Source organism: Lygodium microphyllum, chromosome 9 (genome assembly GCF_053477565.2).
Source record: "Lygodium microphyllum isolate KBCC chromosome 9, Lygodium_microphyllum_v1.1.10, whole genome shotgun sequence".
Taxonomy (NCBI): Eukaryota; Viridiplantae; Streptophyta; class Polypodiopsida; order Schizaeales; family Lygodiaceae; genus Lygodium; species Lygodium microphyllum.
Genome location: NC_141143.1, coordinates 97,349,067 through 97,493,245, shown reverse-complemented (window position 1 = coordinate 97,493,245; position 144,179 = coordinate 97,349,067). Strand labels below are relative to the sequence as shown.

At 42.5% G+C, this 144,179-nt stretch overlaps 1 protein-coding gene across 1 annotated transcript; it reads right to left on the bottom strand.

The window, feature by feature from the left end:
* Nucleotides 1-27,936: 27,936 nt before the first annotated feature.
* On the bottom strand, nucleotides 27,937-139,381 carry SPPA (signal peptide peptidase). Its single transcript, XM_087684853.1, has 14 exons — nucleotides 139,089-139,381; nucleotides 97,714-98,145; nucleotides 96,528-96,711; nucleotides 94,935-95,072; nucleotides 80,107-80,277; nucleotides 79,878-79,981; nucleotides 69,567-69,634; nucleotides 69,311-69,477; nucleotides 63,493-63,562; nucleotides 62,327-62,481; nucleotides 62,012-62,114; nucleotides 50,093-50,180; nucleotides 28,639-28,782; nucleotides 27,937-28,448 (listed from the first exon to the last, which is right to left on the bottom strand). The coding sequence occupies exons 1-14, from the start codon at nucleotides 139,128-139,130 to the stop codon at nucleotides 28,176-28,178; spliced, it is 2,139 nt and encodes a 712-aa protein (XP_087540979.1). The 5' UTR covers nucleotides 139,131-139,381; the 3' UTR covers nucleotides 27,937-28,175.
* Nucleotides 139,382-144,179: the final 4,798 nt, after the last annotated feature.

Genomic DNA, 144,179 nt, shown 5'->3' with positions numbered 1-144,179 from the left:
CCATCATTTGAAGCTAGTTTAGTAGCCTAAAATACTCAAATTTACACAATAAATCACTATTGTACACTCCAGGGTTGAAGCTTGGTTAGCCACTTTATGCTTTGCCTACTGGTTACTCACAAGTGCTTCCCTGGTGTTTCATATGACTATTGGGATGCAAATGAAGGTTGTCAAATGGTTTGGATGGTTTCGAAATGTATTTTGAGCATTTTTTGAGCTCCGTATTGGTTGGCATTTACTTGATATTGGCATATACTCGCATGCTTTGTTACAAAGGTTATACCTATGTATGGTCTATGTATGACCCGTTGGTACATGCTTAATGCTTATGTTACCTACACATGCTAGTTACATTGTTTGGACTTGAATGCTACTAGAACTTCGTTTGGGCTTGCCTTTGATTATTTTGGAGCTTTTTTTGGTCTTGCTTTGACTTGTTAGATATTGATTGGGATTGTCTTTATGACATTGGATGCTATCATTAGATACTTGACTGCTCATATGCTCTAGATGTCTTATTGATGTATGATCTTGGATACTCCGTCTCACTGGTGCTCTTACATGCTTTGTTTGAGCTTATTTTCTTGACACTTATGGCTTCCATTCTAGAGGAGACTCCCACCCCTCTTAAAGAGAGAGAGAGAGAGAGAGAGATGTGTGTGTGTGTGTGTGTGTGTGTGTGTGTGTGTGTGTGTGTGTGTGTGTGTGGAGACAAAACAAGCAGGGAGCTAGGAGCATTGAGAGAAAAGGAGTTGTCTAGAGGTGTGAGTATCGAGAGAGAGATGCCAAAGTTACAATGCTCTCAAATACACACACACACACACACTCTCTCTCTCTCTCTCTCTCTCTCTCTCTCTCTCTCTCTCTCTCTCTCTCTCTCTCTCTCTCTCTCTCTCTCTCTCTCTCTCTCTCTCTCTCTCTCTTGTGCTATAATAGTGCACACTGTGTGTGTGTGTGTGTGTGTGTGTGTGTGTGTGTGTGTGTGTGTGTGTGTGTGTGTGTGTGTGTGTGCTATAAAATATTAAAATTGACCTATGAGATGACAACATAAGGGAGAGGAATGCTATTTTATTATTAGATGGATCTCATCTAATAATTCTCCTCATGTTACTATAGCATAGAAAATGAGGTATCTAAGTCAAAGAACCATGGTGGTTGCCCCCTATGGTATGTGAGAATGGCTTGGATCCTTCTATGGTATCTCAATCTTAATCCAGGACCTTGGCCTTGGAGCACTTTTATTAAAAGGTGAGCTTTCACATATAGTGGAATTCAATGAGGCTATGTTTGTAGATTTGGAGGTGTTGTAATATCTCATTGGTTGGTACTCTTTGTGGGTTGTATTGTTGGCATCCTATGTCTATGGAGCTCTAAAAGGAAGAGGTCAAGACATCTGTAATTTGGGGACTCCACAAAGAGAGAGAGAGAGAGAGAGAGAGAGAGAGAGAGAGAGAGAGAGAGAGAGAGAGAGAGAGAGAGAGAGAGTAGAGTAGTTTATTATTGTCCATGGAAGGCCAAATTATGACCCATGGGACCTTTCTAGATATACAATGATTCTCCTCCCCCATGGTAGAAAAGGGTAGCTATGGTGAAAGAATGATCTATGCGGCATGGTTCTCTTGAAAGTGTAACATGCAGGTGATGAGAGCCCGTAGCTTTGATATAGGAGTAGTGGCTAGAAACTAGTGAAGTGGCCCCTGTAAAGGGATATCAAAGTCAGCCCCTATGTGTGCATATGTTGGGCATGTCATAATCATGTGCTCCTCTGATTCTACGCTCTATAGTCCACATAGCTTGCATAACCTCGTCTCTCTTACCTATCCACTCCATGCACCCTCGATCAATAAAGTGTGAAATCGAGTTTGAAGTCATGCAATACTTCGTCTAAATACCACTAAGAGCGGGTTGGCTATGTATGGTTGCATGTGTGCCTCTATCTGCATATAGGATTCCCAACATGAAGGATAGATATGCATACTGTAATAAGCAAGTTTGCCATTTTCTCCCTTGCTTTGATGTTTTTCTTGATACACTCGTAAGAGCTCTGATTGAAATGTGTCCATGCATATATCTTTAGATGCCATATCTAGATATCTATCCATTCCCCACCCTTTAAAGCATTTTTGCATATCCAACACCCATCGTATTGAAAGCACTTTACTTTTTCATGTTTTTTGTAGGCATGTGCTAGCATACCATGCCTGTTTGGGGAGCCTACTGTCATCCATTTGACGTAATTGGGTGGCATATCTCAGTACTCAAATCATAGCATGTACATCAATTTATCGACGAGAGAGAGAGAGAGAGAGAGAGAGAGAGAGAGAGAGAGAGAGAGAGAGAGAGAGAGAAGGTATTTTAACATCTAGAAAGACCAAAATGACCTATGAACCATGATTATGTTGTACCTACAATTAACATCTCTTCATAATATGAAAAGCATGGGACTAATATTAAATGAGAAGTACAAATATCAAACTAAAAGCCAAGAAAAATGAAGTATCAAGTTTGATCTATCTCTAATAAATCAAGTAAATCTATCTCAATTCGATTGAGAAATCTAAATATGAAGTTAACTGAAGACCCTAACTATGGGCTTATCATCGATAGCATCCATGTGCCATTTACTATGGGGCCAATCCTTTGGTATAGAGTATATTTGTCATAGGATGGCAAGCTTAATGTCATATCTGATCTAGGTTCAAGTACTTGGGTGGGCATCTTATGTTGAATGATGATAGACATGACTTGGTGATAAAATGGGTCATGAGATTGTCTCCCTAAGTTTTGTGGGTGACTCACACAATGTAGGATAGTGGCTCACTAAAAGGTAACTTCCTATAGGGATGGTCTATCCAAAACTGTCAATGTGCAAGAGGGTGTGGTAATCATTGAGGGAGTGGGTGGATTCTCTAATATTGGCTAGAGTGAATAATTTGTGAGGGATCTCTCAAGTGGACGTGAGGTTGGTAGTGTGCTTTGGTCTCTTAGAAGTGCTTCCTTATGTCTACTTAGCTCCAATAAGGATAAACTTAGACACTCCTAGTCCTCATATTCCATAATCTATTGAAGTGGACCAAAGCCCTTTTTGACCTACATCTCAAAGTAAACTCAGCATTGGTAAACTCTAAACTTTGTAGTCGAGGATATATCTTGTCAATATTAATGTTTAGATATAACTTTATAAAGACAATTGATTAAAAATCCCCTCCCTCATGTCTATAATTAGAATACCTTTCGTGTTCTTTGGGATTGCAAATGTACTAGGCCATTACAAAGGGAATGACTATGAATCCAAGTGCATTAGGCATATAGGCTATAGTGGCTTCAGTATGCATGCATATGTTTTTGGCCCTACAAATTTATTATGCATATGGAATTGTGTGACCCTAGAATGCCCTCTCATTTCATGTTCTTTGAGCCTACAAGTTGACATTAGGAGGATAATTTAAAAGTGGTTATCAAAGGCTAATTAGTAGGATAGGATAACAATCTTTCCTTGGATCTTAAGGGTGCTATGTCTCCTGTTTTTCTTTCTTTTTGGCATAATGGAGCTATATTAAATATTATTTGGGATGCTAGAACTAGAATGGATATTTAGAAGATCCCTTCTACTATGGTCAATCCTAGTACTAGAACTAGAGGCTTTCCAATCAAATGAGAATCAAAGATGTAAGGAACTTAGAATGCTTCAAGTTGAAAGTCACTATTTGAGCTTGTTTTCCTTCTCAAGGGTTATAAATGTTTACTTCATAACATATCCAAAATCAATAAAGTTCTCCTAGGATGGATTTGTCACCACCCGGAATACATGGATATACACTCGTCACATGGCCTCACATGCAGCATTGACTAGATATATCACATTTCATCACACCAACTAAGCATAAACATTGGTAGGTACAATTACATTCAGTCATGAAAAGTGAGGAGAAGTAGAAAATGGAAATACAGACCTTGCAAGTTTTTGAATCCTCTTATAGTCCCTCATTCTCACACAAGCTCAAAGAATGAGACACAATGGTTGGTTAGAGCAAGCAAGCTTATTCCTGAAAGTACAAGTAGTGCAAATTAGTAATTTTAGCCTTTACATAATATATATGACCTAAGGGGTATTTCACACCTATTTGGCCTTTTATTTGATTTATATTGAGGCCCATGGTGAGGCTTACATAAGCCTTCATGTTTCTTAGGTTAGCTCACCACACTTATAGTTGTGTGGCTTGCAAGTAACATGCATGAGATAGTATGCAATCGATATAAGGTGACAATATGATACAATGGTTTTGAAAATCTAGATGGAAGATTCATATGAGATCTTTATCCTTGCTTTGACTTACTTGCATATATCTTCTTCTATTTCTTAAATGCTACTAAATGCTTTTATTGTTGGCTATTACATTGCATGGTTCTCCATAATAATATTGTCCCTCGATTGTTGTTGGAGGGCCACTCCCATGGGTGTAGAATTGGTACATAGGTCTTGCAAGGAGAAGTATACATGCCCAAGAAAACAGATTCAAGTCAATGCCTCTTAGATGTGTCTTGTTGTTGACATGTTATAGAGAAGCGTGGGGAAAGAAAGGGAGGCTAAGGGGCTAGTAAAGGAGCCAATCAACTAAGACCACAATACATTACTACAGTTGAGATCCTCTAGATTCAATGGCATGAGTAATGTGCTTTTTTAAAATGCTACATGGAGGTGTTTAGTATACACCAAAGCATCTAATATGATGGGTGAGTTGTAAACAAGCCATGTCTGGTGAAGATAGTGGCCAAATGCTGAAGTCATGGGTGCTTTGTGAACAAGAACATTAGAGCCAAAAACATTTCAAAAATGACACTCGTGAGGAAATGATTAAATTACTAATTATAAGATATTTTAGAGTATTAAATCCTCTAAATTTGGTTGTTCAAATGCAATTAAAGAGGTTGGCCATTAAAATGCCTCCATCCTTTAATCCATGTTAGGGGTCACATTTTCAGTTGTTTTCTCTTAGAACTTGTGAAATTCTGCATAGATGATATTTTTGCGCCAAAACATGTTTGTTTATTCTTCTAGGCTCATTTCTTGCATCATTCTCTATTCTGCACTTTCTTTTCTTCTATGTGATATTATTGCTTGGTTGATTTTCTTCTACTAAAATGTCTAACAATATCTCTTCAATTAACACAAGCTCAAGTACACGCAAATATAAACTTGCAATTCAAATAGATCTAGTCTATTCGTCTTGGAGAAGTATACATTATCAAGTATTATTTGACAAGATGAAGTTAATACATTATGATCGAAAGGAAAGAAGCATATAGATTTGTGGATGGATGAAAATATCTATCTTGAACACGTCTTTCTTTTCTCAATATTCATGACTTCATAAGATATGTTGGAGATGGTTGTGGTGGAATGCTCAGGTATTGCATATGATTATGTTTTGCATCTTTTGTATGCATAAGATAAATACTTGAAATGAGAGAAGTATTAATAAAAATTGCACAAACAACTATTTCTAGGCTAATGAACAAGATTGATATTCTAGAAAACACTAACAAGTTGTGGGAGCTCTCTCGCTTGACCGCCAAGACCCATGGACTACTTATTGTTTCAAGTGTCTCAAGACAAGTGCAATGGATACCTCTCACATAGTCATGTGTGCACTCTCACACCTAGGAGTCTAGTGAGCTTACCTTCATGCTCGATCAAGTTGCCTTCTCCTAGGAGCTCTCTGGTAGCTCCATGATCTAAGGTGCAAGCTCAATCCTCAAGCTCCAAGCCCCATTTTTGTATGCAAGAAGAGAAGAGAAGAGAACATAAGAAGAAGAAGAAGAAGAAGAAGAAGAAGAAGAAGAAGAAGAAGAAGAAGAGATGAGAAGATGGAGAGCTTCTCCACCATGGTCCCTCACCCTCACACACTCACTTCCTCACACTTCCTCAAGCACAAAAGCATGAGCAAGAAGAAGAAGAAGAAGAAGAAGAAAAAGAAGAAGAAGAAGAAGAAGAGAGCTAGTTTTGGCCACACACAAGAATGAGGTTCTTCACTCACTTTTTGCCTTTTATACATGCCCTACCTCCTCCTTGGCACCCATTCCATTTTACATGACCGGCCCTTTTAGCCTAGGTCATCTTTCCCTATTTCCTTCTGATTTACATTGTTCCTTTATCCATGCTTGTCTACATTTACAATTGAACAAGAGGGAGCTTGGTGCTCTTTTACGAGGATTTTAGGGTGCACTTTTATATTTAAGATGCACCTTCCCTTTTTGCACTTTCCCTAGACTTTTAAATTTGTTCCTTGCACCTTTGGCATGTTTTACTCTTGTTTTTTAGTTGGGCCACCTTTTTTCACATTATCCCACATCTTTTTTATTTTCTCACTATCTTTTTTGGTTTCTTTGGACTAGGGTTAACATTACCCCTCTCCTAGCTGAGGGCCAATCTCATGGCACTTATTGGTGGATGAGAGGTTGTGGAGGCCAAGGATAGATTGAGTAGGTGATATGGGCCTTCGAGTTCAGTGGTTGATTATGGGTTGTTGAAAGTACTTGAAAAGGAAAAGGAAGTGCACTACCTAGGGGTGTGTTTACTTCACCATGCAGTGCGTGGTGTCTGTGTGCTAGTGGAACTAGAAGCTAGGTCAAATAGCTCGTGGTATTGTGCCACACTTGAGGACACAATTCATGTACAAGGAGAGGTGCTATGGGTGTGATCTAGGAAGACAGGTCTACTGATTAGAGGTGAGTGCAACTGCCTAGGTGTGTCCTACCCTTGATGTGCCCTAAGTATGTGAAGTGGGGGAGTGGGAAGGGCTAAGGGATTAGGCACAAAGCCAACCAACCAAGGCCATCAGATACACAAAACTTGAGAACTCTTAGGTGCAGTGTATATGGTACTCTGATGGTACATGAGAATTCCATTTCTTCCTTTTCTTGTGCTTCTTGTTTTTCTTTACTTTTCTTTCTTTCTTTTTTTCTCTTTTTTTTTGCTATTACATTATAAGGGAGAACTCTAGACATCATCCCAATGTTCTTTCGAGGCTACATTGTGAGGAGGCCTAAGAGACTTGGTAAGGAAGGGTGTGCTCTGCAAGTAGCCCTTTATGTTAATGTGCACACATTAGGGGTGTCATTGCAAGTAGGAAGGGGTGGGTGCACTTAGTGAAGCGATGATTGTTCATATCTTCAAGGGCAACCATACAAAAGAAAGTCATGAGTGCAACCCTCATCATGAGGTAGGCCATCATACAGCTATTGATTCTTGCATTGAGATTAAAAAAGAGTGGTGATAGCTGAGCCTCCTTCACTGCAGGCTTTTGCTTAAGCAAAATCTTGACTACCCTAAGATAATTACATGTAGTAATAAAGGAGAGGTTTAGGCAATATGAAAATTCATCGAGGAAGTGTGTGATGGATGGGCGGTATCTTGCTCAGTGAAGATTAGGCACTTCTCTGGACTCCCTGCATTCACATTGTAGATTATTGGGAAATCATACCTACCATGCACATCATTTGGGTTATAATCTACGGCTATTCTCCACGGATATGGCATGTAGGTGGGGTCATTGCGCTCCTCTGGTATGGTGCTATAGAAGGCCATCCAAGCATCAAGGTTGGAGTCCTAGACACATCATCACCAATTCAATTGGACTTCATATCTGTTGACGGTCTTTGGGATCTCCCAAACCTTGTCTTGCCAATAGTTTGGAGGCTCTCTCTACCACCTTGTAGGATGTCTTGCTCTTTTCTCTACCCATCTATTTCCTAGTCTTTGGGTGAGCCTGATCACCTGCTCCACCATTCATAGAGACAAGACCTTGTCTAAGAAGAAAGGGTAATGGCAGGAGAATTCAAAAGGTTGATATTTGTCCTCCCACTACTCCCAGATAGTTAGTTCATGGGCCCAATTTATAAGATAGCATTCTTCTCTTTGTGGGATTTAGACCTCATGAACTTGTTGTGGCTTTGCTTGGAGTCTCCTTCATGCTAGCTCCACATGCTCTCTCTGCTTGTGCTTCCTTTCCACAACTTTCTCAGGGCCAGCTTCCTCACCTTGCTCTTCTGTTTGTGCTTGTTTCTATTATGGTGGGCTCAGCTTATGTGGCTGCTCTTCTTCATCTTGGCCTCACTTAAAGTCTATCCCTTCTTCTCTTGGTGGTTTTTTAGGGGTTGTAGTGGATGGTCGATCTTGTTGTTTTGGCTTTCCAAATCCTAGTTCCTCTGGCTCCTTTCTACCTACCTCAAGTATTGTTGTTGTTGCTTCGTGCTTAGGCTAGTGCTCTCTTTTGGTGCCTTTTCATAGAGACTATATCTTAGGGATCTTCTTGTAATTTCCAACTTCCTTCTTAGTCCTACTATATCCTCGCCCTTGGCCTAGGTCACATGCAACACCGTATTCAAGAAGGCTTGTTGCTTCCATACCTACCTCCACTACTTCCACCCTTGCCAGTGCCATGATTCATTCACTTTCTACCAAGGCAAGGCATTCGGCAAGGTCCCCGAGTCTTCTAGTGGTCTTTTCCTCCCAAGCCCTAGCCTTCTTCTCCATCCATTCTTTGCCTTGATTCTGGCATTCAGATATCATAATTACTATCTGTTCCTGCTCCTTCAGATCTCGAGCATCTTCTATTTATGTTGTGTGAGGTGATTCAACTGCTCTTCTAGTCATTCTTTCTCTAGGATGGCCACATGGAGTCGATCTTCCACCTCTGCTAGACACCTCATCTTTTTGTGCCTTGGCCTCATGTAGTTCTTTAAAAAGTCCTTCCTTTTACTATTTATCCTTACGAAACTCTGCATAGGCATGGGTCCTTACTCTTTCCAACTCCTCAGTGAGCGCATCTCCGATTTTTCTCAATTGCTCACAGTGCTCCTCCATGTCCTTATTTTGTTCTGTAAAAGAGGTGATAAATCTATCTCTACCCCTATTTCCTCCCCTACTTGTGTATCATGGGGCTCTTTTGCACTCTCTTCTTCCTTCTTCGCTTCTAGCTCCTTCCTCTAGTCGCCTTTGCTTGGGTAGCTATTTGCTTCATCTTCTTTAGTTGGTAATGTGAGAACGCATCTCTTTTCATTTCCAACTCTGCCAACACTGCCTTCCTTTCTTCTTTCACTTTTTCCAGTTGGCCTAGTAGCTCTTGGACATATTTATCATATTGTGCAGAATGGTCAAGGCTATGGAAATAGTTGAGGCTTCTATTCTAACCCTCTTCAAGTCTTTTCTTGATGGTATATCTATAGCAGTAGGCCTCTTCGTCCCTAGCATTGGGGCTCCTTCACTTGGTAATGGACCAAGCTGCTGCACTAAGCTTAGCAAGTATTGCACCCATGCCACCACTTTGCTTTGGTTTACCATTGCATTCATGGTTTCCCATGTGGTGGTAGTGCTGGAAACCATGATGGGCAGTGGTGGGTCTAATGGAGCCTTCCTCTTGCTTGCCATTGCAGATCCTTGAGCTACTTCTACTATTGTGGCACTAGTGTCGTGCTTGGTGCATCTTCTAGCTCATCCTTCCTAATTCTTCCAATTGGGAGGTTTGCTCGACTATCAATTTGAGGGCAAGAGCCATATGCTTATCATCTTCTCTCTTTAGTCTTTCCTCCTCCTCTTGTTGCTTCTTCATTCATTCTTCTTCCGACCTTCTAGACTCTTCTTGTGCCTTTCGTAGGCATTCCTCATCTAGCTTGCTTGATTTTTTATGTGCGGCTTCTAAGGAATTTCCCTCTTCTATTGTAGTTTTCTTCTTCTTGCTTGGGATTCTCAACATGATTTTCCCCTTCTCTCCTTGGCTCAATGGGATAGAACCCTCCTCACCTTGCTCACTAATGGTCCTTTCACTTGAACCCTTTTATTGCCGTTGTGCTCAGAGCTGAGCTCCTTTTTTCCTTGCAGCTCACTCTACTTTTTCTTTCTGTAGAGCCAGATAGCTTCTTCCTCTCCCAAATTTCCTATTTTTGGTGACATTGATGGGATTTTTGTGATAAGGGAGAGGTGCTACCCTTGAATAGGAGATCTCTTCGATGTTTCCCCTATTTCTTCTTCCCTTTCCATCTCTCCCACAACTTCTTGGATGATGGTTGTCAGCACCCCTCAAACCCTATCATGGATGCTTTTAATGTAGTCCTTTTTCTATCCAATTCAATCATGGTGGCCGATGACTCACATCTTGTAGGTTTTTGTCTTGATAACAATGCCTTGGCTGATGATTCAACCATTTTACAGATGCAAGCATTCAAATTCACTTGGTCTAGGTTCCCTACTGCAATGCTTTCAAGCATCAGCACTGGTATCTAGGTCATGAGTGCATTGTATCAGTGATTAGAGAAAAAGGTATGCACTACCTTTTCCTGTAACTGGACGGTGGGTTCAAGGATGTCTGCTAAACTAATCCCATCATTGGTGTGCACCTTTGTCTTTGACATCTTCAGCATGCCATAAATATCCCTCTTCGATTTCTTTCCCTATGTGTTTGCCAAACCTAATGCCTTCTCCACTATTTCAAGACTAAGTGTAACTTCTATCCTTTTGGATGAGCCTTCTTGCTTGATGATTACTGTACCATTGTTCTTTCTTGCATCAAAAGATCTTAGGAACTCAGTGCATTTTCCATGGTCAATTTTTTGGCTAACCTTCTCTATGTGTTTGTGGAGATTGCATTGATCAACTATTTTCTTTACTATGTCTTCCTTGGCCACCAGCTTTCTCTTCCAAATTGCTGACGCTATGGTATTTTAGTTGGCTGTACAATTGTGTCTTAGTGGACAATTGGTATCTATTGTGCTCTTCCTTAGAAAATCAAAGTTGTCCTATCATCTCGAGTTCTTGTTATGGCACAACAATTTACAATTAGCTCATTTGAGAGTATCTTTTGCATAAAGAGAAAAAGATTACGAACAAACGCTATGGAATAGTGTGATGTTCCAAAATGGAATGCATTTTTTAAAAAAATTCAAGCAATCCACACATTCCAAGCATGAATTCCATAAATTATTTTCTCAAGTACAAGTTCACTTTATCTGTTCTTTTTTCTTTTGAAGTTTAGTTTGAAATTTTGAAGTTCAAGTCATGTTTCCTTTTCCACCTTACCCTCTCCCCCTTTGGGGAATGATGAAGATCGTTCCTAGGATTTGGAGGATGACGGGTTAAGGATGCTAAGCACTTGCTTATTGGGCTTTATTTCTTTATGAGCCAAGCATAGAATTGTGTGTTATACTCTAACTATGCATGACGGTCCATGTTTTGAGGCCTAATGAATGCATGTGTAATGTAGGTCAGGACATCGGTTAGGAAGTCACCAGAGTTCATCCTGCTAGTGATGTGTAGTTCTTCATTAGCTAGGAGTTTATCCAAATAGGAATGGAATATAACATGTTCTTCTAAATTTCAATTGTGTATGATGGCCAATAATTTGAATGAGGTAGGAGCCACATAGGTTGGATTGTAGTCAAAGGTTTTGATTGCATGTCTTTGCTCAGTGTTGGTCATAATTTGGTAGCCCTCTTGTTCCCACAGGAGATGGAAAGCATACCATTTTCGCAAGAAAGGAAGGGTTAGAGTTGGCTAATTGTTTCAGCTCTTTTAGTTCTTCGATTGTTGTAGAGACTTTGCTCTTGCTATAGGAGGTGAGCAATCACTGTTTGAGAACTTGCTCTTGAGAAATCTTATTGGCAATCAAGTCCTCGGCCACCTCAAGAATATTGACAAACATGAATTCATATTCTTTCCAAGTGCATGGCAAGGAGCATACATCCATTGCTAATGGCTCATTGAGGAGGCCAAAATCTAACTATTTGTAACTTTTAGCAAAAATGGTGAAGGTAGCATCCAAGCATTTGATGCAGGTGACTAGGTTATCCCCCATATAGGTTTGAGGTCAAAGTAAGGATAGATCTTTGCTCATAGGAGGGTCTAAGGCCTATAGGAGGTTGGGTTTGGACTAGAAAACTTATCTAACAAATGTTTGCTTCATGTGTTGGTGGTCAATTGGGTGTCTGTTAGTCACACTTGTGTAATGGGTTGGTCTTGTGGTTTAGTTGATGTGCTGCTTTTTGCATGTGGAGAAGTTGGAACAATAGAAGTATCAAGTTGAGTCATTTCTAATGTAGTGGGTTGTGGTTTTGGTTGATAAACATGTTGAGGCTCGATGGGTTTTGTTCCTTTTTGGGCCAGTTTGATTCTCATACCTAGTTGGCTTACAATATGGTGGAGATGTGGGCTTCTAAAAGGCAATGCGGCCGAGGGACATGTGTAGCCTTTGTAGTAGCCTTGAGTGCATAATAGGGCTTTGGGTACCCATCATTGCTTGACTGTTTGTCGGCTTCTATAGTGCCAACTTTGTCTCCTAGACCGAGGGTATGAGATTTTGGGATTATGAGTTTATGCAAGTTGGCTTTAAGGCAATTGTTATTACTATTTGAGTTATTGCTCAATGGATTTGGGTGCATTTGCTAGGGGTTGCAGCTGGTTTGTTGTGATGGGTTGGGTTAATTCACGACCCCCCTCCTTAGGATTGGCACTAACTTGCTCTATTGGTGGCGATGTGGCCTTAGACAGAGCCACACTGCCCTTGTTGCTGAAAGCTATCATTATTCAAACATTGCCAATGGTAAGGTGAATACAATGTGAGTCATAGTCAACATTATAGTGTGCTTGTTTCTTGAATGCACATCCCAGTAGTGATTTCTTACCAACAGCCTTGGTGTTAAGCAACACATGGAAGATAATTGTTGGTAGGCTTTCAACTCAACCAGGTCCAATATCAAGTTTGTACAATCCTTTTGAGTTGCATGAATCAAAACCCTCGCTTGTTTCTTCTTTTGAGGTATAGGATCTGGATGACTTTGCATATTAGAACTTTAATAGAGGGGGCTCACGAAGCAGATGGAATTTAGGTACATCTACGCTTCTATTTCATTTGAGCATGTCACATACACCTCTCACTTCCCTTTGATCCCACCCTCTTCTATATCACACTTTCATCACCTCTCATCTTCTTTTCAAAACCTTAGATTACACTCCACATCTGCATCACACACCAGCACCTTCCCCTTCTCTATCCCATTCTCTACCTTTTTGCACCATGGTACTTTGTTAGGGGGAATGCCACCCTTTAACACAATGCCTCTCACCTTTCAACAAATGAGCACACCCATAGCTCCTAGGTCGACTATGATGAGCATCCCCCTCACTATCCCTAGCTTCACATCTCACGTGACCACTCAAACACATGGGTTTCCATTCTCAACTTATGGTGCGTCTTCACTCTCCTTGGGTTACACCTACGCAAGGATTCCCATCGTATGCTCCCTATGTTCCCATCCCACCTCCTTGGGTTACTCATGTGGCTACCATGCCCATGCCTAGTCAGCCCATCCCTACCTATGGATCCGCCTTGCACACATTCGCATGCTTGGTGGGCACTCTGGGGCCAATTCCCAAGTGTACTCCACTCCCCCATCCTACCCACACTACACTTTTTCACACTATCCATCTCCGAGCACTACCACTCATGTTGCAACGGCCAAGAATGCCTTCATGGATAAGTCATGATTTAATGAGTCAAATTTCACCACTTGGTCAAATTTTATGCAACAAGTGCTTGAGTTTTAGGGTCTTTGGGACCTCGTCAGTGATCTAGAGCCTATGCCAGACCCTCAACTAGCTTACCCCGACTTCATCCATCAATGGAGAGCCTGCAATGCTAGAGCCAATGTTGAGCTAATGCAGGGATTGCTTCCTGAGTTTCACTCTCAGTTGCAGCACTTCCCGCTTGCGTCAGAGCATTGGAGTCACCTTCTTGACCGCAATGTGGCTCGAGATCGTACTCAGTACATTAATCTCAATTTTGAGCTTCAAGAGTTCTCTATTAAGGAAGGGAATTATCTGAAAGTCAAGCTGGTTGAATATAGTCAGCTTGTCAAGTTTGCCACTATCGGCTCTCCAAAGTCAGATGACGATTAGGTTACATTCTTCTTGAATAAGTTGCCTGAAAAGTACTTCAATTTCATTCAACACATCATCTCCCAACCTCAATTGCCAACCTTCTTACATTACACAAGGATGCATGATCAAGTCCACAAGAAATCCTCAACACAACCTTATTCACAGTAGAGGGGGTCGGTTGCCTCTTCTTTGGGAGAGAAAACTACCAATGGCAAGGACTCGCAAGATACAACGGCAAGCCAATCAAAGGGTGACTCCTCTTCCTCAAATGGAACCAAAGAATCTAGACCTACTTGGCAACAACTCCCGAAGAAAAACTAGTTTTGCACACACCAAGGTCTTCCACCTAAAAAGCCAAGGTCTTCCACCTAAAAAGCCTCAGTTTTGTACACACCAAGGTCTTCGACCTAAAAATCCTTAGCAGACCACTACGACTGCACATTTCAATGAGGCTACACCTTCCACTCCTGCTTCATCTGCTCCTTCACCAACTGTTGTTGCTGTTGGATATGTGGCTCGAGTATAGCCTCAGCAGCCCATCTCTTCCACTATCCCTGAGGGACTGGCTGATTGGTCTGCAGATTCTGATCTCGTTGCACTTCATGCATCCATCTCACCTACCTCTCCACCTCGTGAGGCTTTCCCTTTGTAGAGCCCTGCTACTAGACGTATGCGATGGTAGCCTCCTTCTTAGACTAGCATGTCTCTAGGTCATTTCATATACCCTAGGTTAGTTTAGCATTCAATTTTCACACTCTTAGAGTCGGGCCCATAGGATTCATTGTCCTTAGCTTTTTCATATTTTGCATTCCGCTGCATCTACTAACACACATACATGTTCGTTGCATTTATTTTGAGTTAAATTTTCTTTTTGTTATATTTTTCTTTGGAGCATCTCACCACTGACCTCTATGTTTGCAGTTTCTCATCTATTTTGTAGGGTTTTGTCTTTCAGTGTAGGGCTAGCTTGCAGATTGCTATGGTCCTACCTCGAGTAGAGACGTGGGGATGAGTACCATTCCCTTCATGGTTTCATCATCCAAGGAGTGCTTACTCTTCTTCCAACATGGCGGTTTCCCCTCCCAAGGTAGATCGTGCACAACATCTCTCTCGATGCTATCATGGCGGTGACTTCTACCTTGCTCTTCCAACGGGGTGTTTCATCCACTTCATCTTCTTTCATTCCTTACGGTTCTCGACACCATATGAAAACTAACATCAAGCTCCTCTTCCTTCTTCGGCATCTACATCCAGGTTGAGAGGGGGTTCCTACCCTTCTTGGTATTCTACAGGCTTTAGCACTTTTGTCTTTGACATCGGTTTCTTCCCCCTCTTATGCCTTACCCTTTGCATTGCATGATTTTATCATCCTTATACTAGGGTGATTGGACAAGTGAACAATTTTCCCACGAGGGACACTGTCCAAGTGTCACTTGTTGCATGAGCATTCTTCAATATGTAGCATATTTTGCATCTCATTGTGCAAAGCACCACTTGAGCAGATCCTAAGCTATTTCCACCGACGGCTGTTGTTACCACACCACCATCCTCTTCCATCACATGGATACCTAATCGTCTGTTTTTCCTCGTCATCGACACCCTTAAGTGGATGGGTAAGCTTGTACTATTTTGTGATGTGTTGGGTGTAACCTCCCTACTCTTGTCTTTTGGGTCACTATTACTTAATCAACTGCCTCCCATAAAATTTAACTCACTTTATTTTTTTAAAAACAAAAAAAACAAACAAAAAAGTTCAATGTGGTTCCATCCGCCTTTGTAGGGCTTGCTAGGCCACTCAACAGAGCCAACATGCACCCTTTGTCCGATGCCATGTCCTCTCTGGGGTGACTACATGGATTCCCTTGCTAAGATAACCATCACCTCTATAGTCTTGGTAGGCCACTAGGCAGCTAACGTGCACCTTTTGTCCAATGCCCTGACTTCTTTTTGGGTTGGAACGCCTTGGGGTAAGTTAACATCACAGTTGCTAACATAACCTTTCGGCTCATTCTTGGACTTGAGAGGGGATGTTGAGCTAAAACACACTTTTCAACTGATTAGCATTCTTAAACAAGTCCAAAACACACTTAATGAAAAACCCTAAAAAGGGAAGCGATATGAGAGAGTTTCAATGGTCTCCCAAAAACCCTAATTTTTGGGGCACCCTTCTACATCCATAGATAGACAAGCTACCCCCATTCAACCTCATTCCGTCTGTGCAAGTTTCACACTCTCCAGTGTAGATTGCAGCCATCAATCTACCTCCATGTGGTTGTCCAACCTTCGTGATTGTTGCCACCTCTCCCTCTAGCCTTGCAGTGCCCTGTCACCCACTATCTGGTGCCATCTCCCAGGCTGTGTTTGGCCTCCAGCTGCCATCGCCAACATCTCCACCATCAAGCGACATCCTACAGCTTGCATTTGCACCTTCTTGGAGCCGTTTGGCATCATCTCTCCCTTCTTCAGCTGTCGCCTTTGTCTTTGGCAACCCCTAGTGTCCATGTTTTGCAGTTTTTGCTTTCTTCACACTCCAAGTGGTAATCACAGACTTAGGATTTGTCTCTGGTGGACATCACTCTTCGACATTGCTCTGCCCTCGAAAACATTGTACACTCTTACATTCATTTATAGCATTCATTCACTTCAGAGTTGTGTTCTCTCTCTTTCTTCTTCTGTTTGTATTTGAGTTTCTATGATTGAGTTTTGAGTTTTGCATTTAGGATTTAAGTTTTACTCTTTGTGTCTATGTCTGTCTCTATGTTTTTGTCGTGGTCGTACACTGTGTTTCCTCAGTGCAAACCCTAGCAGTTTTCTTCACAGAGACCACCCCCAGTCTCCCACATAGAACTGGTCCAACCACTCCAAAAGAGCTCCGCCCATCCGCCTGTATCCCCAAGAGAAATCCAGCGACCTCTCCCTCCTGTTAAAAGCTGGGTCCCGCCAAGCATCGCATGCTCCTATTGCAAGGAGAAAGACCTCCCATGCCTCTTGCTCCTCCCCTACCATACCCTAGTAATCTTTGACTCTCCCCTACTCATCCTCTAAGGCCTCTAGGTTGTTGAAGTCTCTTCCAACAATCCAAGAGTCCACCTTTGGAAGCTCTACTGCAATCTCCATTGCTATGTATCCTAACCTCAGTAGGAGCATAAACATTGAGGACTCCAAGGTAGAAATCCCCTAAATCCAGTCTAATCCATAGGACCCTCCCTGCCACAATCGTCTCGTGGTCTCGCACACATGCGGCAAGGCTTGGGCTAATAGAGGCGCATACGCCTCCACTCCTACCATCGGCACCAATAGGGTATTGCTAGTAGGTGCATGAGCTACATGGAAGTACCTTCCCCACCCGATGGGCCTGGGAGGGGGTGAGCTTATGCTCCTGAAGAAGTAAGATTTCGATCCATTCCACAAGGGCAAACTGCAACCCCTGCCGAACAATCAATTTCCTGGAACCGTGTACCCCACTTTAGTGGAGGTTGTTCACATTCCAGGATGCTAAGTGTAGAATCATGGGGAAACCTGTGTGACTAACCGAACATGCATCTATTCGGTGTGGAAACTGTTGGTGAAGAAGAGCTATGGGGCATGCGAATGCGCTTGGTCACAAGCCTAGAGAGTGAACTCCATTCCCCCATGGTGGCTCTCGTGTGGACCATGGGGGTGATAGATGCTCTAGGTGATACAACCAAGGCATCTATTAGCCAAGCTAAGAGGCATGACTCTATGCACTAGTAGAAGCGGTAGCCTATGTGAGGGGCCACTCAATCACATCCATTGATGAGCTCCACTGGGTAGGGGCTCGAAAAATCATGCTTAGATATAGAACCTCGGCTCCAGCCCAACAGTTAATGTCTATCATGCACCCTGGCCACTAATGGAAAAAGAGTGCTAGCCCTCCACCCATCCACTAGGAGATGTGATCTGCAACCTGGCCCCTCACTTCCTCCTTTATCTGTGTCATCGTCTAGTCTCCTAAATGAGAGGTTTGAAAGAAGAAAGCAGAGTTTGGTCCATTCGGTGGTGCTAGTAAATGGACATTACTGCTCCCTAACTTGCGGACAACAAAGATCCCCACATCCAGAGGTAGTGAAAACTCTCTGCGCTCCGCAACTCTCAAATAGGATCACAGACCACTACAGAAAAACTCCTATGGGAGAAATTGCACATGTCAAGGGAAAGTGTGACAGGCAGCTGGACTAGATGAGCTAGTGGCTATGTGGGGAGGGGGGAGGGAGGGGGGGCGGCGGGCGGGAGACACATGTACTGAGTGAGGTTCAGGGGGTTGATTAGCGGGGCAGATGGTGGGAAAGAGAGAGAGTGAGAGATGGTGGGGCAATCGGAAGTATGACGCGAGGATGAGAGAGGGCGAGTGGCCTCAGAAGGGGGGGGACTGTGGGATAGGGTCCGGGGGCAATCCATGAGGAGGTAGGCTTGGGGGCTGGGGGATCATGGGTGGGTTGGGCTGTGACACCTCAGTGGGTGGGGGGGGGGGGTCGGGGGGGTGGAGCCTTGTTGTTAACCCCAACACGAAGAAACCAAAAGGAAATAAAAAAGATGCAAGGCAAATGCGGAAAAAAGATAGCCCAACTGAAAAAAGAAGAGGAGAAAAGGCCAAAAGCGCAAGGGCAACCTTAAAAGTCCAAGGCAAATGCAAAAGGAGAAAGGTGCATTTTAAAATACAAAGGTTTACCCTAAAATCTTGTAAAAGAGTGACATGCTCTCTCCTGTGCAAATTGTAAAGATAGACGGGCGGTGGAGAAGAAGCAAGAAGGATAGGAAGGAAATAGAAAAAGAGGACCTAGGCCAATGGCCGGTCATATAAAAAGGGAATGACCGCCCAAGGAGGAGTAGGACATGTATAAAAGCCAAAAAGTGGAATGAGAAGCTCATTCTTGTGTGTGGCCAAAAGTGGCTCTCATCTTCTTCTTCTTCTTCTTCTTCTTCTTGCTTGCTTGAGCTTGTGATTGAGAGAGGGAGTGTGAGAGTGTGAGGGAGTGAGTGTGTGAGGGTGAGGGACCAGGGAGGAGAAGCTCTCCATCTTCTTCTCTTTTCTTCTCTTCTCTTCTCTTGCTCGCGGCAATGGAGCTTGGAACGTGGAGCTTGAGGATGGAACTTACTTGAAGCTTGCACTTGGATTATGGAGCTAGCGGAGTGCGCGGGAGAGGAGGTAACTCGATCTGCATGGAGGTAAGCTAACTACACCCGTAGATATAGATGGCGTGTTGGCTATGTGAGAGGTAGCCATTAGTGCTCAGCTTAGAACGCTTGAACAATAAGCAGTCCATGGGTATTGGCGGTTGAGCGAAAGCTCTCACATTTTGGTTCCGTTGTCGGGACCAACGGATTCAAGTCTTGAGCGCTTGCGCGCTTCGAATCGAGTATTGAAGTAGGGTTTTTCCCAAACTGGTGCTTGAGATAGATAGGTAGGAAGTGAGGGAGTTTGAAGAGGTATACGATCTCCTTAGCAAGTAGGTTTTTGGTTTTATTGGATTTGGAAAAGCATGTTGGAGTAGTGTAGGTGATTACTTTGTGATTTGTATGCATTTAGGGTAGGAAAAAACAAAGAAAAAGAAGCAAACAGTAGGGTTTTCTATTGCTGTACAACAGGCTAAAACAGGAAAATAGGGGCACAAATCCTTGGAGTGCTGTTTGATTCAAGCACCACAGTGATTCCAGGCATGTCAGGCTTTTCCTTGTAGTGTTTTGCACCTATCTGGAAGGCGCTGGATGATTTGGTGGAGTAGACATCTAGAGGCATTGCGCGCAACTCACGGGCCGTCGTCTGCGCCGTCCGACCAGGCCGTCCGAGTCCCAGAATCGAACCACTCCGAAGATCGAACCACTTTTTCGACCGGCCGACTACTAGAATCGAACCAGTCCCAATCGAACCGTCCGACTACTAGAATCAGACCACCCTCTCCGATCCGATTCCCAGAATCAGATCACTTTTCCGATCCAACTCGCAGAGTCAGACCATCCGACTACTAGAATCGGATCACCCTATCTGATCCGATTCCTAGAATTGGACCACTACAAGAATCGGACGTGACCAAAATCGAACCACTAGGCTGATCGGACCAACCCAAAATTGGACGTCCGATTCTGATAATCGGACTCCTGAAAATCGGACATCTGAGAATCGGACAGAAAACTGTCAAAATCGGACACGTATCTAGGATACAAATTTTGACGCATCTAAACCCCGAAATTGACCCCAAAGGCTATGTAGAGCTAAAGGCACATCACAGATCCATCACTAGGCTAAAACTTAGAGCAAGAAAATCTGGCTATAAACGGTCCTCCAAATTGCACATGGCATTTACCGTAACGGCCCTGCGGGCCGAGGGAGACCTCCGCACCTCCCCCAAGTAAGTTGGAGGGAAAACGCGCATCATGACAGGTCCTCCGGATTAGGCCATAATGTAGTAATGGCTCTACATAAGCATAGATCTTCACTTACAAAGCAGCAACCAGAAGCCCACACCCAAACTAAGACAAAAAGAGACCCTAGAACCTCAACAGGACAATCTAGCCATCAAAGGCAAAAGGGCCACACCGCAAGAACACAAAGACATTGTGTTCAGACCGTGTCTAATCAGAGAAAAATGTAACATCAAGCTACAACAGCAAGAATGACTAGATATGACAGTCCTGACGATAGATGCTCCTTGAATAGCACTGCACTGACAATCCAAGACATCAGTGGAAAATCCACATCTGGTCATGCAGTTGGGGACTCAAGGGCATTTTTCAAAAGGCTTAAATTTACAAGCCAAGACCCGGAAGACGAAGACATAGTACCACTTGCTTATCTTAGGGTCAAACTCACTGTAAAAAGAGAGCATACTATCGATGCTCTGATTGATGAAGGAGCGGATTTTAATGTCTTGACCTATGAATCATGGACCCTACTAGGCCAACCAAAGCTCACAGCGACTAATGCAACTCTTAGCCCTTACGGGGGACACCCACAAGCACTCATAGGGAAGTGCAAAATCCTTGCGACAATTGAAACTGAAAGCTTGCCTATCCTATTTCATGTTCCTCCAAATAGTGCTAGTTACGGGAAGGAAACCCTCCTTGGAAAACCCTTCAAAAGGGCGACCAAGTGTGAGACTGACTATGTAACACAGAGGATACACCTGACACTATCGGGCGTGAGAATAGTCACAACCTTTAGCAAGGGTGACCTCATCGAACCTCAAGGAAAAGGCAAGGAAGGTGCTGACGTAACAGTCAAGCCTACTAACGAGAGCAAGGACTTGTTGGAAGAGTTGATACAAGCACAGGTCGAACAATGAGAACCAGTGAGTGAGGTCATGCCTGAAACAAGAGAGTCAAGGGACAATGCCAAGGACGGGCTTTGGACTTACAAATATCATAGAAAAACCCCAAAAGAAGCCCAAGCCTTATAGACGAAGGCATCGATAGAAGGTCGGCACAACACAACGATGGGTGTCCAAAGCATTGCTACTTGCTCAAGGGTATTACATAGGTAACCCATGGATTTGGGTGCCAAAACCCCTTGCTAAACCTCCTTGGTCAACTGAAGGCCAGATCGTGTCAAGAGCAAAGAAGCGTAGGAAGAGATCTAAACGAAAAACCAAGTCTCGAGTCAACAACAGTGGAGTGACCGAGCCCCTCATGGTCGAAATCAAGAAACCAAACGGGACCAATCGGAGGGTAGATCCTCAGCCTAGCGTGCTTGACAAGCAGATGCCAGATGTAATCATTGAGGATACGAAGAAGCTGCTAGTGCCTAAGGAGCCTTTGATTCCCCAAGAGGATAGCAGGTATCATAGGCACAACATTGCTCATGGCAAGGTTAAATGCTCAACAAAGCAAATAGCAAAATCATCTAACAGCCACGAGCAAATCTCCCAGCTAGAGTCAAAACCACTTAGGAGTCCCAAGTCTCCCACGCCCTCTTTTCCTAAACGGACACAGGAAGCACGACAGTCGTCAAGTGCGGCCAGTCGATCTCAATCTCTACCTACATCAGAGCTTCCAAATGTCCAAGAGGCAGGACACGACACCACCCTTAGCTCTCAACCTAAGGATATGCCTATGCAATCCACCGTGGCTAGCTCAACTGATACTCAAGTGAATGCTGTAAGGGCGACAAAAGACATGACCACTTCCAATCGACCTAAGGACTTGACACCGCAATCCACCAATAGTAGTAAGTCCACTGAACTAGCTGCTACTACTCCCAATCAAGGATCACAGCAGTCATAGCCCTTGGCCGTGACAATGCCCCTTAGGGAACGTGTCCTTAGTAGTTCACCTGTGGAGAAGGTATCGCAACCAACTTCATTGACAACTCTAGCATTTCCAAAGCGCCTAAAGTCTAGGCTGGAGGAGTTAAACAATAGGGAAGAGCTAGATTCTCCAAAAAGGGAGGCAGTTGTACCCTCACAACCTAGCGAGGATATTCAACAGGCCATGGCTATGTCCCATGAGAACACACTAGAGAAAGAGAATACTGAGTCCCAACCAAGCACATCAACGGTTGACCTAGTACATAGTCCTGAGCCGTTGAGAGATGCACCTTCACTGACCAAGAAAAAGAGGAGAAAACAACGAAAACAACAGCAGTTATAGGTGGTTGTGGACCCCAAGAACATTGACACCAAGAGCGCTGGAGAGCTGAGCAATAAAGCATCGAGTCCATCCACCAATGACCCCATTGATGCCTCTCCTAATAGCGGTGAAACCTCATACACATCTGTGTGCTCTGAAAAATCAAAGCAGTCGTTACCATCAACAGTTGCTTTCAACACTCAATCTACTAACGATAGAACTTGCATTGACCAATCAAGAGTGGATACAATGTCACAAGGTGACAAATCTATACCAATCACATCCAAGGAGAACCATGACGCAATAACGAAGCCTCAGGAGAAACATGGAAACCCCAAGAGCATAATAAATCCTAGCGTTGGCCAAACTTGCTCTTCTAGGCCTGAGCCTCCAGCTATGCTAAAGCCCAGGCAAACTCCTAGACCCTTGCATGAGATAGCAACCGAGTAACATAGAAGAGTCACAGAATGCTTAACTGAGTTGGATGTTAAGCTCAAAGTGTTCGCACGTATCTATGTCGTAGTAGACATGGGCGCATTCCCTAAAGAGCAGCTTGAAGAATACTTGCCATTTCCCTAATCCTGGGAAGAGCAAGAACATCTTGACGAGCACTATAACAGGCTCATGTATAAACGCATGTGACTCATCTCTAACGAGGAAGCCGACGAACTACGCTTAACTGTCACATTCAATGAGATGCTCTGCCAACCAAATCTCTTAGAGATAGAGCAACTAAAGCGACTATCAGAGAGTCAGAGCCAATTTGAACAACGTTGGTGTGAAAACCGTGTTGCAATGGCCAAACTAGGAGCCCAAATCATGACAGTCTCAGAGGAGTGATTGGCCAAATGGCCGTCTCAAAGAGACCCAACCTATGTGGCACCAACTTCCTTTCGAGTGCTGACTGTCATTCAAGGTACGGACTTAGTTGAAACTAGCCAAGAGAACTCTCTGTCTAATAAGGTTCTCACTGAGGAGTTACATGTTGCCAATAAACTCGGACAAGGTTCCATGCTACTCGATGTTGCAAAATATCTATCGGTATTGAGTAAGCTGCCACGAGTACTAGATACGTGTGCTACGCTCCAGTACAATCCTAGGTTCTACAATTGGTTTTTATCCTCACAGAGTGAAATGGTTTCATGAACATGTACATAAATAAATGTGTTTTGTGATTGTGTAAATAATACCAAAAGAAGTAAAGGCCAACACACCCCATGAGCAATGATGACCAAGTACAGGTGATACGCATCAAGTCAAAACTAAGGGATTCAGGTTGGCGATGTCTTGTTTAGCTGGACATTTTCATTATGGTTGAAGCATGTGACTTGCATGTACTCTCACGCCTTTCCAAGTTAATGCAGAATGACACAGGTTAATGTCTAGAAGTGTTTAAAATCCAAGTCACCACAAGACCACCAATCCCACAAAGAACCATTATGGAGGAAGTGACAGGAATACCAAGAAACAAAAGCCATGACGGAAGCGCCACTGGATGAGAACCCAAGGACCCCTTTGCGGAAAGCACATATTGCAACTGAACATGGCCAAAGCATAATCATCGATTACCTCCTTCTTGGCCAGACTCTATGTTCGGGCAGGAGCCACACTCTCAACAAGGGCGAACGTATCTTCATCATTCAGGCTTCAATTCACAAGATGCTCTGCCCTTGTCCTACATGGCTCACTCCAAGTACTACCTCAATTGTTCAATGTCTCACATGTTACAAAGAGGTTTGCAAAATCTTAAGTGTATCTCTTCATCTCAACAACATTGCAAACTCAAGTGTATCTCTTCATCTCAACAACATTGCAAACTCAAGTGTATCTCTTCATCTCAACAACAGTTCCTCTAACATCAAGGCTGGTGACACAATCATCTCTATAATATTCATTCTTCATAACCTTAGAATCCCAACATTTATCAATCCAAATGAAAGGTTAACAGCCTCAATGTATGGCATTAATTGTATTTATTTTTTCCACAAAAAAAAAGAAAGAAATAAATAAAAGAAAAGAAAAGGAAAAAAAAAACCACACAAGCATAACACCGCACCTAGGGGACCTCAAATCAGGTACGTCCAATAACCTTGGTCGGCTGGCTCCGTCCCTAATCTCCTAGCCCTTTGTACATTCCCCACAATTGTTCAGGGGACATCAAGGGCAGGACATACCTAGGGAGCTCGCCTCGCCTATGGTTAGACATGTCACCCTAAACCACTTGCACAATTCTTTTGCACTCCATCTCAATGCCATTATAATCAACAATGGTAAGCAAGGCATGAAAGACAATGGAAAAGCACACCATACTTTTCAAGCACTACAAGTAGCCACTAGCTACCAGAAGCTAGGACATCCAAGAGCTCAATTATGCTACATTGCCTTGACAAGACCATAATGATATCTCAAGTAATCTTCAAGTATACTCCATGTCTTCATCGACAAATTTTTCCATCAACTTAGCCCCTTGCTTCACTGACCCATTGCTATACAAGGAACCAAGCCGATAGTCTTCTAAGTAATACCTAAATACGCACATATACTCACTCAATATTCACACTATAACCTATACACGGTTTGGGTCCTCAAGTGCAGGACAATACTCCAGGCTTACTTAGAGTTCGACTTGTCTCCCAAACTAATCAAAATATGTCTTAAGAAGACTAACACTCTCCCTTAGGGAGAGACCACATGAGAGGTTTTCCAATTGCAGGTATTAAATACTCCAACGAAAGCGTCGTCATCTCTACATTAACACTCAACTCTGAACTCTTGTCCTTTACTTTATCATGCAAGACCACTAAAAAATCATCACGAGCAGAATCCACCATGAGCATCCCGAGAACACCAACACCCGTCCCAGCTATGAGTGACCATTCCCACCAAAGAGTAGCCCTATCGCCACCTACAACAATCATTCCACCAACCAATCAGAACAGCAAATGCCACCAACGACCTTCATCCGCACCAACATCAGAACTCCTCCAAGGAAAACCACAACAATCCCTTCCACCCACATCTTCGGTGCAAGCTCCGCATGCTACCTTCCACGAAGAGTGCCATGGGACTCGTCTAGGAGGGAAGTAATGTTAACCCCAACACGAAGAAAGAAAAAGAAAATAAAAAAGACGTAGGGCAAAGGCAGGAAAAATATAGCCCGACTGAAAAAAGAAAAGGAGAAAATGCCAAAAGCGCAAGGGCAACCTTAAAAGTCCAAGGCAAATGCAAAAGGAGAAAATTGCATTTTAAAATACAAAGGCGCACCCTGAAATCTTGTAAAAGAGTACCAGGCTCTCTCCTGTGCAAATTGTAAAGATAGACGGGCGGTGGAGAAGAAGCAAGAAGGATAGGAAGGAAATAGGAAAAGAGGGCCTAGGCCAATGGCCGGTCATGTAAAAAGGGGATGACTGCCCAAAGAGTAGGGCATGTATAAAAGCCAAAAAGTGGAATGAGAAGCTCATTCTTGTGTGTGGTCAAAAGTGGCTCTCATCTTCTTCTTCTTCTTCTTACTTGTTTGAGCTTGTGCTTGAGAGAGGAAGTGTGAGAGTGTGAGGGAGTGAGTGTGTGAGGGTGAGGGACCGGGGAGGAGCTCTCCATCCTCTCCTCTCTTCTTCTCTTCTTTTCTCTTCTCTTGTCTTGGTCGCGACAATGGAGCGTGGAGCTTGAGGATGGAGCTTGCTTGAAACTTGCACTTGGATCATGGAGCTAGCGGAGTGCGCAAGAGAGGAGGTAACTCGATCGGCATGGAGGTAAGCTCACTACACACGTAGATATGGATGGCGCGTCAGCTATGTGAGAGGTAAACATTAATGCTCGGCTTGGAACGCTTGAACAATAAGCGGTCCGTGGGTCTTAGTAGTTGAGCGAAAGCTCCCACACTTGTGATCCTATTGGGTGGGAGAAGCGAGAGGCTATTGCGGGGTTCTCTGACAAGGGCCTGTGACCCCCTCCTCTCTGCTGTCGTGCTTGTCTGAGGGGCTGGTTGAGGCCCCCCTACCGTCTGCCTCTGTCATCGCTAGACCCATATAAAACCATCAGCATCCACCTACGAGTTTGCTGACTAAGCTGCCTTAGCTCCAAAACGCGTGCAATTTGTTGTTTGATGCCCAAAGTCATGGCATCATAAGCACTAACCAGACTACCCTGTCATAATAACATGCTGCTTGAAAAAGTGTATCTACCTCAATCTTAAGAAACTTAGGTATGTTTATATCTTTCACAACCACCCGTACCTTCGAACGTCCTGTGGTTGTCATTGCATCCGCAGAGGAAAAAAAAACTATGCCGAAAAGCCGTCCAAAGTCCTTCACTAACTTATGATACTCAATTGCCAATCCAGGGAATAGAAGGGTGACCGGGTGTCTAGGAAACCTATTGTGGAGCACGAATTTCTCCACTGAGAAGGCACTATACCAGGGAACCATATAGATGACCCCCTTTGTGGAGGCGTGAGTTTAACTATCCACTAGATCACGAGCTATATCCATGGACCTGAGTTAAACCATCAAGATTCCCTAACCCATGAGAACTACCTCCGCATTTTGCGTTGTGCCTATGCGTAGTGTGGAGTGAAGCCAATCCCGAAGTTGGGCCTTGGATGGAGTGTCCTACAACCTATCCAAAGATTGTTGTTTCTTTCAATTCCAGCTCAGTAGCACGAACGAAAAGGAGTTGTTCCTCCGAAAGGACGGCACACAAGGTGTTTGATTGGAGGGTACTCACAGAATGCGTCACGTCTTACCAAAGGTTTCCATTGCACGTCATTGCTACTGAGAACCTACCAAGCTAGTTACTGCAATACCGGAGGGAATGTTGCTACAGACGAAGGGAGCAACGATTGGTAGTGTTATCACGTCTCTATAGACGCAGGCAAGTCTTGCTGAACTTGCAAAGAAGCAATCAACAGAGCAAACGAACATGCAATATATTATGGAGTTACAAGTGCAGGTCGACTGGGGAGGTCTTTTCGTGCATGAGGCAAACAACGGAGCCGTCATAGTAGGTCGATGGTGGAAGATCGTTGACACAGGGCGGAGCCTAGTGAGACGCAGACGCGATGGCACTGACGCAATCATGCAGTCACAAGCAAGGTAGGCGCGAGCAAGCAAGCACGAGCGGGGCAGGTGCAAGCAAAGCCGCGAGTGGGGCAATCCAGTGCGCTATCAACGACACAAAAAACGAATTATGCTCCTATTGACATTGGATGTGATACATGTGGAACACGGGTGCTGAATGAATGTGTGTGTGTGTGTGATAGCTACCCTAATGGTGAACTGCTTGTATTTATCGACCCACAAATCGAGATTAAAATCATGTTTTCCGATCATGTTACGAGATGACACTACCAAGTGTATTTCATGTATAAGCTTCACTCGTATTGTATAAAGGTCGAGACCCTATTCTAGCTCCCGTATGTCACAAAAGGCAAGAATATAGTTATATACTCTGCTTCTCTTGTCAAAAGGAATACGATGGAAGTTGTACGTTTTGGAATACAGCCACAACCCTCAAAGATCATATAACTTCATTCTCAGGGTGATTCCCCCTAAAGCTTATACAGCTTGTGGTAGTGGCCACATTTGTACAGCTACAATGCTTATTGCGTTCTGCATCTCTGCTCATTCACCACTTTATACATGTAGAACCAAAGAAAGATTTTGAGCTACTTTCGCAATACACCACTCATGAAATCCGACACGACCAACAGGGGGTCCATGTCACCATTCGATCCTTCAATGACAATGTCTTCCATTCGAGCCTGGACTCCATGAGCAGACAGGTCTTCAAGAAATGCGTTACCTTGAGCAAGCTCTTTCAGCAGCTCAAGCCGTCCCTCTCTGCTTAGTAGCTTGAGGAAAAATGAGACTGTTGTTGCACCACTTCTGAGAACATCAGCTACAGATAATGAGCGTCTGGAAAGTTCTACCAATGACACCTGCAACACAAGGAGAAGATCAAGAGATGTATGGGCTATACAATCATCTACAACGTTCACCACATTTCTTCCACAACCAATTGTTATCTAGTTGGCTTGCATTGGTCATCGAATATCTCCACGAAGTTTGAAACCGGCATTGCAACATTCAGTACAGTGAAAGATCAATAGCATACATAAAGCTCTAGACCTTAGTTTCTTGAGGAATCCCAAGTTTTTGCTTGGCTATGGCAACAGCTCTTGGCATTCCTCCAATAGCATCTACCAAGCCTCTTTCTTGTGCTGCTTTGCCTGTCCATACCCGTCCTTGAGCAACTTCTTCCATTTTTAACACCTGAAACAGAACATTCAAAAGAAAGTTCAATCATCAAGTGCTCAAAGCATTACAGACATATGCACAGTAAAGATCATGTGGCCCATTTTCCAGCACCAACGCCTTCCATGTCTAGTTACAAAAATACTGTTGCAACATGTATGCAGGGCCACATTGATGCCAAATAAAATCTAATTCCCAAAAAACATTAACTCAACAACATCACTTTGAGGTGACACTTGATCCATCATGATATTACACATTCTCACAGGAATATGAAAAGGTTTGAACACACAGGGTCTATACATTGAGGAGCTTGAAGACCGGTACCCTGCAAGCATGGAGAAGGGGAACAAATTGCAAGCAATGTGGTGAAAAATTAGCTTCACTTAATGAAACAATGGTATTTTTAAGGACGGAGAAGGGGTTATAATAATGTAATGAGACTCAACAGCTCTTGAGGCTCTTTATAGAGCATCAAAAAATAACAGTGAACAAATATATGGCAGAATTATCAGACTGCAAAAGCAAGTACAAATGCAGTTTGAAAGGGGGAGACTTTACTGTAAGTGACACAAGGTGGTGCATCTTTGGATAGAGTTCACTTCGGACTACACCTGAAATGACAGAACACACCCAGGTGTTGAAGGCCTGCAGACTGTCTAGCACCCTAAACACATAAAAACATGTACAGAATGTGAAGGGATAATCCTTATCATATAGGTGTCCCCCTTGTGATCCTGAGGGTCTAGGAAACGTGCACATCCACTTCAATTTTTATTTAAACTAATCTACTAATTCATGGGAACAATCTAGACATTACCTCTTACTGCTGAAGGACCTCTCCAACATTTTCTTCAGAACATAAAGGGCCTTGTGTTGCATTGAAGGGAAGGTTGTTCACATCGCAGGAGGCAAGGTGTATGCTCATGGAGAACTCTAGAGAGTATCTAAAACATATTCCTGTTCAACGAAATCCAAGATGAGAAAGGAGAACTGTGTGGGTGCTGGTTTAGAGGGCAAAATCCACTCTGCTTTTCTAGCCCGTAGGTGTAGTCAGGGTGTAATGTTTGCCCCTTCAACTGAAGAGTGTGCCTCCATTAACCAAGCCGTCCACATGGCGCTGTTGTCATGCGTACCAGGTGTCCCAAAGGAGTGGCCACTCAATCATCTCCAAGGGGAGATGCCACAACTGGGTGGCACATAAAAGAATGCTGAGGTTGGAAAACTGTACTCTCATCAACCAGTTGCTGTCCATCATGCAGTTGGGCCAGTTTTCCAAGAGTACGTCTACTGCCACTGCACTGTGACAAGTGCTCTATCATCTAGTAGTGGATAATCTCCACTATGTTCTTGAACCGAACATGTGTGGTCCAGAGTTTTGGCCCATCCGACATAGCAAACAGGTAGACCTTGCCATTTTGAGATTCATGAATTACAAATTTCCGCCTCCAATGGAACCAAAAACTCCCCATGACCCATAATTCTCATGTGTAACCCTGGCCCACATCAGAGAACTCCTATGAGAGTAACTGGGCATGTCAAGAAAAGGCCCAAATTGGAAGGCCCGACTGGTGATTTGGGGGACACAAAGGAGGGTCCAGCAGGTGTGATGGGCTTGCTAACTACTGGGTCGGGGGATTGTTTGGGGTGTCCCCATCACACCTGCTGGTTGATTCTACAGGCGTATAGCCTCACTACAGGCTATGGTTGATTCTCCTTCGGCTATACCAAGGGGTGTGAGATCTACCTTCAACTTAACCATTCAATTCATCATGGTTATTGGCACCATACGAAAAACCCACATCAAGATCCTCTTCCTCCTTCAGCCTCAACATCCATGGTTAAGAGGGAGTTCCTACCCTGTCTTGGTATTCTACAAGTTTTGGCATTTCTCCTCAACATCAGCCTCCCTTATTGTACCTCCCCTTTGCATTGCATGATCATCACCCTATTTGTAAAAGAGCACTTGGGCAAGTAAACAATTTCCCCACAAGAAACACCATCCAAGGGGCACCTTGTTGCAAGTGCATTCTCATCATTTGGTATTACTCTTTGCATCTCATTGTGCAAAGCACCCCTGAGCGGATCATGAGTTGTTTCTACTGATGGTTCTTTCACCACACTTCCACAACACCTACATACTTCTTTTCCCTTCTCCCTTATCATCAACACCCACGGGTGATCGTGATAGCTTGTCCATTTGGTGATCTAGTCGATCTAACCATCCCTTTTCATTTCTTCTACCAAAAAAAAAAAAAGGGTTCAATGTGGTTCCATCTACCTTTGCATGCCCTAGTAGGACCCTAGGCAACCAACAATCACCCTTTGTCCAATGCCTTGGCCTATCTAGAGTGATCACTTGGGCTCCTTGGACTCCCTTGGTAAGATAATCATCGCCTCTAAAGTCTTAGTGGACCACTCTGCAACAACTGATATACACCTTTTGGATGGAATGCCTTTGCTACTTTTAGATGGAACACCTTTGGGGAAAAGTGGGCTTAAGTTCTCATTCTAATCCCTTCTTGGTTCCAATGTTGGGCTTGAGAGGGGGTGTTAAGCAACATTCTGTGTTTTTCTTCTGTAACCATAGCATATCTTCACAGCATTTTGCACTAGCTCACCGGCATGATTTACAGGTTGTAGCAGGCACCCTACTATAGGGAAAAAATCAGCCAGAATCACATGTTCTTTTACTAGAGAAATCAAGAAGAAAGCTAAGGGCATACCATTGGAATGAGGAGATTCTATCTATATGCCTTATCTAAGAAGATATGGGGTTTATAATCTTGAGAAACATGCACGTATGACTTCCCCCTAATCTTTAACATCAATGCTTACCGGAAGAAGAACACTCTCAAGTTCAAGGAAAAGGATTTGGTACCCTCATTCAAGAAGTTTGTGATAAATTTCTCAAATTATCCAAACCTATCCTTTGTCACTATTAGGATGAGTGCACAATGGGAATGTGAGTCAGAAACGGAGCAGGAGCAATGTTGAGTGAGAAAGAGAGAATCCCAAGGTGAGTGTACTAGCTTGTCACGGTACACAAAGAATAAAATGTATTTATATGTTAGGAAACAAATAAGGGTATATTCACACTCGTATAAGTTTATACACACAGAGATTAAGGGACATTACACCTGATGGGACTTTATATCCAACAACCTCCCACTAAAAGGCCTGAAGTGGCATCTTTAAGCTAGTCAACTCCCACTAATTAGATGCAATGCTCATGCTCAGCCTTTGTAAGGCTCTTAGTGAGAACATCCACAAGGTTATCTTGGGTTTTAACCTTAGTCAGTGTGACAAGACCGTCATCTGGGATAAAAATAGATATAAAAATAATGTTGAGTGTCCTTGACTAGTGAGAACCTCATAATTATGAAATATCACATTTTTATGAAGAAATCAATGAAAATAAATAGCGAAACAAAATTGAAAAAAACTAGTTTTTTGCATTAGACAATCAAATCATCAGCAATGAAGACTGGTTAGGGTGTCCCCCCTTCCTAAGCTAGGTTCACCTCCTTGACCTTGGCTGGTCCCTTGATCGGTTCACTTGTTTTCCCTTGACGTTTGGCACCCAATAGTATCACTACCCTATCCCCTTTCTTGAATTTTGTAAATCTTTTAGGGAGGTCCTGCAGTTTTCTCTGTTCTTCCATTCGTGTGAAGTGATACCGAACATCTAAGTGTTTGGTACGTGCATGAAACATGGCATTCTTAGCCAAACACATGGCACTCTAGTTATCGCAACCAAGCACTGGAGTACATGAAGATAGACCAAAATTCATGACCAAACGGCCAAGCTAAATAGCTTCCTTAGAAGCTTTTGTGGCTAAAATATATTTAGCCTCTGTAATACTCAATGCCACAATTTTTTGCAACCTTGAGCACCAAGAAATAGGCCCATCAGCCAGAGTAAAGACATACCCACTAGTAGAATTTCTAGTGTCAAGATATGTTGCCATGTCCAAATCATAGAATCCCTCCAACTCTGGTGTACCCTTTCCATAGCATATACACTTTTCTTGTGTATCTTTCAAGTATCTAAAGATATATTTCACTGCTTTCCAATGTGGTTTGCCAAGGTCAGACATGAATCTACTAACAACTCCCACTACATGAGCAATGTCAGGGTGAGTTGCAACCATAGCATACATCAAAGAACCACAAACTGATGCATAAGGTATGCCCTTGATAGCACTAGCAGTTGCATCATTCTTTGGGCAATCAGCTTTGCTAAGTTTTATATGTGGCCGTAAAGGCACACCAAGAGGCTTAGCATCAACTATATTAAATCTGTCAAGTACTTTGCTAATGTAGTTGTCTTGTGAGAGAAACAACAAAGTGCCGCCCTCTCTCTCTTTTAATGTGCATGCCCAAAATGTGTTCAGCTGCCCCTAAATCTTTCATTGAGAAGGCTAAATTCAGCTGCCTTTTAAGAGTATTCAAAGTACTCTTATGCTTTCCTGCAATCAACATGTCATCCACACATAAGACTAGCACAAGAGACTTCCATCATCAACCTTTTAATATATAAGCAGTGATCTACATAACTACGTTTAAATCCATGGCTGAGCATGAAGGTATCCAAGATACATGCCTTCCTAGAGGCTCCATGAAAGTATGAACTCTTTAAATGTTTTTCCAAAACACAGTCATCACAAAAGTCAAGTTTTGAGTTTTTCACATCAACTCTTCTAAGTGAAGAAAGTCCCTGTAAAACCTTTTGGCTTATGTGTCCAAGATGGTTGTGCCATAACTCCATGTGTGACTGCACTTTAACAACTGCAAGAAACTTTCCAGGAAGTGCCTTGCAATGGAGATAATATAGAGTTTCCATTTTACCACCTCTAGTAACTAGCATAGACCCTTTCTATATGTTCCAAATTCCACCACCAAAGGTAGTGAAATAACCCTTGACATCTAGCTGCCTAACGGAAAGCAATCTCTTCCTAATGCCAAGTACAAACCTAACATCATGAAGGATCAACCTTTGGCATCTAGCTGCCCAACGAAAAACAAGCTCTTCCTAATGCCAGGTACATACCTAACCCTTGGCGTCTAGCTGCCCAACGGAAAGCAAGCTCTTCCTAATGCCAAGTACATACCTAACATCATGAAAGATCCATTTCTGACCATTTTCAAGAGCTAGGTGTATGGTGCCCATTCCTTCAATATCACATACATGGTTGTTGCCTAGATAGACTTTCCCAAGGTTACCTTCTGTATAAGAAGAAAAACATTCCAAGGATAGATTTACATGAAATGAAGCACCATTGTCAAAAATCCACAATTATAACAAACCATCATGAGCAGACAACAAGGCATCTATCACATCTCTTTTAATGATATACATGTCTTCCACTGTCAAGGCATGTGGATCTAAAGATGCAACCAGTAAAGCATCATCTCTATCTTCTTCTATCTCCTCAATAACATTAGATATCACATTTTTCTTTTCTATTTCTTTAGGGATTGAGTTGCAATCTTTCTCATTATTTTCATCTTTTGCATTAGCTTGCTTCTTGCGTTCTTGCTCCCTTTTATAGTACCTGCAATCAGGCTTTTTATGCCCTTTTCATCCACACTGATAGCAAGTGACATCTTGCTGTTTTTCCTTACTTTTGCTATGATTTTTGTTCTTATTTGCAACATTTGATCTCTTTTTAGTTTGTCCTCTTACATTGTAGACTGATCCACTGTTTTCCCCACTTGCCTTCTTGCGTCTAATCTCCTCATTGAAAATAGAACCACGAACACCATCAAATGTCAAGTTCGATTGTTGCTCAATGACACAACCAATGCTTCCCATGAATTGGGAAAAGTCATGAGTAAGAAGATAACCCTCAGCTTAGGATCAAAAGCTAGCAAATCTGCATCCTGTAACTGACTCAAAATGCCAGTGAAAGTATTTAAATGCTCTGAGGCGAGCTTAGACTCATCAAGCTTCAAGTTGATTAACTTTCGCATGAGATGTACCTGATTGACAAGAGTCGTATTCTCATACGTAGCCTTGATTTTCTCCCAAACTACATAAGCAGTGGTAAGTTTCTTGATATCAACCAAGATATCATCTGTGACAACCATTTTAATGTAAGTAATGGCTTTCTTATTCATTTTAGCCCCAATCCTCATCTGACAAAGCAACACGCTTATGTTCTGCCAAAGCATCATCGCAATCCTTCAAAAAAAGTATATCCTGCATACGATCTTTCCAAATATCAAAGCCATTGCCATCAAATTTATGAATCTCAAAAAGATTCTTTGTGTTAGATGTAGATGCATTGCCAACCATCTTTAGCAATAGGAGATTGCAATAAAATGTTGAATACCTTCAACCAATAGCAAGGTTGCTGAATATAACAGCAAGTACACACATTGTCCTTCCAAAGGTGTCCAAGAAGCAGATGTTTTGCTGCAATCTCAGTCCCAAGTACTGATTACAGCATGTACATGAATCAAATCTGATGCATTCTTCAATAATACATCACCAGATTGCCCAAATGCAATATCCCAAGTGCTATATAAACCACTACTTCACTGCATAATGAGCATTCAGCAATGCATGTACCAAGAGAAGCTGTCCTTTTGTAACATTTGATACATCCCCACTCCGAATTTCTCCCACTCAGCAGTGAATCTGCTGTAATTTCACTATCAAGACACAAATTGGCTCAAAATGCATCACCGTTGCGAAAAGCCCCAAAATTTTTGCAGTAAATCTGCCCAAATTGCATTAATTCATCATCCTGATTATCAAATACGGGAAAATGTTGCAGAAATTTCACAAATTCTGCAAAACCCTCACATTTTGAGGTCCAACTGTGCACAACTTACAGTGAAATTGGCTCAGCTGAGCAAAATTTCACTTGTGTTAGAAAAACCCCAAATGTTTGAAGCAAATACACACAATGTCTGCAATTTCTGGGTCAGATGTCACTATTTTGCATAACCAGCATCAAATCCGAGAAAATACCCAAATTTTCAGGCATAAAGCTGCACAGATCTGTATCTTGTGCTTGCACACGAACCCCCGTTAATAAATAAGGGGCCTGCTTACTGGAGGGAATTAAAATTTATCAAAAAATGCCAGAAAATTGACAAACAACCCAGCCACTCACCTGTTAACAGATCACGTGTTGTCGTTGTCCGTCCTACCTGCACTCGATGCTGCCAGCCCGTCGCCTGTCCCGCTTGCATGTCATCTGACCAGCCAGCTTCAGTTCGTGGCTGTCAGCTGCTCTCGATAGCTGATGCCTGCAGAAACATGTTGTATCTGCCTGTCACTCTATGCTTGCTGGTCACAACTGATACGCCTGCTTGTCAAACTGACCACTGATCGACAATGATTGCCTATTCCGGTCCTCAAGAACCCAAACACATTTATGAATGCTCTCATACTAGTTTGAAGAGTGCAAGAGGAAGCACTTAGGAAATGTGCATGTCAATCGAGATGTGTACAGTTGTTCAATGCAGCGAGAGAGTGAAGAGTCGAGAGATGGGTGTGTACCAGTGTGGTACACACCAAGAATAAAAGAATGTATTTATACTTGGGATACGGTACACCTACACCCGCAAGGGTGTGTTCACATGTGTAAATCAATAAATACATGAGAGTAGAGTAAGGGCCTTAACACCCAACATTTCATGTACAACTCTTCATCCAAGTCACCATAAAGAAAAGCAGTCTTCACATCCATCTAATCCAACTCTAAATCCAAGGATACAGTGAGAGCAAACAAAACACGGAGTGTAGTCATCTTCACCACTAGTGAAAAAACCTCTTGGAAGTCTATGACTTCCTCCTATGTATAGCCCTTACCAACCGAACATGCCTTGTACTTGGATTCCCATCAATATATTTCAACTTGTAAACCCATTTGTCAGGGATAGCTTTCCTCTCCTTGGGCAAAGGTACAAGTTCCCATATGTTATTTGCGTACAAAGACTTCATCTCTTCCTGCATAGCAAGCTCCCACTTTCTCGTGTTTTCACCTGATTGTGCCTCTCTAAATGTCAAAGGCTCACCTTCATCAGTCAATAAAATGCAATCCAAAGATGGCTGAAACCTCTATGACTGCCTTCTAACATGTGTAGACCTTCTTACCTAGTGATTTGTGTTGTTAGGCAATGGGCCTAAATCCTCAGATATGTGCACACCATCAGTTGGTGGTTGATTTTCAGCATTTTCTTGCTGCTGTAACTTGTTTTCAGCATGTTCTTCTTGATGTCCTATTCCATCCTATGCATCTATTTGCTGCCCATTATCTTATGGCTGTAGCACAATAGGTTGCTGCTCATTTTCAGCATCAAAAGGAACACAATTTTCAGCTAATGGTTGCTGAATGGCTGGCTGCTTATACTGAAATTTGACCTTCTTTTTGTCACAGTCACCCTATGTAGCATTTTTCAGCAACTTTGCCTCATTAAATACTATGTCTAGGCCACGTACTATCTTCTTGTCCTAAGTAAATCAAACTCTATAACCCATCTCTCCCTCATCTCCATATCCTATGAAGATGCCCTTGATGGATTTCATGTCTAGTTTAGTCCTCTGATTTACAGGAACGTATACAAAGGCATCACAATCAAAGACATGCAAATGGTCATATGAAGCAAGTTTGCCAAACCAAACCTCTTCAAGAATCCCATTTTCCAGTGCACGATTGGGAGAGTGATCGCACACATAAACTGCAATTTTAAGAGCCTCTCCCCTCAAGTGCTGTGGAAGATTAGCTGTGGACAACATGCATCTGACTCTCTCACAAAGTGTGCGATTATAACCTTTCAACCACGCCATTTGATACAGGATTGTAAGGGGCTGCCAATTCTCTGTTAATGCAATGCATCTCACAAAACTTTTTCGAACTCATTAGAGACATACTCACCCCCATTATCTTTTTTTATAGAGCTTTCTACACTTTAACACATGCACCTATGACTTTACTGAAATCATCAACAAAAGTGACAAAGTACCATACATCCCCATGTGAATTAACATGCATAGTGCACACATCAAAGCGTACTAAATCAAGAGCATTGGACTTCTTAACGATACCAGAGTAATAAGAAAACTTTGCATGTTCTCCATATATGCAATAATTACAAAAGTCAAGACCAGCACTTTTTACATCTAATCTCCCGCAAGAGGAGAGAACCTACTGGCCTTTCTCGCTCATACGACCAAGCCTTTTGTGCCAAAGTTCCATCTGTGAATAAGCTTCAACCAAAGCCAAAAACTTGTCAAGTAATGCTTTACAATACAAATAGTACAAAGTCTCCTTTTTACTGCCCTTAACAATCAGTATAGAGCCCTTGTGGACCTTCCAAGATCCACCACCAAAGGTACTAAAATATCCTCTTGCATCAAGCTACCCAAGTAACAATAGACTTTTCTTTATACCAGGTACATATCTAACATCTTGTAAAATCAGCTCTTGGCCGTTTTTAAGGGCCAAGTGAATGGTACCTACACCCTCTATTTCACATGCATAGTTGTTGCCCAAGTAAACCCTGCCTAGACAACGTGTAGTATATTTGAAAAAAGACTCCAAAGAGAAAGTAACATGAAAAGAGGCACTATTGTCCATTATCCATGATTGGGAAGCATCAATTACCTCGTTTTTGGTAATGGGCATATCACGTGTTGTTGCAATAATATCTATATCATTGCATGAGGCTGCAACAAGTATCTCTCCAATGTCGAAGAGCAGTTCAATGACCACACTAGATGCAACAATGGCCTTTGCAACTTCTATTGAGAAAGAGCTATCATCATCTTTCTTGTCATCCTTCTTTTTCTTTCATTGATGTTTCTTTCTCTCATGCTCTTTCTTGTAGTACCGACAATTAGGCTTTGTATGCCCTTTACGCCCACACTGATAGCAATTAGCATCTTGATGTTTGCCCTTGCTTTTAGTCCTACTTTTGCCTTTATTTCATGCATTACCTCTCTTCTCTAGCCTGCCTCTAAGATGGTAAGCTAAGCCATTGGTTTTTCCACTAGACTTTTGTCTGATCTCCTCATTGAGAATAAAGCCCCTAACACCATCAAAGGTTAAAACAGAATTGTTACTAAGTGAAATAACCAAAGACTCCGAGCTATCAGGCAATGCCATTAACAAGAAAATAGCCTTTAGTTTATCATTAAAGGGCTATAAACCAGAATCCTGCAATTGACTCAAAATCCCAGTGAAAGCACTCAAATGCTCAAATATTAGCTTATACTCATCGAACTCCATGTTCACAAGCTTGCACATGAGATGCACTTGATTCACTGGAGTTGTATTTTCATAAGTGTGCATTAACTTTTTCCATATGGCATAAATTGTATCAAGACGCTTAATGTCTATAAGTACATCATCACACACAACCATTTTAATGTATGCAATGGCCTTCTTGTTGAGTCTAGCCCAATCCTCATCTGTCGTACTGCAAGCTTGGTTTCCAAAAGAGCACCATCACAATCCTTAAGAAACAAAATGCCTTGCATCCTATCCTTCCACAAATCAAAGCGAGTGCCATCAAACCTCTAGATTTCAAGAAGGGACATAGTGTCACTATTGCTAAAAGCATTAGTGGCCATTATTCAGCAAAGTGCCAAGTACCAATGCTGTATTTTATGATAGTAAATAACACGCTAAATATTCAGCTAATTTCCGCCCAAAATTTCAGAAAATAAGAGGAAGATTTGATCCAAATACATGTATAGCAATAGAAATAATGACTTTCATCAATATAGCTGAGATTTCAGCATGCATTCCATGCATACACCATTGCAAAGTGACTCCCACTTCAGCAATATCACCAAAAATACATTTGCAACAATCCCAAATCTGCAAATGATCACTAAGACTACATGAATATTCAGCAATACATCAACTCAATAGGAGCTGCCTAACAAGTGTTCTACATACATATGTGCCCAAAAGCACTTCTAATACACAAAAAACACCAAAATTCTCTGCAATTTCTTTAAAAATCTCACAAGTGAGAGATACTAAACTCAAATTACACTGCTTACAGAACCAAGATTGCTTCAGCAATGTCCCCAAAGTGCATTTCACACATCAATTTTTCCAAAATCTACAAATTTCAGCAAAAGCCCCAAAATTTCACTAACCAATCTGCCCCAATTGCATTAATACATGTTCTCGAGAGCATAAAACAGGTGAATTTTGCAAAATTTTGAAAAAGCCCCAAATTTCTCAGGTCCAGATGTGCACCAATGTTAGTGAATTCGGCTTAGCTAGCAAAATTTCATTAATACATCAAAAGCCCCAAGAATTTCAAAGCCAATGTGCACAATTTCTACAATTTCCGAATCAAATATCACCGTTATGCATGAACAACATCAAATCTGGAAAAAGCCCCAAATTTTCAGGCACAAATTTGAGAATTGTGCTTATGTGCACCAACCCCTATCAGTGAGCAAGGGGCTTCCTTGCAGAAATCAAGAAAATTTTGACGAAACCGGCCCAAAATGTGACGAAAAAACAGCCATTGACCTACATTGCCTGCATCTAACCAACCTGACCCGTCGCCTGCCAAGAAACAGTCACCTCGTCAAAACTAACATGTTGCCTCCTTGGAAAGGCTGCACCTGACCTATCTGAGCAAAAAACAAGCCTGAAACATTATCACTACACAAAACGAGACCTAGGAGCTATCGCTTGTCTTGCCTAAGCAAAAAAAAAAACGACATGATGTTTCTTTACATGTGCAAGCTGTAACTGACTCGCACTGTCCTCGGGAAGCGCGCACACATTTGCTAAGGCTCTGATACCAATTTGTTGGGATGAGTGCACAATGGGAGTGCGAGTCAAAAATGCAGCAAGAGCAGTGTTGAGTGTGAGAGAATTCCAACGTGAGTGTACCCGCTCATCACGTTACACAAACAATAAAATGTATTTATATGTTAGGGTACAAATAAGGGTGTGTTCACACCCATATAAGTTTATACACATGGAGATTTAAGGGAATTTACACCCAATAGTCACCACATGTAACTACTTGCAAGTGGTCCTCACCTTACTAAACCAAAAGAAAGCAACGGAGGAAGAGGGCTTGCAGCCACTCTTTTTTGACATAAATTTAGGCATGGATAGATATGTCATGATGAAAGTCGAGACTCATCCTCACAGAAACCATGCTACTAACCTAGCTTTAGCAGAAAATGTCCCTAATGCAATAAACGTTATTTCCACACCATTGTTATGGTGGAAAAAGACAACTAGTTATGGTGGATAGTGATCCTGACGACACTATGGTCCTAGAACACTATAAAGACATAAAAATAGCTTCGTTAATTACCCCATTGCTGTCCTTTAGACACGAACACTAACAATTGGAAACAATATCTTCCAACAATTGCTTGAAAATAACGCTTTACAACTTGTACAACTTGCCTTTTCTCATATTCTACCATTGGATATCACAACCCTTCCCCGGTTCCATTCTTACCCTACCAAGGGTCTATCCAGTGCCCATACACTATGCTTGCTGAGGATTTCTTCTCCGTCTTAGTACGAGCATGGGTTTACCACACCACTACTAGAGCCCCCCTAGCATCATGCCACCATAGGAGGGAACCTCCTCCAACCGTCAATCTCATCGTCCTAGGTGCTTGTCCCCATACTATGCAATTATATTTCCATGTCCGTAATAGTGTCTAATCTCAGTGAAAACACGAGCTCGGGATGGGGGGAATTGTTATCTATTCTCATTTGACCCATGTACAGAAAATTCACAACTCCTCTTTCCCATCACAATTAAAAAAAACCACACCAAGGTATAAGCATTTCTTCTAGGCATTATATCCACTTCAAGCAACCCACTTCATAATTTCAGCATTTTCAAGCTGATACCATTGCATAATCCCTATCTTGGTATAAAATGCAGCCATGCAAGTACTAGGTGCTATTGAAGAAAACGACCATCTCATATATACTCTTCTCGTCTCCACTACACCCCACCACTTAGGTGGAATTTAGCATGCAACTCTTAAGCCATGATTTACTGCACACTTACGAATGATCCTCTAACAAGGGAAATAATTGCTCAATACAAATTACTTGGATTCGTTACATTTTCACAATTCTAATCTTTAGACCTCTTTCCTTGTATTAGACCCTACTCTAGGCAACTCTAAGGCTTTTCCCTAGAGAGATTTAAAAGAGGGTCAACTCTCTCCTAAGGTCCTCATCGGTGCATATAACTACAATTTCTAATTTTCTCATGGTAGCCCTCAATCTATCAATATGTATTGTTGATATTTCTTAAGAAAGTGGCTTTAGTTCTATATGAAATCTAAGTCCAACTCCTACGCATGGGCATAGCCTTTTAGACTAATCCATCCTCCTCTTCTTATGCTAGGAGTGCCTAGAAGTTGATTTAGTTTATTTACTTTTACAACCCATGCAACCAAATACTATCATGACCATATTGTAGAAATAATAAGTTCAAACTCTTCATAATCAATCCCAATGGCAAGTTCATAGAATCCACTATTGTGTCACTCTAATTTTGTCTATAGTATTTCTTCTTTTATGCAAAAACCAACTGTAAGCCACCATGGAGATCTAGATTGGTGTCAATATGGATTTGAAGAAAACTCTATGCTCACACATATTCCACATGTTAATCCTTACATCCTTTGTTTCATTTGATTATGACTTTGGTACCTCTCATTCACCTTCACATTTCCTGCCCTTCCCTCCCACTTTCACTTCACATTGATTCCTCTTCTTTCAATTCAAATCCTTACTTTAGACCTACAATGGGTTGTCCAATCTTAGTGCACATTTTCTTTGATGCACATCAAGGTTTCAGGCCATCACTAGACACGCAAAATTATACCACTTTACAACCTAGTACATCATTAGGGGGAATGCCACCCTTTCACAGTATGCCTTACACACACCCGCAAGTGCATTACTCTATGTCCCAATCTTGTGCTGATGAGTCACCTCCTTTGAAGGAAAGAAAGAGTGGAAAGGAATCACCTCCACATTTAGACCCAATTCCACTTTCCCGATTGGTCCCAAACACAGACCGCATTCCAATGCCGTCCTTAGGGAAAAAGGGAGTAACACACTCACACCCTCACAAAGACCTTCCTTGCACTTCTTGCCGAAGAAGGATATGTTTTGTACATTTTGCCAAAAACCCAGCCATAATGATGACAACGGTCACTCAAAGGCCAAGGGTCTTACACCCACACCCAAAACCACCTCATCCCCAACTAAGGGTCTTCTACCCACACCAAACTTGAATCCTATCCCCATTCCTTAACCAACCTCAACCCCTTCCGAAAGTGGTAGTGCCACTCCAAGGAGGTTGAGAGGAGGTCTTGCCCAAGTAGGTAGCGCAATTTCTCCACCCCCTAGTATCCATGTTCATAGGTGGCCGGCCACTGGTGTGGTGGATCCTGTATCTCCCGTTCCATCAATGCCTCATAGCATCTTTGATTGGTTTGGTCATTACCTTCCCCTAGGCTAGTCTCTTAGAGTTTTAGATCATCCTTAGGAACCTTAGGCTAGTTTCCTCTAGGCTTAGCCATATTTTTCAAGTTTTCCACTATGCTCTACACTCGCTTAAGCTTTCTTTTAGCACAACCTCCAAACCATCTCAATATGAAACATTTGGTATATAAGTCTCTTTCTTGATCCTTTCATGTTGGGTCTTGTATTTCTACTTAGGGCTAACATTGTAGGTCTGGGCTGAAGGTTTGTTTTTTTGGTTTCTGCCTTGGCGACTATTGCCTCCATTCAGCATGGAGATAGAGATAGCATCTTCTCTCTCAAGATCGGGCATCTTTTTCACCTATCTTAGCATCCATCTATCTTTCCTTTCAATTGAGGTGCTTTTTATCATTTCGCCATCATTGTCTACGCTACTAGTTTGTTTCCTTTTCATGACGGGTTGATTGCTACTTTAGTGGTTGTGACTTCACATTCTTGACTAGCATTGGAGCCATCTCCTAAGGTCAAGTTTGAGGTATGCCTACAATACTTGGTCAACACTAAAGCCCTCTCCTAAGATCAAGTATGGGCACATCCGTAATACCTTGCTAACTTTTCTCATTCTTCTAGTTGGGAAGGGTCATGTCTTCCTTCATCCATTTGCATGGTAGATTGCTATCTTGGTGCTTCTCGACTAGCATGGAGCCCTCCCACAAGGTTGGGATTCGGGCTTGGCTATACCACTTGATCAACATTGGAGCACTCTCTCAAGATCGAGTATGGGCATGTTCCGTGCACCCAAATGATTTGCCTCTCCTTTAGCTATTCTAGCTAAGAGATGTCAAGTCTATCTTCAATTCATCATGGTTCTCAGCACAATACAAAGACCAACATCAAGTTCCTCTTCATCCTTCAGCATTGACATCCATGGTTGAGGGGGGTTCCTACCCTTCATTGGTTTTCTACAGGTTTTCGCATTTGTATTTGACATCACCCTCCCTTCTCTGTTGTACCTTCTATTTGCATTTCATGATCATCATTACCTTTGTAGAGCGCCTAGGCAAGTGAACAATTTCTCCATAAGGGACACTATCCAAGTGATACCTACTACCTGCACATTCTCATCATCTAGCATTACTCCATTTATCTCATAGTGTTGAGCACCCCTGAGTGGATCCTCATCTATTTCCACCGACGGTTCTTTCACCACCTTATCACCACACCTATATATTTCCTCACCCTTCTACTTCATCATTGATACCATCGAGTGGTTGGGATAGCTTGTTTGTTTTATGATGTGGTGGATCTAGCCATCCCTTTTCATTCTTCCCCCACGAGGCACAATTACTTGAAAGGCCACCAACCATATCTTCTCCAAAAAAAAAGAGAGGGAGAGGGGGGAGAGAGAGATTTTCAATGTGGTTTCATCCGCCTTTGCAGGTCTTGGTAGGCCACTGGCCAACCGACAAGCACCCTTTGTTCAATGGCTTGGCCTCTCTTGGGTGATCATTCAAGCTCCCTTGGTTAAGACAACCATCGCCTGTATAGACTTGGTAGGCCACTAGGCAACCAATATGAACCCTTTGTCTTGGTAGGACACTGGGTAGCCAACATGCATCCTTTGTCTGATGTGCTGGCTACTTTGGGATGGAATGTCTTGGGGTCAAAATAGGCTTGTGCTAATGATTGTCCCAAATTTGATGAGAAGGCTGAAATGGCCAAGGTTCCATATTCATCATGTATAGGTAGTCTCATATATGTTATGATTGCTAGTCACTTGGACATTGCATTTGCAGTGGGATCAACGAGAAAGTACATGTCAAGTGTTGGCAAGAAGCATTGGGAAGTAGTGAAAGACACATTGAGATACTTGAGTGGTACATGAGATATGTGCATATGCTTTGGGAAAAGTAGCAATGGTATGCTTGGATACACAAATCCAAACTACGCCAAGAATGTTCATGAAAGAAAATCAACCACATGATATGTTTTTATCTTGTATGGTGGTGCAATCTCATGGATGTCTTGCTTTCAAAAATGTGTTGCATTATCTACCACTAAAGTTGAGTATATTACAACCATAGAGGCATGCAAAAAAAGCCATATGGCTTACTCATCTAATGGGAGATATGGGCCTTAGTGAAGACATGCTATTGTTGCACAATGATAGTAGTGCCATCACGTTGGCAAAGAATTATGGGTTTCATATGAAAACCAAACATATACAAGTGAGGTAACACTTCATTCATGAGGTGCTTGAGGATAAGCGAGTTGGGCTTATCAAAGTTCATACTAATGATAACCCTACACACTTTCTCACCAAGAGTCTGCCCTCTGAAAAGTTTGCACATTACAAGAAGTTAGTGGGAATGGGGTGAGGGTAACTCACATGTATTATACCTCACACATTCTCTCATTCTTTTATCCCCCTTAAATGCATATTGGCCTTTAAGTGGGAGATTATTGGAGTAAAGGCCAATATGGTCGGCTCTAGGCAACTAGCTCAACCAAGATAGGAGACTTCATGGTATGCATAGGTCGAGCAATGGCTTACAAGATACGGGATCAACATGGACCATCTCCCCCCTTTCAATATGATCCCAACTCCCCCTTCATATACCTCTCCCACACACAGAGAAACTTGGCCATGCAACAAGATCTCTACCAATTGTACATACAATATACATGGCTATCACCCAAGTAGCCCCTCTCCCAGAAGATGCCTTACTACAAAGACCACTTCATGAAAACTATGTGGATGGCTTCATTGACAAACCTTGTTACCTAGATGTATACGTGCCACATGAGAGACGAGTAGCCATTGGCCAGATTAGAACATCCTCTCACTAGCTCAAGATCAAGTTCCGGAGAGCAGTCCACATCCTCAAAGTTGAGTGGATCTCCAAATCATGCCAGGAGGAGGTACAGAGCAAGGAGCACTACGTTTGCAAATGTAGAGCCTATAGCACAGTCCGAGCTAGATATCCCACGCTATTTGGAGGAGACACCTCGCTCAAACTAGTTATGGAGTCACCACACCAGCGCTACTTGGGCCAATTCCTAGTTGAGATTCAAAGAGCAAGGAGCACTACGTCTACAAATGTAAAGCCTATAGCATAGTCCTAGCTAGATACCCCACGCTCTTTGGAGGAGACACCTCACTCAGACTAGTTATGGAGTCACCACACCAACACCACTTGGGCCAGTTCCTAGTTGAGATTCAAAGACTTTGCACATCACTACTACAGGTTGGCACTACACAGAGGGGGGTGTCAATCACAGCTTACTAATTTCTTCCAAACAATGACCACCCACATGGCACCTACACACTCGGTGACAATCCAAAGAGCTGAGGAGATCAGAGCAACACATCACCCACAAATACAGGGGTCCCAAACATACATACTACATAAAGAGCAATGAGGGAGATCTGCCAGCAAAATGAGCAGCAGTTGATAGAGTTGAGGGCCTACTCTAGACACTACCCTCATACTATATCATCTGGGATGTATCACACACTCTACCCACCAAACCTACCTAGGTGGAACTAGATATATGAATATCATTTAGCCACACAACTAGACATGTACGATCTCATCCTCCCATCGTATCCCTATACAAGCAGTATTTAGTCTTGTGCACCACCTTGGCTTCAGTTACAATATATCAATTCCAGCACATCACATTTTGATGTCCTGTGACAATCAACATTGTACATGATTTTGTCTCATAGGCTGATTTTATCCTCAGAAGACGATAATCTGTGTGTGTGTGTGTGTGTGTGTGTGTGTGTGTGTGTGTGTGTGTGTGTGTTTTTTACACATAGTCATAGTTAGTTTCCTTTCTTATTTTGCTTTGTGCTACATATCTTGCCCAGACAGTTGTACCATCATACACATGATTGTAACTTATTGTCTTATAGGTCATTTTGGCCTTTTGTAGATATTAATATAATATATCATATCTCTCTCTTTTTTTCGTAAATATATCATCTCTCTCTCTCTCTCTCTCTCTCTCTCTCTCTCTCTCTCTCTCTCTCTCTCTCTCTCTCTCTCTCCATCCCCACCCATGAGCCCCCACCAGCCCCACTGACCTCGCAGTCGCGGGGGACCACCCTAGCCATAGCCACGGCAAGAAGCAAAGCCCGGCACCCACACCCAACTGGCCCCCACCTCCGCAAGAGGCACATGTCGAGGATACAAGGGATACTACCCTACCACCAAGGGGCCCTGCCCCGCCAATTCAGCTGCTCGATGTTAGATAGACCCATGCGAGACATTTTAGGATGACCAAGCTCCATGAGCAATTCCACACCATACTTGGAACACATATAAATTGTACCCAGTCTGTATACCATTTTGTACCAACTCAATTAGTTTATCATAGCATTAGATGGTAGCTTTACTGGGACCTGGAAAGTTTCCTAGACATTTTGTATGTAATGTTTTGGTCTCATAGGCCAACTTGGCCTTTCGTAGACGTTAATATAACTTTCTTCCTCTCTTTCTTTCTTTCTTTCTTTCTTCTCTCTCTCTCTGTGCAATCTTCATTCTTCTTGCAGCTCCGATAGTTTCTCGCACAAGTAGTGAACCTTCACATGGAAAAAACTAATTGTATTACCCTTTGATGAATCCCTCTTTGCCTTCATTTACCACTAGTTGCTCTCACCAACCCTTGCTTTTCATGCAAAAAACCTGACTTAAACTCATGCATGCTCTCCAAATTCTGTCCATCTTTGTCCTTGCCCCTTTGCCAAGAGTTGCTCCTACCAATTGTGGCACTTCGCACAACAAAACTGTCCCAAATGCTTTGTAAGAGGCTCCAACTTACACCACAAATCAGCAAACAATCCTAATAGTAGTCATTGCATGGTCTGGAAACAATTTGTGCATGGCGAGATTCCAACATGTGAGGTTCTCCACTGCTGCACAGAACCCTGGACAGCTGCGATCAGCAAGTTCATGGCAAGAAAGAGGAGAGGGAATAAAAGCTCCAGCCCTAATCTGATCTTGAAAAGCAGATCCATGCGAGAGGAGATGACTCAGCCAAACACTGGGCCAATTAGCAAGAGACAGCTATTACTAGTGCAACAAGCTTGCCCTGCTGATGCTGCTCCCTGCATCCACGATGTCTTTCTCAGCTTCCAGCTGCTGCTCTCAATATCCACAATGTTAGGAATGACTTCCCCTACCTCCGCTACAGCTGCATGGAGGCCAGAATGGGTGTGCTAGCTTGCATGCATCTCCAAATGAACCAAATAGATGAAGATGGCAACTTTCACTTCCATGACTATTAACTTTTAAGTGGCTGCCAAAACTTGGTCCAGATTTAAAATTTAACATGCAGTTAATGAGATTTAACTTGCTTCTTAAGTGTGTAACATGTCATCATGTCAAAATATAGTCATGCTTACAATCAAATAAAAAATCTCAGATTGCTGTTTCCAACCATGCAATTCTATTCCCAAGTTTCTATCTGGAAAGAACTTCCCTAGTTTCACTCCTATCCTCCACATCGTCCATGTCATGCACTGTTACTAATGCAATGTCCTACACTCTTACTAATGCGTTGCCCGTGGCTTGCACTGTCACTAATGCAATGGCCATAGTGCCCATCATGCCCATAGTTACTTAGAAATAAGCTCACATGTTGCTATCATATCCCTTCTTGAAAATGGCAATTGACCCCAACTGCATATAGATCAAGTCCCAAAAGACATTCAAAAACTCAAATACATGTGGCAGAGTGATGCTTGTAATATTTGCAACTACTGCTACCATATACATGTCCTCAACATGTATTAAAAACTAGATTTGACCACATGGTACGTACTGCACTTATCATAGAGTCCCAAAGCAAATAGGCCGTCAATAAAAAGTACCTTGGGTGAGATGTAAAGTGTGTCACCAGATGACCTATAGATACCGAGCTTTTTGTACCACGGGGTGACCCCTCTTGAGCATCAGACAATGGTCCAGACAATGGTCCAAACCTATGTTGTGCTAAGCCTGAATAAGCCAGGACCAAAGTCAGCTCTAACCAAAAAGCCTAAAGAAAAAGATGCAACAACTGAGGTGAATCTGCTAGTTCATCCCTTGAGACACCACTTCATAGATTTTCTTATATGTGAATAGTTGCTCCAAGACCAAGAGTTCGTCAAGATCCTCTGTCTCTGACAATACCTTATCAAACTTATTCTCTGGCAAATAACCACAGTAAGGTCTATGATTCTTTATGGCACTTATTCATCATAAAGGAACAATGTACATCTGCCAGGGACTGTCCTCTTTCCTGAATCAAAACCACAAGTTAAGAAAAGGGGAACAAAATAGGCTGAATCTGCCCCTTTTCTACGTCCTCATTCACATAACTCATATACTTGTTCCATTGGGTTGCACTATCTCTGCATTGTGATCTGCTTGGTGGAGTACTATGTGGCTCTAGATCAACAGCATGATCCTTAAGCCTTACTTGCAGAAATTACCCTAGCAAAGATTTTGCATTTATGATGCTTAGTTGCCCTTCACAAAGCTTATTTTGCACTTTGTATGTTTCACAGACATTTATTTTCTTCAAAAAAACCAAGGTGGGGTGAACAGGCTGAAAGCATTTCTGGAACAGGAATTTTGAACTTGTCAGAGTGCATCCCCATTTTACTCCTGTTAGCAATCTGTATACTTCAAGATCAGAAAAATCTGCTCCAGTGTCTTGATGAGATTATTAGCCACTTTCTAGCTGGCATGATGCTAGAGTATGAAGTGAATAGCATTATCCCCTTACTACAAGGAGAGAACTGTACTACAAGACTTTGAGCCACCTTTAGAACATAAAAACAGGATAAGTTGAGAGTTGAGCCTTACATCCATCCCCCTTGACAAAGCTGCTTTGTCTCGAAACAGTTTGTATGCATTCTGAGCTGATTTGGCAAAAAACTCCTTCTCTTCAGGCCTGTAGATTTCCCATATGACAGGTTAGTAACACACTTTGGTCTCTTGTAAGCAGAATTTTTAGGCCATAAGAAGATACAATATTTTTCCCCGCTCACATGGTTGATTTTCTGGCCGTACAAGATAGCATGGAAAAATACACAGGAAAACTTTCTAACATACTTCACACTGCGAGAGATTAAAACAAGAGCTATGAATATTTTATAAAACACTTATTCCCACACGAAAAAGCCATCGCGATTTTCATAAGTGTTCTATTTCAGATACTTAATGATATGATAGAGTTCAGAACCATATATGTTTCATCCGGATGTGCCCCATCATACTTCTTCCATGCTTCCACAAACTTTTGAAATTATCATTTCATATTTATGTCAAAAAGGCAATAACACAAGGAAACGCCAATATAAATCCAGCAAAAATTTTACTCATTTTTTTAATTTTTGATGGACAAACATGTGTGACCGTGCATGTGCAATTTACTATGGTATTTACAAGACACAAAATTTATCTGCAAGTTACTACAGTATTTGCAAAACACAAAAATGTATGTTTCATAAACATTGGAAACTGTTGACACAAATCAGTTCAAAAAAGACAGTTACAGAACTGTGGCCCTATCCAACGTTACATCATTAAAATGTTCACATAGTACAACCTATTACTTAATGGCCTATACCTTGTCTATAAACAATTTTGATGTTAGGGTTCAGCAGAGGGGAGGTTTGTGCACTACATGATTGTTGTGCACATGTTACTTCACTCTTTGCAACCAATACAATAAATTGTATAGTGGAGTTCCCTCACATGAGAAACAACATAGTTTTAACAATTAGTGAAGTGGTAGTTTCACATTCCCAAACCTGTTCTGATGGGGCAATGAAGATGAGTCAAACCCGCTTTGATACCACTGTTGGATATTGGAGCTCAGGAAGTGAGAATCAGAAGCTATGGCAGATAGAACTCCATGAGAGAGAGAGAGAGAGAGAGTTCATTCGGAAAGAGAAATGAGAGAGAGAGAGAGAGAGATGATGATCACCTGCAGCCCTACGTGATCTGCAGATCCTAGGTTTGCAGAACAACACGAGAGATTGAGCCCTGCCCGCAAGCTGCTTTTCCTTGGGCAGCACGGCACACACACCAGCAGTTGATAACAGGAACTGCATAGCAGGTGGGTGTGGCCTTGGGGGTGTCTTGCATCCTGGCATACCTGCAGTTTGACAGCAGATCTGCAGGCAATTTTCTGTGCCGCTGCCATTCTGTGCCGCTTGGCAGCAGCACTGCTGTCATCAGTTCTGATCAGACCTGCAGCACTGTAGACATGTCTGTTCTAGCCTTAAAACCTCCTGCAGACCTGACCTTCTTGTCAGACCTGCATGCACTGCTTTAGGTGTGACTTGTGTGACCTCAGGCAGCAAGAGAGAAAGGTACACAGAGGTGCAGATCTGTGACACAGCACACACACATGCAAAAATGGCTGGACTTGATACTGCATTACTTGATCAAACCGTGGAAGCCCTTGGTCCAGACTCCAAGGCTGATGAAGAAGAGGAAATGGTTCCCTGCACAGAACAGATGGTGCCCTGTTCTGATAATCAGCCAGCTAGCAACCATCCCAAGCATGCTTTGGAAGAAGGTATGGGTTGTTCGAAGGCTCCTGCTCTGGCACATACTTTCGTCTGCTCTTATACACAGGCAGCCACTGCTTCCGATGAATCCCAAGAGTTGGATTGGGATCACCTGCTTGAATTTGCTAACACATTGTTGGGTGATTTTTGTTCACCAAAATCTTTCATGCAGTTCTGACATGGTTGAGGATGATGTCCTAGATACTGGCATGGATACCAAGGCTGTGCTGCGTTGAGCTTCTGGATTTTATGAGAAGGGTGTCATCTTGTTTTTCACAGACAGAATTCTAATGCTTGCAAGGATCCGTCAATGGTTCTATTCCTCGATGCAGGCAGACTGTGTTGATGAAATCTTTGTAGGCCCCAGGGGCTTTCATGAAGTGCTACTGCATTCTCCTGAGATGCAGGACAATCTATTGGCAAAGTGACCTTTGTATTGCAACAGTCATTTGGTTCATGTTGTACCTTGGAGGCCTATGGAAAATTTCCAATGTTTGCTTCAGGATGAATGTCCCATTGGAATGGAAGTTGAAGGCTCCCAACAGTATATTGGCCTTTGTTGAAGGATGCCATGGCTGCCATTAGCACTGTTTTGGTGCCACCACCTACATTGTGTGCTTCCAATCAGAACCATTTGTGTATATTGCAGGGGACTGCCCGCAAGAGGCCTGGTTGGCTGCATATAAACTACTCTGGCATGCGTCCATTGCTTTTTCAGCTCAAATGGGACACCTTTGCATGCCATCACTTTTCTTGTAGGCAGTTGGGTCACTTTATATGTGAGTGTCCTGATAAAGTGGATGGAAATGTTACCCTATGATAGATGCAAACATGTTTGATGAGGAGCCGGAGGATGGTGAAACCCCTCTGCAGAGGGCTATGGATAAGGGTAGACAACCCATGCACTCATGTGATGAGCCAGCACCTACTTGGACAAGGGTTCATTCGAAAAAGAGTAAAATAGTTGAGGCTCCATCATCCCCAATTCAGCACTCCAGCCCTCAAGATTCCTTGTGCACTATGTGCGAAGAAAGGGTGTATCTCCTCCTAATGGAATTCCTTTGAATGTTCTCCCCTTGCACCAAGTAGAGTAGGAAATGCTATTGTATCTACTAATCATCCTAGGCACCTACCGGCAGGCCTTGCTTTTGATTGTAAAGGCAAGATGGTAGATATCCTCGTTCGGCCCCGACAGTGAAAATTAACCTTCCTCTTCAAAGTCTGCTCATCTGGGGTAGAATGCTTTTGCAGCCTTTATGTATTTCCTAGATTATGGGATTTTTTAGCATTGGCAAAGAAAGTTCAAGCGAGGTGTGAGCAGCCTCATCCTTGATTTTTTTGATTTCACATATGCAAATTGCCACTTGGAATGGGCACGGGATTTGTTCCCATAGTAAGCAACATGACGTGTGGCCATAGTTGTTTTGAGAGACATCTAGAATTTCTTTCAGACATCTGCAGTTGTCTGAAAAACAGACGTCTGAAAACCCTATTTCAGACGTGGCATTTTTTTAAATAAAAAATTCAACAATTTTTTTAAAAAAACAAGCGATTGCTGGTCACTTTTACCAGATGAATATTACCCTAAGTCCATGTAGCCTAGAAAACACTTTCTTGACTAGAAACTAAGGAAATCAGCCTGCAGGAACTCACGTGGCACAAACTGTGGGAAACACATCTCCCTACTGCTGCCCCAAACTTTTTTTTCGTGAAGATAATTGAATTAAGTGGAAAATATTTACATCAGACCATCAGGACAGCAAAGAAAAAATACAACTGAAATTCTACCACAACTCTAACGCAGAAATGTCACTCAGAAAGGACATCTGAAGTGGAGCGAACAATATCCAGCCAGGGAGTAGCAATGTCAGGAAGAACCAGATCAGCTGAGACCATTGAGGAGATCTGCCATAACACTAAACCACGAACATGGGCCACATGACCATGGATACCTGATACTGAATCAAAAATGAAGGTATTCCAAGTACACCATATATGCCACAGGGCTGTCCATCTAAGGAAATGGAAAAGGCAGGCAAAATCTGAGTGCAAAGAGGACGAAGAAGTCATCTTTCCCATAATCCATGAACGAACTAATATCCGGTGTTGAGTTGCCGCAGACCACACACGGTAAACAAAACTCCAAATCTATCTACCAACATGGCAAGACACAAAGAGATGCATGCAGTGCAGAATACACAACGACCAGAAGAGATCTTGCGGGCACGCAGCACATCGCCAGTTGGAAGACGCCCAATATGTAACCTCCACATAAACACTTTACCCTAATATGGAACCTTAGACTTCCAGAGTTGGATGAATCTTTCCTGCCACTTCCTTTTACTATCCCGAATATGCCATAATTTATTTGCCTTTCCCGTGACCCAACTCTTGGTCTTCTGGAGCTTCTGGAGCCATGCATTGAGGCAGATGCAATGTTTTGCCTTTGATATTCTGCACTTTAATCATCCTAGGTGGAAGTAATTCTACAATCATTGTTGATGAAGCACATCCAAGCTCGAAATGGATCTTACTAGAGATAGGTGCAGCCCATATTTATGGAGAAAATCAGCTCTTTAAATTCAAGGCTTCGACTGTCTATATTGAAGATCAAGGTATCCTTATGGTAGCAAATACTTTTACAAGGGACGTATTTATAGGCTTCTAGGGGAGAACAATCATTGTAGTGGGTGAGTGGAGCATCTTTGAGTGAGCTCTGACTCATACAACGGTGAACTTAGTGCACAAAGAATATGTTACATCATTACAAAAGAAGGGAATAAGTCACAAAAGGTCTGCAATAGTGTTGTGAATGCCGGGAATGTGCTAAAAGGTTACATCCAAGGAATCAAAGAAAAGGGACCACCAAAGTAGATGTTTATTTCCTCTTTCATTTGGGGCGTTTTTTATAAGATAACTCGGCACATGTTGTAGATCTGTCCGTATAGTAAAAGGAACAAATTTTACAAAAAGCCTAAAAGCCTTTATAGCTTTAATCATGGCTGGGATTTCACGCTAATATGATGGATAATTCTTTTGCGTGGCATTGAACATTCTTGACACATACCGGCAGATGTGGAGAGTTGGCGAAGTTGTCACCACATCTTCTTCTTCACAAAGACATGCTCCCCAACCTCAATCTGAAGCATCTATGTAGAGAATGAGGGACAATCCAGTTGGCAGACGAAGAGAAGGAAGATGCCTAACAAGATTCTTGATGTTTTGTACAACCGAGGTTTGGAGAGGTTCCTAGTGGTATACTAAAAGGCACTCCCTACCAAAAACCACCTGACAATGTGCCATCTTGTAAGACTCCTGATGATCTTCCATATCTCTGAGTGCTCTGCTACGGGATCCAATACTTGGTGGCTTGATAGAGCCTCCAAGCCGACCACTGCACAAGACCCAGCCTCGATGAGAAAAATCATGTCCTGTATCCCGACCTCATACAAAAGGTGATGGCCCTCACTGACTACCTGCCAGCAAAAATCCCCCCACAAGATACATCCAAGGTTGGGTGCCACATGGCGAAGAATACGGCAAGCTCCTCTCCACACGAGCTGTGTCGCCTCATAAGACCAAATGCAGTGCTTTGGAGTTTCCAAGTGCTGCTGTGGGCAGTGCTTGCAACCTCCATCCTGCTACATCTGAGCCAACCAACTTCTAACAGCCAAACCCCCATGTGCCAAAAGCCAAACAAAGGACATACGACACCCTCCTCGACCTCCAGCTATCCCACAGGTGATGCTAGAAAGTTCGACGGAAGGCATCCGTAATGTTGTGCTCCGCCCAGTATTTGCTACGCGAAGGCGCCCCGTGTCCTCCTACATCACTACATGTCTACCAATCCTAGCTGTGTACTCCAAGAACCTCAATGGCTTCTTGGTGACCACAGTGGCTGGCCATAGCCTCTCTCCAAGGTCCCACTCCAGCTCATCAAGTGGCCTACTCTCCCATATCCAAAGGCGCCACTTCCGAAACTCCTCCCAAGGCACATAAGGGGCAAATCACCAAGTCTTCCCCTAGAGTCCAAACACACAAATCCTCCTCCAAGGAAGGACAACAATCTCCTCATCTTGTTGCCCTCTGTCAAGAACAAACCGCCCCCCATCCTGCACAACGAAGAACGTCCCATCGGGAGCACCGCCCACTCTACATGTCACCTATAAGAAGAGGATACCTGCCAGTGAGATTCTAGTGGTCCACACCTCACCATGCTCCACCGGCTCTCGGGTCGAGGGGGTCTAGCCACTCTTGAGGGATTGCTGGGTCAAACTCCCTCCTCCTCACCTCAACTCCTCACTAACAACCTGATGCCTGCTGCAACACCTCTTGATCCGCCATCCTGTACACTTCCCGTCATGTCTTGATAGTACGGACAGGGCTAGCCTCCCAGCCAGACCACTAGATGTGGGGGCGCTCACCAATCTATATCCCGTCTCGATCTCTGACCTGGGTTTTCCAGACCACCGGCTGGCGGTCTATCTCCTCCTAACATCCTGGGGGCATCTGAACTAGGGCCTTGCGAAGGCCCTACCACAAAGTTGCGGAGGAAGGAAGATCTAGGTGACGTAATCTAGGCAACCCTGAAGATCCATCTCAAGGATAGCCTCCATCCACCGCCAACCCTCAATCTGCACTCCTGGAGACCCTCTTGTAAAAGGACCTTCCAGGTTTGCCCACCTTGTGTGAGCCACTAGCTTGCCCAAAAGGGCTACGCTCTGGAACTCAGGGTTGATAATCCCAAGCCCTCCCTCAGTCCGATGTCGAATGATGGTCACCCATGCCACCTTGGCCCAAGAATCCCTGGAACTATCTAAGCCAGCCCAAAGAAAATTCCACACTAGGTAGCGAAGCTGAAACACACAAGACGAGGAGAAGCATTAACAAGAGGTAGTGTACCAAGCCGTCGCTAGGAGGACCTGGTTGGCCACCAGGTCTCGATCCGCTAAGGAAAGGCGGACTGTGCTCCAGTAGGTTAGCTTCCGCCTAATAGAGTCCAAAACTGGAAGAAACTGTTGGGCAGGAGCGATGTCCGCTCCCACCTAGAACCCTAGATATCGGATGGTCTGCTCACCCATCTGAACCCCAAGTGGACACCACACTCAATGCTAGAGGCCGAACCTGTAAAAGAACCAACCGACTTTGGCCAATTGATTTTCGCTCCAGCTGTAGTGCAAAATACCTCCAGAGCTAGCCTCACTCTCTCCAACATCAGCTCATCATCCTCTACATAAAGAGCGGTATCATCTGCATACTCTGAGTCCAGCACCTCAGTCTCCTCTCTCACCGGAAATTGAAGGCCATGTGGCCCGCTCATGAGCTCCTCCCTCACCGGAAGTTGAAGGCCACATAGCCTGCTCACTCACGAGAGGAGGAAGTAGGACATCGCCTCCGCAAAGAGTAAGAACAAATACAGGGCAAGAGGGCAGCCTTGCTGAACATATCTCTCTAGCTGAAACTCCTCCCTCCTACCACCACCATATAGTGGCCGATCTATAAAGTGCAGAAACCCCACTGATCCATGCCTGGGGGAAGCCCAGCCTCGCCACGGTACCCTCTAAGAAGTCCCAGTCATCCATGTCATAGGCCTTCTCGAAATCCAAGAGTACTACCAATCCCTAACCACTGTGCTAAGTAAGCTCGGTCGCCTCAAAGAAACCGAAGACACTATCTAGGATGCTCCTATCATGGACGAAACCTATCTAGGTGTCATGAATGATGTCTAGAAGCACGGGGCAAAGTCAACTACCGATCATCTTGGCCAATGCCTTGTAGGCCACTGACAACAAGGTGATCGGTCTCCACTCGCACAGCTCCAACCAGTCTCCTTGACAAGTTGAGAGTAACTTTATGGGAGTTTCTCTTTTCCTTTCACCATACTGACTTGATGTATACACGCCAATCAGGAATCACAAACTTCCAATCACGCCAAGGAGACAATGGCTATAATACTGGTAAAGGAAAAAACCTCAAAAGCCTATCTTGTATAGACGACCAAATGTCATGATAACCTTGAGGTACCCAGAAGTGCTAATGAATACGCTGAAAAGAATAAAGACGAGCCTATCCAGGAATGACACCATCAAGGACTTCCTGCAACCCCAAATGAGCCATCCGATTAAACTTATCTCTGTGCAAATCATTATCAAGCCAATCCAACAACCTAGAAGTATCCAGTACTTCACCTTGCATCGAACTCTCCTCCTTACGAGAATCAAGAAGGCGCTAAACTGCAAAATGTAACATCGCCTGCCAAGATGCGATCAAATGAGAAAGGAGAAAAGACTGGAAGACCTTTACAGATCTTGTGGAACTAAGCACAAGCCACCAAGAAGCATGAATAACTGTGCTACCATGAGAGATTCCAGTCTTTCTATAAAATATTGCAATATCTAACCAGGGATGACTCTCTACACATAGTGCCTACAAAAGAGCTAGCCTCAATGCTGCCATATGCAAGTCAACATCCAACAAAGCTGCTCCCCCCATCCTTTTAGGAGTAGTAATATGCTGCCACAAAATCCACACCTGGCCCAAGTGATTCCCTTTCTTTTTCCACAACATAAATTGGATAGGTTGAACCAATTCCGAAAGAGACTTCTTGGTCCAAGGAAGCATAGGCAAGAAAAACGAAATCATGTTGATCGTGTTGCATTGAGCAACCTTAAGTCTCAGATGAAGAGGCCAGCCTTGAGACTTCCAGTACTACATGAACCGATCATGAATACAAGATGACATCCAATCCAGCAATGTATGAGAAGCTACATCCATGCCAATAGAATAACCCAAGTGTCTGATTATATTTTCCTTAGAAATCACAATTTCATGCCAGCCCAAGGCCTACAAATCATTTTCCGTGCAAGAAAGCAGAGTAGATTTCTGAGTGTTAATATGAAGTTCCGATGCCATCGCAAAAATATTCCATGCAACCATTGCTCAATTGACATCTGAGCAATCAACCTTAAGAAACATGAAGAAATCATGCGCCAAAGATTGCCCCAAAAGTTGGGCCCCACTAGGAAGAGTTAGACCAACAATCTCACCTTGATCAGCCAACTTGTCCAAGCATCGGGTCAGTGACTAAAGCAAACAACAAAGGGCTCAGAGGGCAGTCTTGCCAAAGAGACTGGGATAAGGCAATTTCATCTATGATCCCTCCATTAAGTGCGATACAAGCTATAGCACCCTACCTAATGGTATCCACACAAGAAATCATACGAGGCCCAAATCCCATGGTGGTCATTAGCTGCCGCAAAAAAGATACACCTAACATGATCAAATGCCTTTTCAATATCAAGCTGATCTTGGGGCTAGATTATGCGGTACAAATACGTATGGATAATGCAGCTAATAGTGTGAGAGCTAGTGATTTGACTAAGCAAGTGTCGCCTAGCATCTTTTTTACTAGATGTACATGCCATTGCTTGGATCTTCTTTTAGAGAATGTCAGGAAGCTTGCTTGGATTTCCCCTGTGCTTGCTAAAGCAAATAAAATTACCACATTTATTACACGTAAGCATACAATATTGGCACTGTATGGCCAATTCAACCAAAAAGAATTATTGAAGCTATCAACTACACGCTTTGCTTACATGTTTATCATGTTAGTAAACTTGTTGGATGAGAAATGCTACAATGGCTTGCGTTGTATGGTTATTAGTGATACTTAAGCAAGAAAGAAAGCTTCATGTACAATGAATGGAATCGAAATAGTTAAGATTGTTTTGGGAGCACGTTTTTGGAATGATTCTAAAATGATTGTAAAGATTTGTGCGCCCATTCTTAAAATCCTTCAACTTGCTAATAGAGAAGGGGCCACTATGGGCCTTTTGTATGAGATGATTAATTGAATGATAGAGAAAATAGATTCCTTGGAAGGAGTGACCGATTCTAGGGTGCAAGAGATCGAAGGGCTTTGTATGAACAAATAGGATATGATGCATTCACCTTTACATGCTGCAACCTTTCTTTTGTATCCTATTTGGCGAGCCAAGAATCTTGATAGTGACAAGGAGGTGTAGGATGACAGTGCTAGAAAGGCATACAAAGTATGATGTGGATATGCAAGGTATAATAAGTGATGAGCTTGACACGCACAAGTTGGAATCAAGTGCATTTTCTCAGCCACATGCAAGAGATGAGAAAAGAATGCATCCGGACGTTAAATGATGGGAGATATTTGGGCCATGTGTACCCAAATTGCAGCAATTTGGCAGCAAGGATACTTTCACAAGGGTCTTGTGCCTCACATTGTGAGAGAAATTGGAGCACATTTTCAATTATTGAAATAAAGAAAAGGAAAAAGTTGCTTCCAAAACGTACAGAGCAGCTTGTATACATTCATACAAATCTTCGTCTCATAAACAAAATTAGAGAAAAAGGCTATGAAAAGATGGAGGTTACATTGGACATGCTCAATAAGGAGAAGGATGATGATAGATTGCTTGCATTGCAACAGATACAAGAGGAGGAAGAGGGCATTCTAGCCTCATTGTCATAGAGGGGGGCAAGCACTAGTGATGTTCCTAGCTTGAGTTCTCTTGGTCCATATCAGAGGAGGAGGAGGAGGAGGACTGCACTCTTGAGAATGATGAAGAAGATGAGTACATCAATTAGCAGTGACTAGTTGCTACTAGCTAGTCACTGATGTCTAGCATCCATAGTCTGTAGCCTATAGCCTTGTTACAGACTAGTCATGACTCACTACAGCTCGTTGGCTTGATGTCAATTCCTTCTATATTGATTCAGACAAACCTCAATATTCTAATTTGAGCTGTGCATTGTTCTCTGGAGTCTGGACATATCTTTTATTTTGAAATTAGCACATGTTATGTATCATGATTTATCTCAAAGTTTGTTTTCCATCACAGCATCGGAGACATGTTTACTATGTTTAACAAGGATGTGCGCATCGGAAGCCGGAAGCCGGCTGAACCTCATGCTGGGAAGCAACCATCCCTGTCCAGGGAACCATTTATTCCCATTACCTCTACAGTATCCACCACCTAGTCTATGAAGGCCATGTTCAGCTCTGGCATGATGCACTACCTGAGCAGTGAGTATTCAGAGCTTTCCCTCTTGCTGCTGCATTGCAAATGTGCAGCTGTGCACAGCAACCCTAATCTGATTTTGCAAGTTTTCCTTGTGTGTCACCCTGTCTTTGGTGACCCTGCAGGGTACACACAGAATCCCACGAAGAAAACTCCCACACTCGGGTCAAGCTGTCAACACAGTCCGCAGCCCTGTGGATGCCGTTTACAGGGGGGCTCTATACACAGCATGTATTCACTCTGTTGGTGTGCAAGCACTGCCCGGATAGGTCTGCAGTATGTGCAGTCTCCCAATCTCCCCAGCGACATTTCAAAAACCCTAACATGCCTTCTCTGCAGTCACGCAGGCTGCAGGGGCACAAAACCTGGTCACTATTCTGCAGGTCATCTCCAAGAGGACTGCGCATAGCAGCCCGCTGGTCTTCAACCTACTGGCCCGAATGCAATGTTTGCCATCTCTCTCTCTCTCTCTTTTTTTTTTCCGTAAGGTGCCCCACAGCACTACTGCGAGACAGGAGGCTAGCTCACTCAGGGGGACCCACACACAGAGTAGTGACAGACTTTCTTCACAGATCGGACCCTACAGACACTACTAGCCTTGCAGAGACAGAACTACCCCACTAGATGCCTCCCATTCCATGCCATGGAGTCACATTGGAAAGAGCTATTTCACTTTGTCGAGCACAACCACCCCGTCTACCAGGACTGTGTCCAAGGAGGCTGCACCACAGTAGGATTATAGCCATTATCACAAGACACCGAAGACTCACCAACAGGCATATCATTAGAGCAGTTAGGGACCGCATCATAGCTGAGATTATGTGCAGAGTTGAGATCAACTACAACCTACAGTCTCCACCACATTTTTCTGTACATAGTTTTGTCAGATTTGACTTTCCTTTTCCTTTTCTTTCTACCGATGGGACAACCCTATACATGGTTCTACTCTAGCATAGTCCCATCATAAAGTTATTCTTAGCATTGTTTCATAAGCCCCGTACTTATTTAATATTATCTTCACCTTACTAATGAGATGACATTAGACATGGATGTACTTGGGATTTTGTCTCGTAGGCCACATATATGCTGTTTGTACCAACATTTTGGGGAACGAGAAACCTGAGCAAAGAAAGAAATCAGTGGATAATGACCTTAGAGGACGCTGCTCTGCATCAAGTTCTGCAAACTTCCCTCTTGAAATTGCCTCCTTTGTAAACCCTATCTTCTCATAGAGCTTTGCAAGACTAAATCGCCCTGTATTTAGACAAAATCAATTTGGTCATAACTGCTTTAGTTTTCATACATTAGTTTAGTACACAGGAAGAGCCCAGAGCTATCATGAATAGCTTTTTAAGGTCAGATGCTTCTTTCAGAAAAGCTTACCAACAGTTCATTCTGAATTGTGTTTCTCATTACACTTCGCAATATGTATTACGGTGGGATTTGCTATTCATGCATAAACAAACCTGTGACAACTCCAATTGAGCCTGTCAATGTCAATTTCTCAGCCACAATTGCTCCAGTTGCCATAGCAATATAATAGCCCCCACTTGCAGCTACATCCACCATTGATGCAATAACAGGCTTCTTGGCTGCTAACAACCTTAGTTCTCTCCATATCCTGCACATAGAAAAACTATGATCACCATCACAATTATGAGAATAACCAGTACAACAGCCCCAATAGCAACCATATGAAAACAGTCTGCCCAATTAACCTCACAATTATTCATTTATGTTCCAGGTTGTGTGTGTTAATCAGCAAAGTCTTCTCACCCTCCTATCACTATTAAGCTATTTACACTGAGCAGGAATAAATTTGCATTTTAAGGTGTTTGCTCATCTTTATCCTCATTGAAGCTTTGAGTTTTCTTTAGACCTTATCCTTCCATGGTGGCAAATTCTCCTTCGTCGCTTTACATGAAAACACCTTGAAACACAACTCTAATTCTATTTCATATGCTATAAGCAAATAAGTAACAGTTGCCCAACACCACTATTACCATCAAACGTAAGTTGACTTCTCTGCTCATGCAGAGCACAAAAAAATTCCAAACTCGTAACCACGAGTGCAGCATCTGATAATTGAACAGACACAGAGAAACAATGCAATACTCACTAATGGAGGAGGCATACTTACTACACATAGGGCAAGCATATATGCATGCATGAACAAGCCTTGAGTTTGGAACTCAGATAATGAAATCAAAGAGCATAACAGCCTTGAGAATACAACAACAAGAATTATGAACAGAGTACACCTTGCAAGGTAATGTACTGGATAAGAAAATAACCCCATGAACTGATAGAATATGGCCCCCAACAGGAAGAAAACCAAGACCAGCCCTTTCACTAATAAGAAAAGCCAAGTGCCCCAAGCAAGCTAATATCCTGGATTAAAAAACAATGCCAGAAATTGAGAGAATATGAACCCAACAGGAAGAAAACCAACACAAACCTTTTCATTAATAAGAAAACACAAATGTCCCAAACATAGACACATGAAAAATCCTAGCACAGCAATCAAAAGAAAGAAAAGGATTGTCTACAAAAAGGGACACTTTCAACACAGCATAGAGGTGCTCCTACACAGACTTCTTCATTGCCGAGTATGGGCATACGTGCTACATACAAATCAGAGGCAAGTGCATCACCACCAGGGCTGTCAATCCGCAACACCACAGCTTTGAAATTTTTGGCATCTGCATATCAACGGAGCAAAATAGCCAAAAGCTCTCATCAGTAACCAAATCAATAACTCACACAAGTGTTCTCGTACTCTGACCACCCTCGTATTTATAATAGTAAGCCAATAGTTATTTACTAGGTATCTTCTAGATAGAATGTAAAAATTCTGAAGAAAGAATCAATGGCACTAAGAAGAATGTCAACACCAATCTGACATGCAAAATTTTAATGTATGCCATGGTAAAATTCTGGTGATGAAACAGATGTCCAGCCTCTCAATTCTAAATTACAAACACCACCTATCATCAATGATTTACCGTGCTTCCCATACCTCAAATGCATTGCCAAAAGTACAACACATGTATGCAGCATGAGCTCAGAACATGTAAATAACACTGCACAATGTGCATCCTTTTGGGATAGCCAAAAAGGACATAAATGTGCCTGTGTTGCATTGAACTGAATAGACAATGTACATTGATGAATGAGAAAAACAGAGATACTATGTTGTTATAATCCACTACACAGAGCACTGAAAGGGCTGATTAATTACAGAAGCCACATATGGGAGAGCCCACATTGCCAACAGCAGGCCTAAGGGAAAAGTACACAAACATGCCCACTCATACATACACACCCAGAGGCATAAAGCAGAAAACATACAAAGGGCATGGCATGACAACTACACAGGAGCAGTGTTTGTGTCCCATGCTGGTATATTTGGTGACACGGAAGGTCATGCCAGCAGGAGAAGAGACCAGGCCCAGCAAAAAAAACCCCTAAACTGGCTGTGCTAGGCCCTAAACAGGCACAGCACCAGGAAGGAAAGAGACTAAAACTGATTACACCAGACCCCAGAGGCCCTAGAAGCAGGTCATGCAGTAGATTTGAGGCAGAAACCACACACACACTCACAAGGAGAATCAGGCTTATCATAAGATGCTTGAGGATAAGAGATGGGTGATTGAGAAAGGACATAAATTTTGGTCTTGCTGAGATAGTAAGGCTAAGTGGTGTGATCAACTGCTTCAATTGTGGAGTCTTCTTAAGGGGGGTCTCCCTGCAGCGTAATATGTATCTGCACCATGACATCTAAGATTTCTTGCTTATCATCAGGGGTCGGGAGGCTTCCTATCAAGGATCTCACTGCAGGGTAATATATATCTGCACTAGGACATCCAAGATATCTTGCCATTGTCCCAATAGGAATCCAAGTCCAGTCCTTGTGGGACAACGGTTCTCAGTGCGATTGTCTACTGTCACATACCCAAAAACCATAGGACTTGTACAAATTTGACAAGAGAACCAGAAACTCTACTGAAGTCCTCCATGGCTGCAACAAAAGCCCTAAAGTCACTCTAATCATCTAAATGTGTCGTCTGCAAACTCCACATCAAGAAGCTCATCAAACTCTAGGAAAAGCAACTTAATACATCTATGCTAGTGTATCTATCTGTTCAAAAGGAGTTCATGGACTTAGCAACAGATAAGAACAGGAAGCAACAAGCACATATCCCTGTCATACAAATCTATGTATACTGATTCCTGAACCTCTCTCCAGAAACCACAGTGACAAGGACCTGACACTGGGCTGAAGAATAGAGAGTTACAACTTCTGTGGCCCTTTGCTCTAAAAATCCAATACTCAACGTAGTGCCTTCCAAGAACTCCCAATCCACTTTATCGTGCACCTTCTCAAAGTTGAGAAGAAGCACACTCAGGTCCCAGTATCCAAAATGCACAACCGCGGTGGACCTCTAGAATGTGAAGATCTCCAAGATGGTGAACTCCTAAACAGAACTTATTTGAGTGGAATGGATACCGTATGGCATCAAAGGGGCCAATCTCAGGTAGATCACCTTTGCAAGGATCTTATAAGCAATTCCAAGAAAGTGATCAGTCTCCATGCTGTGTGAACTCCAATCTGCCCTTCATACCCTTGGGGATGAGATGTATCAATCCTCAGATAGTCTGTATGGCATGTCTCCTGATGTCATGATCTCCTAAAAAGTTAAGATATGCCTATGTTGAGAAAAACCATTGGCTCAAGACAAAAGTCTTGTCCAATGCATCATCTGTCTAGGCACTTGCCTTAGGCCAATGCTGCAAGACCCTTCACAAGCTCCTCTTTGCAAATAGCCATCAAATACCTACTCATCTCATGGAGCCCAACAAAGAAGTGTATCTCTCTATAGCCACCCACCCACCAACTCCTAGGGGCCACGTGCTATGGATGCATTCAAGTCTCCCAAGTCTCCACACTGCCTATATAGAGTGTCTAGGTATTATATATAGAAGAAATCTCTGTTAACTCTGTCTCTTGTATGGTCCAACACGAAGCTTTCACATGGAATCTATACTCTAATCTAGCTTTGTTCATCACACCTATCTCCCTTCTAGCAGTTTCTATCCTCTCCACCACCCATCTACATCCTAGATGTCTCTCCTCCCTGTGAAGTGCAGCCATTGACACTCCAGCATTCTCCTTCTCTAGAATGCTCTCACTCTTCATGGCCTCCTCTCAAAAGAAGGAACTAATCTCTTGTCAGCTCTAATCAAAATCTAGTTTCCCAGCTAACTAGAAAAGATCTAGACCCCCCGAATCTCTGTGACTAACTAACTCTCTACGGACGAAATGTGGATGCATTGTTGGCAGCGCAATGTTTTCCATTGTATCGTGCACCTTTGCCAACACACAATCTACTAGTCTTTCTAGCATGCAACCTGCAGAAAGATGTGCATGGAACAATTTGATGGCTGAATTATATGCAATGGATCTTCGCGACCACATACATCTTGAAGATCCTGGTTGTATATTTAGCCACAATACACTTAAGTCATATTTGGATAGGCTTGGATCATTGCTACTTACCTATGGATGCAGATTGAGATGCCACACATTATCATGCTACCTAAATGATCTACAGCAAAACATCAGTATCAAATGAGATCTTCAAAGCAAAGTTTACAGTATCATGCACCTTTTCCAACACATAATCTACTAGTTTTTCTAACATGCAACCTGCAGAAAGATGTGCATGGACCAATTTGATGGCTGAATTATATGCAATGGATCTTTGCCACCACATACATCTTGAAGATCCTGGTTGTCTATTTAGCCACAATTCACTAAGTCAAATTTGGATAGGCTTGGATCACTGCTACTTACCTATGGATGCAAAGTGAGAGACCACACATTATCATGCTCCCCAAATGATCTACAGCAAAACATCAGTGCCGAATGAGATCATCAAAGCAGAGTTATAGTGCCTCCTATGGTGATGGAGGCCCTTTTTTAGATGATCAGCCTTTTGCACAAAGTACAAGCTATACATCCTTACATATTGGCGAGGAGAAATTCGAAGGCTTCTACACAACTAGCACAAGTAGGATATGCGAGCTTATGGTATACAAGTAGAGCAACGGCTCATCGGATATGGGATTGACATGAAGCACCTCCCTCCCTTCTAGTATGATCCCGACCCCCCCTTCATACACCTCTCTCATAGTGAGCAGACCTAATCATGAGATAATCTCTATTAGCTACACATTAGCATACATGGATTTCACCTTGATAGCCCCTCTCCTTGAAGATTTCATACTACAAGTATCACTTTCTAAGGACTAGGAAAAATAGTTTCATTGAGAGACATAGCTCACATCCCTAGAGCTAAAGAAATTACAAAGGAGAAGGTGGAGAACTAGGAACACAACATATGCAGATGTGAAGCCAAATATAGTCATGTTGAGATACCCTACACTATTTAGAGGGAACATCTCTCTTTAGAATAGTCATGGAGTCCCTAGATCAACAACACTTGGGTCAATTCCTCCTTGAGATTTAGATGCTTCCGATATCATTATTATAGTTGTGCATTGTCACGAGAACATGAAATTTTGATGCTTCACTTCCGTTTGATTAAAAGTTAGTCAAATGTGTAAATGTGACTTGCACATGTGAGTTGCAAGTTAATTATTTTTAATATGGGACCTAGGATCCTAAGATATCAATTAGTGCCAAAGGAAAAAGTTATAATAAGTTATGACTGACACATACTAGGGTGGTACTCAATGTCAAATTTTGGCCTAGACCAATTTATTGGCCATAAATGGCAATGGTGACATGAGAGACTAGGCATTAATTAAATTTAAATAGCTAAGAATTTCTCAAGGATACTTGGGAGACAAATTGGCCTAACCGACTTACTTATTAGCTAATGGAATTACTTTTCTAAACACAAATAATTACTAAATTATTTTTTAGAATTTACGAGAATTATTGGCTAGTGAAATATTTTGAAAATTAATTTAATAAGTTAGATAATACTGAAAAATGAAATTAGAAAGTTGCCACTTGGTAAAACTTACCCATGCAAGTGGAGAAAACGTTTTTCGAGAGTTGAGAGAGAGAGAGAGAGGGGGGGGGGGGGGGGGGGGGGGGGGGGGGGTCATTCCAACCTTGTGTAAGCTAAGAGAGAGAGAGAGCGCAGGCTGCCATTGCTATTGCAATAGTTGACAAGCCATTTCCAGCCAGCAGGAAACTCTCCAAGAGTTGGTGACATGCCCAAAAGAGACTACAACATTAGATGACAGCAATTTGAGGATTATTTCAGCTAGCGAACATCATATTCACGGTGTCCCATCAATGGAGACAGCTTTCATAGCTGTCTAGATAAGGTAGCACATCCAAATTTTGTAGATGTCTTTGAACTTCATCCATAATCTATTAGCAAATCCTCTGACCCACTTGATTCTCTCCATGCGAGAAGTCTAGCACACCAGTTTAGCAGTTGGTAAATGGGTTGGCTATGGCAAACATCTTGTTCCCTATGCAAGATGTGGCAAGCCAAAGGAGACACTCAGACACTGCATTTGAGATTTCCATAGTGCTCACAAGGTACAAAGGAGAGTCCTTAGACTCATGTTTCACGGGCCTGCAAAGTCTATGATTGTCACATGGGGAATGGTTGCTTGGGTCATGAATAGAGGCCCAACATGCGGATATCAAGATGTACCTGGATGTCATGCTTTCCTTGTCTCGTGGCAGCTTATGAGCAGGATTGCCACACCACATTTTCACAACCAGTGTCAACACAAGGGCAACTGCTACAGATGGAAGATCACAGCTAGCATCATTGCTTGGTATAACCACTAGATGCAACCAAGCATTAGATCTATTTGACATAACCACTGCAGAGACTCTCTCCAAGATTGTCCATATTCTCTGCGAGAGACGGAAGAGCAGCAGCTTGGAGACAACAGGAGGAGGAGAGACGATTTTCTCAGGACCTAGGATTATCACACATTCTTTCACTGTCAGCCACATATGATCTGGCACTAAAAACATCCCCACTGGTTATTCATTCAATCTTTGTAATAGCTTTGGAAGCCCCTTACACAACTGTCATGTACATTGTAGTTTGTCTTGGGATACTTTGTCCGGATAATAGAATTTTTCTTTTCTGTGATTAAAAAAAGACAAAGATGCAGGATAGCAAACACACTCATTAGACTACAAAATCTATGTACCATCAAAAGAATACAATGTGATTCAGAATATGCAATGCTTTGCATTCACAGGCTATTTTCACAGCATCTTTATTTTCAGGACATATTAGGCTACACTCTCTTGGGCATGCCAAAAAAGACATGTTTGACAGCATTGTCAAAAAGTATTACAACAAATCTCACTGCTAAGGAACTCTTGGCCTAAAATTTATGTAAGACTTGTCACAATCATAGAGATAGGACAAAAAAGGGACCTCGTACTTGTCGAATAAGCTCGATGAATTGATCACTAATTATGCCTTCCCCAGAAGTATTGATCCCTGTGCGTGCACGACTAATGCTTCCAACTGCCCTCAAAACTGCAATCTGGTCTTGCCTTCCAGTTAAATTGAGTGTCCATGGCTTTACTCTCGAGTACTTCCTGCAATCATATGAAGATAGACCCTCTATAGAGACAATAACCTCCTTTATGGTTATGAAAACAAACCAAACATCACTTGAGCTATACACCTGTTATCCACAAACGGAAGCTTCTTTTCATCCTTAATCTTCAGCCTTTCTTTCAGCATTTTTTCAACCTACACAGCAGAAATATCCCTTTTCTTAGGTAGTATACACCCTGAGCAGACTGTAAAGATGGTATTGAATTTTGCATAATCGCCAGTGGTCCTTTAAAAACTTGCTATAAAAGACCCCATGTTTGACAGGGTTTTAAATGCTGAAGTTAACCAGAATAGCATAGCATGATATTTTATACGGTTCTAATTTATGAAACAAGCTAAGCAGAGAGATGTTAAGTTTTCTATTGATTTAATAGACTCACACTGACACATTATAATTATCCTCATGAATTTTCACGTAAATGCCGGGAAAGTACACTCAAAGTAATCTGCATGTGTGTATTACATCCTCTTTAAATGTCCTAGCACTTGAGCTGAATATCAGCTCTTAGCTACAGGATGTTCATTTTCAATCCTGGAACTTGAGCTAAATACAAGCCCTTAGCTGAGAGATGTTGTTTTTCATACCAATTTGATAAACTCGCACTCCAACAATTAATTTTCATGAATTCACATGTAATGGTGGCAAAGTCAAGTTGAAGTTATCTGCATGCACGTTTTACATAATCTTGAGACACCCTGACAGTCAAACCTAATAGCTTTTGGACATCTACATCACTGGCATACCTCCTCTAGCGGCAAAAGGTAATGGACTACAGTCTGCTATCTACTCTCAGTTTTGGTCCAGGGTTGAGATAATCAACCTTGTGTAGTTTGCATTCCTCTCAAATTAGTTGCGAAACCTCATCACTGTGTAGATCTATCATGGCAACTTCTTTATAGAGAAAGAAGGAATTAATCATTATCACTAGAAATGAGATGGTGTCAATTTATGAAGATAATCCCATTAACATAGGTGTTACATGCATCTGAATAATGGAAGAGACAATGACCCTCTTTCAGAGCACATGTGCTTGCAGGGAAAGTACCGTCGAAGTCATATGCATGTGCATAATATGTCTGCTCAATGTTAACTTTCATACCAATTTGACAAACTCACACTGAGACATTATATTTTATTAAGTCACACGTAACGCCGGGAAAGTGAAGTGAAAGTTACCTGCATGCGTGTTGTCATAATTTTGGCACAGCTTGAAGTTGCGCTGATAGCTTTTGGACATCTATGTCACTGACATACCTCCTCTAGGCAGCAAAAGGTAATGAACTACAGTCTGCTATCTACTATTCACACTCAGACATTATCTTTTATAAATTCACATGTAATGCTGGCAAAGTCAAGTTGAAGTTATCTGCATGTATGTAATGCATAATGTTGACACATCCTGGCAGTCAAATCTAGTAGCTTTTGGACATCTACATCACTGGCATAACTCCTCTAGCAGCAAAAGGTAATGAAATACAGCCTGCTATCTACACTCAGTAACTTGGTCTGTTGAGATAACCAACCTTGTGTGGTTTGCATTCCTCTCAAATTAGTTGCCAAACCTTACCACTATGTAGATCTATCTTGGCAACCCCCTTTGAGAGAGGAAAAAAATTAGTCACTACCTCCACAGACGAGATGGTGTCAATTTATAAAAATGCACCCCATCAATACAGGTGTTATGTGCATCTGAATAATGAAAGAAATAACCAGCCCTCTAAAATGCATCTGTGCTTGCAGGAAAGTACAGTTGAAGTTATCTGCATGTGTGTGTTACGTCGTCTTGGCACATCCTAGCTTTAGCACTTAAGCTGATTACCAGCTCTTAGCTACAAGATGTTCATTTTCGATCCTGAAACTTGAGCTAAGTATAAGCTCTTCAATGAGAGATACTAATTTTTATATGGATTTAATAAACTCACATTCACACATTATCTTTTATGAATTCACATGTTAATGCTGGCAAAGTAAAGCCAAAGTTATCTGCATGTGTGTATACAGTATAACATACTCTTGACAAATCCTGGCAGTCAAGCCTAATAGCTTTTGGGCATCTACATCACTGACATACCTTCTCTAGCAACAAAAGGTAATGAGCTACATCCTACTATCTACTCTCACTAACTTGGTCTAGTGTTAAGATAACCAGCTTTGTGCAGCCTACATTCCTCTCAAATTAGTTGCCAAACCTCACCACTGCATAGATCTATCTTGGCAACACCCTTTGACAGAGAAAAAATAGTCATTATTTCTAGACACAAGATGGTGTCAATTGATAGAGATGAACCCCATCAAAACAAGTGTTATATGCATCTGAAAAATGAAAGAGACAGCCAACACTCTTTCAGAGCACGTGCAGTGTTGGGTGTAAAGTCCCTTCGTCTTCGTGTATATGGTCATACGGGTGTGAACACACTCTCATTGTACCCTAACATATAAATACATCCTTTCATTCTTTGTATACCATCACAATCTGTTACACCTATCTCTACATTCACTCTCTCTAACTCTCAGTTCTGCTGCTCGTGCCTCCATCTCGCACTCCATTGCGCACTCTCTTCCCTTCAAACTGGTATCAGAGCTTAAGGCTTTGCACGCTTCCCGAGACCACCAAAAGGAGACAAGTAGTTGGCAGCTCACAGGCGACAGTCAAGTCACAAGTGACACTGCAACGTGTGCGGGCAACTTGTTGAGTGGTGACGAACAGTCCAAGCGACAGTCGAGGGACCAAGCGGCAGGTCCAACGTGACAATATGGACGGCAGTGGACCAGACGACGGGCAGATGCCTGTAGCAGGTGGCATGTGGCAGACAACTGGAGTTCATGTCCAGCGTGACGACTGGAACCAGGCGACGACCGAGCGCTAGCAGGTGACTCCATTGCGCAATGACCAGGACCAGGCACCAGCAAGCAACGACCAAGCGACGATAGCCGTCGGGGTAGGGTCAACGGACCCCCCTTTTTCGTCAGTTTCTTTTTCATAAAAAGAAATCAAAATTTTCTTTAATTTCAAAGTTACCCCCTTCCTTTTAACAAGGGTTCACGCGCTGGAAGCACAAAGCTCAGATTTGTGCAGATTTATGCCCAAAAATTTGGGGCTTTTCCAGTTTTAGCATTGTTCATGCATAATTGAGGCATCTACGTCAAAAATTGTAGACATTGTGCGCATTGAAATTGGGGATTTAACCAAATTTAGTGAAATTTTGCTCATTTGAGTAAAATTTCTCGACATTGGACCCATAAAATTTGGGGCTTTTGCTGTATTGGTGAAATTTTGTTCAACTAAGTCAAATTGGCTGACATTCATGCACACTTGGACTCGGAAATTTTGTGCCTTTTGCAAAATTTTGTGAAATTTTGCTAAATTTGCCTAGTTTATGCTCTTGGGAACATGTATTAATGCAATTGGGGCAGATTTGGTAGTGAAATTTTGGGGCTTTTGCTGAAATTTGTGGACTTTGGCAAAGTTGATGCGTGAAATGCACTTCGGGAATATTGCTGAAGCAATCTTGTTGTCATAAGCAAAGCGATTTGAGCATTTTTATCTCCCGCTTGTGCGATTTTGGAGAATTTGCAAAGATTTCTTGGTGTTTTCTGTATCAGAAGTTGATACAAGCACATATGTATGCAGTACACATGTTGGGCGGCTCCCATTGAGTTGATGTATTGCTGATTATTCATATTGCAGCAGTCTTAGTGATCATTTGCAGACTTGGGATTGTTGCAAATGTTTTTTTTTTTTTTTTTTTTTTTTTTTTGTGATATTGCTGAAGTGGGAGTTACCTAGCAGCGATGTATGCATTTAATGTATGCTGAAATTTCAGTTATACTATTGAAAGTCATTCGTTCTACTCCTGTACATGTATTGGACTGAATCTTGCTATTGTTTGCTGAAAATTTGGGCTGAAATCAGCTGAATATTCAGCTCATTTTTGTTGTCATTAATTGCAACATTGAATTTCTGGTATATTGCTGAAAAATGGCTACAAATGCTTCCAGCAACAGTGACACTAAATCCCTCTTTGAAATCAAGAGGTTTGATGGCATCGGCTTTGACTTGTGGAAGGATAGGATACAAGGCATTTTGTTTCTCAAGGACAGTGAAGATGCTCTCTTGGAGACTAAGCCTATAGCTATGATAGATGTGGATTGGGCTAGACTTAACAAGAAGGCCATTGCATACATTAAGATGGCAATGTCTGATGATGTACTTACAAACATCAAGCGTCTTGATACAAGTTATGCTATATGGAAAAAGCTCAAGGATACTTATGAAAATACAACTCCTGTGAATCAAGTGCATCTTATGCGTAAACTTGTGAACATGGAGTTAGATGAGTCTAAGCTAGCATCTGAGCATTTGAGTGCCTTCACAGGGGTTTTGAGTCAATTGCAAGACTCTGGCTTGGTGGCTTTCGATGATAAATTGAAAGCTATTTTCTTATTGATGACTTTGCCTGACAGCTGGGAATCTTTGGTTGTGTCACTTAGCAATAACCTCGCTTTGACTTTTGATGGTGTTAGAGGTTCAATCCTTAATGAAGAAATCAAAAGAAAGTCTAGTGGTGAAAGCAGTGGCTCAACTTACCATGTAAAAGGTAGGTCTAAAAGAGAGGTAATGCAGCTAGTAAAGGCAAAAGCAGAAGCAAAAGCAAGGGCAAACAGCAAGATGTCACATGCTATCAGTGTGGGCGTAAAGGACATAAAAAACCCAATTGCCGATACTTCAAGAAAGAGCAAGAAAGAAAGAAACAACAGAGTAAGAAAAAGAAGGATGATAAGAAAGATGATGACAGCTCTTCCTCAAAAGAAGTTGCAAAGGCAAATGTTGCATCTAGTGTGGTCATTGAAGAGCTTCGTGACACTGAAGAGATACTGATTGTAGCCTCATGTAATGATGCAAATATTATGGCAGTAGCAGGTGATATGCACATCACCAAAAAGAAGGTAATTGATGTCTTACTTTCACCTCATGATGGGCTATCTCAATCATGGATAGTGAACAACGGTGCCTCTTTTTATGTTACCCCCTCTTCGAAGTCATTTTCTGAATACACTGCGGGTTGCCTAGGCAAGGTTTACTTAAGTAATAACTATGCATGTGAGATAGAGGGTGTTGGCACCATTCACTTGGCCCTTGAAAATGGCCAAGAGCTGATTTTGCAAGATGTCAGATTTTTACTTCGCATAAAGAAAAGTCTACTATCAATTAGGCAGCTTGATACTAAAGGGTATTTTACTACCTTTGGTAGTGGATCTTAAAAGGTCCATAAGGGCACTATGCTAATTGTTAAAGGTAGCAAAAGGGGGACTTTATATTACTTGCATTGTAAAGCATTACCTTCTTGGCTGTGGCTGAAGTCCATTCACACATGGAGCTTTGGCACAAAAGACTTGGTCGTATGAGCCAGAAAGACCTTTAGGTTCTCTCTTCTTTAGGGAGATTTGATATAAAAGGCTTTGGTTTCAAATTTTGTAATGATTGCTTATATGAAAAACATGTGAAATCTCCTTATTACTCTAGTGTCGTTAAGAAGTCTAATGCTCTTGACTTAGTACACTCTGATGTGTGCACTATGCCTACTAATTCGTAAAGGGGTGCACACTACTTTGTTACTTTCATTGATGATTTCACTAGAAAGTCATGGGTGTATATACTTAAGAGCAAAAAGGAAGTGTTTAATGCTTTTAAAAAGTTTCATGCTTTTGTAACCACACAGAAAGGGCTTAAGTTGAAAGCCATAAGAACAGATAATGGGGGTGAGTATGTCTCGAATGAATTTAACAAGTTTTGTGAGATGCATGGCATTAAGAGGGAGTTAACAGCCCCTTATAATCCTGCATCAAATGATGTGACTGAAAGATATAATCACACACTTTGTGATAGAGTCGCATGCATGTTGTCCACAACTAATCTCCCACAGCAGTTTTGGGGAGAGGTTCTTAAAACTGCAGTTCATATATGCAATCGCTCTCCCAATCATGCATTGGAAAATAGCATTCCTGAAGAGGTTTGGTCTAGCAAACTTACTTCATATGACCATTTGCGTATCTTTGGTTGTGATGCCTTTGTGCATGTACCTATAGAATAGAGGACCAAACTGGACATGAAATCCATCAAGGGCATCTTCATGGGATATGGAGATGTGAGAGAGATAGGTTATAGAGTTTAGCTTTCTCAGGGCAAGAAGATAGTACGTAGCCGAGACGTAGTATTTAATGAGGCAAAGTTGCTGAAAAATGCTACACATGGTGATCTTGACAAAAAGAATGTCAAATTTCAACATGAACAGCCAACCATTCAACAGCCATTAGCTGAAAGTTCTATCCCTTTTGATGCTGAAAATGAGCAGCAACCTATTGTGCTACAGCCAGAAGATCATGGACAGCAAGTTGATGCACAGGATAAAATAGGACAGCAAAAAGAACATGCTGAAAACACGTTACAGCAGCAAGAAAATACTAAAAATCAGCCACCAACTGATGGTGTGCAAATACCTCAGGATGTAGGCCCATTGTCTGATAATACAGATCATTGGGTAAGAAGGTCTACACGTGTCAAAAGGCAGCCGTAGAGGCTTCAGCCATCTTTGGACTGCATTTTGTTGATTGATGAGGGTGAGCCTCAAACATTTAAAGAGGCACAGTCATGTGAAAACAAGAGAAAGTCGGAGCTTGCTATGCAGGAAGAGAAGAAGTCTCTATATGCAAATAACACATGGAAGCTTGTACCTTTGCCCAAGGATAGGAAAGCTATTCCTAATAAATGGGTTTACAAAGTGAAATGTATTGATGGGAAACCCAAGTACAAGGCATGGCTCGTTGCTAAGGGCTATACACAGAAGGAAGGCATAGACTTCCAGGAGGTCTTTTCACCAATGGTGAAGAAGACTACGCTCTGTGTTTTGTTTGCTCTCACTGCATCCTTGGATTTAGAGTTGAATCAAATGGATGTGAAGACTACTTTTCTTCAAAGTGACTTGGATGAAGAGATACACATGAAGCAGCCAAAAGGATTTGCCATTCTAAGAAAAGAGCATTTGGTTTGTAAGCTGAAACGCAGCTTATATGGGCTGAAACAAGCCCCTAGACAATGGTACAAAAAATTTAACACATTTATCCTCAGTCATGGATATAAACACAATCATGCAGATCACTCCTTATACACTAAAAAGGCTGATGATGGAAGCCTTATTATGCTAGTTTTATATGTGGATGACATGTTGATTGTAGGACAGCATAAGAATACTTTGAATGCTCTTGAAAGGTAGCTGAGTTCAGCCTTCTCCATGAAAATTTTGGGGACAGTTGAACACATTTTGGGCATGCGCATTAAAAGAGACAAAGGGCAGCGTTTGTTATTTCCCTCACAAGACAAGTACATCAGCAAAGTACTTGACAAGTTTAATATGGCTGATGTTAAGCCTCTTGGTGGCCTTTACCACCACATACAAAGCTTAACAAATCTGATTTCCCTAAGGATGATGCAACTGCTAGTGCCATGAAGGGTATACCTTATGCATCAGCTTGTGGATCTTTGATGTATGCCATGATTGCAACTCACCCTGACATTGCTCATGCAGTGGGAGTTGTTAGTAGATTCATGTCTAACCCTAGCAAGCCACATTGGGAAGCCATGAAATGTATCTTCAGAATCCAGATACTTGAAAGGTACACAAGAAAAGTGTATATGCTATGGAAAGGGTACACTAGAGTTGCAGGGATTTTGTGATTCGGACATGGCAAGAGATCTTGACACTAGGAAATCTACCAGTGGGTATGTTTTTGCTTTGGCTGGTGGGGCTATTTCTTGGTGTTCAAGATTGCAGAAATTTGTGGCACTGAGTACTATAGAAGCTGAATATATTTCAGCCACAAAAGCTTCTAAGGAAGCTATTTGGCTTGGCCATTTGGTCAAGGATTTTGGTCTTTCTTCACGTCAAGGATTTGGTTGTGATAGCCATAGTGCAGTATGTCTGGCTAAGAATGCCATGTTCCATGCATATACCAAACACATAGATGTTCGGTATCACTTCATTCGACAGGTCTTGGATGATGGTCTTGTCACACTGACTAACATCAAAACCCAAGATAACCCTGTAGATGTTCTCACTAAGTGTCTCGCAAAGGCTCAACATGAGCATTGCATTCGTTTAGTGGGAGTTGGTTAGCTTAAAGGTATCACTTCGGGCCTTTAAGTGGGAGGTTGTTGGGTGTAAAGTCCCTTCGTCTTCATGTTTATAGTCATACAAGTGTGAACACACCCTTATTGTACCCTGACATATAAATACATTCTTTCATTCTTTGTGTACCATCACAATCTGGTACACATATCTCTGCGTTCACTCTCTCTAACTCTCAGCTCTGTTGCTCGCACCTCCATCTCGCACTTTGCTGCGCACTCTCTTCCCTTCATGCGGTCCACACTGATGTCACTGCATCAACAGCTATCCAGACCTGCCAAGCCTGCAAAAACATAGCTATTTCAAGCCTGATGACCGCTCCAAACTGCTGAGTTTTTCCAATCTAAAGTCCATGCTACTGCCCTGCAACTTTGAGAGTGTGTCCATTAAGGCGTGGAGGTGACCCATGGCTTTGGAGGTATCCTTGCGAATGGAAGAGACCTTGGAATTGAGGTCTCCCCAATGGATCATCTGACAGCCTCCTTGGAAGATTGCAGAGGATGATGATATTGATTCTATTGGTTTGTGAGCCTTGGGTACAAAGTGCGATTCATTTGGACAAAGCCTATGAGTATGAAGGAGCTATTATGTCTCAAGGAGAGAATAGCTTTGTCTTTATGGTGCCTAAGGTGATGCCCTTGCCTAGGAGTTTTCCTCCTAGAGTCATTGACATCAGTTCATATTCGAGTGAGCTGTATTGTGGGCATGCCCTTATATACTATATTTGATTGATCGTGGCTTAAGACTGTCGTGTTGTACCCAATATCGAGATATAAGGAGGTGGTTTTTTCAATTCCACACTAGCATCAACCTTTTCTAGTCACGTATTAAGCTGTGAAGTGGGGTGTCTATCTAGTGATCTGAAGCTGCTTGCAAGTTCTAGTGCTTTGGGGTTGTCCTTTGAATCTTGTTTCTTTTCAGCACCGCAACATGATGGTTATATCCTCATGTCTTCTCTACCATGGGCTCTACTAAGGTGCCTGAAGGGTGAAACTTAAATGTTCTAAGACAACTCTAGGGTGAAGTCAAAACAAGGAATGCCTTACACGAGCTGTTCATGTCTCTCCCGTTTCCTGTTTCATACTCATGAGTGATCCCTTTGGGAATAACCTCAACAATGCCCACCATCATTAGTTTTCCAATGTTCTGTGCAACTCATTAAGGGTCGGCAATATTATCCAGGAAGTACAGTAAAAGCGCGCCTAAAATATTTGATGCCCAAGGAAAGCTCACCTAGGAATTTCCTCCCAAAGGGAATGACTTGAGACTTAAGAGTATGCCAATATAGAAGTAAAGGCTTGCTCCTTTTACACATGGACATTCTAAGAGCTTATAATGTCCTGCAAGCCCTAGGACCTGGCCCTCCAATGGATCCTGGATTTGATTACATTTTTTAAGACAATAAGGCCACATGATATTATTTATGCAAGGAAAGCCATTACAATCTAGCTATGCCAAGCTTTGTTAATTTAGATATTAAGGCTATCCCTCTGATTGCAGGACCTTACCAGCACCAAACAAAACAACATTAACCACGATCCTTTACATCTGCCCCACAGAAGGGAAGTCCTACACTTGGTTCACAGAAGTTAGCCCTTATTCTGCTAACTTGGTCCCTAAAATAGGATTTGCTCAGGTTCTCTGCTTCTATTCCTCATAACCTCTGACCTGGAATCCACCAATTGATAGGGTCCATCCATCCATAGGATGACATTATAGAGGTTCTATCCACCCATTTTCAGTTCAGTCTGATTCCTAAGACACGGAAACCAGAGTTTTAGCTATGTTATGAAATAAAAAATGCATTATTTGCAAAAACACTTACCTAGATTTGAAATCATAAGCTTGGTAAGTCTTGAAATCATAAGCTTGGTAAGTCTTGAAATCATAAGTTTGGCTTTGGGACCATTTGATGTAGCCAAAGGCGTAAAATTCCTTGGAGACCAGGGAAGGGAATAAACATTGTACCACACAGTAAAGCAACAATCAGGTTTATCAAAGCAGGAACTCCTCCTCAAACAAGCCCCCATAATACATTTACAGAAATGGAACAAGCTAGTTTTCCCTTTAAGCTGCATATTTGATATAAAACAAGACATTAACAAACTGGTCATCCAAAATGAAATTATTGTCACACCACCTCATCCCAGTGCTTAATGCTGCATGTAGAAGGTAGAAAATTCAGATTAACAACCTCATCATCATATTTGATATCAGTGATCCACCCTGCTTCCTTTAACTTCGCTACCTCAAAAATGCCTTCGTCAAGAAGGTTTTGCACATCTTCTTTGTTCTTTCCTGTTTTGAAAGTGCAAATTGATCATTGAACAATCTATAAGATCTTCATGCACAGCCCCATGTTTATTCAACTAGCAAACATACAAGCAATAACTAAAAGAAGAGGAACCCTAAGTATTTCATACCATTCAGCATTGCAACCTCTTCAAGCCAGTTATAGTATATGTCATCCAATAATGCAGTTAACATTTCCCTGTTGGCTTCAGACATATCCTTTCGAGATATTAGATCACCAGCACTTTTATATTTTCCTATGCGTTGAACTTCAGGTTCTACACCAATCTTCTCAAGAACACCTGTAAAAGATAAATACTAGCATAATTTACCAAAAAAGTTAACAAAAAAACTGTTATGGGCCTCCAATACTGTAGAAGATAGTGATAGCTTGGAAGGGATAAAGGTACAACACAACTTTGAAGGTTTGGCAAATTTCAAATTATAGAAGCCTAGGAGGGATTAACAATGGTTAAAATATATAAACCCACCTATATTGTGCAACTGAGGTATTCTAGATGGTTAAAAATGCATGCCCATTTTTTAACAAATAGACCTATCGCGGCAGGTGAAGCTTTCACAACTGTTTGATAACCAAACAACAAATGACTTACTCTTGCAGTAAAAGCTGATGAGGCAGCGGCGTAATCAGGTCAAAGGTTCTGAGTTTTTGCCATCATATGAGATGCCTCACCTTGAGACATGAGACATCTCCTCTAAGCATTATAGCATTATATTGAACAAAATAAGTAATTTGCTGTGGCATTGAACCCAATAAGTCCTGGTGCACTTTGACTTACTTCCTTGTCTTGGTGACCACCATGTGAGCACGCGAAAACTTCCACCTGCTGTGCCAAATAAGCAAGAATTTCCAGATCCAATTTTCCCTTTGAATGCAATGTTGGTGAGCAAGCTATACCATGGTCAGCTCAACAATTGTTGCAGATATACTTCTGCCTCCAACATCAAACAGTGGCTTCCTGCAATCTAATCTCTATGGCTTTAGTACATTCAGCTACTCCTCTCCCTATGAAACCAGCCTTCCTCCTTAAATAGGGTGGTAAATAACCTAATTTAAGTACTAACTGCAGCAAGCATAAAATTCACATAAAATGAAACTGCACGCTTTGCCACTTTAATCTTGGACATTGGACACCCGATTGGCAACAACCATGGAAGCTGTCATCTACAACTTAGGACCACCAAAAATATTGATGTCCCCTCCTATATGCTATTGTTTGCACCAGAAGGACCTTGGGCTGCTGTCATCTACTCTTGGAGGGCTCCAAATTGCTATTATATGCTGCAAGACTGATCCCTGGTGGCTGTAAATCACATCAGTAGCCTCTCCTTGCTCTCTAACAACTCGTCTCTTACAATGGCTGAAATAGACTTCTACCAGCCCCTAAAAACGTTTTTTCCCACTTGCATGGGAAAGTTTTGCCAAGTGGCAGCCTTCTAATCCCATTATCCAACTTATTAAATTAATTTTTGAAATATTAATCCTAAAAATTAATCTTTTTGAAACTTTTATCCACAACTCTTCACACCGTAAGTTCACCCTCGTCCTATCCCATTTCTTGTTTCGTTGAAGCAGAGCCAAGTTAGGATGGTGTGTCAACGTGCACTTAAGTGTGTGAGATGGAATCTCTCTTGTTCAAAGTAAGTGATTCACCTCCTCCATAACTCTTACAAGCAAAGTTCTATCTGCAAAACTATGGCGAGTTGTAGGAATGTCTACATGGGCAGCTTTTAGGCATTGGCCACATCTTCAACAGCACATTTGTAGTATTTCCCACATCAAACTACCTTGAGATTTATGCATCATAGTTGGGAAGAGATGCAAAAATGTTCATAAATGTTTCACAGCCCATCTGGGATCAGGAAATTTCAGAAAATTATACTCCACAAACCCTCTACATTGCCTTAGTATGAGCTTGTGTCTGATTTTGAATGAGCCTAAAAGCAAATAGATTGCTTGTCTATTAGACTTGGCCACGTAGTTGGTTTATTTAGTAGCCAGCTTGCATGTCACTAAAGAATCAGCTCATGAAGAAACCAACCACAACACAATCACGAGAATGAAGAATACAAGCCAAACAGTGACTTAGAGTTCCATTGGGAATTAAATCACATCTCTTTACTATCAATGAGCTTAAGGCTTGCAAGAAGGTACCACAAATGTAAACATGGCCAGAATGGTCACATGGAGGAGGCACCTCTGCATACATCAAAGTGGAAGAAGATAAAAGAAGGCCTCCATCAAAGCAATCAATGGTGAGACTTCCACTCCAACCAGCCCACCCTTCTTTAGTGGCTACTTGGCTTCCTCTAGCATGCAACACTATAGCAGTTCAAAGTATACTAGTGTTCCTCAATTGCTATGACATCATTGCCACTCAAGAAGGTGAACAGATGAGACTTGTTGAGATACCAGAGTCATTAAGTTCATTGGACTCCATTAATTCCTATTTTGGTTTCCATGCACGGCCCCAAAAAGGCTTTATTTGAATCATTCACTGGTTTCTAGGCACCACCTGAGTGGAATGCCAACCTAGACAGTTCAATGACTCATGTGCCTATAAATAGGGCATGGGCATTCATCATTCCTTACTCTCTCATTCTTCAATCAAGTCTCCCTCTTTACCGACTATTGATCACCTTCACCTCTCCAATGCCTGGAGGATGCTTCCTGCGAGAGTGGTTTGTGTGCTGCCTTCTAGAGCTGATTTGCTACTGCCTTGATTCAACTAGTTACTGCCCAACCTGCCACCCTATCAAAGGAGCTGCCCAAGCTGCATTCTCAGCTTGGTGACCTGTTCTTCATCATTTCCGTTGCTGCATTTGCTGGTTTCACTCCTCCTTGAACTAGTATAGCAAATCATCCTTATTGTGTGTCTCCAACTCCAACTACCACCCCAGCACCTAGGCAATTGTCCTCAGTCATCAACCACTTTATGGAGGCTATGTTCCATACTCAGCATTATTGTGCGTTTCGAGCTCCTGCTGCCACCCCAACAACTAGGTGACTATCCCAAGCCATCAATCACTTTATGGAGGCTGCATTTGAAACAGATTCAGGCCATCTACAGCAAATTACACCCTCGTTATCAACAGTACATTTAATCCCTATGTTTTTGTGTTTTCTTCACTCCTAAAGGGCTGCCCACCAGCAATCACCTATCTGCAGCCACTTACAATAAGAGAACTTCATCGATATTCTTGTGTTTTCTTCTCCAAATGGCTACCCATTCGTCCATCTTGACAACATCCATTATCCCAAAGAGATTTCAGCATATCCTTTTGATGAGAAACCCTTCACCCACAATTTTGTGTTCTGCATTTTGCATTTAGGGTTTCATATTTTGCATTTAGGGTTGTGTTTTGTGTTTAGGGTTTCACAGTGGACAGCCGACGCCCTCCCTCCATGCACCACCCTAGACAGTCTCTTGCCTATTTATAGGCTACCTCTGTCGCTCATTCTTCACAGATGATTCATTCAATCCATCACCTCTTCTCTCCAACCTCTCCACCGCCCTCACACCCCTTCAGGAGGACATTGCGGTTCATGGTTCGTGGGTGTCTTCATCATCTTCCTTGTGATACGGCACTCTTGTTCCCTTGTATCACATTCACTCCATGATTCAGATCTTCATCGTTCCATTCATCAAAGTTTCTTCTCTCTTCTCTTCTCTTCTCAATGTTAATCAAGTTCACTCCATGTTCCTCCCCACAAACCCTATTGTCTCACTGGTACATCATCTTTTGACATGGTATTAGAGTTGGATCTACTCAAACAGTGACAAAGATCCTCCACTCCAGTGAAGGCAAAGACCGGTGGCGGGTTCAGCATCCACTTCTCTCCTTCTTCCCAGCATCAACAACCTAACTGGCGGTTGCTCCCTCCTACGTTTGCTGTTTTCCAACTTGCATTCAGGGCTGCTGCTCCCCCCTGATTGCTGGCAGCAATATTCTGCAGTCGGCGGCTCCTCCCTCACTGCTACAAGTTGTGTTGCAACTGGCGGCTCCTCCTTGGCAACTAGCAGCTCCTCCCTGCACCTAGCAGCTCTTCCCTGACAGTTGGCGGCACTTTATGCACCTAGCAACACCCTCCTGTAGCTAGCAGCTCGCTTCCAGCCCTTCCATTGCCCTCCTTGCCCTTGAGGCGGACATTGTCGTTCATGGTTCGTGGCTGACCTCTTTCTTCTTCAGCAAGGCCCACTGGTAACCATGGCTTCTTCCCCAACAAATGACCAGTCTACTGGATGTTCCTACTTTGGCAAGAACAATCATTCCATCAATTCCATCAATGATTGCCGACTTCGACCTTTGCTCCCCACCCCCCGAAGTATATATGTCTCCCACCTGGCACTTCCTCTGCCACCTCTCCTTTTTGGGCCACAAAGATTGTTCTCCATCGGCTATTAGAGTATTATGCTCAAGAAAATAAGCCGCAACCGACGCGCACTAAGTCCTTTCGAGCACATGGAGGCTTGAGACCTTACGAGGTGTTAAGCCCTCCTGGAGACCACCCCACTGCGCAGAGATTTCCCCCACCCACTTCTAGGTACAATAGCTTCCACGGCCCACATCTCCTTCACAGTCCACTCTCCTAAGAGCCCATGACAGTTCCCCACCCTTGGCTCATCATGAGCCTCCTTCTTCCCCACCCTCCACTCAGGTTCAAGAGGCCACTTCAAGGTGCTTTCCGAATTCTTCTTCCAAGTCCCAAATACCTTCTTCGGTATGACCGGCAGCACTTCCTTCGTCATCAAATGCTTCGCAGTCCGTGAGCCATGAGTGGTTGGATTCCCTCTCTCTTAGACTTGGATTCAAAGGGGGATTTTCCTTAGTTCGCCCTCAGAGGAGGCTTCTAATTCTTCTTTAGCTTCAGAGGGGGCTCCTACTTCTACTCCTTCCGATTCAAAGAGAGACCCTATGTGCCATGAAGTTCTTCTCACACCACCACCTTTCACTTTCGAGGAGTGGCTCTCCTTTGAGCAATCATTTCCTCTACTCATACCCAGCATCTAGAGGATCTTCCTAGATCAGGATCCTTGAGTCTTCTACAACAACTTGGTGGCTAGGCCTTCGTATTCCTTCCAGCATGGAGTCATGGAGCTAGTAGCTTCTCTCCCGAGGTTGAGTTTCATATTCTACAGCTCATCCAATTTCTTGACTATCTTCAAAGGTCTCCTTTCAAGTGGTATTCACATATTACAAGGTGCATCTTCTTCGTCCCTTGGTCAACATGGAGCCAACTCCCAAGATTGAGTATGGGCATATCCTTATCGTTCTCGACACCACACAAAGTCTGACATTCCTCCTATGCATTGCATGTTTTCATCATCTTTGTACTAGGGCGCTTGGGCAAGTGAACAATTTTCCCACAAGGGACACTGTCTAAGTGGCACCTATTGCATGAGCATTCTTAAGCATGTAGCACTCCATCTCCACCTCACTCTTCTCTTGTTCCCCTTTTTGGGCTTGAGAGGGGGTGTTGAGAAACCCTTCACCCACAGTTTCGCGTTTCAAGTTTTGCGTTTAGGGTTTCGCATTTTGCGTTTAGGGTTTCTCTTGCCCTCCCTCTGAGCACCACTCTAGACACTCTCTTACCTATTTGTAGACTGCCTGTGTCACTCATTCTTCACGGCTGATTCATTTTGTCCGTCACCTCTTCTCTCCAACCTCTCCACCGCCCTCACATCCCGAGCTAAAGATCCTCATTCTTTGTAGAGGCAAAGAAAAGTTGTGGGATTGGCAATACTCTCAAATTCCACATTATTTATTTCCGTTGCATACAAGTTTACCACACCAATGCTATGGCTTTTCCAAAGACAAAAGGACAGACCACTAGGTGCTCCTACTGCAACAACACTGGTCAGTCCACCACAAATTGTTGTCATTGACCTTTACTCCCTACCCCACTACAATATATGTGTCTACCTTTCATCACTCCTTGTGCCACATCACTGTTCTAGATAACAAGATCATTTTGAATCTGCTATCAAAGTTTTATGCTCAAGGCAATAAGACTTATACAACACACAATAACCTTACGAGTGAGAGGAGGCTCTAAGTCCTTAGGACACAATAAGCCCTCCTTAAGATCACTACAACAAGCTACGGAGGTTCCCCCCACATACTTTTGGATCCAATGGCTTCCACAACCCGCAACTCTACAATCTACTCCATCAAAAAATACAGGTTTTGGATATTTCCTTTTCGGCAATCCACTCCACCGAAAGATAGAGATTGTCTAATTCCTTCCGCTCCCCAGTCTAGTTCACCAAGAGACAAAGGTTGCTGCCCACCCAAGGGTCCACAGGAGCTGCAAATTTCCCCTCCTCCCTCATATGGTTCCACGGACACCAACTCTAATGAGGGTTTCGAGGAGACTATCTATGATATCCCTACCTCCCATCCCACTTCTACTCAGTTTCAAGAGGCCACCTCTCGAAGCTATCTAGCCTCTATTTCCTTGTAGCCTCACATACCTTCTTCCACGTTCCTTTCTTTGTCAAACACTCCAAAGGCCACAATCCATGAGCTTTCAGATACCCTATCTTTGTCATAGGGAAATTCTATTTCTCTATGACAGATACCCTATCTTTGTCATAGGGAAATTCCATTTCTCTATTTCAGATACCCTATCTTTATCATAGGAAAATTCTATTTCTATGTTCTCAAAGAGGGTCACTACTCATCCTTCAATCCTTCACACACCTTGGCAAAAAACCTTTTGCATTCTTCATCTTCCCTTGGATGGGGTGGTTGACATCAAGCTGCCATCTCACCTATTGATACTTAGAATCTACATCGGCACCTTTTTGGACCTGAGATAGGGTGTTGAGCCGAAGTCATGAAGTTCATTGTAATCCATTAATTCCTATTTTGATTTCCATTTACAACCCCAAAGAGGCTTTATTTGTATCATTTATTAGTTTTTGAGCGCCAATTGAGAGTCCGAGTGCCACCTTAGCTAGTTCAATGACTCATGTGCCTATAAATAGGGCATGGGTATTCATTGCTCCTTACTCTCTCATTCTTCAATCGATCTCCCTCTTCACCGACTATTGATCACCTTCACCTCTCCAATGCCTAGTAGATGCTTCCAACAAGAGTCCCTTGTGTGCTACCTTCTAGAACTAACCTGCTACCCTATTAGAGGAGCTACCCACCCTGCATTTTTAGCCCAGTGACCTATAGGATTCATATCTGATGATTGAATCTAGGCAAATGTTTTAAAGCTTATTCATGTGGAATCCTTTGCAATTCTTCGTGTGCATGCTTATTATTGTTTGCTTGTATTTATTTGAGATTGAATGTATGTCATCACTTGATTGTGCTTGAACTTCTTTGCAGACAATCGTGCTCCCTCTATTACTCTCTCCTTAGGGATCTAACATGCACTTAATTTCCTTTCTCATTTCACATCATTATAATCCTCTTTTAACAGAGGTTTAATGAAGTGCTACGATGTTTAATGCTGCTTTTCATAGAGATTATTGCATTTCTCCAACCTCTGGAGGAGTCTCTCCTTCCATCATGATACAAGTGGAGGTCATGCACATAGCATTCAGCCCCCTCTCAATTTTTAACACTCCACACTAATACAAGGGTTGAGTACATGTCTTGTCAATTTGCTGACTTGAAGCCACCCATGCAATTATACTTCAATGTATAGTACCATATTCTCCACACAACAAAATGGACATGTAGAGAAGAAAAACTAAACCTTCATGGAAATGGCGGAGTGTATGCTTAAGGGTAAGTCTTTGCCCAATAAGCTTTGGTTGGATACGGCTCAATGTGCAAACTATTTGCTCAATAGTGCACCCACATGTAAAGAAATACTCGAGCACACAAGATAACCACAAGTGTATGACAAATTACAAAGTGATAACAATAGAACTCAAAGGTAAAGAGTAACTAAAAGATAATGAAAAATGAATGAATGGCCAATGCAGTAGAAATAGTAGGCAAGATTGAGTCCAAAAACTCAAAACCTTCATGTCTTAGAATGGACTGACATACAGCACTCTAGCTATCACAACCTAGCACTGGAGTAGGTGAAGAGAGACCAAAATCATTCACCAAACGGCCAAGCCAAATAGCTTCCTTAGAAGCTTCTATGAGGCTGAAATATATTCAGCCTCTATATCACTCAATGCCACAATTTTGTGCAACCTTCAACACCAAGACATAGCCCCACCAGCTAAAGTAAAGAAATACCCACTGGTAGATTTTCTAGTATCAAGATCTCCTGCCATATTCGAATCACAAAATCCCTACAACTCTACTATACCCTTTCCAAAGCATATACACTTCTCTTGTGTACCTTTTAAGTCTAAAGATACATTTCACTACTTCCCAATGTGGCTTGCCAAGGTTAGACATGAATCTACTAACATCTCCCACTACGTGAGCAATGTCAGGATGAGTTGTAACCATGGCATACATCAAAGAAACATAAGCTAATGCATAAGGTATGCCCTTCATAGCACTACAATTGCATCAACCTTTGAGCAATCAACTTTACTAAGCTTTGTATATGGCGGTAAAGGCACACCAAGAGGCTTAGCATCAGCCACATTAAATCTGTCCAGTACTTTGCTAATGTAGTTGTCCTACCCTCTATCTCTTTTAATGTGCATGCCTCCAAATTTTTCGTTGAGAAGGCTAAACTCAGCTGCCTTTTAAGAGTATTCAAAGTACTTTGATGCTTTCCTGCAATCAACATATCATCCACATATAAGACCAGCACAACAAGACTTCCATCATTAGCCTTTTTAGTGTATAAGCAATGATCTACATGACTACATTTAAATCCATGGTTGAGCATTAAGGTATCAAACTGTTTTTACCATTGTCTAGGGGCTTGTTTCAACCCATATAAGTTGTGTTTCAGCTTACAAACCAAATGCTCTTTTCCTGGAACAATAAAACCTTCACGTTGTTTCATGTACAACTCTTCATCCAAGTCACCATGAAGAAAAGCAATCTTCACATCCATCTAATCCAACTCTAAATCCAAGGATGCGGTGAGAGCAAACAAAAGACGGAGCGTAGTCATCTTCATCGCTAGTAAAAAAACCTCCTGGAAGTCTGTGCCTTCCTTCTATTTATAGCCCTTAGCAACCAAACATGCCTTGTACTTGGGCTTCCCATCAATGCATTTCACCTTGTAAACCCATAACCAAAATTTTTTTCATTTGGCATCACATCATGCACTGCACCAATGAGAGTCATATTCATAATAACACACTTGTAGATGCATATTTATCCCAATAATAATGAGATATATTCATTTTCAACCATCTAGACGTGTAAATTTTGTAATGTGCTTATTGTTCCTTTCAACAAACGGTAAAACCATAGCGACTTCAGTTCAGAAATTGTGAACACAAAGTAGGAGAAAGTCCATTGCGGCCTGGCTACATCTGCATTTAGGTAAAAATTGAGGGTCGTTTGTGCTCCTAATAGCATGGGGGACAAGTCTCATTGCCAATACGAGTTCCGAAAGTTCTTTCATTTCTTCAGAGAATTTTGACCACAAGAGACACGAAACCTTTAGGTTCAATGGTTCCTGCAATTTGGGGACCTCTACTCTGTAGACTTGCAGTAGACCAGTTAACAAACTATATGGCATTCTTCTTTTTATCAAGCACCTGTCATGTCACACAAGTTGGAACAGTCCTGGTACCTTTGCAAGTAACTGCCCATTAAATACTATGTCTCGTCTGTGAACTATCTTCCTACCCTGAGGAAGCCAAACTCTATAACCTCTCTCTCCCTCATCTCCATATCACATGAAGATTCCCTTGATGGAATTTCTGTCTAGTTTAGTCCTCTAATCTACACGAATGTGCAGAAAGACATCACAACCAAAGACATGCAAATGGTTACATGAAGCAGGTTTGCCAGACCAAACCTCTTCAAGAATGCCATTTTTCAATGCACGATTCAGAGAGTGATTGCATACATAAACTGTAGTTTTCAAAGCCTCTCCCCAAAGTTGTTGTGGGAGATTAGCTGAGGACAGCATGCATCTCAATCTCTCATAAAGTGTGCGATTATATCTTTCAACCACACCCCTTGATGCAGGATTATAAGGGGCTGTCAACTCCCTCTTAATGCCATGCATCTCACAAAACTTTTTGAACTCATTGAAAACATACTCATCCCTATTAACCGTTCTTATAGCTTTTAACTTCAGCCCTTTCTGTGTGGTAATAAAAGCATGAAACCTTTTAAAAACATCCAACACTTCCTTTTTGCTCTTTAACACATACACCCATGACTTTCTATTGAAATCATCAATAAAAGTAACAAAGCATCGTGCATCCCTACATGAAATAATTGGCATAGTGCACACATCAGAGTGTACTAAATCGAGAGCATTGGACTTCTTAATGATACTAAAGTAATAAGGAGACTTCACATGTTTTCCATATATGCAATCATTACAAAAGTTGAGACGAGAGCATTTTACATCAAATCTCCCTCAAGAGGAGAGAACCTAAAGGCCTTTCTCGCTCATACGGCCAAGTCTTTTGTGCCAAAGCTCCATCTATGAATGAACTTCAGCCACAGCCAAAAACTTGCCAGGTAATGCTTTACAATGCAATTAGTATAAATTCCCCTTTTTGCTACCCTTAACAATCAACATAGAGCCCTTGTGGACCTTCCAAGATCCACCACCAAAGGTAGCAAAATATCATCTTGCATCAAGCTGCCCAACTCACAATAGACTTCTCTTTATACCAAGTACATATCTGACATCCTGTAAAATCAGCTCTTGACCGTTTTCAAGGGCCAAGTGAATTGTACCTACACCCTCTATCTCACATGCATAGTTGTTGCCCAAGTAAACTTTGCCTAGACAACCTACAGTGTATTTTGAAAATGACTCCAAAGAGGGAGTAACCTGAAAAGAGGCACCGTTGTCCACTATCCATGATTGGGACAGCCCATCATGAGCTGAAAGTAAAGCATCAATTACCTCCTTTTTGGTAACGGGCATATCACCTGCTATTGCTGCCATAATATCTGCAACAAGTATATCTCGAATGTCGGAGAGCTCTTCAATGACCACACTAGATGCAACATTTGCCTTTGGAACTTCTATTGAGGAAGAGTTGTCATCATCTTTCTTGTCATCCTTCTTTTTCTTTCCTTCTTGTTTCTTTCTTTCTTGCTCTTTCTTGTAGGGCCGACAATCAAGCTTTTTATGCCCTTTGCGCCCACAGTGATTGCACATAACATCCTATTGTTTGCTCTTACTCCTACTTTGGCATTATTTCCTGCATTACCCCTTTTCTCTGACCTACCTCTAAGATGATAGACTAAACCACTAGTGTCTTCTAATCTCCTCGTTCAAAATAAAGCCCGTAACACCATCAAAGGTCAAAGCAAGCTTGTTGCTTAGTGAAACAACCAAAGACTCCCAGCTATTAAGCAAAGTCATCAATAAGAAAATAGCCTTCAGTTTATCGTTGAAGGGCTGCAAACCAAAGTCCTGCGAAAAAACTCCATGTTCACAAGCTTGCACAAGGAGATTCCCACTTCAGCAATATCACCAAACATGCATTTGCAACAATCCTAGATCTTCAAATGATCACAAAGACTACTGCACCATGAAAATTCAATAATACATCAACTCAACAGGAGCTACCTAACACGTCGATTGCATACATATGTGCCCAAAAGCACTTCTGATACACAGAAAAACACCAAAATTCTCTGCAATTTCTTCAAAATCTCACAATTGGGAGTTTATATTGCTTATAGCACCAAGATTGCGCAATGTCCCAAAAGTACATTTCACACATCAATTTTGCCAAAATCCACAAATTTCAGCAAAAGCCCCAAAATTTCACTGACCAATCTGCCCCAATTGCATTAATGCATGTTTCCAAGAGAATAAAACAGGTAAATTTTGCAAAAGCCCCAAATTTCTCGGGTCCAAATGTGCACCAATGTCAATAAATTCGGCTCAACCGAGCAAAATTTCACTAATACATGAAAAGCCCCAAACTTTTTGAGGCCAATGTGCACAATTTCTGCAATTTCCAAGTCCGATGTCACTGTTATGCATAAACAAAATCAAATCTGGGAAAAAAGCCCCAAATTTTAGGCACAAATCTGCAAACTGTGTTTACACGTGCAAACTAGGGCTTAGGAAGATGTGCCAAGTCATCAAAAAATGTCTCACGTGCTGCCGCCTGCTGTCACCTAGGTCCACGCTATCTCTAGGAGCAATGTTGAGTGTGAGAGTGATACACACGGAGATTAAGGGATTTTACACCCAACAGCAACTGCAAGCTGATTGCATAGACAGGCTGCAATGAAGGTGCCTATAGCCAACATGGCAGTCTTGCTGCATGGACTAATCACCAGGAGCTGCTAGAGGGCTGGCTGTACCATAAGCTGAGGTATCCGCCAAGGAGGGCATATACAACAATGGAAAACTGACACTAACTAATGGAGGATTTGCAAAACAAGAATTGGACAAATTGTTTGGCCAGCCTCCTATTTATAGATGTAGATCCTCCTAAAATCTAGGAGAGTGTGCAACAGAAGAGAAACATGAACACAAAGAGAAGCAGAAACAAAGAGAGAGAGAGAGAGAGAGAGAGAGAGAGAGAGAGAGAGGGAGGAAGCAGAAGATGAGGGAAGAATACTACACTCACTAAAAAAGAATGCTGACATAATGATGATGGACTGATCAGTCCCTACATACAGCCCACAGCATCAATGAGGGCACCAGATCACGCTGATGATGACAACAGCACCGGAGAGGGAGGAAGATGACGGAGTCAGAGTGTGCACCTACCAAGTAAGGAAGGAAAATGATGATCTGAATGACCGCCAAGTGGGGAATGGCTATAAATAGCCATAAAACCCCTAAACTAGACTACTAAAATCTGGGAATGCCATAAATGCTGGCCGACCAGCATTTAATGCTGGTGGTGGCATAATAATTGCCTAAAAAATGCTAGATGGCCACCAGGAAATCCGACTCGCAAGGACAATGTCCGACAAATGTGGACAGCATGGGAAACATAGAAACTACCCATGGAAAACACATTGGAACCTGACAAACAAAAGAAATGCACCCAGATAGACACTCTAGAATGTGTAGCCTCCCCCATCAAAACATATGACAGACTTATCAAAGCTCCAAAAGTCCTCGTCTAACTCAGACTGAGGCTCACATGCTGGAGATGACAAGGCATGACAAACAGGACTGCTAACAAAATCTGGGTGTTGGGTGATGGAACACAGAGACTTGGTAAGTTTTAATAAAATTTGGTAATTTTTTGACTTTTGGGGCTGTTTAAAGAGCTAATTAAGATTTTCGTTTGTAATGCACCTTTTTAGCTTAACACCGCACACGCATTGAAGACCATAGCACCCTATGCAGCATGGACCGGTCAAAAGCTAGTGCTTTCACAATATGGATATTTAGTTCTTTGGCATATGCACATGTTCCCTTTTAGCTAAGACAAAAATTAAAGGACAAGTCAGTCAAATGCATATTCATCAACTATAGTTTGCAATGTAAAGGCTACAGTTTGTTCCAGCATAAAATAGGAAAAGTCATTCTCTGTACAAAGGCTAATTTTTGTTCAGCACACAACTTTGCCTTGGTTAGACTGTCAAAAACGGCCATATATTGACGCCTTTGATGTATCTGATTCATTTCTACCCCTTTTTCAAATCAGTGACAGATTCAGTTCAACAATTGGAAAGTGCAAATCCTTCAGCTCAAAACATTTTTCAACCTCAAATCAATGCCCATTCAGGCTGATGTGCCTCGATGAACTAATAACATTGCAATTAAGCAAGCAGTTAAAGAGTTAAGGAATGTCATTCGTGAGAAGAAAAGGATCCCAAATGGCTGTTAGATACACTAAGGGACAGCACACAAGCTGAACCATTTGGTGTCTGCAATAGAATTGCACAACATCAAATGTGTAGCATCATTTTGGATGCTGCATTGATTGTCACAGCTTGCAATGAAGAAGAACTATGTCATGCTGATGCTTTCAAAAGTCTTGAATAGATGAGTGCAATAGAGTTAGAATCACATTCTATACGTCAAAATTTGGCACATGGGAGTTACAGGATTTTCTCACACAAGAAAGCATGCAATCAGGACTAAGTGGGTTCATAAATTGAATTGTAAGGTTTATGGCAGTGTTTATTGTCAGAAAGCATGTCTTATTGCCAAAGGTTGTGCTCAGCAGCAAGGCAATGACTCCAAAAAAACACTTGCTCTCACATTCATTCGGTGTGCCATAGCAATTGCTGCTCATATGCATTGGGATATTCATTAACTTGACGTACAACTATATTTCTTCAAGGTTAAATGATTGAGGAGGTTTATGTCACTCAAAGCTCCAAGTTTTTAATGTTTTAGGTGAGCATATTAACAGCAATTTCCAATCTTCTCCCACAACCCTCCACAAACAGTTCTCTTCAGTGACAGTAGGGTACACATCACTCTTATGCCTTGATGAGACTGAGTTGCTCCCTTTTCCCGTGAAGGCATAGTTACAACAGCTGATCAAATTTCACCACCCCACCTACTACTCTCAATGGGTAGTATACCTCTAGCTCCAAAGTAGCTGCAGTTTCTTTAGATCCAGTCTCAGACTAAGCACCCAATGCTTCCACAACTACGCGGCAATCTGCAGTCTCAATGGGGGAGTCTCCTGAAGTGACATCACAGAGAATATGTTTTTCTAAATGCTGCTAACAAATGGTTTAGTAGTCACTTTGCAGAGAGTTATTAAATGCATTGAAAAACCTCAAAGAGCTCCAATGAGCTCGAGGAATCCTCCTCAAAAGCTCAAGTAACAAAATAAGGTGATACAAATACTTTAGAGTCCTAATTATTATAATCACAAGACTTACACTGTTTGAGAAGGTAAAATGATACAGCACTGACCTCCCAAGAAACTGGCTTGAACTTTCAAACCAAATAAGGTTATGTAGGCCCCAGGCGGTGTGTACAGTGCTTCACATGTTCGTGCCAAATAATACTCTTTCTCCCCACCAACCGCCATGTAGCTCACAATAAATTTTCCTGCAGAAACAAAATAAAGAGTCAAAATTTGCAAAGCACTGACTTTTTGTTTAATGACACCATGGTCCAACATTACATTGAGTGTAGAAGGAGAATAGATGGAGGAGTCTATTCAGAAAAGGAAAACAGTGATAAAACACATCCATATCAGAAATCTCTATATTGTCAACATAGTAGCTATCATATAAAGACTGCTGCAATGAGCATCAAAAATAGCTGTACACTGGAATGGCTCAACTCCCAAGAATGCATGGTTCCAGAATGCTAGATCAGTTTATTCCAGTGAGGCTGTTTTTCTTCTCTTTCCCTTTTTCTAGCAATGGCAGCTCTCATTTTTCTACATGGTATCAGAGACTTGGCTCTAAGGTGCTGCACTAATGTCTCTCTATTCATCATGACAAAAATTATGCATTGCTGCCAATACAAGTAACTATATTGGCAGATGGGATGTAATAGAGCTCTTGGGTTGAGGCACTTGTAGAGTATGGACAAAGTGTGGCACATGGAAGGTAAGGCAAATTGCCTTAATGCATTGTATTTGTTAATCTAAAGAGGTGTTTTGAGCTCTTACCTAGCTGTGACAAGAGAGGCTGATCGTGCAAGCTATGCTCCAGCAATGTTATGACATAAGGGATGATCCCATTCTGCATAATGAGAGGGCCCTAGCAAAGGGATAACTGCTAATGGCAAGACGATGACTGCTTAAAACAAGACAATGCTACCAACTAGTGTGATTAGCATGAGGCAACTCTGCTAACAAATGCAAGATTTGAAAGCGTTGACTGTTGGCAACACATGGTCTGTTGATTCATGATGAGGCAGATCAAGAATGATTTGCACTTTCCAAAAGGCATCAAGATGTGGAAGCACATCAAGGATTCTTTGACCCTAAATAATCCAATGTGTTGTGAATTTGCAACAAGAAAGAAAGGTTTCTATCCACATAAGCTTCAAAGTTTTGGCGCTGAGAAGGCATCAAGTGTTTCGTGACTCATCTAGAGTATTGGTGAAGTTATTAGAAAGTGTTCTTTTGCTCAAAGCAAAGAGGGATAACCCTAATATAAACAAGTATGGGAGACACTGAAATTTACATTTCTCTGTTTAGGTTGGTTCTGATTTTACTAACTCTCCATCATCTGGCAATCTGTTTGCAGCGAATCTTTCATACCTTCCATTACCCATTATGTGTTGTTTCTTCATTTTCCCTTGCTCAGAAAGTATCTCCTGCCTCTGAATGATCACCACTATAATTCTCATTAAAATAGTGTCTAAAACAAAGGAGAGCTTTGTTTAAAGTCAAAACACTCCATCTATAAGGAATTTTCAATGATTACAGTGAAGAACAAGTACCACAAAAGCCAAAATCTAAATAAAACGAAATTATAAAATATACAAGCATGGTACAAAACAACAGTAAAATTTGTATCATTCTAATGGAAGAAGAGCATATATTACCTGACTTTCTGTAAAAAATGATATGTCTGCGGATTTCCTCTATCTTCGCCCAGCCACACTCAAGAGGCTCAATCTGCAAATACACTCCTGAAATGCGAGGGTCATATGCTGCTTTTACAAGGTTTTGACATACTTGCGGCAATGAAACGACACTTGTAAATCGTCCCTGGAACTGTTCTGTAATCTGGATATATAAAGAACCTCTAAGTTCACTAGACACTGAATTATTATTGTCATTTAACAACATCATCTGCATCAAGGATCAGCCTAGCTTACATTTCCTATGTCATTAAGACGGCTCTTGACTGTTTAAAAATTTAATCACTTCTGTGGCCTCAGATCTGGCCTCTACGCTCAAGAGACACTGGCTTGTTCTTGTTGTTTAGCAAGACTGGCTGTATCAAGAATCGGCTTAACATGCATTTGACATATCATTAAGACAGTTCAGCCGGAACAAACTTTTCTTCTTACAGGTATGTTATCTATGATGGTCCATAGTCTCATGATAAGCACTTGGGATTTCTAACAACATTGCCTAGCTAATGATGTTGAAAGTGTTTGAGCATAAAACTTCAGATTGTGAATCTTCTCGGAAAAACCTGTAGGGTTCTGCAGGATAGGCAGTGATATCATCCAGTCATTATGCCCCAGATTTCCAAGGCTTAGACAAAACTAGTCCACAAGTTTTACCCATTAGCTCCACAGTACATGAGTAGAATCAATTATGCAGTCTGATCTGATCACAACAGGCATAGCTGTTGAAGTTCATGTTAGTTCAAGCCACAAAGTTTCACCCATGGCCTTCTGTGGTGTGTGAATTGGTGTAACCCAAAATAAAAAACTGAAAGTTTTACATAGCAATCACCCAGTATAAACCTACTTTAGGTTTTCTTGACCGTCTGAATCAGCCCTACTACAGCTTGTAAAGTTTCAAGTAAAATGTATGAGTAGCCAGTTGATGTGACGAGAATTTGACCAGTTTTAATGACCAAAGTGCAGTTGCTGAAGTTTATGCATTGACTCAGCAACTTGCATCAAATCTAGCTTCGACATAATGGCTGTGCAAAACAGGTTTCTTTCCTTCCTACATGTGCAGAAGAAAAGAAGATACACTCTGACATAGAGTCAGCAAATTTTTCAAACAATCATTTGATTTAAAATTTCAAGGAACATTTCCGGTGATTACCCTGCCAGAAAGCTTGAGCTTTAGGACACTTCCCTTTTTGACCCTTTGCCATGGTAAAGCGATCAGCATTTTTAGTCTCATTATGAACATATCCCAACCACCCATCCTCACATAATCCAAATCTCCAGATGGGTAATTCCCTTCACTAGCAGCACCATTTTGATTTCCAAACTTGTCATTATCTTTAGAAGGTATATCATGCTTCTCTGAAGAATCTGATGTTAGAGTAGCATCCTTTCCTTCTGTAGAGGAGCTGCTAATATGTCTTCTTGATCTAGTAGTAACTGCTAATGAATCCTTCTTTAAAGTCTTATTTAACCCAATAGGAAGACATCCTGAAGCAGTTTGCAGCAATGACACCTGATGAAAATAAGTACACGAGCCTGCATGAACAGCTGTTTGCCTAATGCATAGTGTAGCACAGATTAGTGCCTGCATCCACAAATAAATAAAGGCAAAGCAAATCGTTAATAAATTCTGCAACATGTGAAAATTTTATTAAAATAAAAAAGTTTTCAACGCATCTTTTCTGAAAAAATTAAGAAAGAAAAAGATTGAGCTGGTTCCAAATGACCAAAGACCAACTTCCATCTGCCTATGTGGATAGCATGGAGGTTTACAGAAAGTCAACTGAAGAACTGTTCAATAGTCTTGTCATACTTGACCTTCGAAATTCAAAGAGGCTTTTTCAGAATAAAATATAATGAATATAACAAAAAAGAGCTGACAAGAAACCAATTGGTCCCACATGCAATTTTGACTGTCCCATAATCAAATAATCTCAATCATGATATGCAGCAGCAAGACTGCAAGGGAGCAAGGGAAAAGCCACCAGAGACCTTGGAGGTCAATGGATGCCCATCCTGGGATATTTATGCAGCTTTTCAGTTTTCTTTTGTGGGCTTGGCTCACCGCAGAAGGGGGTAGAGGGTTTGTGGTAAATGCAGTGCTGTTCACCAACCAACATGGCAATCCTCAGATTATGCATGATCATTGTTGTGGTTCATAGGTTACCACAAACACACACACACACAGATATATTGTACAGTCATCTCACCAGCAACTCTGTCTATCAAAGACAAGTGCTTCCAAATCCTCAACCAAAAGTATTCATTCTAAAGCCATATTCAGACCCAATTTCTAAACAATGACCCAGCTGACAGACTGGGTGCAACCAATCCCAAGGTTGCTTGTGCATTTGCAGTTTGGCAGGCATCACTTTTATAGCTTCTCAAGACCAACTAAGCTCCCATTTCCAGTGACAGACTCTGTACTGACAAATGATGCAGATCCAGATCTCCAGCACTCGAACTTTGGCACAGAGGATGGTGTATCATGTCCAGCAGATTTGCTTCCATTTCCAGCAGTAGGCCTCTTCAATTCTTATCCCAACAATACCATCCCCATTTCAAACTCAGTAGCACAGAATTTTGTGACTGTGTTACAGTTTCCAGCAATCCCAACTAGCACTCAGCATCTGCATCTGTGTTGTGAACAGATAATCTCCTATCTTTGTTAGGAGTGCAAAGCTCACACACAACATAGCGCATGCATGAAAGAGACATCATGTGCGCCTTAAAGTGGCACAGACCATTATGCTCCCCATGCTTGCTTACTTTTTCCCATTGCTGCTCTGCACTAATGTTGCCTTGAAATATCTCACCCAGCAGTTCCATTTTATGCTGTGGAAGAATGATTCTGTGCAGGTTTGTACACCAAAATCCATGGGGGGTGGGGCTGTTTTGGATGTTCAGACCCATATGACAAGCCTTCGTTGGTCTCTTTTACAGGCAATGTGTGCTGGTCAACAACCTGTTATTGCCCGATTTTTTCTTGAGAATCAAGGTCTTTGGTATGGTAATACGAAGATTCCAGGTTTGTGGTGGCATGTTCTTAATGCTTAGGTTCAGATTTCTACATCAGCTTCAGTTCTTCTCACCATTTGGTGTGCTTGTGGGAAATGGTACTTTGCAAGGTCCAATCGCATCCGGCAAAGGACAGATTGGCTGCTGATTCATTGCAAATGGAAATTCCAGTGGTCTTGCCTGCTTTCTCGGGAGAACAAATCAGAGGAGAGACCTAAGTTTAATCGCATGGCTCCGCTTGGATTGGTCTCGACGTTGATGCCACTCTCTTGCCTCGAGGCACAATGATGTCTTTTCGCACCATCAGATCGGTCTTTCAGGTCCATCATGGCTACCATGATCTTTAGGGCAAGGTCTCCTGACTTTTGTAGGACCAACAACCCTTTCTTGTCCTAGATTCTGATTGTCCCTCATAGGATTTGAACTTTGCAAAGTGTTGAGTCTTAAGTCTTCTTCAATTAATCAAATTTATCCTCTCATGATTAGAGATTGGCCACCAAAACCAATGCACTTTGGGGATTACACAAATCTAAAGCCTACTTGAAATTAACAATGATGGAGGGGTGGATAACCAAGACACCATTCAATGTAAGGTATTCATTTGGAGAATGCTCGTGGGTGGTCTTCCCCTTGCATTGGCTCTTCACTACAATGATATTTCCAATGGGAATTGTTTCTTCTACACCACTTCAATTGAGACTTCCTATCGCAAATTCATCTCATGTCCTTTTGATTGGAAGATTTGAGCCCTCCTTTCTAACATTTGGCAAGTTGTGGTGGGAACTAGGATGTGTGCTTTGGATTGGGTCCTTGGCAAGGCTAAATATCATATTTCGGCGCAACCTCATATGAAGATTCTGTTTTGCTTTCTTAGATTGGGATTGACTGCATATTTGGGTCCCTCACAATGCATTCATTTTTTATGCTGCCTTGGGCATCCAAGGCCATGTTGCAAAGCTTAAGGGACTTCTTCAATGGCAACTTGATCTTATTTAGCATGCAGACATCTTGACCAAAGATGATTTAGCACGTTGGTGTTGGACGGTCTTCAATGACCCTACCCTAACTTTTGTGCTCTTTAACTCAGGTGACTTTGGTATCTTTTAGTCATTTGATATAATATAATCACTCATTACAAAAAAAAGCAAGAGAGAAAGGGCAAACCAAGTACATCAATCATCATTTATACAATCCACTTCAAGTGCCAAAAGGCATAGTCAACTAGAGAACTTAAAAAGAAAAAGTAAAACTAAGCTCTAAGAGCAACCTATCCTTACTGGATAGGAGTATGATATATCAAAAGAACCATCTAAACATTTTACATGGTCAACTCCTTTCTACTTTGGATGTTCAGAACTCGAAAAGAAAATGCCTAGCTATATCTTGGGGACAAAGTAAAACAATTGATGGCCAACATTGTTGAGCCAAAAATGCATTAGCTTCACTTAAACAGCCCCAAAGCATACTTAATTAAGGAAGAAACCTTGTTTATTTAAAAGAAATGCGTTCTTAGAGAGTGTTTGTATCCCATAAGCACAAACCCACTTGGGAGGGCTAAAACCAGTCTTCCTTCCGTGGATGGGTGGTAATTCCCTAATTACAACTTAGTTATAGCAATAACATTTATTACAAAACTGAGAATGCAAATTAACTTACAATCTTGGACAATGGATACCCTGTTGTCCCCAAAACTGGCGCCCCTTTCGTTATTTATTTAACTTAATTGAAGAATAAGTTGATGTACAATGGAATTCTCCCAATCCCTTTCGATATTACAACTTCCCTTGCTATCCAAAATGATCGGCAAGTCTTCAATCTGATTTGCCTCTTAATTCAAGTAGTCAATTGGCCTTCATCTGCTTTGATGGAGATGGAAAATGCCCCAAATTCATTGATTTGTAAGTCTCTCAACTTGAATTTAACTAAAAACAGCTTCAATCCTATTGAATCCAAGTCCTGGAGTTTGCAATTTTTGACACACTTCCCAAGGCTACTACTAAATCCTAATGAAATTTCTCAGTCTCTAGTGATCTCAATGCTGTAATCTTCGAAGCAAGGTTGTAGAAAGGCTGAGAGATAATAGAGAATGCTAAGGAGAGAGAAAATTCAGACTTTCTTCGCAAAGAACTAAAGAAAATCTGTCATTTACTGCTATTGCCCTATCTCAACAACTTGTAGATGCAAAGAACTGAAGAAAATCAATCATTTACTGTTGCTGCCCTATCTCGACAACCTGCAGAAGTTGTCACCTGCTGTTGATTAGTCTTCTCTTGCCCTTGGCTACCTCAGACGGTCCTCCAATGGAGGCAAATCAGACCAACAACATCTCCTCCCTCTCTATTGTAGGCTAAATACACTAAAATGCCCCTCTCCAACCTCTAAAGACGTTTCTCAATCTTGCATGGGCATTTTTGACAAGTGGCAACCTTCCCAAATGGTTTCTCCAACATTATTGATAATCAAAATATTAATTTTCAGTCTTTAAATACTGAAAATTAATCTAATAATTATTTTGGTGTCCTAAAAACTAATCTTACTAGCCAATAATTAAATCGGCTAGGCAACTTCCATTCTTGAGTGTCTCTGCGCCATCTTTCACCATCAGATTGGTGTTAGGTACCATTAAACGTCACTTCTCTAGTATCACCAACTAACACTTATCGTAAATGACCTAGGCCAATATCTCATACCAAATATCACCAAGTATATGTGCAACATAACTAATAGCAACTTTTTTCTTTGACATCCTGTGATTTCCTCCCGTCCTGGGCTCGTAAATTTACTCTAGCCCTAGTTATACCTCACATGTGCAGCATTTACTTAACCATGTGATTAAAAATTAATCCACATGTTAAGTGAGGTTTCAAAAATACATATCCTCATGACAAGGGCCCAAACTTTCTATAAATAGATATGTTGCCCTCCATTCAGCCTTAATCTTGTTTTTTCAAGTTTCAGGTGTTTTTAGCTTGCTGCCCACACCCCCGTTCATGGAGGACAACGCAATCCAAGCTGTCCATTGCAGTCTTCACTCATATGGCGCCTGTTTCCAACCCTCCATCCTCATTTTGCTGCTATTTCCAGGCAGGCGGCTACTATTGTCCACCGATCCAGTTATCGTACAACCTGCCACATCAGCATATTGCTGCGTTTCGAAGCCCCAACATCTGCCCTGCCAGTTTTCTTTCTCCTCTAGCCATCGCCATCATCATCTCAGTCTGCGTTTGCAGATTTTCTCACTCCTTAGCCTACGTTTGCAAATCTTCTCACTCCTCAATCTGCATTTACAACAGTCTCTCTCTAGACTGCCGTCTACACATCAGGTCCAGCCACACACAAGCTACGTTTACTGTTGTTCAACATTCAGAGGCTGCCTTGCTGCAATTCGAGATCCGTTCGGAGTACGACACACTCTCCAACTCATTACCCTTGGCCTGATCCTTAAGATACAAGAGTTTGAGGTTTAGTATTCATTCACTACATAGTGTGTTTGATACATGAGCATTGTATATTCACTAGTCATATTACTTCATTCATTCTCTGTGTTCATTGTCTCTAAGTTACCCTAAACCTAACTGTGTCCTATCAATCTGTGCTTTGTCATACGGTGTTATTTGTGTTTCAATGTTAGAATATTTCTTCACATGGTATCAAAGCCAAGTTCTCTGAGAGAAACCTAGGCCTTGATCTGAAAGCTCTACATGAGAAGCATGAAGAACAAATGGACAAATGTCTTCAAACACTACTTCCGCACCACTTCTCACATTCAAGCTAAATCCATCGAGGAATGAGTTAAGAGTGGGCCCCACACTTGCTTCACAAGCTCTCAACATGGCCGGACAGACATGGGACTACCATGGAGTTCTACGACCTTACGAGATGATGATTCCCCTTCTCCTATTGGTACAGATGATTTTCATGATGAAGGGCATCTGCAAAACAATTTCTAATTTATGAGTAATGAGGAAGACAGATATTTCTTTATGAAACCAAGACTAAGTAAGCAGTTGAAACAAGAAACTGTGAGAACCTCTTTCTCTTCTTTTCCTCAAACAATTTCGTTTTCAAAGGTCAAACTGAAGTAGGTGCATCTTCATCATCATTATTCAATTTAATGCATTTAATGGACAAAAGAAACCCACATTATTTCCCATACCTACATCTATCACAAATCCATTTAATCTACCTCGCATCCCACCCTCTTATTCCGCTACCACATCCTTTCAGTCTTTTCATTAAGTGCACTGCATGTTGCCTCTCATGTAGCATCACATGTATTTTCATTCATCACACTGGGGGGTTTTTCAAACTTAGACATAACCATTAAGACCTGACCTCTTCTTGAGTCGGGTGGTGTTTCACCTTTTCCTCACACACTTTCAGGATCGTTGCAACCTGGATATTCCCCCCAGTCTCTCCCAAGTGTGGATCAGTTGATGCCACAGTTTGCCTCCATGGCATTACCTAGTGGACCCTCTGGTCATTATGATGTGTCCCAACGGACGTTTTGACAGGGCTCACGTGTCCCAGTGCCTCTACCTCCACCGGAACCCTATGGAAACATTCATGTTTCGATACCTCCGCATCAATTGGCACTCATTGGATACTCACTGCCTATTTTTGCCTACCCACCTCTTCCCCCTCCTCCTTATTAGACACCTCCACCACCACCACCACCACCATCTTATCCTCCACATCTATCTTACCCCACATTCCCAACACCTCATGGTTCTACCTCATCTTCCGTCAAAGCATGGATTCAGTGATAAGACTCGTTTTTACGGATCAAACTTTAAAACTTGGTCGAACTTGATGAGACATCTCATTGACTCACAGAATCTATAGGATCTTGTGCAAGGCTTGGAACCCCAACCCGATCCCACAATTGTTCCATACGAGGTCGTCTACTCATGAAAGGTTAAAAATGCCTCCGCTATTGTCAAGCCGATACAGAGCTTATTACCTGAGTTTCATTCTCAACTTCAGCATTTTGACTTAGCGTCAGAGCGATGGGCACAATTAACTGACTATTATGTGACTCAAGATAGGACCCGTCGAATAAATCTTCACCTTGAGCTTCAGAACTTCAAAATCTCTAACCGGGATGACTTGAAAGTCAAGTTGGCTCAATATCGACATCTCCTTGCCAAATTCTCCACTATAAGGACTCCTAAGTCCTTTGACAATCAAGTCACATTTTTTCTTAGCAAGCTACCGCGTAAATACTTCAATTTTGTGCAACAAGTGGTTTCTTTGCCCAATTTACTCACACTCTATGAATTTGAATGTCAGTTATTGGGTTATACAAGGTTGCTCGATCAATTTCATATGAATAATCTCTCAAAGAGGGCTCTTGTTGCTCATTCTTAGATGGGGCAGCAAGGGAAAGTTAATAAACCAAATCAAACTTCAAATCAAAATCAAAATCAAGCAAGGGAATCAAAAGAAAACTCCCAATCTCAACTCAAATCCGGATGTCAGAATGTACCTAAGAAAAATAGGTATTGTCAGCATTGTCAAAAGACTGGACATTTTGATGACGAGTGACAATCAAAGGCAAGAGGCACAGCACCAAAACCCAAGTCACAAACCCCCCCCCCCCCCCAGTTAGGCAACCCCCATCAGGGGAGGCAGTGTGATGGCAAGGAGCAGTGGAAAGGTCTAAGTCACACTGCCACCAATCAGCCATCTCAGCTAACAATGTTATTTACGCCAAAGGGTTTGTCTGACTGGTCTACTGAGGCCCACATCGTCTCTGTGGAGACATATGATGCGAGTCTCGTCCACGTCTGTGAGTTGCCTTTCGACGAGGTTACTACACAAGTCCACTTGTCAGAGCTGAGTACATCAGCAACTATTTGGATTGTGGACAGTGGAGCTACACATCACATGACTCCTATAGAGCATATATTTCGTACCCGTGCCCCTACAACCGGGTGGGTCCACGTAGGAAACAACTCCTCGATCAAGATCCAGGCTCAAGGTTGCATCAATTTTGCCACTGACAAGGGTCCAAATCTGGCTTCGCTAGACAATGTATACCATGTCCCTCAGCTTGGGGTGAACTTGTTATCTCTTCAGCAGCTTTGCTAGTTGGAGCGAGAAGTTTTCTTAACAACGACCACAGTCGAGGTCCTTGACTCTCAGACTGATTTAGTGATTGCTCGCGGTGAGGCACAGCCTAATGGCCTATACCACATGACCCATTTTTTTACCAAGCCAACAATCGAGGGCTCCGTGTTCCATAGCTTCCAGACATTAGCCACATCTCAAGATCCTACAAACAATGAGTGTCTTTGGCATTTCCGCCTAGGGCATCTTGACTGACTATGACTCTCTTTATGAGTTGTCTTGCCATGAGATGGTTAAGGGCCTCTCTCACCTAAAGCTAGCTCGAGATGTCTGTTGAGAATGTTAGCTCAAGAAGCAGCACCGTACCCCATCTCATCAGTAGTATATACATAGAGCTAAGGTGCCTCTTAGATTAATTCACGTTGACCTTTGTAAGCCCACATCCACTACTGCCTTGAACAGCACGTTGTACTTTTTTTTAATAGTGGATGCTCATTCGAGATACATGTGGATGTACTTGCTCAAGTATAAGTCAAATGCTTTCATATATTTCTCTTCTTGGGTGTTGTTGGTCCATAACCAGACGCGTCGTCGTGTTGGTTGCACGAGGAGTGGTAGCGGTGGTGAGTTCATCTTCCACAAGTTTTCCGAGTTTCTACAGCAATATGGCATCTCTCGCCAGCTCACCTCTACCAACTCCCCCTCTCAAAATGGAGTCATAGAGCATTGGAACCGGGCAGTCATGGAAATGGCACGCTCTATGTTATTCATAGCAGAGCTCCCTGAGCGCCTTTGGTGAGGTTGCTAACACTGCGGTGTACATCCTCAACCGGTGCTCGATTGCGGCTCTTCCTTAGAAGACCCGTACGAGGCATTCTTTGCCCACTTCAGAGTCTTTGGGTGTCATACATACACACACATGCTTGATGATAAAATAAGGAAACTTCTTTGGTTAATTCATACTAGGCCAAACTTAGCATACTTAGTCAATATTTCACAGTACCTAGGATGTCACATTGGATTGCATGTCTTCGTGTGTTGCATTTTTTTACCGTGTACTTATTCTTATGGCCTCACTTATAGTTCTAGTTTATGTTTGCAAGGGTACACTAATTCTGATTGGACAAGAGATCCTAACACCCGTCATTCCCAAGGTGGCTACCTCTTCACCTTCGGCACAGCCCCCAAAGAGAATGGCAGCTTCCATGGCCGAGGCTGAGTATAGGGCTCTCTTCAATGGCACCACCGAGGCCATCTACTTAAGGAGCTTACTGGCGGCACTTCACTTCCCTTGTGACTCTCCCACCATTGTCTATTGCGACAACCAAAGTGCCATTGCCCTTACGCACAATCCAATCATCATACCATGGACACGGCATGTGTGAGTCCACTTCCACTTTTCCAGAGAGTAGGTTGAGCTAGGCATTATCCACCTAGAGTTTATGCCTTCATTAGACAATTTAGCAAACATTTTGACCAAAGCGGTTAGCCGGCCAATTCTTCAATACCTTCTACCAAGACTGGCTTGGGTACACCCTCCCCTACTCTTCAAGTTGATGGGTGAGGGTGCTTGCCTATTGCTTTCCCTTCCAGTTTGAGAGGGAGCAGCTACTTCTCTTAATAGTGACAATGATGATGCTTACGGTTTTTAGACATTCATTCATTCTTTTGTATTGTACTTATGGACATTTGTAACTTCATCCGCATTGTCAGGATGACATGATTGTAAAAGGGCACTTGGATAAGTGAACAATTCCCCTACGAGGGCACAGTCTAAGTAGCAACGTTGCATTGCATTTTATGTGAGTATGACATCTTGCATCTCCCTTTGCATTACCCCATGCATTGGCATTCTGTCCATGTAAGCATACATCTCTGCACATTTATCCCTTTTCGGCCTTTTGGAGTGGTCAACTAATTTGAAACCCTCACTTAATGTTAAATCTATCAAAACTACAAAGCCCTCCAAAAAAAAATAAAGTCCATAACTTATTCCATCCGCCTTTGCAGGACTTGGTAAGCCACTAGGCAATCGACATATACCCTTTGTCCAATGCCCTGGCCTCTCTAGGGTGATCGCTTAGGCTCCCTTCGTAAGATAACCATCGCCTCTATAGCCTTAGTAGACACTGGGTAGCCAACGCACCCTTTGTCTGATGCTTTGGCTACTCTCGAATGGGACACCTTGGGGTAACAGATAAAGAAAAAAAAAATAGGCCTACTTCTCATGGCATCGTTGTTAGACTTGAGAGGGGGTGTTGAGCTAAAAATGCATTAGCTTGAGTTAAATAGCCCCAAAACATGCTTTAATTAACGAAGAAACCTTGTTTATTTAAAAAGAAATGTGTTCCTAGAGAGTGTCTACATCCCATAAGCACAAACCCACTTGGAAGGGCCCAAACTTTCCATAGATAGATATGTTATCCTCCATTCAGCCTTAAGCTTATTTTTGCAAATTTCAAGTATTTCAACTTGCTGCCCACACCCGGACGTGGAGGACATTATGGTCCAAGCTGGCCATTGCTGTCTACAACAGTCTGGCACCTGTTTCCAGCCTACCACACACTATTCAAAGCTGATTTCAGCATGCTGACTGCTGCTACTGGTTATCTATGCGTTTTTAGTCTTCCTCTCTCCTATAGCCTAAGTTTGTTGTTTTCTCTCTCTTGCAGCCAGTATTTTTAGTCCTCTCTCATGCACCGCCGTCTACATCAGATTCAGCCTTCTTTGGCTACGTTTGCTAGTATTCAACATCCGAAGGCTACCTTGCTGCAATTCGAAATCCATTTGAAGTACGACACACTCTCTAGCTCATTACCCTTGCCTTAATCCTTGAGATACAAGAGTTTGAGATACAGTATTCATTCACTACATAGTGTGTTTGCTACATGAGCATTGTATATTCAATAGTCATATCATTTCATTTATTCTTTGTGTTCATTGTCTCTGAGTTACCCTAACCCTAACTGTGTTCTTCTATCAATCTATAGTTTGTTGTACAGTGTTATTTGTGTTTTTGTGTTAGAGTATTTCTTCACACCGTAGCCATAAGTCCAATCTAACTTATCATTATTGTGGGAAAGCAGGTCATATTCGGCCACAGTGCCACAAAATGAACGAAGACAAGTGCAAGGAAAAGGGAAAGGGTAAAGTGTAGGATAAGAATGATGATCGCAGTATTGTGCCTAGCAAGTCTAGTATCAAGATTAAAGAGATCAATGTGGTGCAGCCTGAATCCATTTCCATGGCCATTCATACATGCCTTTTTGTCCCTTGGCCCACCTAGATTTCTCAACTGCAATGTACATTTTATGGAGGGGCCCACCCAGAAAGTAGAGCATCCCCCCAGTTTTCATCATAGTTACCTTCTTTTTAAAGAGTGTTCACCCTACACACGTGTGGAACTTAAGGCCCACTTTACATAACTAGCTTACATGCCCCATTAGTTCACATAAGGTGCCTAATAAACAGGACAACCAAATTTCAACCCCCAAAAGAAGATATTTGCACCTCTTTCTAAACGATGTTCCTCCCTCCCAAGAGCTATTCAAGGATATTATATGTCCAAATTCTTGCTTTACAAACTCTATCTTAGCATAGAGGGCCTTCAAATCAAAGTAACTTATGGATTTGATCCAAGTGCTTCTCATTCTCTTAATGCGTCCTAATTATGTATACCCTCCCATACAAACTCATTGTATCTAATGATCTTATCTTGGCAGCTTCTTCTTTGGATGCTTCATAGCTGACTCATGCTTTGTCAAAATATACTTAGTGTTGGCTGATAGATTCACGGGATTCCTTTCATGTGACCCCTCATAGAGAGGGGTTTCACTCCTATCACAATATGACCAGATCTGTCCCCTTAGGTAATGACCTAGCATTGGAGATAGTTAGTATTGGTGATGTCCAACAACGTTTTGGTTCAAGCAGCATATTCACTCTTTATGATTTACGTCATATACTAGCTCTCACGAAGAGCCTTATCTCTGCTGACACCTTGGATGATGCAGGTTATGTTGTCTCTTTTGGTGATTCCTTATGGAAGATTATCCATCGAAATCTTGTTAGTGCACATGGTGCTAAGTCTGGTACCCTCTATCGTTTGCTTATATCTTAGTCAGTTAACCATGTTTTGGCTATGGCTGCATTTTCACATGTATCTCTTTGGCATCATCACCTTGGGCATATGTCTTTGAAAGAAATGAACATGCTTTACCAATTTGTAGTATCTTCCGCCCCTAGACTATAAGTGTTTTGAGTCTTGTGACCATTGTTTATATGGCTAGTAGACGCATAGTACGCATAAAAAGTCTGTATTAAGTGCATGAGTGAGCTTTGGCTCTTGAACACTCGGATGTATGTGGTCCCATGCCTTGTCAATTGCTAGGTGGTGCGAAGACTTTGTCACATTCATTGATGATTACTCATATATAAGGTCTAGGCTTTCCCTATTAAGCAAAAATCAGATCTCTTGTCTACCTTTCAACGTTGACTTGCTCTTGTTGAGAACCAATCTTGATATAAACTGAAATGCCTAAGGTCATATAATGGGGGTGAGTATGTTTCAAAAGCTCTTGAGCAGTTTTGCGATGAGTGGGGTATTAAGCGTCAATTGACTGTCCCCTACACCCCTCCCCAAAATGGTATTGTCGAACATATGAACAAGATGATTTAGGAGAGAGTCGGCAATATGCTTAGCCAAGCAAGCTTACCCCCGTACTTTTGGATTGAGGCCGTTACTATTGCCGTACACTTGATCAACCGATCTCCTTGCACTGCTACTAATTGCCAGATTATAAAGGAGGTATGGACCCGAAAACCTCCATCATATGTACATTTACGCATCTTTGGTTGTGAGGCATTCTACCATGTTCCCAAGGACAAGCGCAATAAGCTAGATCCTAAGTCTATGAAATGCATCTACCTTGGTTATGGGGATGCAGGTGAGATGGGCTATTGCCTATGGTATCTGCAGTCTCGCAAGGTTATCCGCAGCCATGATGTCATTTTCCGTGAGGAAAAGATATATAACCAACCTGAATAGGTGGTTGAGGTACCTAGGGTGATCTTTCAGAAGGAGCCTGTCACAAGACTGTGACAACTATTACCTTTTTGTTAATTTCTTTATTACTACTTTATTTGGTTTTTCTTTTTGGAAGGATCCCTCTTGAAATCTAAACGCCTGAGTTGCATGGCCAGTATGTGAAACGGACAAGAATGTCCAGTGAGTCAAGACTGGACAGTTAAGGTCCAGTACAAGTCTGGGAGAGACTAATGGCACTGTAGATTGACAAGCTTGGAAGAGACTTGAGAAAGTGTATATGTACAAGTGTGTTGAAGAACTAGCCTGAAAGAGACTAGTTCAAAGTGAAGATGGACAAATCTGCAAGAGATTAGTCCATGTGGGGTCATCAGTGGAAATTCACTTTCAGTTGAGCTGCATTGCAAATTTGGATGTAGCCATAGTCTCCAAAGATGGTCAAAAGACTAGTGGGGATGCAATGGAAGCAGCTCCTAAAATTTAGGGAGTTACTATTTTTGGACCCCAAAATCTGTTTGCATCATTATCTTCGTTTTTGCACGAGGATTAATTCTCTGGTCTGTGCCGAGGTCAAATTTTGCACCGATCGTAGAGAATTTTAGACCGAAAGGTTTAAACAGGAAAATTGTTACGTGTATGCCATGTGTCACAATTTGGGCATAAATTCCCAAAAGAGAGAGAGAGAGAGAGAGAGAGAGAGAGAGACAGCAGCACAAAAACGAGTTTCAATGCATGAGGGGCAGATTGGAGCATGGAACTCACGGGGCTGAGGGCAGATTGCTGCAAATACATTAGCTATGGAGGGTACTTCTTCATCTCTGACTCATGTACAGAGGTTGAGCTTGCTCCTCCTAGGTCACTCTCCTTATCTGAGCAGATGGATTATGTACAGTGTTGTGGGCTGATCAGATGGATCATGTACAATGTTGTGGGTTTATGCATAATTGCCGAGGCAAGAGCCTCTTGAACAGGTACAGGGTTTGCTAATTGCATTCCCAAGCAGATACTTGTGTGGAAAACGCTGTTTTCCTGAGATTTCTCATGTGAAATCTCATAGGATTCAAAGGGCAAGTGGCCCATAAGGTGCGGGAGCCCGCTGGCTACACACACAAGTGATTGGCAGGTCAAAAGGGCCCAAAACAGGAAATTACAGCCTGCTGTATATTTTTGCAGGTTTAGGTTTTTGGACATTTTTGGTGTCTATTTGCTCCAAAAGCTTCAAGGAAGCTCCAGGGACACTGTACATGTATTTTGGAGCAGTTTAAAGACAAAAACCAGAAAATTCAGCGTGCTGAATTTCTTACCAGGCACTTCATTGAGTGTGTTTAGGAGTATGGAGGCACCTATTGAGTAGGGATAATGACCAAGTCAAGTTGTGCTGCCGTTACGGTGTCGAAATCGGGTTGGAACCGTGTTTCCTTCTCCACTTTGTACAGGGACAGCTTGTAGGCAGGTTATTGTGGGATTATCCCTTTGTTAATGAATAAAGAAATACCGCAAGGGGCGCCTGACTTAGGGGCCAACAGGGTGTCTGTGTCGCAACAGGAGCATTCTAGCTTCCTGTATTTCTTCTTGGTTCTGTGTCTTTAAGTTCAGGTAAAGTGGGCGACTGTGAATTGGGTGAAAGCATTTATATATTTTGGTTGTACACTACCGCCCTTTCCAGTGAACAGGCCGGTTATAGAGCCTCCTCCTCCCATACAGCCAACCAAACAACCTGCAGCAGCTAATGCTCCAGTGGCCCAAGCCCCACCCATTGTGCAAGATTAGCTTGCTTTGAGACGCTCTACTAGAGCTAGACACCAACCTGATTACTTTATGCCCTCCATGGATTATGTTATGGTGACAAATGCAGGTGAACCTCTCTCTTATTATGAGGCAATGCACAAAGATAGTCACTAATGGGACAGGGCTTTGCAGTCAGAGTTTGACTCCTTACAAACTAACCATATGTGGGACTTGGTTCCTTTGCCTAGTGGCAAGAAGGCATTGCCATGCAAGTGGATATACAAGCTAAAAAATATCCATAGACACCCCGAGCCCACTTATAAGGTCAAATTGGTAGCTAAGGGTTTCAAGCACAAACATGGTGTTGACTTTGATGAAGTCTTTTCTCCTATGGTCAAAATGATGACCCTACGCTTAGTGCTAGCATTGGTTGCTCGTGGACCTTTATCAAATGGATGTAAAGACAGCTTTTCTACATGGGGACTTGCATTATGGGATCTATATGGAGGAGCCTAAGGACTTTGAAGAAGAAGGCACGGAATACCTAGTGTGCAAGTTGAGAAAGAGCCTTTATGGCCTTAAGCACACACCTAGGGAATGGTAACACAAGTTTGATGCTTTTTTGTATTCACACGGCTATAGCCATAGTGCTGTAGATCTATGTTTATACATGAAGGCTCATGATGACAGCCTTATGTTTTTTATACTCTATGTGGACGATATGCTTATTGCTAGGAGAGCTCATGATCAACTAAATGCCTTGAAAACTTAGCTCAAGAATAGGTTTGAGATGGACATGGAATAGACCTCACATATTCTTGGGATACACATCACGCGCAATCGCTCAAAGAGGCTCCTTTATCTGTCACAGAAGGAGTATATCCAAAAAGTCCTTGAGCGGTTTCATATGCATGATCGTAAGCCTATTGGTTGTCCTCTATCTTCTCATGTGAAGGTTAGTCAAGCCAATTATCTGTAGTCTGATGAGTAGAAGGCCGAGATAGCCAAGCTCCCTTATGCCTCCACCATGGATAGTTTGATATATGCCACAATAGTCGCTCATCCTGACATAGCATTTGTAGTGGGAGTTGTGGCACGCTATATCGGATACCATCAAGGATGTCATGAAGTACCTGAAGGGCATAACAACTGTGTATACGTTATGATGGCTAGGATACAAGAGTCGTGGGATACACTGACTCTGATTATGCAGGACATGCAAAAAGTAGAAAGTCCACCTTAAGCTATGTCTTCACCTTTGCTAGAGATGTTGTTTCTATGATGTCCAGGGTGCAGAAATGCACGGCCCTCTCTACTATCGAGACCGAGTATGTTATAGCCATTGAGCCTTACAAGGAGGTGCTTTGGTTAGGCTGTCTAGTGGCAGACATTGGTATTACTGATGTGGTCCCTACATTGCATTCGGATTCTATGAGTGCTATCCAGTTAGCCAAGAATGCAGTCTTCGATACGAAGACAAAACACACTGAGGTGCATTACTACTTCATCAAAAAGGTGGTTGAGGACAAATCTATTGGCCTTGTCAAGATCTCAACTAACCAAAATCTTACAGATCTGCTCACGAAAAGTCTCTCAACAGAGCATTTTGCCTCCCTTAGAAAGTTGATGAGCATTGGATGAGATGACGTATTTCCTCATCATGTTGTACTTATGTACATTTGTACTTTGTCACTTTTTTCTTGTTCTCTTCTCACTAGGAACACATTCACCTTTAAGTGGAAGGTGGTTGGGGGTAAAGGCGCATGTCTCTAGCCACCCATATATTACTACACTGATAATATCCGCACACCTGTATACTGCAGGTGACGGATGCCTATCACTATCACTTCATTCTTTATTCTTCCAATGACATTTGAATAAAGGAAAGACCGGTCACGCATTATGATTGTTGGAGTTCCCACATCTCTCTTTATTTTTTTTTCATAATGGATGTTATATTTATAAAGTACTAAACGACAAAAGAGTTACAAAAGTCATGGCAAAGACGCAGAGGAAATTGCCATATGCTAGGGAAGTAAGTCCTCCTCAGGGAGTAAGTCAGAGTGCCGAATGAGATCTATCTGCCAATGCAAAAGACCTTTAAGCCTAGCAATATGTCCTTGAACATTAGAGGCTGAATCAAAAAGAAAAGCATTCCGAATGGTCCAATTGTGCCAACAGCCCCAGTATCTAAGAAAGTGAAACAAGATCTTCATATGTGACTATGCCGGTGTGGGGTATTTGGGCCGCACAAAAACCCAATCAAAAGGGCTTAGTGAGAAACCAACCACTGCTCGCCAAACCGCTGACAAGAGTGACCAGATTTTCTTAGCAAGAGGGCAAGAAATAAATCGATGACGGGCCGATTCCACACTGGTGGTGCAAAAGAAACAATTGCCGTTGAAGATTCGACGCTTGGAAAGGGCTGAAGCAAGAGGAAGACCACCAATCATCATCCTCCAAAGAAAGACCTTGCATTTGAAGGGTGTCTTGTTCAACCAGCCCTCCATCATAGTTACCTTCCACCATGACTGAGATTTACGCAATCCCTATACAATATTAGCTTTAGTAACCAGCCATTGATGATCTTTAATCAGAAGATGATACACCTAGTTAGCTGAGGCCTTTTCCAAATTCAGCCGGCCTGCAAGGTCCCAGTCCTACCAGGGATGATCCGAAGCAAGGGCAAGAAAGGGTTGTCTGCTCTGGAGCACCATCAAAAGCTGTCCCCATAAATCACGGTATCCATGAGGGATCCTGAAAAGCCTCCTGGCTAAACGAAACGATATCAACACATTGCGATTGGCAAGGGTGGCATCTGCAACTGAAGTCAAGCCCAAACCTGCCATGTGGTTAAATTTTGGTCTGAGCTCATGTTTGCCTTCCCAAGAAAGTAATCGCGAGGCTGCCAACAATTCCAGTTGAAAAGAGTTAGTAGCTAAGCGGTCCTCTGCTGGATGCCACTGAGCCTTTTGGAGAACCAATTTGCACGAACATACCAAATGAGCAAGCAGGGATGATGAAGGACTAGAAAACCGAGAGTCTGCATTAAGAACATCGCACCAGGAGCTCCGAATTTGGGTATTACCATGCACAAGCCTGTGATCCTCAAGAAAATAACAGGCTATAAAGACCCACGGGTGATGATCCAAGCACATGGCACGAAAAAGAGACCAACGGAGTGCTAGCATATGAGTTTCGGCATCCAAAATAGCCCCACCACCCATGCGTTTGGGGTACATGCATGCGACCAAGAAATCCATGAAATGCCTGCATGCAAGGAGTCCTTCCATAACATGAAACGAATGTACTGAGTAAGAGCATTCAATGTAGTAGTAGTCCAAGGCAGCAATGGCAAGAAATATGTGAGCATTGGCAACATAATTGTCTGAGCCACTTTGAGGCGAACATGGAAATACCAAGCCTGCGACTTCCAATACAGAAACTTAGCTGCCAGTTTCTGTGAAATCCACTCTAGTAGTTGCTTCAGCCGAACATCAACACCCAAAGGATACCCAAGATGCCTGACAATGAAACCACGGGGAACAACCATTCCCTGCCAGTCCAATGATTGCAAATCTGACTCCGTGCAACTGAGAATGGCTGATTTCAAAGCATTGATATGAAGACCAGAAGCATGACCAAAGAGAGTCCAAACATCTAATGCTTTGCGAAGATTATCCTTGTCCGCACGCAAAATCATAAAGTTGCCATCAGCCAAGGATTGACTAATTAAGTGCTATCCAAAAGGAAGAGACAATCCAGCCAACTGAGTAGAAGCTGCCATATGAGATAACATCAAAAGAACCGGATGAGTCGCAAGGGCAAAAAAGAGAGGACTCAAAGGGCAACCCTGTCTCACAGAGCGTGCAAGGACAAATGGCTCGGTAACACCACCATTCAACATAACTCGCGCAGAAGCCGCAACACTAATGGTATAGATCAAACGAGACATCCGAGTACCAAAGCCCATAGTAGACATAAGTTCTGCAATGAAAGACCGGTCTAAATAATCAAAAGCCTTTTCCAGGTCCAATTGAATCAATACCACCTCCTGATTAGAGTGCCTTGCATAGTCAATAGCCATTTGCACATTTAAGACATTATGCAGAATGTTTCGGCCCTTAATGAAACCATATTGAAGAGGATGTACAATGGCAAGAAGATGCTTATGGAGCTGATTCGCCATTACTTTGAAAAAGATTTTATACATAGAACCCATCAAAGAAATTGGTCGCCAATGTTTCAACATAGACGGCGAAGGAACTTTTGGAAGCAATTTGATAAGTCCTTCTTTCCATGAGGAATGCATAAACCCCGTTTCCCAAACCTGCTGAAACATAGCCGTCAATGGTTTCACCAGTCGGGTAGCAAAAACCTCAAAGACTTCATTGGTGAAACCATCCCAACCAGGACTTTTATCCTTGGGCAAGTGTAACAAAACATCCATAACCTCCACCTCACGAATATCTGTCTCCAAAGTAGTTTGCATGTCATGTGGAACCCGATTGCAGACCAAATCATAGAAAACTAAGCGAGCATGAATAATTTGGTTAGAAGGTGAAGGAGTAGAACCAAGAAGATCTAGAAAATAATTCCTACACATATTCACAATAGTCTAAGGATCAATGACCATTTGACCTTCTGCATCCTGGAGTCTAGTCATATTCTCTCGAGTGGGAGATGCATGAAGAGCTCGAAAGAACTTATGAGTCTGACAAGCACTATCTTGCAAATTCTCAGTCAAATTTTGCAATTTGGCCTGCTGATAAGATTTCAACTGAAACTCTTTAATAAGATCAGCCAAACGCATAGCCAATGGCAGCAGAAATACATCATCTGGAGTCTCCACCAGTAGAGAACAAACCAAAGCCAGTAATTCCTCTGCTGCTTGTCGACGCCGCCGACAAAGAGAGGTATGATGGACCCCATACTGCCGAACAACCCACTGCACATTAGAGAGCAATCGTTCAAAAGAAGCATTGCCCTCAAAGGAGAAGTCCAATAAAAATCTATCAATCAATTGCTGCATATAACCCTGAAAGATTGCATGTTTCAAATAAGATGAGTTGAAACGCAAAGGGAGTCTATCCAAAAATTGCTTAAAAGGTGCAATGGGTTGAACAAGCATCTCAAGTTGTAGAGGAAAATGGTCCGACAAGGCATATTGCTACAACACTATCATTTCCAACATCTCAGGAAGAAAAGCATCATCCTGCATGATGTACATGCGGTCCAACCACGACCATGTAGTTGTATACTGCGCAGAATGAAAAGTAAACCCTGTAGAAGAAGAGTGTAGCCATGACCAGAGATTTTGCTTAAGTACAGCAAGAGCAAACGCATTCCATACACGGCTTTCTGGAGTGTCCATCACCGAATGCTCTGATGTGGACTGTGAAGGATCAACACACATATTAAAATCCCCCATCAAAAAACCCCGTCTGCCAAGTGACAAGGAGGTCTGCAAAGTATTCCAAAGATCCCGACGGGATAAAGGGTCATTTGGAGCATAGAGCCCGAGTAACCATAAGATCTCTCCTTCAAATAAAACTTCAATCACCACAAAACGACCATGTACATTATTTTTTATAAGAACAGGCTGATATTTCTCATGTACAATCATAAGCACACCAGAATAATGCATGGCATGTGTCCCTGCATAAAACAAGCGAAACCCATGGCAATCCACAACTTTTCCTACTTCACCATGACTCTTGTGCTCAACAGCACACAAGACATCCCACTAATTCTCATGCAATAAACTCCACATGGCATGTTGCTTATTGTGAGAACAAATGCTTCGCACATTTCACGTGGCTAACTTCATGTGTATTCAAAAAGAAAATCAAGAACGAGGCAAAGCTTGCCTCAATTTAACCTTTTCTGCTACAATGTCAAGGACTCCCTCATCCAAACAATCAGCTAACACGGCAAAAGAGTTCTGACGGCCAGATTTAGAGGTAGACGGTGTATCCACTGTCTTGGGGATAGAACAGGGATAACGACGATCCCATGGGGTAATCACGTTACCTCTAGCATCAAAAGCCAACTTAGCAGGTGGGCCCTTCGGACCATCTATATATACTTTCCTAGTGGGCAAATTGTGAGAAGCAGAAGAAACCATAGCATGAGTAGTGTGCTCTGAAGACAACATGTCTTTCTTGCGCATATAAGTACCCAAGGAATCTTGTGAAGCATTAGGCACAGTATCCGCCTTGCCAGCATCAAACCTTTTACCTTTTTTGGCACGTACATCTACCCAATCATTGTCACGGGAATCCAAGCCCGAAACATGTTGTTTGCCTTTATCCAAAACTTTAGGTGGCTGGGTCGCATCCTGTGACGGAGCATCAAGCACCATATCTTTCATGGGAGGCAAAACATGCTCAGCATCTGAAGTCGGTTGCTTCGCTGGACATTCGGCCATAAAATGCTCCGATTTTCCACACGAAAAACAATGCCCTGCAAAGTTACCCCATTTCAAACAAAAGTGCAAAGGATGCATGCCAGAGCAATTAAGATGTAACCAAGCAAGCCTTTTCCGAGCAGTGTCCCATAACATACACAAACGGTTATGATTCGTGGCCCTTAGGCTCGGGGGAACCAAAATAGTACCCACAACGGCCATGGCATCCTTTAACAGTGGCCAATAGACAGCCGGACAGTTTTCCACTTCAACCCACACCGAGCATTCGTTTTGAAGCAAGCGCTGAAAATCTGCCATTGGGCGCCATGGCACAACATGGACCAAACGGCGATCAAAGAACAATGGCAATTTAGTCAGCAGATCGGCACGATGCTTCTCGGATTTCAACAACACCTCATAAAAGCCTCGCGGCCCAACAAAAATCTCTTCAACACACTCCCCTTGTAGTAGACTTTGCAGCCACTGGCGAATATAGGAAAGCACTGGGATCCTACCAATGAAGAAGAGTATAACAGCACGTTCATAAAACACTGAGAATGAGCACAAAACATTTTTAGGATCCACAATGGCTTCCAGAACATCTTCAGTTTCAGAGTCAGAAAACGCTTCATGATTATGTTGAACATAATCACCAAGCAGAGTGTTGGCAAACTCCAACAAATGCTCCCAATCAACATCCTGAGAATCCACAGAATCAGAAGCAACCTGAGCATAAGAACGTTCCTGATGATCCTGATGATCCATTGTATCTTCCAAAGTATGCTTGGTGCATTTGCCCGCAGGCTGGAAGTCAGGGTCAGGTGGCATCTCCTCTGTGCAAGGAACCATATCCTCTGGTTCCTCTATTTCAGAATCTGGACCAAGGGCTGCCACCGTTTGGTCAATAAAGTCCATGTCCAGACCAACCATATTGTATCACCACTTTAATAACTCTCTCTCTCTCTCTCTTTTTTTTTTTCGTAAACTCTCTCTCTCTCTCTCTCTCTCTCTCTCTCTCTCTCTCTCTCTCTCTCTCTCTCTCTCTCTCTCTCTGTGTACAGAGGCGGGTCTGCTTTCTTTGTCTGTGCGTAGGGGCAGATTGCACATGCAACAGCAGAATGTACTGTCTACAATCTCTGCTCGTCAATAATCTCCTACCTCCTGGGCACAGATCTGTCCTTGTAAAATGTCTACTTGTCTGTCCCTATTACTGTCGTTTCCTGGCCTATGCAGGGATGTATTCTGCAAGCACAACCTTTGATCTTGGCAATTCTGTGATACTCTGGTCAGGGCTTCCACGCTGCAGCGCAGCACGATTACAGGTAGGTAGTGTGCAGGTCACGTTGGCGGGCGCCAGGGGCCAGCGCAGGTGACAGCATCCTCGACTCTCTCTCTCTCTCTCTCTCTCTCTCTCTCTCTCTCTCTCTCTCTCTCCTGCTCGAGGGTTTCCACTCCTAACTCAGTCCCTTCAATGGAGTGCAGTAGCCATAGCCTCGGCCCAGAGACACTAAGATACCTATCTATACTCCATCATGGTGCAAGCCATCTCAATCACACTTCAGTTCTTCCGCTCTAGTATGCCATTTTCTTGAGGCAAGTTAACACCTAGTGGATACCACAATCTGTACAAATTCTCCTTCCTTATATGATCATGATATCTTCAGTTTCCAGGCGAATCGGTTCTCTTCAAAGAGTAACCAATCCCTGAAGTTGAAGAAAGCCTTCAATTTCAACAGGAAAAAATAAGCCCATGTCATCCTATTAAAATTTTCCACAATCAGCATGAAATAACACTTCCCTTAAGGGACTCCGTCCTCATATGTCCACAAAGATCTACAGAAACAAGCTCCAAAGGTGCTGAAGAGCACCTTGAAGCCTTTCTAGAAATGGCATCACAACGTTGTTTTCCACGAATGGAGGATGCACACGACTACTAGGTCACCACAATGTCCAGCATACCTCAAACAAGTTGTTCCCTACGAAGTATACCAAAGCTCAAACTATGTTTGAGAGGTAAGAAGAAGAGAAGCAAGGCAAAAGGAGACCTTAGCTTGTAGATTCTATTCTCCTCCTAACTGGAAGTAAGCTCCTGTCTTAATCTACGATCAAGAATCCCAAAGGAATCTTTGTCAAACTCAACCAAGAGGCCAAGGCCACAAATCTTGTGCACCAAAAGCAAATGGTAAACCAAGCGCGGCACATAAAGCACCTCTTAAGTATAAACACCAACCTACCCATCTCGAATAAGCTACATGCTACCACTCCCCTGAATAGGAACAGAAGAGCTATCGCCAATGAGCATCTATCCATGAGAAGGCTACAAACAAGTAACACCTACTGTAGAAGGAATCGTGTGCCGAGAGGCACTGTTGTCAACAATCCACTCACGAGAGTGTGGGGCCCTCAACATAGCATCAAAAGCCCTAGGGGTCGATGCCTCAACTACCCCCAAGTGGAGGAAGGCAACTAATGAGGGGACAGCCACCACTCGTAAATCCTTTGATGACTTCTTCTTCTCCTTCCTTTTTCTCCTTCTCGGGGCAATCCTTATTCCAATGACTTGAATTGCCACAAATGTGACAAGCGGAATCCTTTTCTTTGTCCTTATTATTCTTTGGGTCCTTTCTCTTCTTCTGAGAGGATTGACCTGTCAATGTCTTTGATTTGGAAGCTTTCTGCCCTTTCAATTGCTCCTCCTAGTCCAAAACCATAGGAACCAACTCTTCCAACAAAGAGTCTCTATTTGCCCAATAGCAATCAAAGCAAAGTAAAATGCATTGAATCGAGACAGTAACTACAAAAGGAGTATTATCACCATGTCTTTGGAAGTGATCACCTTCCCCGCATTCTACACTTGCATCTATAACTGCCTTAGCTTGTTTATATGCTCCCACATAAAAGATGATTTGTTGATGGTCAAGGTCTGCATCTATACCTCCAAAGAAACACATCTCATAAAGGTCATTATGTTGTATATTTGATCGAGCTCCAGCCATATCTCCCTAGCCAACGTTAAGTACTCTATATGGGCGATCATGATTGCAGTGCACGAAAGAAAGAGAAATGAATAGATGCAGGCATTCAATTTGTCCCAATGCACCAAAACCTTTGCCAACTCCAAATGGTCTGCTATAGAAAGTTTAGACTTATCTCTTGATAAAGGACAATTGATAGCCTCCATCACAAGCTCCACCAAATCATAGACCTCCACTATCACAATCATCATAACGCACCAAATGCCGTAGTTCTCACCATCAAGCTTTTGATCTGATGAAAGCACCGATAGGACGGATACCTTCCGATCCATGATCGCTTGAAACTCTGTGTCAATATCACAAGCTCTAATGCCTACAAAAGACACAAAAGGCACGCCCCTCTAACTTTGCAGACATAACCTGCTAGGGCTCTTTTCCAATCTCCCGCTTCTTCTTCACTTGACTCTGAAGGCGATGAAAAGGTAAAATCTGCAATTGAAGGCTCAAAATACACCTTTCCTCCTTTGAGAACAACAAAAAAACAGTAGTAACTTCAGCAAATTTGCTCCTTTCCCGCATACCCACTCTCGCCTCAGCCTTGTGTCAATGGGCAGCACTCCCGCTCGCCCTCGAACGCTGAAAACGTAACCTTGTGTCGTGCTGAAAACTCCCTTTTAAGTTTGCCCACAATCAATCAATCCTTGTACACTACTATGATACCATGTCAAAGTGCAGCAATGCAAAAGCATATGACCGAGACTGAGAGATGTACACACGCGTAGTGCATATGTCTACATATCTCCACCTTGATGATCTCCCCAAGCTGTGAATGGCGAAGACTGCACATGAATCCTCACGATCAACACCTAGAAATCTGCGGATCAAATGATGACAAAGTGTGTGGACTGGGCTGACATAAATGCCCTAATCTGAATCAAATTCGCCAAAAAACAATGGCCGACTGGTCACAAGATAAGTCTGACTACACATGTGGACAAAAAAAGTGCAGACTACCTGTCCAACTCACCAGCCAACAGCTCCACACATGGACCTGTCCAACCATGACACGTGGCAGCATCTGCCATTGCCCAGCCAGCCAGCACTACTGCCCGACCTGCCCATTGTAAGCACAGAAATGCTATCAAGTGCTCTAGAGTGCCCTATCTCAAAGGAGATGCATGAACACTGCCCATATCTATGACATGCCTGTCCAAGGGATAACCATACCTCTTACATGATTTTCACCTCCCAACAACACTGTGCAGGAGCTTTTGACTATTTTTGAGATGGATGGGTGTGAGGCTATTTCTACTCCCATGAATTAAAACTAGAAGGCTACAGTCTATGCAATTTCACCAATGGCAAATGCTACTCACTATAGGCAATTGATTGGGTCGTTGATCGAGCTTCTAAATACTTAGATTGATTTGCATTTTCTTATAGGTTTGCTTGCGAGGTTTTATGATTGAACCCAAGCTAGTTCATTGGCAAGCTACTATGAGTGTTTTGTCGTTCCTAAGGGGGACACCTGACCTAGGTATTTATTATCCAATAAGTACACAAGATTTAGCCATTGTCCTACAAAGCTGGATGGATTCACACTAGGGTGGAGATGTTGACCACAAGAGGTCAACAACAAGATGTTGCTTCACTTTGGGTGTAGGTGCTATCTCTTGGAGTAGTAACAAGCAACCCACAGTTGCCCTATCATCTTCTACCACATGTGAGACAATGTGACCTTGGAGATTGTTAGGAGAGCTTGACTATCCTTATACAGGTCCTACTACACTTCATTGCAACAATGAGAGTTGTATTGCTTGCAGTTTTGGCATGAAATCCGTATTCCGTGCTAGGTTGAAGCACATTGAGATCCAGTACCATTTCATTCGGGAGTTCTTGGATGAGACTATTGATGTGGTGTACTCCAGGATAGAGGATAACTTGGCATATTTATTTATAAATGCTCTTTCTCAAGCCATTCTTCGACAGCACTCCAAATCCTTAAGCCTAATGCGCATCCGAGATCTAAGAGGGGGTGTTAGAGATTTAGTCATCCCCTGGCACACGCATTGTACTATTGTACAATTAGCACTCTCAAGCATAGTTACACATTTCCTGGACATAGGTCTGATAGTTCCATGCAATCAATAGTTGGTTTCCAACATTTCCGAGCACTCGAGCAACCCACATAGGCTACATAGGATGCCACATGGCATGTGTGTTTATTACATTAGCTATTATTACATTGTGCAACAATCGGCCAAAACTGGCAAACCTGATCATTTTTATGATTGTTTTATTGCCTATTTATAGGTTGGCCAGCCTCAACTCACATTCTCACTTGTTTTTCATGTGGAGAGAGAGAGATCATTTGGCGGAGATGCACTCGATGGCCCTTGTATAAATGCCTTCTTCATTTCAATGTTCATTCATTGCAAATTTCAATGTTCTACTATCTCTTTCTCTCCCCCTCTTCTCTTCATGTTCATTTTCTTTCAATCTAGTCATACACTTCCACATTCGCTGCACTTTGACAGAGCTTTGGGCTTGAGAGGGGGTGTTGAGCTTAAAAATGTTCCTCGTCCAAAACCATAGGAACCAATTCCTCCCATTTAATGGTATCCATACACCTTGAAGTAATCAAAGAAAAATAGAAACTACCCTACCAAGGGGCAACTATGACAACAAAGTCACTACCATTTCTTCAAAAGAAATCGCCTTTCTACCATTCAAAATCTCCATATACAATTGCTCGAGTCAACTAATGTGATCATAGATGCAAACCTGTTTGGGCCCAAAATCCACATCTACGCTTCCGAGGAGACCCTCTCCATAGGCATCATCCCTTTATACAACTAATCAAGATTGCCACCACATTTGTCGTGTGCTAGTCATATGCTTGATGTGAGCAATGATGACAATGTACATGAGAGGAAGAGAAACAAGCAAATGCAGCCATTCAACTTGTCCCAATGTGCCTTGGCCCTCTCCAACAATGATTGCTTGGTTTGAAAAAGGGTTGTATCAGAGTGCAGCGATGCGGAAGCGTGGGACCAAGACTGAGAGAGAGAAAGAACGCAAAGAGAAGAGAGAGAGAGAAAGAGACAGTGGAAGATGAAGATCTGCTGTATAAAGTGTGTTGTATACAAAGATATGCAGATATGTACATGGGCGCAGTGCGCGGTACTGCATGTCTCCACCTCGACGATGCAACCTGCTGTTCACCTCGAAGTCCGCTGCAATCTACACGATCTCCAGCCTGTAATCTGCAAAACAGAAAAGTGTGGAAAATTGTGCAGAACATCGGCTATAAATAGCCAGCCAGAATGCGCCCAGAATAGGCAGGTCAGCATTATTAAATGCAATCAACTGACCAGTATAGGTCGGACTGCCACGTGGCAGTCCGACTGGTCAGTCCGACCTGGCTGGTACGGCCAGGGATCTGATCACTAACGCCCCCTCTCAGAGCCTGGATGGGACAGAAGCCTGAGGGATCTGGCATGTCTCCGAAGTAGAGCCTGGGGACGCGCCTTCGTAAACAAATCTACAAGATTGTCCTCCGTCTTGCAGTACGCCACAGCAATGGTCTCATCCAAAAGCTTCTCTCTGATGAAGTGGTACTGGATCTCTATGTGCTTCGTCCAGGCATGGAATACAGGATTCCGTGCCAAGGCAATGCAACTCTCATTGTCGCATTGCAGCAAAGTAGGACAAGTCTGGGGGCAGCCAAGCTTCTCCAACAATCTCCGAAGCCACACAGCCTCACATGTGGTGGAAGACACGGCCCGATACTCCGCCTCAATAGACGAAAGGGCTACCGTGGGCTGCTTCTTGCTACTCCAAGAGATAACACCTGCACCCAAGGTAAAACAATAGCCTGTAGTAGACCGCCTGTGGTCCACATCGCTAACCCAATCCGAGTCGCTCCAACCTGCAAGTACAAGATCTGAACCACCCGTGCCTGCTAGATAATGAATCCTTAAATCAGATGTCCCCCTCAAATACCAAAGTATCCTCTGGGCAGCCTGCCAATGCACCATCTAAGGTTCACTCATGAACCCTGCCAAGAGACCAACAGCAAAACAAAGATCAACACGAGTGTTGAGAAGCCAGATCAATGATCCAATCAACTAACAAAAGCGGGAAGCATCCGCCAACAAAGAATCTGAATGTGAAGTGGCCTTCCAGTTCGGATCCATAGGAGTAGAAATGGTCGACAATCCTCCATCGCAAAAGAAACCAAGAGCTCCTGTACAGATCTCTGCTGAGAGATGAAAATCCTCCTCTGAGACTGATGAATCTCATAGCCCAAGAAGAAGTGGAGTAGACCCAAGTCCGTCATCTTGAACGCCTGATGTAAAGCTGCCTTCGTCTCTTTGATCTTCTGTGCATGATCACCTGTAACAATCAAATCGTCAACATACAACACAAAAAGCACACAACCAGCCTCGGAAGTGTGTACATAAAGTTGCGGATCGGCCTTGGAAGGTCGATATCCCAACTGTGACTGAAGGAACGAGTCAATCTTCTCATTCCATGCACGCAGAGCCTGCTTGAGGCCATACAAGGCCTTCTTCAACCTGTAGACTTGCCCATCTGAAGATCCAAAGCCAGGAGGCTGCTCTACATAGATCTCCTCCTTCAAATCACCATTAAGGAAGGCCGACTTCACATCCAACTGGTAGACAGGCCATCTCCTATGGCCAGCCAAGGCAACAACAGCTCGAATAGTCGCCATACGAGCAATGGGGGCAAAAGTGTCATGACAATCAATCCCTGGGCGCTGTGCAAAACCTTTAGCAACAAGGCAAGCCTTGTGCTTGTCCAAAGAACCATCACTAAGGTACTTGGTCTTGAAGACCCATTTGACGCCAATCACCTTCTTATTCGAGGGGCGAGGCACGAGATACCAAGTGCCATTCCGCTCAATAGCCTCCAACTCGGCTTCCATAGCTTTCTTCCATGGTGCAGACTGTAAAGCCTCCTTCACGGAGATGGGCTCTTCTTCCTGCATAACACGGGTCATCAAACAATAGTTAGAGCAAACAAGCTCCGTAGAATGTGCCTGGTGCCTCTGTGACCGCCGCGGACCATCCTGCGGTCCCCACTCCTCAAGGACCCCCTCGATCCCTGAATCTTGGAGTGTGTCATGGACCCAACGAGGAGGAGGCCGGACCTCTCCTCGTCTCTTTCCATCAACTGAAGACTGTGGGATATCCACCAGTGGTAACTCCTCGGGGGTGACCGGTGGAACAGTAGACTCTGTATCGAAAACAGAATTGGAATCAAAAGGCACTGGCTCCAAAGGAACTGTCTCGGGAGCCCAACTCTCCCCCGGATCTCCAAGAACGGGATGCTCCTCACCCACTGCTATGGCCAGAACCTCCACAAACCGCACATCTCGACTGGTGTACACATCCCGCTTGACAGGATCATACAAACGATAGCCTTGGGACTCAGAGCTGTAGCCAACAAACACCTGTCTTCGAGAAGCTGCTTCAAATTTATCGCGATGAGTCTTGGGAATGTGAGCATAGGCATCACACCCAAAAACCCTAAAATAAGAAACGTCGGGCATAGTCCCAAAGTAAGCCTCAAAAGGTCTCATCCCATCAACGGCCAAAGTAGGGGATCGGTTGAGGATGTGAACTGCAGTAGCCACAGCCTCGGCCCACAAAAAACTGAGGTGTCTGTCGGTGCTCCATCATGGTGTGCGCCATCTCGATCACACTTCGGTTCTTCCGTTCAAGAATGCCATTTTCTTGAGGAGTGTTGGTGTTAGCAAACTCCTGGTGAATGCCTTTATCTGCACAAAAACGAGCAAACTCATTAGAAACAAATTCACCACCCTTGTCGGATCGCAAGGTCTTCAATCGCCGGCCCGATCGGTTCTTCTCAAAGAGAAGCCAATCCTTAAAGTGGGAGAAGGCCTCTGACTTCAACGCCAAGAAATAGGCCCATGTCATCCTGCTGTAGTCATCCACAATCAACATGAAGTACAAGCTCCCTTTCAAGGACTCGTTCCTCATAGGGCCACAAAGATCCGTAGATACAAGCTCCATCGGTGAAGTAGACCGCCGCAAAGCTTTGTTGGAAATCGCTTCCATATGCTGCTTCCCACGAATGTAGGAGACGCATGGCTGCTGGCTCACCACTATGTCCGGCAACCCTCGAACAAGCTGTCCACGTGATGCCCTCCGAAGATAATCATAGTTGAGGTGACCAACCCGAGCATGCCATAGCTCTCTGACTGTGTCTAAGAGGTAAGAAGAAGAGTAGGGAGAGCGGTAGAAGACGTCAATTTGTAGATGCCGTTCTCCTTATATCCTGATGAGAGAACCTTCCTTGACCCACGATCAAGGACTCGCACCGAATCATTGTCAAACTCCACCAAAAGTCCAAGTGAACAAATCTTATGAACCGAAAGTAGATGATACCCCAAACCTGGCACATGCAAGACCTCTAAGGTATGGGTACCACCACGTCCATCTGGAATAAGTTGCATCTCACCCCGTCTTGCAATAGACACCGAAGAGCTATCTCCAATGAGAATCTGCCCATGCAAAGGTCGCAACTGGGCAACACCAACTGATGAAGGAGTCATGTGCCGCAAGGCACCACTGTCAACGATCCACTCTCGAGCCTGGGGAGCTGTCATCGCAGCATCAGAAGTCTTCGGTGTAGAGTCCTCAATGACTGCTAGATGAAGAAACACAGCTGATGAGGGTGCAGCCACCGCTCTAGAATCCTTCGTGTCCTTGTTGGTGTCCTTCTTGTCTTTGTCGGGGCAATCCTTCTTCCAATGTCCGGTCTTTCCACAAATATGGCATGTGGATTCTTTTTCCTTGTCCTTCTTTGACTTGTTGTCCTCCTTCTTCTTCTTTTGGTCCTTCCCCTTCTTCTGAGAGGCTTGACCTGTCAAGGCTTCCGATTTGGAAGCATGCTGTCCCTTCAGTTGTTCCTCTTGGTCCAAGACCATAGGAACCAACTCTTCCCAGCGAAGAGTGGACTCACGCCCCGAAGCAATGAGGGCGGAGTAAAAAGCACCAAATTGTGGCGACAACTGGGACAAGAGTGTGATCGCCATGTCTTCGGAGGAAATCTGCTTCCCCATATTCTGAACCTACATCTGAAGCTGTCTAAGCTTGTTGATGTGCTCCTGCAACGAAGAAGACTTGTTCACGGACAAGGTCTGCATCTGCACCTCCAAAGAAACCCGCTTCATAAGGGTCATCCGGTTATACATCTGATCAAGCTCTAGCCATATCTCCCGAGCCACGGTCAAGTGCTCGATGTGGGCTATCACGGCTGTAGTACAAGACAAAAAAAGAAAAGCACGAATCCGGGCATTCAGTTTGTCCCAGTGAGACTGTGCCTTGGCCAACTCCGCACGAGCATCGGAAGAGAGTTTGGACTCATCTCTCACCCAGGGCCGGTCGATCTTCTCCTGTACAAGCTCCGCCAAATCGTAAGACTCAAGGATGGCCAACATCATCACGCGCCAGATGCAGTAATTGTCGCCATCGAGCTTTTGATCTGCGGGAAGAGCCGGTAAGACAGGCACCTTCCAATCCATGATCGTCTGGAACTCCAAGTCAATCTCTGTAGACATCTTCACCTGTAATGCCTTCACAAACGCAAAAGCAGCCCCCTCTGACTGTGAAAACGCAACCTGCTAGGGCTCTTTCTTCCATGTCCCGAACCTTCTTCACCTACCAGAGGCAATGAAAAAGTAAAACTTGCACTTGAAAGCTGAAAACTCAGCCTTCTTCCTCTTCAGACAGCAAAAACAGCAGCAAATTCACCAACTGGACTCCTTTCCCGCGCGCCCACGCTCGCTTCAGCCTTGTTCCGATGTGCAGCCCTCTCGCTCACCCTCGAACGCTGGAAACGCAGCCTTGTGTCGCGATGGAATCTCCTCTTCAGGCAAATTCTTCACTCAGTCAGCCCTTCTTCACTGCTCTGATACCATGTCAAAGTGCAGCGATGCGGAAGCATGGGACCAAGACTGAGAGAGAGAGAGAGAACACAGAGAGGAGAGAGAGAGAGAGAGACAGTGGAAGATGAAGATCTGCTGTATAAAGTGTGTTGTATACAAAGATATGCTGATATGTACATGGGCGCAGTGCGCGGGACTGCGTGTCTCCACCTCGACGATGCACCCTGCTGTTCACCTCGAAGTCCGCTGCAGTCTGCATGATCTCCAGCCTGTAATCTGCAAAACAGAAAAGTGTGGAAAACTGTGCAAAACATCGGCTATAAATAGCCAGCCAGAATGCGCCCAGAATAGGCAGGTCGACTGCATTAAATGCAGCCGACTGACCAGTACAGGTCGGACTGCCACGTGGCAGTCCGACTAGGCTGGTATGGCCAGGGATCTGATCGCTAACAGGTTGAAGACTTCTTGGTCACTGGACAATCAATGGCTTCAATCACAAGCTCCACCAGATCTGAGGCTCCAAGATCACTTTCATCATCACTTACCAAATGGTATAGTTTTCCCCAACAAGTTTCTGGTCCCGGGGAAGAATTGCTAAGACTAAAACCTTGCAGTCCATGAGGGCCTCAAACTCCATGTCAACCTTAGAAGACATCATGTTCACTTCGGAATAGCTTCACACATGTAGGACAGCTCCCCTCTAGCTTTGAAAGGCAGCCAAATGAGACTTCCTTCACCCATTCACAAGAAACTTCACTTCAACCGAAGACAATAAAAACTCAACTTTGCTCCCAAAGGCTCAAAATGCAGCCTTCAACACACTTTGCCAATTGTTCCTACACCAACAATCAGCAAACAAGCCTCCTTTCACACGCACCTTAGCTCGCTTCAGCCTTGACTTGATATGCAACTCTCCCAATCACACTCGTACACTGAAAATGTTATACGTGTGTCGCACCAAATCCTCCTCTTCAAGTTCTACTTGATTAGCTTTGAAACCATGTCAAAGTGCTACAACACCACAGTATGTGCTACAATTGAACAAATGTGCTGAACACGGGCGAGGGAGGGGGGCGAGAAAGAGAGACAAAGAGAGGCAGAGTAGAGCATTGAGAAAGAGGCAAAACAGTAAAATGTTAAATAAGAGACAAAATCTACACACAAGGCTGTGCACGTATCAACAACTAGAAGACCTCAACCTGCATGCACCACGCTGGAGAAGAGCAACCTGACGATGGGCCTAAAATAGGCCAATGAGGAGAGAGAAAATAAGCAGTCAGCATGTTCAAATCAAGTCAACTAGGCCAAACTTGGTCGGCTACCACATGGCAAGCCTATCTATCAACAAGCTTGCCCAACCTATCCTATCCTTGTCCACCTGCGCAAACGGACCCTACTTGCCCACATGTACCTTGCTACTAGTGCCTAGTGTCCTACCCTACCCACTTAGCCTGCTCACCCAATCTAGGAAGTGCCCATACTAACAATGGTCTTCTATCATCTAGTGACGTATCTGCAGCTCTACTAACAACTTGGTTGTTGATCAGCTACTTTGCATATTGTTGGTTACAACTCTTGCACAACACTCTTCTTCACTGACAGTCCCCAAGAAATGTGTGTCACTCCCTATATTACTTTCCTTCACTCTTAATGTCTACTTTGACATTCCCTTGCCCAAGGACTACATTTCACTCCCTACACAAAGAATCTTCATCCAAAAGTGCCCAGCCTAATCAGCCAGGATAGTGCAATTATCTTTGAGCTCCGGTGACCTTAGTAATCTCCGAGCATGTTACACACTCTTTATCAGCCCTACGTAAGATGCATGTATTTTTGTGTTTTCTTCACTCTTGAAGTGCTTTCCACCAGCAATGGCCTTGACAGCCCATGATCTTGGACAGATTTCAGCATATCCTTCATCTCTAGCAACTCTAAGGACTGTGTTTCACTCCATTGTTATCCTTCATCTTCCAGTCTCTATTCTGACATTCCACTACTCCAAGCAACCCTTGTCATCAATACTTTTACCCGAAGGACTGCATTTCGATCTCTTCACAGTGCAGATTCATTCTAGATGCTTTCACCTGATCAGCTAGGACAATGCACTTTATCTTTGAGCTCCGCACCATTGTATCAGCATGATTCTGTGTTCATCATTCTTCATTCATCTTTTTCTTCAATGCTTCTCAATTTCTTGTCTCAATGTTTACCATACACTCTGTGTTTCTTCTCCAAACCCTACCGTTTCTTAGCATAAGCATACCATTCCATCTCTCAACAGCCCACAATACTCAAGCATGGAGCAAGCTTGTTGAGCTAGCGTAAGCATTACATGCTGAATTAGCCACTTAAACAACCCCAAAAATGCTTAATTAATCAAATCCCTAAATTGGTGCATGGTTCAAGAGAGTTTTAAAACAGTGCACAATACAAGGTCCCGAAACTTTCTATAAATAGGCAAGCTACCCTCCCTTATGTCTCAATCTCGTTTTTGCAAGTTTCAAGTGCTAGAACTTTGCTGTCTACCCCCCATTCGCAGAGGATATCTCAGTCGAAGCTACCCCAAGCTAAGCTTTCTTCACCCATCTAGCGCGTGTTTTCAGCCTCTACCTTGCAGCCTGTGCCACTTCCTGCGTTTTATTGCTGCCGTTTTATTGAAGTGTTTTCAAATCCAGCATCTTCCACTGCATTGCTGCTGCCAAACATCTTCAGAGACTGCTTTGCTGCATTTCAGGATCCATCACAAGTATGACACACTCTCCCACTCATCACCTTTACCTTGGTCCTCAAAACATGAGAGTTTTGGGGTACAGTTTTGATTTCTACATGGTTTCTTTGCTACATGGGCATTGCATTGTATATTCCATATTTAGTCATACATTCAGATTCCACTATATGCATTGTCTCTGAGTTGCCCTAACCCTAATTGTGTTCTTTTGAGCTTATGCATTGTTGTACACTTTCATTTATGTTTCTGCCTTTAAGTATTTCGTCACATGGTATCAAAGCAAGGTTCTCTTATACAAAACCTCGACCTTTGATCAAAAAGCCCTTCACAAGAAGCAAGAACAACAGGAGGGCAAGATGACTTTGAGTACATCTACACCACATCATTATGATGTTCCCGAGCCTAGCACATCGAGACACACAATGCAGTGGGCTTCATAGCTTGCTCTTCCATCCGACATGGCTAGAGAGACTTCCGACTACCATGGAGTCCATAGACCATACAAGATCTCATGAGCCAAATATGATCTCATCCTAATGTATCAAGCTCAACAAAATAGTGTATAAGTGACTATACGAATCAACTGTTGCTAGAACTATGCTAGCTATAAGAAAGTGAACTAACCAAATACAATAAATGATAAGTCAATGGTGATATGAGAATCATAATAACCACTAGTGTGCCAATTGTAGACATGCAAATCTATCTAACCAAGGAATCCATCATTAATGTCCACATGTGTTAAGCTTGCCATCTCACAACTCCTCTAAATTAGAGGGCAGGTCTACAAACCAGAGGAAGCCCTGGCCTGCTATGGCTCCCACTCTATCACCAAGCACTCAAACTGAGACAACTGGCCTTTACAGGGGAACCAAAGTGGAGCCTGATGACATGGATGAGGCAGCTGCCCTCAAGTCCAGTCCAATCAAGTCACTCCCATTCCAAATGGCTGCAGAGTTACTTTTCCAAAACAGACTACTGCCAGCAAGGACGCCCATATGCAGAGCAATCAGATTGATCACATTGGTTAGATAGTTCTGAGTGTTATGACAGTTTTTCAACCCTTTCAAATCATACATGATACTCACCAGTCTTCTATTTCCATGACTCTAGTCATGTAGCCCTTAGTTATGGGAAATGGGGAAACAGGAGGAGAAACAGAAACAGGAACAGCGAAACTCCAAGTAAGATTCAAAATCTTCGAAGCTTCTCTACACCCTAATCTTGTGTACTGACATATACGAAGTTAGTCTCACCTACAAGTATCTTCTCTCTCACAAAATGATAATGCATCTCAATGTGTTTTGTCATAGCATGGAACATAGGGTTCTTAGCTGGCTACATACTGCTCATGTTGTCATCGTGATTTTGTAGGAAGGACGGAAGCTCCACCGAAGGACTAATCACCCCTACATGGAAATTGGCATGGAGTATAAACCATTTTCTTCTCCACCTTCATTCACTCCCATGTTAGGTACACATGCTACCACTTCTCAATCTTATGATTTACATCCTCTTTTCTGCAAGATATTGGTGATGCTCAAGATGAAGGCACTCTTCATACTAAGTATCGGTTCATAAGCCCTAAAGATGACAGATTTTTATTTTTGAACTCAATAAAAAGTAAACAAAATTTGCAAGAATCTATGGTGAGTGCTTCTTCTTCATCTTTTCCTTCCACTTTTCCATCTCATGGTCGATATAATTTCAGTGATTCATCTATTTATTCATTTGCATTTAATGGACAAAACGAACCTAACACTTTTCCCACAACAACTCAAATGAAAATTTCATTTAATCTCCCACCCATTCCACCCATTACTTCCACTCCACCTTCCTTTTAGTCTCCATTAAATGCACCATACATGTCTTCTCACATCACATCGGGGGGTCCACCATCCATAGGCACACCTTTTAGAACCTGGTCTTTTCCTCAACCGGGTGGTATCTTCACGATGGAGGTTCATCCTTCCATTCCCACACTTTCGGGTTTTTCATGGCTTGGGAATACCACCCAACCACCACTAAGTGTGGATCAGTTTTGATACCATAGTTTGCCTCCATGGCATTACCTAGTGGACCTTCTAGTCATTTTGTTGTGCCCCAACCATCTATTGGACAAGGCTTTCGTGTCTCAGTGCCTCAATCTCCATCGGCACTTTATGAAAACATTCACATTCCAATGCCTCCACATCAATCGACACCCATTGGACATTATTAGCCTATTTTTGCCTAACCATCTCTCCCTCCTACTTTCCCCCTCCACACCTCCTTCCTATTTGACTTATCTAACACCTCATGATTCTTTATCCTCATCAACCAAACATGCATTTAATGATAAGACCCATTTTAACAGGTTGAACTCACTACTTGGTCAAACCTGATGAGACATTTCCTTGACTCTCAAAATCTATGGGAGCTTGTGCAAGGGTTGGAACCCAACCTAATCCCACACTAGTTCCATATAAGGTTATCCACTCATAGAAGGCTAAAAATGCCTCCGCTATTGTCGAGCTAATGCAAGGACTATTACCTAAATTTTATTCATAGCTTCAACATTTTGACTTAGCATCCGAGCATTGGGCGCACTTGATTGACAGCTATGCGGCTCAAGATAGAACCCATCACATAGATCTGGATCATGAGCTTCAAAACTTTAAAATTATTGATCGGGATGACTTGAAAGTCAAGTTGGCTAAGTATCGGCGCCTTCTCGCCGAGTTCTCTACCACAAGGGCTCCCAAGTCCTTGGACGATCAAGTCACCTCGTCTCTAACCAAGCTCCGGAGGAAATACTTCCATTTTGTGCAACAGGTGATCTCACAGCCCACCATGTCCACATTCTATGAATTTGAGTGTCAACTATAGCATTATGCTCTATTGTTCGATCAATTTCATAGTTTGACCTCTACAAAGGGGGCTCTCAAACTATGAAAATCAAGCTTCCAATCAAAATCAAAACCAAACTAGTGAGACCCAAGAAACCTCCGAGTCATCTCTAAAGACCGAGTGGTAGAATGTACCGAAGAAAAATTGATATTGTCAACATAGTCAAAAGACTAGCCATTTTGACAATGAGTGTCGATCGAAGGCGAGAAGCACAACAACGAAAGCTAAGAATCACCACCTCGCCCCTTAGTCGGGTAACCCCCAACAAGGAAGGCAAGGTGATCACAACCCTAAACAGGGGTAGTGCCAAGGCCGAACCCGCACTACCACTACAATCATCGCAATCGACAACGTTCTCAATACCAAGGGCTTGTCTAACTAGTCTACAAAGGCCCATATCATCTCCCTAGAGACATTTGAGGATGCAAGTCTCGTTCATATCTGCAAGTTGTCTCTTGACGAGGTGACTGCAAAGGCCTACTCATCACAGCCGAGTACTTTAGCTGCTCCTTGGATTGTGGACAGTGGAGCTACTCATCCTATGACTCCCATTGCGGACATTTTCCTTTCACAAGCCCCTACAGTCCAGCACATCCATGTTGGAAACAACTCCTCTATCACAATTCAGGCTCATGGTCACATCACTTTTCCCACTGACCAAGGCCTAGATCATGCTATACTAGATGATATATACTATGTCCCCCAACTTGGAGCAAACTTGTTATCATTCAGCAACTTTGCTAGTTAGGTCTAGTCTTCTTCACAACGACCACAATCGAGGTCCTTGACTCTCAAACTAGTTTAGCGATTGCTCACAGTGAGGCATAGCCTAGTGGCCTCTACCACATGATAGTTTCTTTCCAAGCCAACAACCAAGGGCTTTGAGTTCCACCACTTCCAAGCATTAGCTGCTACACGGGAGCCTACAAGTACTGAGTGTCTTTGGCATTTTCGCTTAGGACTATCTCAAATATATCTCTCTTTATGAGTTGTCACATCAATAGATGGTTGATGGCCTTCCCCACCTAAAGCTCTCTTGGGATGTCTATAAAGCTTGTCAACTCGAGAAACATTGAACCCCATTCCCTCAACACTCTACACATAGAGCTAAGACGCCTCTTAGATTGATTCATATTGATCTTTATGGGCCAACATCCACCATCGCCTTGGCACTATACTTTTTGATTGTGGATGATCATTCTCATAGAGCTAAGATGCCTCTTAGATTGATTCATGTTGATCTTTGCGGACCACCATCGCCTTGAATGGTGCACTATACTTTTTGATTGTGAATGATCATTCTCATTACATGTGCTTTCTCAAGAATAAGTTCAATGCCTTCATATATTTTTCTACTTGAGTGCTATTAGCAGTCGCTTTTATAGTCGAAACTCTACAAGTAGATTGTCTCTTTATCAAGCTCTTCCATCACTAAAGTGTTAAAATGTCCCCCTCTTCACTTTCAAGAAGAAAGCCTAACATATGTAGAAGTCATAAATAATAAACACAAGATAAACAGCCTTGCCCAACAAAGAAGTGTGCATAGCACCGCACATGCATGCAGACAAGGTCAAGAGGACTAGTGGCCTAGCAAAATGCCTTCCACAAGAAAGGCTCTCTACATTTCTTGCCTTCTATACAACTAAGTCAAGTTGTCCAAGTGCATATCCCAAAATCTAGTGACCCCTCAACCTAGTGTGCACCATTGGCCTCTCATATGGTCTCATGGTGCAAGTGGCTAGAAGGGGCATACCATAGAAGACTCCACTCTGAGGATGTCATTGCAAGCTTGCTACAAAGGGCCATTATCTTATACAACCCACCCTCCTATAAACAATTTAGAGAGGCTCACCAATGGCCTCATCTTCACATGAACATCTTGATTGGCAAAAACAATTCAAGTATCTAGCTAAGTGATAGAATAGATATAAAGAAGATTAAACCCCAAATATGGAACACAAAGGACTGCAAAAACCAACATGTGGCCCTATCGATCTAATAATAGGGAATGGTGCCCACACCACAAATCAACATTGAAGACGTGTCACAAATAGTGACCAATCCCCCCCATCCTCAAATTCTAATAACTAATCTCAACATGGAGTCATACAGCTAGTGATTCCACTATTCACCAACCAAGGCCATAGCTCTAAAGATGGCAAAGCCATCTCCTCCTCTACATCAAAAAGAGTAACAACCACAAACTCTATGGCATGTGCCACAATGAAGGATCCTTCATATCTGTATCGAATGTCTTACATCCTTGGAAGGACACTAGTGGGGATTCTTTTGGCAACATTGATTGTTCACATGGGTGCCCCTCTTGCAATGAGGGCACCTCTTGGAAGGTCTATTCTTCTCTTTCTTTCCCTTTTCCTCCCCCTTTCTTTTTTACCCTTCCTTTCTACTTCCCTCCCATACTAGAATAATTTAGTAGTGAGGTCTTTTATGATCACCCCTACTCCATGAGAGGTCCCTCTATGCAAACCCTCCTCCTCAAATACTAAAGGAATCAACTCCTCCCATGTCAAAGTTTCAAATGGTTGTGAGGCTAGCAAACTCGTAATAAAAGAGGTCATACCTAGGGAGGGAAAATAGGTAAAAGACTAAAAACGAAGTTGCTCCTTAGTTGCACAAATCTCAACTACCTTTTAGTCAAGGATTCATATCCACTACTTCTCTAGTTCATTGCTCAATCCCAACCTCCTCAAAGGCTTTTTCATTCTCGCTAAAAGAAACATATTTCAACCATATGAGTTGCATAAGCGATGAGTTGTGTGAGAAAATCTAGTACAATCAAAATGGAAATAGAATTTAAGCATCTCCTAGATGTTTCTTCCTCTTTCTAAAGTTAGACCCAATCTTTAAAAGATGAAGTGGAGCATGGTTTAAAAGAACCCCAATCCTTCTCAAGTTCACATCCAAGTGCTTGGCTGCTCTTTTCATTAGCTACCCTCCATATCCTAGTTGACCACCAAACAGCCAAATTTTGGTATCTTTCCAGCGTTCCAATCCCTTCTTTGGTGCCTTTTTAAGTTTTCTCTTTGCAAATATCAATCTACTGGTGGACTTCAGACGCTAGTTTTCAGGACCAATTTAGCCTCCCCAAATGCTAGTCTTCAAATCCAGCTCAATAGACAGTTAACCACCTTTTTGGCCATTAACTATGAGCAATTGGCTACTATTCAAGCCCATATAAAGTATATGCCACCCCTAGGATTTAAAAAAGCCATTGCCTCTCTCAAGGTGAGTGTCACTGAACTTCAGAATTCAGTCTTAAATTGTCTCTTCTCTCTTCCTACTCTAGTTATGCGAGTTGAGAGCAGTCGTTAGTCCACCCATAAGAGTGGACTAACCAGAGTGACTATGCGCTTATTGGCCATTGGACATGGTTAACCAAGTATAATGCTTGGGTATGCAGAAGTTGCTATGCAAAAACAGTAATCTCCTCATAAATGTGCCTTCAACTACTTAGACTTGCACATGAAGATTCAGCGCAAATGGTGATTTAGTCAGTCTACGTCTCAAATTAAACACCCAAAAACAGTTTCTACACTGAATGAGTCCCTAACGAATGTCGGGATCGGGTCATCACAAACATAATAATCCTACCACTATACGAAGGCTTAAAAGCGCCATCGAGACCTCTAAGTCCGAGTTGTAATCAGCAAATGAGAGCATTATTGGCATAACATATGAAGAAGCTTTGGCATAGGAGTAACATACACTTCTATTGACTGTAGTCCGCAGAGCCAACCCCGCATTCATGGTGGTGACAGAGAACAACAGCTATTCACCAATGCTCTTCTTATCAGGTGTGATTCATCACGGGTAGCTCTGTCGCGAGTGCGCTCTGAACTGACCGAAATTGCTTATCATACAGTTTGCTTTTACCGCGTCATTTCCTAGGCCACGTTGCCGATTTAATACGTCATTAGCCCTACAGCCATACATTCCCTACTTGGTAACGAGCAGTCTGCTACAATATCAGCACACTAGCGAAGTACACTTCACGCGCATAGAATGCTAAGTCGCAAGAATGCTTAACGATTCATTTCTTATATTTCTCTCTTCTTTTCCCTTTCTTTTTCTAATTTTTTTATTTACCCTCTCTTTGTGTGTCTCTCTCCCCCCTTCCCAATTCCGGATGTTTAATTCTCTATTTCTCTCTATCTCTCTTTTTAAGATTTTGAATTTTCTCTCTCTATTACTCTCTTTCTCTCTCTTTTCTTTTTCTCTCTTTTTTTCTTCCTTTTTAATTTTTATATTTTCTCTTTATAATTCTCTCTCCATGTTCCTCTCTCTCTCTCTCTCTCTCTCTCTCTCTCTCTCTCTCTCTCTCTTAAAGTGTGTAAATTTTATATTTTTCCTATATATAATTCTCTCTTTTTATGTTCATATTCTCTCTCTTTTCGCCCTTTTTTTCTTCTCCCCTTTCTCTTAATTTTCTTTTTTTTTCTTTTCTCTATGTAAATTTTAAATTTTCTCTATATATAATATTCTCTCTTTATGTTCATATTCTCTCTCTTCTTCTCCTCTCTCTCTCCTTTTATTGTCTCTCTCTTCGCCCCCTTTTCTTCTCCTCCTCTTTCTCTTAATTTTTCTTTTTTGTTTTCTCTTTGAAATTTTATATTTTTTCTCTCTTTTCCCCTCTCTCCTTCTCTCTCCTTTGCCTCTCTCTCAAAAAATATTTAAATTTAAAAAATACTTTTCTCTCTCTTTCCTCTCTTTTCCTTTTCTCTCTCTCTCTAATTTAATATATCGTCTCTATAATTCTCTCTCTTTGTTCCCCCTCTCTCTCCTCTTCTTTCTTTTTTGCTCTCTCTCTCTCTCCTTATTTTTATTTTCCTCTCTTTCTTTCAAGTTTTTTTTCTCTCGCTCTCTTTTCTCTCCCCGTATTTTCTCTCTCTTTCAAATTATACTCTCTCTCTCTCTCTCTCTCTCTCTCTCTCTCTCTCTCTCTCTCAGTCAAAAACTATATCAAAAAAGGTTTAGTTTAAAAAAGACTACTCTATTTTTTCTTTTCCCACTCTCTCTATCTCTTTTTCTTTCTTCTTCTTCTTCTTCTTCTTATTCTTTTATCTTCCTCTCAAAGTGTGTGAAATTTTATCTTAAAAAAATTAAATTAAAATAAATTTTAAAAATATTTAATTGGACAAAAATTTTAAATAAAAAGTTTAATCTAAGAGAGTGTGTGTGAGTGAGAGAAACTTTTGATCTAGAGAGAGAGAGAGAGAACCTAGGTCCTACACATGAGAGAGAGAGAGAGGGAGGAAAGAAAGAGAGAGATTATGAGTGAGAGAGAGGGGAGGGGGTTTTAATTTGAGAGAGAGAGAGAAAGAGGGAGGGAATGGACTTTTAATTAAAAAGGGGAGGGGGAAGAGAAAATGAGATATTACACGTGAGAGAGAGGGGAGAGGAGGGGGTTTTAATTAAAGAATGGAGGTTTGAAAAAGGGGGTAGATTTGGGAAGCCCTTTGGAGGTTCAAGGCTTTCCGAACCTACAGTGAAAATAATATAGTAGTAAGATAAGATGCAGAACCTTCAAGTCAAATTTCGAATGTCTTTTTTATTCTTTTTATTTTATATTTAAAATTAAATGTTCACTATATCAAAACTTTTTTGATAAGGTATTTTGAAAATTTGTACTTATTGTACATTAAAATCATTCTTTTGTGAGCACTACTCAATACTAACCTTTCCCTAAGGTTAATCATGCCCTACTTAACATATAGCACACATTATATAAAAATAGTTTTACAAGTTAAATAGTTAATGCAGTACATCCTCTTACTCTTCCTCTTCCTCTCACTCTTATATATTTAGAGGAGGTTTTGGTGTGGGGAGGGGGGGGGGGGGGGGGGGGGGGGGGGGGGGGACCGAGGGGGGGCATGTGGCATTCGCCCACCCCCTTCCAAACCCCTCTTTGCAATCTCTCCTCCCTCTCTCTTTCTCTCTCGTGTGGAGGCAAGACTCTCCACAACTATTTGCAAAAATACTCGAGTCTGTTGCCAATAATGAAGGAGGAGGATGGGAAAAAGAACATTTCAACCCAAGAAGAAAACATATTTAAGTAAAGTCCACAGTTGCGTATCAATCCTAGAAGGGAGGGGGCAAGGGAAACCAGGGTTTAAGATCTCTCTCTCTCTCTCTCTCTCTCTCTCTCTCTCTCTCTCTCTCTCTCTCTCTCTCTCTCTCTCTCTCTCTCTCTCTCTCTCTCTCTCTCTCCCCTTTTGTAGTATGAAGTGCATGGCAATCCCCCTCAAATCTCGACAAAAAGGTTTGTTGTTGTGAGTTGTAAAGATGGTGGGAGAAAGTTGTATTGTTACACAACTACAAATTTTATTAATTTTACTTGCTCTATCAAGGTGTTTTCTTTTTTTTTTTTGGCATTGTTTTGAATCTCCCCATCATCCCCATCCCAAACACCTCGCTCTCTCTCTCTCTCTCTCAACAAGGCCCCTACATCCTTTTGGGATGGCTATAAACATTGAAATTCTAGCTGGCACTTGCTATTGGTGTAATGTGCCTCCAAGAGCAAGCTTCTACTCAACCTTTGATTGGTGATGTAGTCATAGCCTTCACTTACCTAGCATCTCAAACGTATGGCCCATCTATTCATTCCATTTATAGGAATAGGTTTGGGCCAGCTCCGAGTGGTAGAGAGAAGAAAAATAGGAAAGAAAAGTTGGGGATGTTAATACAATAGCATCATGTTAAGGTAGTTTAAGATCACCACATCAATACAGTTCAATTGATGCATGGCCTTGTGGATCAATTGATGAACCAAGGTTTAGAAGGAAGGCCCATGCTAATATTATTTGTGATAGGCTCTATCTTGAAAAAAAAATTGGATAAAAGAATAGTAACATTGTGGCTCTTAGGGAGCCTCAATCATGTGTTTTTTAACTAATTGTTTGTAGTTAGTCATAACACTTAACAAGCGATCAAGTACGAAATGATGCCAGGAGGCATATTACACGGTGGGATTCCGTGAGGTTTTACGGTGGATTCCGCAAACTTTGTTGATTGGGGCTCATACACAAAGTGGATTCTTTGTGTGAGAAGTTAATGGGGATGCCTATCCTTTTCGGGCGTTTCATTAATTTAGTGTGTACATGGGTGATTCCATAGCGGGTGATTCCACAAAATACATATTAAATTAATAAATGTTTATGAGTTTAGAGTGCGCACTCGTGATAAATTAAGGTTAGGATTGATTTCTAACCAGTTGATTTATTTATGTAGCTAAAGACTGCTAGGTATTCACTTTTGTCGGTTTAATTGTATTATTTTACTAATGATTGTGAATGCTTCAGTTGATGTGTAGAGATAGCAGCAATGGTGGAGGAAAGCATTGGAGGATAGCGTATATTCGAGTTATCACTTATATTTTGATGGGCGCATACCTTAGGCATGGCGCCTATATTTTGTCGCGCCTATTTATTAAGGCGTTGGATATTTATTTATTATTTTTGTGTGCGCATGGGCGCATGATTATAATATTTGTATTTGGACATTGTATTGGGTATGCCTGACTTTTGGGCGCCCGCCTATTAGCTTTATTTCTATTTTGTGCTAAAGCAAACTTAAAAGCCAAAAGCGTGCTATTTTGTAAATTGGGCTATTATTTGAGCTTAAAGATGATTAATACATAAAATACATGCTTTGTGGAGCACTCACACAAGGCATGGGGGGAGATTGCACCCAATTGGTCTCTTGTTCATGTCGTGCATGCTTTCTACCTTGAGTTTTGTGCAAAAAGTAGAGTTCTTTTGTTCTTGGGGACCTTTCAGCGCTACGCGAACATACAGCATCCGATCTGTGCACCATGAAATACCATGGTTGTTGAGATATCGAGCTCCACTCGTGATACGCCAGGGTGACCGTTGTGTATTTATGTCACCGACTTGTCAGTTGCAGACGCGGTTGGTACACCGCCCATGAATAATAGCTACATGATAGCTATCCTTATCTACTCTAGTTCGTGGCTCAATTAGTATGCCACCTTAGTTAGTTGAGTTTGGTTTGAGACCCATATAGAGGGTTCTTCTATTTCTTTGTACTAGAGTTCTTTTGGCTTACACAACTAAGAAGAGGAAAACTGTTTTCAGCCTCCACCCTTGTGTGTCTTCCCCCATTGTGCAAGCAAGAAAGCTTCAAGCGAGACTCCTTCCTTCTCTCCCACAATCTTGACATGGTATCAGAGCCTTGTTCGTGGTAAGGAGCTCAAGAAAGCAAGCCAAGCTCGCGGTGTTCTGGTAAGAGGAGCAGTGTTGCTTTTATTTTCTGTTTTGGGAGCAGATCTCTACAGGTAGCACAGTCGGAAAGTGCAGGAGTGCATTGTCTCAGGTTGAGACACCCTTCGCGGTGAAGCAAGAGGGCAGTATATGCTGCGAGCGAGGGCTTTAGCCCTCGGCGACCTTGTTTTTTTTATTTGAGGCCATTTCGGGGCCTGTTTTGGAGGCGGAAGTTTTCTGCATGCACTCAGGAAAAGGCTCAGTTTTATGCTGTGCAGCCACTGTTCTACAGGTCGGTGAATAGTTACTGTAAAAATTGCATTATATGCTTGTGCGCAGAGACATTGGGAGTTACAGAATCATCCATGTTGCCTGTTGATGCAAAATCGTCACTAGGAAGTGACTGTGTGGTCAAATACCACTTTCGCCAGTTTTGCAGATTTTCCCTTGTGAGGGTGAAGCTGTGGTTTTTTGCAGCGACAGAATTTTTTGCAGTCTTCTGTAATGGCATCTGATTCTCTTTCACAGATTGTCACTGAAAAGCTTGACAAGAACAACTTCCAAGCATGGAAGTTTA

Excerpts from the sequence above, each read along its gene's own strand:
- SPPA (XM_087684853.1), bottom strand. The coding sequence starts at position 139,130 with ATGAATGCGGGGTTGGCTCTGCGGACTACAGTCAATAGAAGT. Across the intron at positions 98,146-139,088 it reads GGACTACAGTCAATAGAAGT|GCACTAATCTGTGCTACACT; the intron begins GTATGTTACTCC and ends TTGTGGATGCAG. Across the intron at positions 69,478-69,566 it reads CTTCCGTTTGTGGATAACAG|GAAGTACTCGAGAGTAAAGC; the intron begins GTGTATAGCTCA and ends ATATGATTGCAG.